Source organism: Brassica napus, chromosome C7, assembly GCF_020379485.1.
Source record: "Brassica napus cultivar Da-Ae chromosome C7, Da-Ae, whole genome shotgun sequence".
Lineage (NCBI taxonomy): Eukaryota > Viridiplantae > Streptophyta > Magnoliopsida > Brassicales > Brassicaceae > Brassica > Brassica napus.
In genome coordinates this window covers 41,126,806-41,259,756 of record NC_063450.1, presented here as the reverse complement: position 1 = coordinate 41,259,756, position 132,951 = coordinate 41,126,806, and the positions used below count along the sequence as shown (strand labels likewise).

General features: G+C 36.7%; 28 protein-coding genes, 1 long non-coding RNA gene and 1 other non-coding gene across 54 annotated transcripts in view; 16 read left to right on the top strand and 14 right to left on the bottom strand.

The window, feature by feature from the left end:
* LOC125590751 overlaps positions 1-36 on the top strand; it is a 107-nt gene extending 71 nt beyond the window's left edge. The window contains exon 1 of the small nucleolar RNA XR_007326755.1: positions 1-36. This exon is cut by the window's left edge and continues 71 nt beyond it. This is a non-coding gene — a small nucleolar RNA (small nucleolar RNA R71).
* A 5,487-nt stretch (positions 37-5,523) lies between these two features.
* On the top strand, positions 5,524-7,137 carry LOC111207480 (F-box protein SNE-like). The gene has a single exon (XM_022705560.2). The coding sequence runs from the start codon at positions 6,505-6,507 to the stop codon at positions 6,985-6,987; it is 483 nt and encodes a 160-aa protein (XP_022561281.2). The 5' UTR covers positions 5,524-6,504; the 3' UTR covers positions 6,988-7,137.
* Positions 7,138-10,776: 3,639 nt separating this feature from the next.
* On the top strand, positions 10,777-13,233 carry LOC111197883 (scarecrow-like transcription factor PAT1). 14 transcript variants are annotated; one of them, XM_048762193.1, is made up of 5 exons: positions 10,778-11,004; positions 11,076-11,169; positions 11,453-11,573; positions 11,676-12,539; positions 12,675-13,233. In XM_048762193.1, the coding sequence occupies exons 3-5, from the start codon at positions 11,497-11,499 to the stop codon at positions 13,123-13,125; spliced, it is 1,392 nt and encodes a 463-aa protein (XP_048618150.1). In that variant the 5' UTR covers positions 10,778-11,004; positions 11,076-11,169; positions 11,453-11,496; the 3' UTR covers positions 13,126-13,233. The 14 variants fall into 14 exon arrangements, with proteins under 14 accessions (XP_048618145.1, XP_048618150.1, XP_048618140.1 ...); XM_048762194.1 differs by having other exon boundaries at positions 10,779-10,951; XM_048762188.1 differs by having other exon boundaries at positions 10,777-11,004; positions 11,461-12,539.
* A 4,971-nt stretch (positions 13,234-18,204) lies between these two features.
* Positions 18,205-19,992, top strand: LOC106352276 (polygalacturonase). The gene is made up of 4 exons (XM_013791936.3): positions 18,205-18,431; positions 18,514-18,822; positions 18,918-19,436; positions 19,559-19,992. The coding sequence occupies exons 1-4, from the start codon at positions 18,321-18,323 to the stop codon at positions 19,811-19,813; spliced, it is 1,194 nt and encodes a 397-aa protein (XP_013647390.2). The 5' UTR covers positions 18,205-18,320; the 3' UTR covers positions 19,814-19,992.
* Positions 19,993-30,982: 10,990 nt separating this feature from the next.
* On the top strand, positions 30,983-32,511 carry LOC125589780 (laccase-15-like). The gene is made up of 2 exons (XM_048762196.1): positions 30,983-32,149; positions 32,277-32,511. The coding sequence occupies exons 1-2, from the start codon at positions 31,906-31,908 to the stop codon at positions 32,408-32,410; spliced, it is 378 nt and encodes a 125-aa protein (XP_048618153.1). The 5' UTR covers positions 30,983-31,905; the 3' UTR covers positions 32,411-32,511.
* On the bottom strand, positions 32,486-37,320 carry LOC106348967 (protein ENHANCED DOWNY MILDEW 2). Of its 2 annotated transcripts, none has more exons than XM_013788813.3 (18): positions 37,137-37,320; positions 36,279-36,698; positions 36,111-36,198; positions 35,960-36,010; positions 35,704-35,867; positions 35,511-35,610; positions 35,328-35,426; positions 34,979-35,226; positions 34,795-34,887; positions 34,387-34,695; positions 34,136-34,283; positions 33,967-34,065; positions 33,806-33,898; positions 33,534-33,686; positions 33,394-33,465; positions 33,178-33,296; positions 33,048-33,108; positions 32,486-32,960 (listed from the first exon to the last, which is right to left on the bottom strand). In XM_013788813.3, exons 2-18 carry the CDS (start codon positions 36,689-36,691, stop codon positions 32,718-32,720), a joined length of 2,553 nt encoding a protein of 850 aa, XP_013644267.2. In that variant the 5' UTR covers positions 36,692-36,698; positions 37,137-37,320; the 3' UTR covers positions 32,486-32,717. The 2 variants fall into 2 exon arrangements, with proteins under 2 accessions (XP_013644267.2, XP_022562960.2); XM_022707239.2 differs by having other exon boundaries at positions 36,962-37,296.
* A 425-nt stretch (positions 37,321-37,745) lies between these two features.
* On the bottom strand, positions 37,746-39,564 carry LOC125575188 (FT-interacting protein 1-like). Its single transcript, XM_048762181.1, has one exon. The coding sequence runs from the start codon at positions 39,562-39,564 to the stop codon at positions 37,942-37,944; it is 1,623 nt and encodes a 540-aa protein (XP_048618138.1). The 3' UTR covers positions 37,746-37,941.
* LOC106348966 (protein WHAT'S THIS FACTOR 9, mitochondrial) lies at positions 37,746-40,591 on the bottom strand. Its single transcript, XM_013788812.3, has one exon. It carries the CDS (start codon positions 40,394-40,396, stop codon positions 39,602-39,604), a length of 795 nt encoding a protein of 264 aa, XP_013644266.2. The 5' UTR covers positions 40,397-40,591; the 3' UTR covers positions 37,746-39,601.
* Positions 40,592-41,381: 790 nt separating this feature from the next.
* Positions 41,382-45,065, top strand: LOC106348964 (chaperone protein dnaJ GFA2, mitochondrial). Its single transcript, XM_013788809.3, has 17 exons — positions 41,382-41,654; positions 41,744-41,837; positions 41,937-42,011; positions 42,105-42,196; positions 42,292-42,375; positions 42,465-42,503; positions 42,616-42,771; positions 42,861-42,948; positions 43,054-43,118; positions 43,209-43,283; positions 43,443-43,515; positions 43,621-43,712; positions 43,804-43,875; positions 44,023-44,079; positions 44,273-44,321; positions 44,549-44,615; positions 44,710-45,065. Exons 1-17 carry the CDS (start codon positions 41,568-41,570, stop codon positions 44,804-44,806), a joined length of 1,362 nt encoding a protein of 453 aa, XP_013644263.1. The 5' UTR covers positions 41,382-41,567; the 3' UTR covers positions 44,807-45,065.
* Positions 45,066-45,302: 237 nt separating this feature from the next.
* LOC111207885 lies at positions 45,303-47,410 on the top strand. Its single transcript, XM_022706377.2, has 7 exons — positions 45,303-45,768; positions 45,929-46,102; positions 46,175-46,267; positions 46,357-46,425; positions 46,558-46,764; positions 46,869-46,994; positions 47,077-47,410. Exons 1-7 carry the CDS (start codon positions 45,514-45,516, stop codon positions 47,230-47,232), a joined length of 1,080 nt encoding a protein of 359 aa, XP_022562098.1. The 5' UTR covers positions 45,303-45,513; the 3' UTR covers positions 47,233-47,410.
* Positions 47,411-47,717: 307 nt separating this feature from the next.
* Positions 47,718-48,930, bottom strand: LOC106348962 (ras-related protein RABA4c). The gene is made up of 2 exons (XM_013788807.3): positions 48,513-48,930; positions 47,718-48,356 (listed from the first exon to the last, which is right to left on the bottom strand). Exons 1-2 carry the CDS (start codon positions 48,737-48,739, stop codon positions 47,912-47,914), a joined length of 672 nt encoding a protein of 223 aa, XP_013644261.1. The 5' UTR covers positions 48,740-48,930; the 3' UTR covers positions 47,718-47,911.
* An 841-nt stretch (positions 48,931-49,771) lies between these two features.
* On the top strand, positions 49,772-52,707 carry LOC106348961 (tRNA-dihydrouridine(20/20a) synthase). The gene is made up of 12 exons (XM_013788806.3): positions 49,772-49,914; positions 50,440-50,501; positions 50,602-50,728; positions 50,821-50,948; positions 51,033-51,205; positions 51,353-51,470; positions 51,578-51,659; positions 51,743-51,804; positions 51,890-51,962; positions 52,055-52,138; positions 52,231-52,311; positions 52,392-52,707. The coding sequence occupies exons 2-12, from the start codon at positions 50,464-50,466 to the stop codon at positions 52,575-52,577; spliced, it is 1,152 nt and encodes a 383-aa protein (XP_013644260.1). The 5' UTR covers positions 49,772-49,914; positions 50,440-50,463; the 3' UTR covers positions 52,578-52,707.
* Positions 52,708-53,677: 970 nt separating this feature from the next.
* Positions 53,678-56,762, top strand: LOC106348960. The gene is made up of 4 exons (XM_013788805.3): positions 53,678-53,984; positions 54,166-54,443; positions 54,536-56,285; positions 56,404-56,762. The coding sequence occupies exons 1-4, from the start codon at positions 53,747-53,749 to the stop codon at positions 56,568-56,570; spliced, it is 2,433 nt and encodes an 810-aa protein (XP_013644259.1). The 5' UTR covers positions 53,678-53,746; the 3' UTR covers positions 56,571-56,762.
* Positions 56,763-56,920: 158 nt separating this feature from the next.
* LOC111207872 (40S ribosomal protein S27-2) lies at positions 56,921-57,876 on the top strand. The gene is made up of 4 exons (XM_022706311.2): positions 56,921-57,060; positions 57,149-57,250; positions 57,328-57,356; positions 57,622-57,876. Exons 1-4 carry the CDS (start codon positions 57,058-57,060, stop codon positions 57,740-57,742), a joined length of 255 nt encoding a protein of 84 aa, XP_022562032.1. The 5' UTR covers positions 56,921-57,057; the 3' UTR covers positions 57,743-57,876.
* A 5,411-nt stretch (positions 57,877-63,287) lies between these two features.
* Positions 63,288-64,400, top strand: LOC111208242. Its single transcript, XM_022707173.2, has one exon. The coding sequence runs from the start codon at positions 63,400-63,402 to the stop codon at positions 63,901-63,903; it is 504 nt and encodes a 167-aa protein (XP_022562894.1). The 5' UTR covers positions 63,288-63,399; the 3' UTR covers positions 63,904-64,400.
* Positions 64,401-66,747: 2,347 nt separating this feature from the next.
* On the top strand, positions 66,748-67,632 carry LOC106350786 (glutathione S-transferase T3-like). Its single transcript, XM_013790628.1, has 2 exons — positions 66,748-67,071; positions 67,147-67,632. The coding sequence occupies exons 1-2, from the start codon at positions 66,748-66,750 to the stop codon at positions 67,630-67,632; spliced, it is 810 nt and encodes a 269-aa protein (XP_013646082.1).
* A 7,167-nt stretch (positions 67,633-74,799) lies between these two features.
* Positions 74,800-79,734, bottom strand: LOC106348958 (respiratory burst oxidase homolog protein D). The gene is made up of 8 exons (XM_013788801.3): positions 78,939-79,734; positions 78,679-78,841; positions 78,416-78,464; positions 77,771-77,884; positions 76,591-77,400; positions 76,396-76,491; positions 75,347-76,139; positions 74,800-75,236 (listed from the first exon to the last, which is right to left on the bottom strand). The coding sequence occupies exons 1-8, from the start codon at positions 79,570-79,572 to the stop codon at positions 75,127-75,129; spliced, it is 2,769 nt and encodes a 922-aa protein (XP_013644255.1). The 5' UTR covers positions 79,573-79,734; the 3' UTR covers positions 74,800-75,126.
* Positions 79,735-82,420: 2,686 nt separating this feature from the next.
* LOC106352274 (heparan-alpha-glucosaminide N-acetyltransferase) lies at positions 82,421-85,391 on the bottom strand. 4 transcript variants are annotated; one of them, XM_013791931.3, is made up of 13 exons: positions 84,863-85,391; positions 84,627-84,764; positions 84,459-84,540; positions 84,309-84,385; positions 84,125-84,231; positions 83,944-84,055; positions 83,742-83,867; positions 83,555-83,646; positions 83,397-83,463; positions 83,178-83,256; positions 82,962-83,053; positions 82,722-82,865; positions 82,421-82,636 (listed from the first exon to the last, which is right to left on the bottom strand). In XM_013791931.3, the coding sequence occupies exons 1-13, from the start codon at positions 85,043-85,045 to the stop codon at positions 82,610-82,612; spliced, it is 1,326 nt and encodes a 441-aa protein (XP_013647385.1). In that variant the 5' UTR covers positions 85,046-85,391; the 3' UTR covers positions 82,421-82,609. The 4 variants fall into 4 exon arrangements, 2 of the variants coding, with proteins under 2 accessions (XP_013647385.1, XP_013647387.1); XM_013791933.3 differs by having other exon boundaries at positions 83,742-83,858; XR_001271563.3 differs by lacking the exons at positions 82,421-82,636; positions 82,722-82,865 and having other exon boundaries at positions 82,963-83,053; positions 83,555-83,638.
* A 235-nt stretch (positions 85,392-85,626) lies between these two features.
* Positions 85,627-86,939, bottom strand: LOC106348957 (NADH dehydrogenase [ubiquinone] 1 alpha subcomplex subunit 2). The gene is made up of 3 exons (XM_013788800.3): positions 86,766-86,939; positions 86,538-86,644; positions 85,627-85,902 (listed from the first exon to the last, which is right to left on the bottom strand). The coding sequence occupies exons 1-3, from the start codon at positions 86,849-86,851 to the stop codon at positions 85,799-85,801; spliced, it is 297 nt and encodes a 98-aa protein (XP_013644254.1). The 5' UTR covers positions 86,852-86,939; the 3' UTR covers positions 85,627-85,798.
* Positions 86,940-87,111: 172 nt separating this feature from the next.
* Positions 87,112-89,665, top strand: LOC106348956 (eukaryotic peptide chain release factor subunit 1-1). 2 transcript variants are annotated; one of them, XR_002660090.2, is made up of 3 exons: positions 87,113-87,240; positions 87,908-89,349; positions 89,419-89,665. XR_002660090.2 is itself a non-coding variant. In XM_022706297.2 (2 exons), the coding sequence occupies exon 2, from the start codon at positions 87,914-87,916 to the stop codon at positions 89,216-89,218; it is 1,305 nt and encodes a 434-aa protein (XP_022562018.1). In that variant the 5' UTR covers positions 87,112-87,240; positions 87,908-87,913; the 3' UTR covers positions 89,219-89,489. The 2 variants fall into 2 exon arrangements, 1 of the variants encoding a protein (XP_022562018.1); XM_022706297.2 differs by having other exon boundaries at positions 87,112-87,240; positions 87,908-89,489.
* Positions 89,666-90,137: 472 nt separating this feature from the next.
* On the top strand, positions 90,138-91,538 carry LOC106348954 (DNA repair RAD52-like protein 2, chloroplastic). Its single transcript, XM_013788798.3, has 4 exons — positions 90,138-90,685; positions 90,771-90,808; positions 90,881-90,972; positions 91,232-91,538. The coding sequence occupies exons 1-4, from the start codon at positions 90,336-90,338 to the stop codon at positions 91,367-91,369; spliced, it is 618 nt and encodes a 205-aa protein (XP_013644252.1). The 5' UTR covers positions 90,138-90,335; the 3' UTR covers positions 91,370-91,538.
* On the bottom strand, positions 91,443-94,070 carry BNAC07G26220D. The gene is made up of 10 exons (XM_013788797.3): positions 93,699-94,070; positions 93,563-93,632; positions 93,360-93,484; positions 93,125-93,233; positions 92,969-93,032; positions 92,830-92,885; positions 92,603-92,710; positions 92,234-92,383; positions 91,942-92,112; positions 91,443-91,818 (listed from the first exon to the last, which is right to left on the bottom strand). The coding sequence occupies exons 1-10, from the start codon at positions 93,905-93,907 to the stop codon at positions 91,585-91,587; spliced, it is 1,296 nt and encodes a 431-aa protein (XP_013644251.1). The 5' UTR covers positions 93,908-94,070; the 3' UTR covers positions 91,443-91,584.
* An 8,067-nt stretch (positions 94,071-102,137) lies between these two features.
* LOC106348952 (adenylate kinase 2, chloroplastic-like) lies at positions 102,138-104,431 on the bottom strand. 2 transcript variants are annotated; one of them, XR_001271050.3, is made up of 7 exons: positions 104,197-104,431; positions 104,022-104,126; positions 103,325-103,588; positions 102,964-103,110; positions 102,744-102,818; positions 102,397-102,636; positions 102,138-102,316 (listed from the first exon to the last, which is right to left on the bottom strand). XR_001271050.3 is itself a non-coding variant. In XM_013788796.3 (6 exons), the coding sequence occupies exons 1-6, from the start codon at positions 104,347-104,349 to the stop codon at positions 102,532-102,534; spliced, it is 849 nt and encodes a 282-aa protein (XP_013644250.1). In that variant the 5' UTR covers positions 104,350-104,431; the 3' UTR covers positions 102,138-102,531. The 2 variants fall into 2 exon arrangements, 1 of the variants encoding a protein (XP_013644250.1); XM_013788796.3 differs by having other exon boundaries at positions 102,138-102,636.
* Positions 104,432-104,516: 85 nt separating this feature from the next.
* LOC106348951 lies at positions 104,517-106,119 on the top strand. The gene is made up of 2 exons (XM_013788795.3): positions 104,517-104,766; positions 105,527-106,119. The coding sequence occupies exons 1-2, from the start codon at positions 104,608-104,610 to the stop codon at positions 105,896-105,898; spliced, it is 531 nt and encodes a 176-aa protein (XP_013644249.1). The 5' UTR covers positions 104,517-104,607; the 3' UTR covers positions 105,899-106,119.
* Positions 106,120-106,187: 68 nt separating this feature from the next.
* Positions 106,188-112,318, bottom strand: LOC106348950 (kinesin-like protein KIN-4A). 5 transcript variants are annotated; one of them, XM_048762180.1, is made up of 22 exons: positions 112,145-112,318; positions 111,831-111,949; positions 110,973-111,272; positions 110,668-110,906; positions 110,382-110,563; positions 110,159-110,283; positions 110,051-110,087; positions 109,872-109,963; positions 109,662-109,772; positions 109,449-109,580; positions 109,157-109,360; positions 108,978-109,070; positions 108,651-108,878; positions 108,503-108,583; positions 108,316-108,387; positions 108,100-108,193; positions 107,924-107,955; positions 107,745-107,842; positions 107,267-107,656; positions 107,015-107,177; positions 106,770-106,922; positions 106,188-106,670 (listed from the first exon to the last, which is right to left on the bottom strand). In XM_048762180.1, the coding sequence occupies exons 2-22, from the start codon at positions 111,921-111,923 to the stop codon at positions 106,452-106,454; spliced, it is 3,138 nt and encodes a 1,045-aa protein (XP_048618137.1). In that variant the 5' UTR covers positions 111,924-111,949; positions 112,145-112,318; the 3' UTR covers positions 106,188-106,451. The 5 variants fall into 5 exon arrangements, with proteins under 5 accessions (XP_048618137.1, XP_022561270.2, XP_013644247.2 ...); XM_022705549.2 differs by having other exon boundaries at positions 111,820-111,949; positions 112,145-112,317; XM_013788793.3 differs by lacking the exon at positions 112,145-112,318 and having other exon boundaries at positions 107,267-107,488; positions 107,558-107,656; positions 111,820-112,074.
* A 3,369-nt stretch (positions 112,319-115,687) lies between these two features.
* Positions 115,688-116,257, bottom strand: LOC106410355. Its single transcript, XR_001282303.3, has 2 exons — positions 116,112-116,257; positions 115,688-115,818 (listed from the first exon to the last, which is right to left on the bottom strand). It is a non-coding gene; the product is annotated as an uncharacterized LOC106410355 (long non-coding RNA).
* Positions 115,813-120,108, top strand: LOC125589775. Of its 2 annotated transcripts, XM_048762179.1 has the most exons (9): positions 115,813-117,152; positions 117,377-117,454; positions 117,528-117,567; positions 117,642-117,724; positions 118,084-118,161; positions 118,319-118,369; positions 118,519-118,653; positions 118,743-119,355; positions 119,449-120,108. In XM_048762179.1, exons 1-9 carry the CDS (start codon positions 116,922-116,924, stop codon positions 119,946-119,948), a joined length of 1,809 nt encoding a protein of 602 aa, XP_048618136.1. In that variant the 5' UTR covers positions 115,813-116,921; the 3' UTR covers positions 119,949-120,108. The 2 variants fall into 2 exon arrangements, with proteins under 2 accessions (XP_048618136.1, XP_048618135.1); XM_048762178.1 differs by having other exon boundaries at positions 118,743-120,108.
* Positions 120,109-120,226: 118 nt separating this feature from the next.
* Positions 120,227-121,533, bottom strand: BNAC07G26170D. The gene is given in 5 exon segments (XM_013850848.3): positions 120,227-120,512; positions 120,515-120,560; positions 120,633-120,805; positions 121,008-121,094; positions 121,183-121,533. Coding segments are annotated over 5 exon segments (732 nt in total). The 5' UTR covers positions 121,472-121,533; the 3' UTR covers positions 120,227-120,375.
* Positions 121,534-121,596: 63 nt separating this feature from the next.
* Positions 121,597-123,860, bottom strand: BNAC07G26160D. The gene is made up of 8 exons (XM_013850847.3): positions 123,375-123,860; positions 122,880-123,017; positions 122,726-122,794; positions 122,569-122,640; positions 122,403-122,485; positions 122,193-122,324; positions 121,903-122,116; positions 121,597-121,795 (listed from the first exon to the last, which is right to left on the bottom strand). The coding sequence occupies exons 1-8, from the start codon at positions 123,768-123,770 to the stop codon at positions 121,751-121,753; spliced, it is 1,149 nt and encodes a 382-aa protein (XP_013706301.3). The 5' UTR covers positions 123,771-123,860; the 3' UTR covers positions 121,597-121,750.
* A 3,952-nt stretch (positions 123,861-127,812) lies between these two features.
* The window catches only part of LOC106409557 (putative ABC transporter B family member 8), a 7,330-nt gene continuing 2,191 nt past the window's right edge, over positions 127,813-132,951 (bottom strand). The window contains exons 4-9 of the mRNA XM_048762177.1: positions 132,495-132,951; positions 131,581-132,127; positions 131,328-131,507; positions 129,660-130,955; positions 128,734-129,146; positions 127,813-128,225 (exon numbers count right to left, since the gene is read on the bottom strand). The exon at positions 132,495-132,951 is cut by the window's right edge and continues 1 nt beyond it. Coding sequence (XP_048618134.1) covers positions 127,859-128,225; positions 128,734-129,146; positions 129,660-130,955; positions 131,328-131,507; positions 131,581-132,127; positions 132,495-132,951 — 3,260 coding nt within the window. The 3' untranslated portion in view covers positions 127,813-127,858. The remainder of the gene's footprint in view (positions 128,226-128,733; positions 129,147-129,659; positions 130,956-131,327; positions 131,508-131,580; positions 132,128-132,494) is intronic.

The window sequence follows — 132,951 nt, the reverse complement described above, 5'->3', positions numbered from 1 at the left end:
CTTCTGTTGAAAGCTGGAAATCTCATTTCTCAGCTTAACAGTTCTTGAAGTAGAGAAAAACTTCTCCAAGAATGTTTTCTTGCAGTAATCCCAGGTGGTTATAGAGTCGCTGGGTAGAGACTTCTCCCACTGACGTGCCTTTTCCCCCAAAGAGAAAGGGAATAGCTTGAGCTTTAAAGCATCTTCGGACACACCATTGGTCTTTGACAACCCACAGTAGCTGTCAAACCTGTCCAAGTGATCAAATGGGTCCTCTAGAGCCAAGCCATGATATTTGTTGTTCTCGATCACGTTGAGGAGTCCTGACTTGGCTTCAAAGTTGTTGGCTGCCACAGCCGGTGCTCGGATTCCCAGTCTATGACCATGAATGTTGGGCCGGTCATAAGTACCAATGGGTCGAGCTGCCCGTGGTTGGTGTTCTGCCCCTTGCGGTTGATCTGCCATATCAATATCCAATCTCTGCAAGTGGGCTTGTTGATATTCTTCTCTTCTAGCTCTAGCACACTCCCTCTCTAAAGCTCTGATGTCTGCTACTATTGGAACTAGGTTTGATGGACCTCTGCTCCTCAAGTTCATACACCTGAAAGTTAAAGGTAGGTGAAGAAGAAGAATCAGTAACAAAACAAAATTAAAATGACTTAGTCTCAAGCAAGTGACTAAATCTCAATGTTTAAATCTATTCAGAGTTTGGCAACGGCGCCAATTTGATGTTAAGAGTTTTCAAGGCTCCTAAGACAAATGTTGTAGTATAAATGATTGTCAAACCAGTTCTGAGGGATATCAAAGCAATGAGAATGCAAGTACTCACTTAATCTAAGTGCAACCGATAATTTAAGAGGTTTCTAAACTAATGATTAATGATAAATGAAATGATTTTCTTTACTAAGGGAAAAGAGAACTAATGGGCATAGAGATTAGACCTTGGGTGATCAAGTTTCGAACTCATAGGGATTAGACCTTGGGTGATCAAGTTTCGAACTAAGGATGGCAAACGATCAATCAAACTATCAACCTTAAGCTTAGACACAATCTTAAACAAACTCTATGTCTAGATGAATGTTCATTTACTAACATATCTCAAACATCAAATGTCTTTGGTTGAATAATATGAAAGCAATCATTACTAACAAGTCTATTGGCTATCTTAACACCTTTAACAACAAATATCTTTGGTAAAGTATGTTAAAAGCTTAGGAGAGTTGTCTCATGCATTTTTTCAAACACCTTGTGGGTGGGAAATGCCTAAAGATCAACTTTTGAGAGGCCAACTCAGAAGATGCATTATGAATACTCTACTAGCAAGGAACAAGAATGATCTACACTAAAACATCCTAGAACTAACCTAATCACCCTTGATCTCTCTAACCCATGAATTCAAAAGGTGATTACTCACTAATCTCCATGATTCCTCTTAAACCCATATTGGATTTCAGATTAATCATGTAGAGAAAATAGATAAGAAATCAACAAGAACACAAGATGAAAGCAATGAAATCTGAATCAAAAGAAGTTTTTACTAGTTGTTCTCCCGAAAAAAGATATCTTGCCTGCTGTGGCTTACAAAAGTACTTAACTTAGGTTTTTGGCAATGTAAAACGTGCATAATGAAATGACCAAAAGGCCCTTAGAAAAACATGAGTTCGACAGGCAAATAGACGCGGAGCGACCTCGGCATGTCGCTCCGACAAGTCGCTCCGGACTTCGTTTTGTATCGTCTCGCCATGGAAACGCGAGCGACCTCAGAGCGTCGCTCTGGCAAGTCGCTCTGGGAAGGGTGTCTCGCGATAGAAACGCGAGCGACCTCTCCATGTCGCTCCGGGAAGGTCGCTCTGGGAGGGGTGTCTCGCGATAGAAACGCGAGCGACCTCTCTATGTCGCTCTGGCCAGGTCGCTCCGGGATGTGTGTCACAGCGACTTCATGTAGTCGCTCCAGGCAGTGCTCATCCAAAGACCACTCTAATCACCTCCATTGAGCTCTAAATGCACCCAAATGTCTCCAGGAACTCCATGTGGTACTCCAATACTTAATAAAGACATATGTATGCAAAATGCAACCTAGACATGGCTAAATCATAATCTATATGATGAAAATGCACATGAATGAATGGATAAAACAATGTGAATATGCAAGATATCAGTTACCCCCACATGCTGTAACTTATGCCCACAAGACAATTAAACAAAATTCCAACGTGATGAAGTGAATTCATTTTGATTATGGGTATATTATACGTATATCTACACACACAGTAATGGTATATATCATATGTGGAGGCTAGGACAGCTGAATATTGGAACGAATTTTGGATTTGCTATTTTTGGCGAAATTCCAACGCCAAAAAGACATGCTGTATGTTTGATAGATGCATATTGATTGTTTTTTTTTCATTTTTTCCTTATTTTTAATGGTATTTTTATTTTCTGTTTGGGTGGCAGTCTTTTCATTTGGATGATAGTGTACGGCTATTCTTTGTTGAAAAGGATACAAATATATGCGTTTTAGAACTTGTTGTGTATATAACTCGTTTTTATGAGACAATGTATGCATTTTTAGAATTCTAAAGTTTATTGATAAACTTTAGAAACTTTCGGACATGAAGGTTTTGGGTACATAACAAATATATTGGGGGAAAAACTTAAAATGCAAATTAGAAACATTGATTCTGAAATTGAAATCTCTGTGCATCAGTAGGCACAAGAAAATTTAACTCGTGATCAAGATCGATATTTGAAGGTGTCGAATGTATATTAGGATTATAAAACCTGCTACTAACATTTTTAGTAAGATTTTAAAATAAAAATCTTAAAAGGAAAAAAATATCAGATTTTGAGGTAATATAAATACAAATCTAAAATATTGAAAAATTATCAATCATATAATTAATATACAAACTCTTAAAAGATATTTGTCTCAATTAATCATTAGATTTCTTTCTTTTTTCGAAGTTAATTTGCGTTTGTTCACAACAATAAACCTTTGTTTTATTGAAACAAAAGTTCACGCTATTTAATTAATATAAAATCATTACAAAAAAGGCTAAGAAGAGAGGCATATTATTATTATTATTATTATTTTATTGACTCTATCGGCTGATCTGGTCGGCCCTTGGAAGAACGCATTTAGTGCCACATAGTGAACTAGCCCAAAATCGTACCACACTGTCTGATCCGAGTTTGGAATACCTTCCGACTAATGCCAGAGGGTGGACCAATCATCTGTTATGTCCCACCATGTAAACCACTTGAACCGAAGCCCAAACCCATACTTGCCAAATAGTGATGATTTAGTTCCCAGGAAGAATCGAACATAGGACTGATGTGGGTACACACCAAACCCCAAGAAATTGCCACTAGCTTACCACCACTTGGTTATTCTCTCGTATTGATTATATATACACAGTATGATGGAGTCATGGAGGTGCTCATCGAAAAAAGTTTTCATCGAATTAGAACTTGGTTTAGTGATATGGATAGCTGAAAAAAACTAAAGGAAAATAGCTGAAAAAAAGCTAAAGGAAAATCACTTCTAATGAATATGATTTGATTATGTCATATGGTTTACATGAAAGATATGAACATGACAACTGCATGCACCTTTTACATAATCACCAAAATATAAGTAAAATTTGAAATGTGTTGTTAATAACACATACGTAACATGCATGGATATACCTGTGTAAGGTAATAGTACAACGGTCCTGAAACAAGAAAGACGAGAATGTGAAGAAGACATATGGAAGAACTCAAAAATAAAAAATACAAGTATAAAAACAACAAGAAGAAGTAACAACAACGCCTCTTTCTACCTCGAGAAGATAAACTGTAACAGTGTTTCAAAAAAAAAAAAACTGTAACAAATATATATATACTCTAAGACACGCATATGAATAGCCCTATATATTCAGTTCTCCATTTGGTTCTTTAATTAGTTCTAAAGATTTAAGATTTGTTTGGGTATTTAGAAAATTCGTTTTTTTTTTTATTTTAGTTTCTAGTTCGGTTCAGCTAACAGAATTGAAAATCGACTAATATCCGATACAATTTTTGATTTCATTATACTATAGTTCAGTTACGATTTTTCGGTTAATTCAGATTACAAAGTCAATTTTTTTGGAATTTCAGATCGAGATTTGAATAATTAAGATAAATTAATATTTCAGATAAAAATATTATGGTTATTCATTTTTTGGATATTTCAGTTTATGAATAATATTTTTAAATTATTTGATTATTTTAAAACTAAATATAGTTAATATTTATAAGTATATAAATTATATTATAAAAATTTGGGTACCATTCGTTTCTCGTTCGGTTCTAGTTTAGTTTTAGTTTTTCGATTCTAAAGATATATGATCCATTCAGAAAATTGATAGAATTCAAACTTGAACCAAATGTCATTTTTCGGTTCATTTTGGTTTGGTTCTTCAGTGTCAATGCCGAAATATGAATATGTATATGTACATTTGTAAACTTCCAGAAAAAAAAAACAGAGCAGAAAACCGAGGAAGTTAATGTATATGCGTGTCTTCGTGTATATACATAATTTTTAAAATGTACAAATAGGAGAAATATGAATATTTTAAAACGAAATTGGAAGAGCATCGGATTTGCAGTTCTCTCTCGTGGACTCTTGTCCTTGGACCCTCCTCATTTCACCTCGATTCCCATTCACAAGTTACAAATCTTATTTCTCAATATAGATGTTCACATGCATACATTAGGTATACATCTACAAATATCCGTAATTACTCTCAACTCAACTTTTTTTTTTTAATATTTCCTTAGTCATATTAAACATCAATATCAACTATAGATTGGTGTTTCACAAAAAAAGGAAGAAGCATAGACTAGTGTTAGCCCTTTCTCAAAAAAAAAAGTATAGACTAGTGTTAATCAAAACCTAGTATAAATGCGCGTGAACACTCTGCAGTAGTGAGATATAATCTCTAAAATAGACTAACGCCATGGTTTGATTTTCGTAGGCATTATTGTTATAGGGGTGAAATATTCAGTTAGTACTTAGTAGTGATCACGAACGTAGTTGAATGCAATTTTCACGTAAGGGAAGAAAGTTAAAACAATTTGGGAAAATGTCAAGAGAAAAAACTCTGGCTTGAATGGTAATATATAGTTTTCGTGAATTATTTGTTTTTGGAATTTAGTTTTTGGTTTTTAGTTTTTAATTATTAGGGGTTGTTGTAGGTTTTAGTTTCTTTTTTCTTTTTGTCAAAAAGATTTTAGTTTCTTCTTGAAAACAAGTTTGAATGGCAATTTGTCTAGTTTTTTGTTTTGTTTTTGTTTTCTTTTTTTTGACAACAAACCTCTAGTTTTTTGTTATGTGCAGTTTTGAAAGAAAAAAATTAATATCTAAGATGATTTTTATGGACCCTCAGTATTTGTAGACCTTTAAAAAACGAATAGCTAATTTTTTATCAATAGATATAAGCCAAATAACAATAACACGCACTTCTGTTCATATAGTAAACTCATTTAACATTTGTATATAAAACACCAAGATACTAGAAAATGCATATAGATTTATATATTTTTTCTTCACCAGTGTAGATGCATATATAGATATAGTTTTTGTTGTTTTAATTATTTTCTTACGTGAGAAAACAAATATTTTATAGCAAAAAGAAAAAAAAAGAACAAATATTCTCCGGGTAGAACTATTTTCATATTTTGTTGTGGGTATAATTGGTTGGTTAGAAATAGTCAGCGAGAGGTTTGACTTAACATTACTGTTCAGAAAGCAAATGAGTCATACGCAAGATCTATTTTAAGCGCTTTAACTTTCTACGTTATCCACTAGCCGCCAGTATCTTTTAAATCACAAGTAGGTTTTATTTCGGCATATAGTCACGTTTGGCAATACTTCATTCATATTAATATACTTCAAAATTACACACTATACAACAAGATTAATTACCAGTTCATCTTGATTAGGTTTGAAGTTTCAGGCCTCCATATAGCTCACTTTCAGAAGATAAACATTGATCACAATGTGTTAACCAATTATACATTCGAGACTTTAGAGTCACTAAGAAAATAATATGTCTTGCATCGTTCAATACAGTGAATTACTTACTATACGTATATTAGTATTACTATCCTATTATGTTCGATCAGTTATTGGATAAACAAATGTAGTTTTGTATCGGTGTTAGGTAACTCAATTGGTCAATACTAGAATAGAAAGATATGCAAGATTAGTGAAGCGTTTTGACCCCAAAAAAAGGTTAGTGATCAGCAAAGAAACAAAAAGAGAAGTAATGGTATAGACTAGGGTTTTAAAAGCAACAATAACCACTCAACCAACATTAATTTTTTATTACTTTACAGATTGAATATAAACATCACTCCCTCTCTGCTTCTCACTTCACAATATTTTTACATAATTACGCATATATATTATATGCGCCCGTGTGGTTTCAACAGCTGTATAGACCTTCTCTCTTTGAAACACAACACAAGCCTCTCCCTTTCTCTCTTTCCAGTACTATGTCGGAGAAACGAATAAGAATGGTCGAGAAAAATAACAACAAGAGGCAGCGAGTAAAACTTGTTCCCGAGTTCTCCATCAACGACCATCAAGACGTGCTCGTAGAAATACTCCGACGACTAGACGGTCCTTCTCTCTGCTCAGCCGCTTGCGTGTGCCGTCTTTGGTCGGCCGTGGCTCGTAATGACTCAATATGGGAAGAGCTCTGTTTCCGACAGGTGTCACCACGACCTTCACTTCCCCTTCGCTCCGTTGTGTCAGCTCTAGGTGGCTACAAACGTCTCTACTTTCTCTGCATCCGCCCGGTCCTCGCACGACTCCCCAAGATCATCTGGAGCCATGACCAACTTCAGCTGTCATTATCCCTTTATTGTGTCCACTACTACGAGCGCCTTTACGTCGGCGCGTGGCATGAAGACGCGCCACCCAGCGCGCCACCTTCTTCGCTCATGTTCCTTAGGAAACCCGTCAACGTCGTCTGATACGTTCCTGAACGGCCATTAATAATTTATTTTAGTTTCCAAGATTGTATTCTTTATCATATTATTATTGATTCCCATTTGTTACAGTTCACGAAATTTCATGATTTCATTACAAGATTATTATTAGTAAACGTTGGATCTTTTTTGTCACTCGGTTTCTTTTCTCTTTAGATACTGCCAAGTGCCAACGTGTAGCTGTTTTGTCTCTTCTGCTTTTATATTTTTTGTAAAAAAACTAAACTCAGTTCATTAATTTCATCTTGTGGTTTAATGCGAAGATACGCATAGTACTATTGTCGAACACTTGACATTCTAAAAGCAAAGAAAGTAGTCTCGAATTAAAAGTATGTTGTAAATAAGATGAGCTAGGCATGGGAAGATTTGGATATCTTTGTATGTACCTTTGTTGTAGTAGTATAGATTCGTTAGAAGGGGGTCAAGTTAGATGGTGGACCACAGAAACATAGGCATACAACTTTCTTTGTTAATTCTTTCCAAAATATACTGAAGAGGCCCACTAACAAATAATAGCCCACCTTTGATTTTGACATTCACACATTTATATTGGCCCATATAAGTGTTATTTGGTTACTTTTTCTTTGTTTTGCAACTTTAAGCTTACAAAAGCCATATTTACTAACAAAAGTCATATTCACAACTGCCTCAATGAAACAATAACATCATCATGTATTTCGCGGTTGCAGTAAAATAATTATTTTATATTTTCTTTTGTCAAATGGATACAGAAAAATCTACGAGGCTTTAGTAGCATCAAATGAAAATACAACTATTGGCATATTGGTGTTAAACATTGGTATGTAGTTATTATATTAAACAAGCGGCAGCCTTTCAGATCCAATCCTTGATGCTTCTTCACTTATATATATATATATAGAGTAATACATATGTAGACATGTAGTTTTCATATCCTAATATTCCTCGCTTTGTTTTGTAAACGAGTGTTTGAAGCCTTAGTAACTTTAATAACTGATACTTCGTAATTTGTGGTGTTCTTCTCACTTTGTTGATATCAAGTTTTTTTTCTGTTATGTAGTTTCTTTATTGGTTGATTAGTTGACTTATAAGAAAACGCAGAAAATAGTTGATTGTGCAAAGAACAGTCTTGAGTTTTATCTTATGTCTTTTGTACGACTCTAATATTGAACTACCTAACTCTTTTTATTGGAGAATTCCCTGATAAGAACCTGAAGAAGAAGAATAAGAACTTGTTTATTGGTAAGTCACAGGTGTCTACGTAACCACCTCGCAAAAGTTGTTTACTCCGCAACAGTATATACTTATTTTTCCTATATTGACTTTGAAAATTAATGCCCATGTGTCATGTGTGTGCTTGTTCACATTGTGTGAGCGTGTTCAGAATCATGAACCATCATTCGTATTCGTATTGAAACAAAGAAACCAAAAGTTTGCTTGTTCCCTATTGGGTTTTGAACTAGGGGAACACCTTTCGTTTTGACTTACATGAATGCCTCGTTGTTTGAACCAAAAAAAAAAAGAATGCCTCGTTGAATCCGTTCCTTTTTGTATTTTATTCAGTAGATGAAAGATTATACTTTTGTGGCATAGAAATGATCGAAATTGTTGAAAATAGCATGGATTTTTGTTTTTCAATCGTCTGGATTAATTTCAAAGAGGGAAATAAAGAAAAGAGTACAACAAACAGAATAGCAAAAATTGAATTTTAGATAAACATTTGAATCTTAGATATACATTTGAAACAATATATTTTTTTTTCATATTTTATTCAGAAATCTTTGGATATCCATAATTTGAGAATTAGAGGTATTAATTATATTAAAATTCTAAAAATAAACTGCATTTCCTTTAAAATAGATGTTTTAAAAAATGGTTTCATAGATGTAGTTTTTGTGTTTTTTATAAAAAAAGTTGTAAATTTTTTTAAAAAAATTGAATTAGTTGAATTGTTATTGGTTAAAAGTTATTAAAAATTAATTTTTACAGAAAAAATACATTTATTAATTATTATAGTGATTTAGTATGTATGATGATACATTTATGATGATGACAAAAAAAAAAAGTATGTATGAAGACACAATAAAACTATTTTTTGTGGAATGAGGTAGTAGTTTCGTTATGGGCTGATAATGTTAACCAGTTGAACGAAGAAGAGAAAAATAAAAAAGAGTTAGCATTGTCTTTCCTTGAGTTCACAAGTCCATGCACATACACATTTACATATGGTGTCCTTGGATCCTCTCTTCCCTTCATGTAAAGCTTATAAACGACAAAAAATAGATTTCATGCATGCGTCTTTAAACACGTCTCATTCAACATTTTGTTAATCGTTGTGTCTCCATATTATAATGGGTTGGTTGTTAAAAAAGAAGAAGAAAAGAATAAAGAGCGGCAAGGGGTCACGATGACACATCATTCACTAAAAAAAAATTAAAGCTGAAAGAAAGCTGATAACTCTATTAAATTCCATAAAATCTCTTAGTGCTTGAGAAAATCTCCTCAATACTTTCTTGGTGCTATCAAAAGTGAACCTCCAACTAGGCAGCGGCTCATTTGCGTGGTGTCGGTTTTGTCTCTTCCGGAGGAGTTGTGCATTTACCAATCCGTATTCTCTTCGGGTTTATGGTTAAATGGGTGTAGACGGTCGTCCTGGTGGAATGCAATGGAGGCGGTAATCTCCGGCGCAAACTAGTGAACGACGGCATCGTCGGTCTTCGACTCTTCCTCGTACCGTTAGTGGTTTCTTTTATCAAGCTTGCTCTGGGTCCGTGGTTGAATTATTCGCTTTAGTTCGCTCTGGGTTGTCGGTTGGAAGCTGTAGGAACCGTAGTATTCAGGGTTTGAGGTCGCCCTTCTCTCGGTAGCTCGCGGCAACTAGTCGGTGTTCTCATCTAGTTCTAGAGTTGTAAGATCTGTCTGTGTCTCATTATTACTCCGTTTGAACGCTTGCGCTGCGTTGTTGTTTGGTCCGGTCCTTTGTTGTTGTCAATAGTGTTCTTGTGTGGTGTTGTTGTTTATTTTTTCTGCTACTAGTCGTAACTTCTGTCAAAAAATTAAAAACTGGTAATAATATTTTAACATTTTTACCAAAAAAAAAAAATACTTCATAGTTTTTGTGTATAAACTCAGTTTCAGAATCCGCGGATGGTATATTTATTTCCAGCGTCAAGTATATAGTATATTAAAATTCTCAGATAATAAATTGCAATATACAATTAGGGCTGTTTATATTTGACTACTTTTACACCAGTATTTTGTTTGTATCTTTCCTTAGGATCCAACATGTTTCCGACCATGGATGTATATCGGTTTTGATTGAATGCTTCGGTTTAATCATCAAAATGTTATCCTAAAATACAAACTAAACTAATTAGAAAACTTTAAACTTCTTACAAACGCTTGAAAGCGATCAAAATCAACATAGCTGCGTTTTCTACGGTCGTGTGTGGCATGGAATCACAACATTGTAGTCTTTTCTCTACCCGGTCAACTTTCTTTTTTTTTTTGGTTGATCCGGTCAACTTTCTCTGACTTTGATTTTCTATGGTATTCTCGTCTTCATTTTTGTTTTTGTTTTTGTTTTGTTTGTCTCTCTATTTATTATTATTATATTAAAACTAAATATATATCTTTTCTCACCTTTTTCTTTATAATATGATTCGAGATACTGAAAGTTGAGAAACTGGATCGAGACAAATATTGGACTAGGGACATGTATCTTCGACAATTAGAGGGTTAATAATAATAAAAATCTTATGGTGGTGGTCGAGACATGTTTGAGTAGTAAGTACAATCATATGTAACACGCCTGGTTGAGATTCTATTCTCTCTCTCTCTCTTTCTCTCTCTCTTATAAAAGAGTAAAGGGTGGTACTTCTGTTATAATGTAATTCGACCAAGTCCCCATGTGCCTTGTCTCCGACAACTCTCATTCTCTCTCTTCTTGATCTTGGCTCTGGTTCACATGGTACTTTCTTAAAATTTCGTAATTTTAAGGTTTTTCATCTCAGAAAAAGTCAGGTGTGTACTAACAATTCTATTCGATCTTTAACTCCTTGAGTTCTTGAACTTTAAAATATGATCCCTTACAGTAACACCAGGTCCTAAATCCTCTCTCCCTCTGTATTCATCCTGTTGGTTAAACGTGTGTGTTGTTCAATTAACCTAGTCACCGGAACTGAAAAGGTATTATACTTGCTTCTCTGTTGAGTTTTTAATCTCTGTTTTCATGAGTGGCTCCAGCTATTATAGAATTTGTTTGTTTTTTCAGATATTATGCAGTTAATTGCATATAATATAGGGATCTTGTGAATCTGAGTTACAAGACTATATGTTAGGCAATTTAAGTCTTTTTTTTGTTGAGAAAATACAATTTAAGTCTTGACATGAGCTTAGAGCTTTTCTTGGTGATAGTTTCAGATAGCTAGTTTCATATGAGTCAAGTCTGATTATTTTTTTCTACTTTTAGTTGTGCAGATCATTTTAAGGTGTGGATCATACAAGTGACAAGAAATGTACAAGCATCCAAGACAAAAGACTGAGGCTTACACTTTACCTCCTTTTGAGGCCAGCTCTGTTGGGAAACTTAGGTACATACCGGCTCACAACTCCCTTAAACGGTATTGCATGCTCGAGCCATCATCATCATCACTTGTCTCTCCTGCTTACGCTGTTCTGTCAAACGCTAACAGCTCTGCACATGAGGATACGTCCGGCTCTTGTGTAACAGACGATTTTAACGACAAGATAAAAGAACTGGAGACAGTGATGATGGGACCAGACTCCTTAGACTTGGTCTTCGATTACAACGACTCCTTTGATTCAACGTCGTGTCAAGAGACTAATAGCTGGAGATCAACTCTAGAGGCCATCTCGAGACGTGATCTAAGAGCTGATCTTGTTTCGTGTGCACAAGCTTTGTCTGAAAACGATCTTATGATGGCACATTCGATGATGGAGAAGCTGCGTCAGATGGTATCTGTTTCTGGCGAGCCTATCCAACGCTTAGGAGCTTACTTACTAGAAGGCTTAGTGGCTAAGTTAGCTTCATCGGGTAGTTCCATATACAAATCACTTAACAGGTTCCCTGAGCCCGCGAGCACCGAGCTTCTCTCCTACATGCACATCCTCTACGAGGTGTGTCCTTACTTCAAGTTTGGTTACATGTCAGCAAATGGTGCCATTGCTGAAGCCATGAAGGAAGAAAACAGAGTTCATATTATTGATTTCCAAATAGGTACTCAAGGGAGTCAATGGGTTACTCTTATCCAGGCCTTTGCAGCTAGGCCCGGTGGGCCTCCTCGGATACGGATAACGGGTATTGATGATACGACTTCAGCTTATGCTCGTGGAGGTGGGTTAAGCATTGTGGGGAACAGACTCGCTAAGCTTGCTAAACAGTTCAATGTTCCGTTTGAGTTCAACTCGGTGTCAGCGTCAGCGTCTGAGGTCAAACTTAAAGACCTCGGAGTTCGAGCAGGGGAAGCTCTAGCCGTTAACTTTGCCTTTGTGCTTCATCGTATGCCTGACGAAAGTGTGAGCACCGAGAATCACCGGTACAATATGTTTTTGAATTTTTTTTGTTTAATATTACCCTATCGGATGATCCGGTCAGCTTCAGAGGAACGCTTGGACTGGTTACTTTTTGTGTGGTTTATTTTCTCTTGACTTGAGTATATATTTTCTTACAGGGACCGGTTGCTGAGAATGGTGAAGAGCTTATCTCCAAAAGTGGTGACTCTAGTGGAGCAAGAATCAAACACAAACACGGCTTCTTTCTTCCCGAGGTTCAAGGAGACAATGGATTACTATGACGCCATGTTCGAGTCTATTGATGTGACTCTCCCTAGGAATCACAAACAGAGGATCAACGTGGAGCAGCATTGTCTAGCCAGAGACGTTGTGAACATCATCGCATGTGAAGGAGCTGATAGGGTGGAGCGGCATGAGCTCCTAGGAAAATGGAGGTCACGGTTTGAGATGGCGGGTTTCAGCTCTTACCCGTTGAGTCCCCTTGTGAACTCCACCATTAAGAGTCTGCTTAGGAACTATTCGGACAAATATAGGCTGGAAGAAAGAGATGGAGCCTTGTATCTTGGTTGGATGCAACGAGATTTGGTCGCTTCTTGTGCCTGGAAATGACACTGAAAACATTTCACTGTAATCACAATCAAAGTGTTTCAACTTGTATGCAATTTTAGTTGCTCCCTTGAATCTTGAAACCGTTAGAAAAAAAAATTGATTTTAACCTTTGTTCTCCTATATTGATTCCTAATTTTCTACTCACCTACTCTCTTATTCCTCTGTGTTATTATGGTCTTTACTTGTCTGATACGGTATAGAATTTGATCCTATAATAGATGTTCTGCAATTTACTTACCTATTTTTATAGTTTGCTTTCTCACGTAAGCTCGGGTTAAAACACACACACACAGGTGAGGAAATCTCACAAACGATATTTAGTAAGGTTTATTGGTTGTTGTATTTTAATGGATTTGAAAATCCGAACTAAATCTAGTGTTATTGGTTCTATGATTTTCAAATCTGTATTAAAATCATGTGTTATTGGTTTAATGATTCATAAATTATGTATCAAATCAAGTGTTATTCAATCGGACGGATTTACTAATATATTTGATTTTAGGGCTTTTTGCAGAATTGACCTATAACTTAAAGTCAAACACAAAACTAACCTCCTTTTCTTTTGAAAATTGGTTTTGCCCTATTCACCCCACAAGTTTATATAATTTACGAAAATGCCATCAATTTTTTTTTCTTTTTTTTTTCGAAAATGACATTTACTCTCTCACCCTCATCATCTTCAAGTAATTACAAGATTGCCATTGTCATCAATACCACAACCACCATGAACAACCAATTTGAAGCTCTTAATGCTCCCAAAATCGATTTATCCTTCTTCTTTTTCCATTCTTGTGAACTAAACACAACATATCTCTCACTTTCTCTCCACAATGAGCTAAAAAAAACCAAGATTTTGATTCTAAATTTTTTATGGTTCATAGAGTCATAGAAGCTAACGATTCTGGGTGGGTTACTTTCGTTTGTGATTCTGTGTGCTTGGAGAAGCCTTATGTATGCTAAGGAACTTATCTCACCAATTTAAGGTATGACATCGAGTTTTTTTCCAGATCTGTTCGTCAGACGACTTACTTGGGAAGTCGTCTGGCTGTAGACAACTTACCTGGAAGTCGTCTGGTCAACGCAGAGGTTATTTTTGCAATTGACTTTGAAATCTGTAACCTGAGACGACTGAAAGTTAAGTCGTCTGTTTTTGTTTGGTTTCAAAAAAATTTCCAAAGAACCTAGACGACTTACATTTCACTCGTCATAGGTTAGTTTTGCATTTGACTGGATAATTTCAGAAGTTTGACTTCCCTAGACGACTTACATTTCAGTCGTCAGGCGAAAATTAAAATAATAATATTTTTTTAAAAGTAGACGACTTACAGTTAAGTCGTCATAGGTTAGTTTTGCAATTGAAAAAAAAAACTTCAAAATTTAATTATACACAGACGACTTAAACTTCAGTCGTCCACGAGACAACTTACAAGTAAGTCGTCCAGGATTTTTTTCTGAGATTCTGGTCAAACCTCGTAAATCCTGGACGACTTACATTTCAGTCGTCTCGTGGACGACTGAATTATAAGTCGTCTGTATATAATTAAATCTTGAAGTTTTTTTTTTCAATTGCAAAACTAACCTATGACGACTTAACTGTAAGTCGTCTACTTTTAAAAAAATATTATTATTTTAATTTTCACTAGACGACTGAAATGTAAGTCGTCCAGAAAAGTCAAACTTCTGAAATTATCCAGTCAAATGCAAAACTAACCTATGACGACTGAAATGTAAGTCGTCTAGCTTTTTTGGAGTTTTTTTTTTAGCCAAACAATAGTAGACGACTTATTTTTCAGTCGTCCGAAATAACAGATTTCAAAGTCAATTGCAAAAATAACCTCTGTGTTGACCAGACGACGTATAGTTTAGTCGTCTGGACAACTTAGATTGAAGTCGTCCGCGTCTTCTCCGCGAGTTTTTAAGTCTTCTACGTTAGTTTTTGAATAACTTGTATTTTTAAGAGTGATAAGTAACTTCAAGATATGTAAAACTCATATTTACAAAATATGTTCTCTCCCTTAGTTTTACTAAATTTGACTAAGTTTTTCAACGCAAACTTATAATAAAATATGATATGCTTTGACTAGTTACTATTGTTTGTTTCCATCTCTTAAGTATTATTGTTATAGACAATAATGATGACTATTGTTATGAGTTGGAAGAAGGGTTAAAATACTTTTTAAAATGTTGTATCAATATAAAGCTACCAACATTCTTGTTTATTAAGATGAGAAAAAGGCCATTGGAGTTTATTATTGCATATGAGAGATCCAAAGATAAGAAAAAGGCTACTGAAGTCTATTATTTCATTGATTTGTAAATGTGTAAACACATTGTTAGCACATTTAATACATCTTGGAAAACATTATTACTGATTTTACAAAAAAATCACAACTAAAAGAGTAGACATGCAATTCACAAAACAGACCACAAACAAAACTATTATAGATCATTCCTCTACAAAGACAAGCTTGGATTCCACTTGAGTAGACAAGACCACACGACTTTTAAGAAGTCCAGACGACTTCTAAGAAGTCCTGACGACTTCCAAGAAGTTCAGACGACTTTGTCAGAAGACTTTTAGGAAGTTCAGACGACTTCCAGACGACTTTACAGGAAATCCAGACGACTTTACAGGAAGTCCAGACGACTTTACAGGAAGTCCAGACGACTTTGTCAGAAGACTTCCAAGAAGTCCAGACGACTTCCAGACGACTTCCAGACGACTAACAGGTAAGTCGTCCCAGAAGTCTTCCAGATCTGAAAAACCTGCATATTAAATCCAGATCTGAAAAACCTGCATATCCAAAAACGTTCAAATGGCTTAAAAACAGAAAAAATGAGTGAAAGATTAGATAAATCTACCTTTACAGAACACACAAAAATACATATCTAAAAATAATAGATCTACCTTTAAATTAGTGGAAGATGAATATCATCTAATTAAAAACCTGTAAAAAAGATAGATTAGTAAGAAAGACATGAGACAAAACTGGAAAATTCATATAAAGTTTGGTGTTTTCAAGTCAAAGAGATTAGAATGGGTTTGGAGAGTTTTAGTTTGGGAAAAAAGTAAGAACTTTATACAACAAGAAGTTCCCAAATGAAGAAAAATCAGACATAAGAACTTACCAAAACGCTCAGATCTATTATGAAAGGGAGACTTCGTCTGAAGACTTCCATGAAGTTCAGACGACTTCCTGGAAGTCCAGACGACTTCCTGGAAATCCAGACGACTTTGTCAGAAGACTTCCAAGAAGTCCAGACGACTTCCAGACGACTTCCAGACGACTAACAGGTAAGTCGTCCCAGAAGTCTTCCAGATCTGAAAAACCTGCATATTAAATCCAGATCTGAAAAACCTGCATATCCAAAAACGTTCAAATGGCTTAAAAACAGAAAAAATGAGTGAAAGATTAGATAAATCTACCTTTACAGAACACACAAAAATACATATCTAAAAATAATAGATCTACCTTTAAATTAGTGGAAGATGAGTACCATCTAATTAAAAACCTGTAAAAAAGATAGATTAGTAAGAAAGACATTAGACAAAACTGGAAAATTCATATAAAGTTTGGTGTTTTCAAGTCTAAGAGATTAGAATGGGTTTGGAGAGTTTTAGAATGATGAACATTACATTTTTGTTGCAGCCATTTGAGAGGAGGAGAGAGAATGTGTAAATTTTTCTTTATATAGGGAGACAAAAAATCCAATTAGATTAAATATTTTTACTCAGACGACTTCCTGGACGACTTACATTTCAGTCGTCTGGTGAAGAAATTAAAACAGACGACTTACATGTAAGTCGTCCAGAAAAGTTTAATATTTTTAGCGGGAAATTAAATATTTTTAGCGGGAAACTAAAATAGAAGACTTTCCAGACGACTTACAAGTAAGTCGTCTGGTTTAAATTATTTAAGCGGGAAAATAATTTTTTAAAAAAATTTTAGGCGGAAATATTTGAACGACTTACATGTAAGTCATCTGTTTTAATTTCTTCATCAGACGACTGAAATGTAAGTCGTCCGAGTAAATTATTCAACAGACGACTAAAATATACGTCGTCCGAGTAAATTATTCAACAGACGACTGAAATATAAGTCGTCCACACCCTAAACATAACCCCTAAACTTAATTATCTAATTAAAGACTTCATAAAATCAAATCAAACTTGAAAAGTGTTTACTATACACATAAATAAACACATATAGGTGAAAACTAATTTTTGAAAAAAACATTTTAGTTTTCCAAAATCTAACCCTAACAATACATACAATACTACAACATATGTTTGCCAAACTCCTAAACCAAAGTATTTCATGATTCACTACTTCCACTTATCTATCTTCAAAACAAATCAATTTTATCATATCTTAATTTATATCACTTAAAACTGTTTATAATTACTTGATTTTTATTTTTCACGCATCAAAATATTTTTTTACAAGATTTATAAATTATTTTTAAAATAAACCGGTACCAGACGACTTACACTTCAGTCGTCCAGACGACTTCCAACATCTCAGACGACTCAGACGATTTACTAGGGCTATATTCGTAAAAATGGCTTCTGTTTTTTTGTTTGGTCACAAGGGGCTGAGCTGTAATTTCACTAGGCTTTTAGGTTATTTTTGCATTTGATTCAAGTTTGGGTATAGGTTTGGGGTTAAAATCAAGTTGTGGGTTAGTTTTGGCAAAAACCCCTTGATTTTATAATGAATTTGAATGGATTTATTTGGATTTTTTAGTTAAAAATATAAAAACTCAAATCTGAGGGAAAACCTCCGGATTTGCATATTTTACTTGGACTTATAAATACTATATGGATTTCTAAATCAATCCAAATATATAAACCAATGACACCTCCTTAGACTTTATCATGGCCAGATAAAAAGTCTTTGTTTTCTAAAAATGAATTTTCTAATTTCGGAAAACAATAGTATCACGTCAAACACATCCTAAAATATTTCCAAAAATATAGGTAACAGAAGCTAAAAGGAACGGTGGAGAAGAAAGCCAACGTACAAATATCTCTCTCCTCCTAGTGACTATATAATGGCAACCAAACCAAGAAACAAATCATAAATAAGAAAAATATTTTTTTCCAAACACTAATAATAATAAAACTAGTGGATTACAAAATATATAAACAAAAATAAAAATTGTAATCCCTAGTAACTAAAAAAAATCATATAATGGGTGTACATTTTGGAATATCTGTATTATTTGTTGTTTGTTTGCTAGGTTTATCAGCAAATGCTAAAGATTTCACAATCACTGCTCCTCCAGGTTCTGATATCACCAGCGTAAGTTCACAACCAACCTTTGACTTGACATTAGTGTTCTTGTTCACTAAGCAAGGTTAAAATCTTTTGGGATTCGATGCAGTTATTGTTGAAAACATTCAATGAGGCATGCCAGTTCCCAACCAAGAGCAGCGTTTTGATCCCTAAAGGTGAATACAAGCTTAGGCAAATAGAGATGATGGGTCCATGCAAAGCTCCCATAAGGATTACTCTTCAAGGCACTGTGAAAGCTGACGGAAACGTTAACGGGAATGACTTCTGGGTCGCTTTCCGCAGGATTAATGGGTTTAAGTTGAACGGAGGTGGTGTCTTTGACGGTGAAGGTAACGCTGCATGGAGGGCTAATAATTGCCACAAAATGGCATTAACTCAGTGCAAGAAACTCCCTATCGTACGTGTCTATCTATCTCTATGTTTACATAATAAATCCGTTAAATAGAAAACAGTTTTGTTAATTTGTTTATGTTTTGTGTCATTGTTGAACAGAGCATACGGTTTGATTTCGTGACTGACGCTAAGATAAGAGGCATAACCTCGATGGATTCAAAGAACTTCCACATTAACGTGCTCGGGGCAAGGAACATGACATTGGAAGAAATCACGATCATTGCCCCTGAAGAGAGTCCCAACACCGATGGAATCCACGTGGGAAGGAGTGTTGGAGTCCAGATCATCAACTCAAACATCAAAACAGGAGATGACTGCATCTCTATTGGAGACGGGACGAGAGACCTTCTTGTCGAAAGAGTTACATGCGGTCCGGGACATGGAATCAGTATTGGAAGCCTCGGTTTATACGTGAAGGAGGAAGACGTCACTGGCATCAGGGTCGTGAACTGCACCCTCATAAACACTGACAATGGTGTAAGGATCAAGACATGGCCGTCTGCAGCTTGCTCCACCACCGCCTCGGGTATCCATTTTGAGAATATTATCCTCAAGAACGTTACCAACCCTATCCTCATCGACCAAGAGTACTGCCCCTGGAACCGATGCAACAAGAACGTGAGTACACTTTTCAAGAAAAATTTAAATGATCATAGTTTTTCTATGAGATATGCATAGATCAGTCCATGGGAACTGCTTTCATTGGATGATGATTCCAAGACGTTTTTGTTTGTTTGTAGAAACCATCAACAATCAAGCTGGTGGACATAAGCTTCAAGCATATCAGAGGAACATCAGGGAACAAAGACGCCGTTAAGCTTTTGTGCAGCAAGGGATTTCCGTGCAAGAACGTGGAGATTGGTGACATTAACATTCAGTACACCGGAGCCGATGGACCAGCGACATTCCAATGCTCCAACGTATCTCCCACGTTGATGGGAACTCAGGTCCCTAAAGCATGTAGCAGCCCAGTGACTAAGCTACCAGGCCAGTAAGAAATCTCGATGCGATAACCAATACACAATCTAAAATGTACAACCCATAATGTATGTTATATTCTTTCATTTGATTTTATTTGTAAAAAAAAAAGCGTTTTTGCTAGCTATCTTGTATAACATGCATCATTCTTGAGAAAAAATATAATAACTTTATAATTGCTTCTATACTAATCAAACGAGTAGATGGTCGCATTGACATACAAGCGGCTGAAGGAAAAACGAAAAAAAAAAATTTAAAGCAGGAAAAACGAATTTGCAAAGTTTTTTTTTAAATTCTATTTTCTAAAGTTAGAATTAGCACCCTAGTTGTCTCAAACTTAATTTTCAAACGTTATACTTCTGCAAAATCTTTTATCGTATCAATGCTATGGAGATAAGCTCATATGATGGCTCAAGTTGTGTCCACTTGTAAGGAAGGTGTAAAATAGCCTTCGTCCCGAGAAAACAACCTGGGATTTATTAATGGCTCCGTGAAAGCACCGGAAGAAGAAGGATCAAAAGACGACGAGGATTGGCCAACGGTTTTGCGGTGGTAACGTCATAGCCTCATAGGAGAGTTCACGTTGATATAAAATGAGAGAATAGATGGAAGTTTTTTCATCTGATAGAGTCCAAAGCTAATTTGCATAATTCTTTCTTTTCCTTTTTGACTTCAAAACATCCACCATATTCCTCGATCAAGAAAACTTTGGTGAAACTTTAGATTCACCTCTCCTCTTATTATCAATCAAAATGCCAAATAGATTAATAATAAAATATATTATTTTTTAAAAAAATCTAAAATAATTGAAACAAAATAATGACGCTCTTTAAAATGACGCAAACGCCACTAACTAAACCCTAAATCTTAAATTCTAAACCCTAAACCTTAAATCTAAGCCCTAAAACCTAAATTCTAAACTCAAACTCTAAACCCTAAACCCAAACCCTATATCTTAGACCCAAATCCTAAACCTTAAACTCAAACCGTAAACTCTAAACCCAAACCCTAGACCTTAAACTCAAACCCTAGATCCTAAATCCAAACCTAGACTCTAAACCCAAATCTTAAACCCTAAAGAAACATCATCAACATTAACTCAAACCTTTAGGATATATGATTTGGGTTCAGAGTTTACGATTTGGGTTTAGGATATAGAGTTTGGGTTTAGAGTTTACGGTTTGGGTTTAAGGTTTAGGATTTGGGTTTACGATATAGGGTTTGGGTTTAGGGTTTACGGTTTGGGTTTAGGGTTTAGGATTTGGGTTTAGGGTATAAATTTAAAGTTTAGGGTTTAGTTAATGGCGTTAAGATCATTAAAATTGGAGTTATTGTTTTTTTCAATTATTTCAAATTTTTTAAATAAAATTAATCTATTTTATTATTAATCTAAGTGACATTTTGATTGGTATTTTGATTGGTAATAAGATGAGAGGTGAATTTAAAGGTTCACTTTAGGGGTGAACCTAAGACCATGTCCATCGGGGATTCCTAGATGGGGTTCCAAAGAAAAGAAAGCAAAAAAATAAATGAAAAAAGAAAAGAAGTTAGAGGACCGCCCCTTAAATTAAGATTTTAAGGATTGATAAGCAACCTTACGTGTCAGCTTCTTATTTGACCGCCGATGTATCTCTCTCTCTCTCTCCTGTTTCAGGGTTTCACGCGAAATCCGATTTTTTTTCCTCCTCCTTCTTCGATCTCTCCATCTTCTTTCTGGCGATTTTTTTCTGTCCACTCTTCGATCTATCCATCTTCTCTGTCGTATCTCTGTCGATTCTTCTATCTCTCAATCTTTTCTGTTGATTCTGATGTCGATCTCCTTCGGTGAGACTATGATGAAGATCAGAAAAGAGAAGCGACTTCTTCAAAGGAATCAGCTTCAAGTGAAAGCAAGGATCGAGGCAAGGATGAAACTCATACAAGAGGCGAGATCAGACTGTAAGTACACGAACATCCCTTGTCTGCTTTCTTAAAAACTGTTTAAAACTGATGTCGATGGTGATTTATCTGATGATCTTGAGGAAGGTGAAATCTTTTACAGTAGTGTCTGTTGAAAATATCGAAACTTTAGCATAGAAACAGAGTTTGGGTTGGTTGATTTTAAAAGTGATGATGCTTAAGATTCGTTTAACAAGTGATGATGATGATCTTGTGTTGGTTTGTTGATTTTAACAATTGATGATGATTTTGTTTCAAAGTGAAATAAGTTTCGAATATTAGATCCATTTAAACAATCTAAGCGATGCTTAACAAGAAGATAAAATTTGTTAAGGCTCTGTGATAGTTTTGAAATTTAGTTCCATTTGAACCAAGGTTTTAATTTTACTTTCTTTGTCGCTCTGTTTGTCTTTATGATTTGTGTCTCAGTTTGTTTGTCTTAATGCTTTGTGTCTGAGTTTGTAATGGTTAAAGTATGTTTCTCCTTTGCTGGTTAACATTCTGATCTATCTTAAACATTGTGATGGTTTGCTTGTGTTCACTGTCTTGCTTTGTATGTTGGAAAGTATGCTTGTGTTCACTGTCTTGTTTTACAGTAGCAGTGAGTCTGCTTTTGATTTGGCACCAATGCAGACAAACCCGAGATCACTGTCTTGTTAGAGTTGTGTCTGTTTGTGATCCACCATTCATGATCGATATAAAGTAAAAAGAGTTGTTTCACTTCTTGTCGCGCTTACTTACTGTATTTTCTTTTAAAAAAATTATTAAAAACTTCAATGAGGTTTTCTATTGGACGGTGAGAAAATTAATTAGACTAACATAGATTCTAAACTTTTTAAATCACAAAATCAATTACTAATTTATTTATTAGAGTCCCTAAGGGTCGATCTAACCAATGGACTTTCTCTAAGTCTTGTTCTTCCTCGATGGACATCCAAGTTGGCCACATAAGTGGCAATAATAATTGGGCCCATAATAATTTTAGTTCTAGACAATCCAACTAACCATGCATTTCGAAATTTTCAGAGTTACACCGCCATTAAATTTCAAAAATGCTAAAAAAAAACTTAGAACGGAACCCGATTTACAAATTTTCTTATTAATTGTAAGAATGAATAATTTAAAATTATGTTTCTCAAACATTTCAATTTTTTTTAAAAAATACAAAAAGTCTTTCAAAACCAAAAAATATTTACCGTATGAAATTTACTGGTTGTAACGATATTTAAATCACTACTAGAATAAATAAATTACATATACAATAACTGGGACATGTATTCTTTTGTAACTAAAACTTGGACATGTATTCGCAAAGATAACTTTGAAAATATTTTTAACGTGCTCGTTTGTGGTATATGGAAAGGCTTAAGATAATTGATTTAATTATCTATGTCATTAAAGTGCACTTATTTTTTCCGTCACACATCCGTTTAGAATTTTAGGGTTAAGCGTACTTGAGTTAGAATAGTGGAAGGATGGGTATCGGGAACTGATTCGCGATACCGTGTGAGTGAAGCCAAAGCATGGAGAAAGGTCATGTGGTGATTGTAGGATCAGTAAAGAATGATTCGAGCCTTCGAAAAAATTAACGCACCGTTCTTCGGATGGTATGGGGCCAACGAGCCGAGTGAGCGGGCATGGATGTCCCATTAGCCATGAATGAGCGGGCGTTACAAGTGGTATCAGAACCGAACCCAGACGAGTGTGGAGTCAGACAAGGCTCACACTAACATCTCTTGGACGCAACGAGGACGTTGTGTTCTATGACAAAGGTGAATTGTAACATCCCGGTTTCTGGTATATGGAAAAGCTTAAGAAAATTTATTTGGCTACTTATGTCATCAAAGTGCATTTACATCTTCTGTCACACATCCATTTAGAACTTCGGGGTTAAGCGTGTTTGAACTTGAATAATGGAAGGATGGATGACCTATCAGGAAGTGATTCGCGATACCGTGGGAGTGAGGCCAAAGCACGGGAAAATGTCATCTGGTGATTACAGGGTCAGTAAACAATGATTTCAAGTCTTCAAAAAAATTAACACACCATTCGTAATATGGGATGAGGAGCATGCATGGATGTCTCAGCAGCCATGGGCGGGCGGGCCTTACAATATTCTTTCGGTATAAGGTGTTAACAATAGATAAACATCTCTTTTGCTTTGGTGGAATGGTAGCTCACGGATAATAATCCTGGCCGTTGAATACAATGCCACAATGTTAATTAAGTACACGCTTAGGCAATTTAAAGAGTAACGTCAAACCAATGCATGCACGTAAGAATCTAAATCAATACAAAATGTAAAGAGTTTCGGACTATTTTGGTTGTGGACTTTAGAAAAAAGAAGAAGAGGAAAGCTTCACCAAACCAAACTCATCAGCGATGTTGTTTTAGTAAATTGTTAAGAGTTGTTGGACTTGGAAAGCTTCACCAAACCAAACTCATCAGCGATGTTGTTTTAGTAAATTGTTAAGAGTTGTTGGACTTGTTTTCAACTCGATAACTCCAATTCGTACTCATTTGAATTTTCCGTCACAAATCCATATCCGTTTGACATATATTATAATATGTTCCAACGGTATGGAAATAGGTCTAATACTGGACACCGCACCAAAAAGGTTTCATGTTTACTATATATGTAACATGTAAAAACAATAAGTTAGTTTAACAACTATAGTCTTCTCGTTAAGTTTTGAAAGCTTCGTTTGACCGAGAGATGTACATATTTGTTGGAACAATGTGAACCCATAAATCAAAACTGGACCAAAGAGATGTAGTTACATCCATTAATTTCTGTCGACCAGAAACATATTTAATGCATGGTGAAATGATTTTTACAGTAACAGCACGACCGCTCCACCGGTAGTGGACCTTCCGTTCACGTCTGTTCACTCGACGTCGACATGTATGTTTTCTCTCGTGCATTAATTTTTGTATAGACTCTAAAATTTTGTTTATATACCTTACAGTCACCAGATTAATTTTTCGTGTTTTGTGTTTGTTCACACAGTATCGCAAATCATTTCTTATAAATCATTCATTTTTTCACTATTCTAATTACGTTTAGTTATGAAATTTTTTTAAAATAAACGATCGCAAAGATGAATGCACTTTATTAACATAGATTATCAAACCAAGTATTTAAAAATCTTGCAACATACACTATCATATACCATAAATCTGCGATGTTACACGATATTTCACAAAATATCTGATAATATCGTACTTTTGATTGAATTAATTTATTTTTAAATATTCTCATATGAATAAAAAAATTTAGTATTCAAGAGTTCTACAATATATATATAGTCATATGGTGTAGATGTCTTGTTTCTGAAGCTAACATAATAAGACAGGATTTGTGTATGAACATCAATGATATATTGCACATCCATAGTTTCTTATGGCCAAAGTTAACTAATTTGAGAAAGACGTGGAGAGCTAGAGGGGTCCTTAAATACACATATATGAAAGGTGAGAAACAGAGTGTAGGTTTTAGACTGAATGTAACTTTATTCAAATACTTTACATGAGGTGAATACAATGGCTTATATAGAGGCCTTAGAACAATCTAGACTAGCCATAGCTGTAAAATTACAGTGTCAGCATATGACAGTCTGTATAGGATCAAAACGGTTACTGAGGATGAGCATTTCATCCCTTTCCTTAACGTTACTTGCAGGTACACACTTTGGTGAAGTTCTTGTCATTACTTGAAGACTGTAAGTGGGCTTCGTCATTGGGCTTGTGGCACTGGGCTTGATCTTTGATGATGGGTTACTCACATCCCCCCCCCCAAACTCGGGGTGGGTGACTCAACAACACCGAGTTTGGATCGGAGCTCAACAACGGTCGCCGGCCAAGAGGTTTGATAAATATATCGGCGAGCTGGTCTTGAGCTGAAATGTGGAGAGTTTCAATCAAACCCAGAGCTACTTGTTCTCTAATGTAGTGGAAGTCAGTGTCGAAGTGCTTTGAGCGATTATGCAAAGCAGGGATCGTACTGAGGTAGACCGCAGAGAGGTTGTCGCAGTGAATCAGCGTCGATTGGTATTGGTGAATGTTGAGGTCCTTTAAGAGAGCTGACAACCATGTGACTTCTTGCGCTGCTGCTGTCAGCGCTCTGTATTCTGCTTCGGTGGAGGATTTGGCGACGGTGGGTTGCCTCTTTGCCGACCAAGAGATCAGATTTTCTCCTAGCTGGGTGCAGAAACCAGTTGTAGAGCGTCTAGTCTCTTTGCATCCTGCCCAATCGCTATCATTGTAAGCTTGCAATGTCAACTCTTTATTCTTCTTTATGAGTAGAACCATGCCTAACGTTCCTTTGATGTATCGCATAATCCTTTTGATGACTCTTATTAGCCAGAAATCTCGAAAGTTTAAGACAGTTATACTCGGTCGAGCGAGTTAATTACGACCTTTTATACCCGGTCGGGTAGGGTTATATTAATTAAGAGTTTTAGGGTATTTAAGATCTAGGCTCTGATACCATGTTAGATTCGGGTTTATAATGGGCTTCCAACTTAAAACCAATTGACAATTAGTGGATTGACCCTAACCCTTTATATATTACTTAAGGTCCCTTAGAATTTCCGATGTGGGATATATATATCTAATAGATAGTTTCAACTGTTTCAATAAATCTTCTAGCGTGTCCTAATAACTCGTGCCAAGGTCCAAACGGGTTGAGATTAGCGGCTAGTATGAACAACATATCATTCGCCACACCTAGTGCGTGATTGGCAAAAAGGAGCAGAGAGGAACAGCTGAAAGCAGCTGAAGCAGGAGCGGGAAGCTGTGAGCTGTGAGCTGTGAACGTGAGCTATGAGCTGGGAACGTAAGTTGTAAATAAGATCTGAAAAATAAAATGTATTTTTAAATTTTATTTAAATAAAATATTAAATCTTATTTATTTATAATATAAAATATTACAAGATATGAACTAGCATTAAAAATTATTAAAAATAATAAAATATTAAAAAAAATAAAAACTTAAATTTAAACTAGAAACGTGAATAAAAAGATTTATCTTCTTCCCCTCCATATTTGTTCTGCAATGTTGTTTCTAATACCCGCCATATATGCCTCCCCTGTAGGAACATAACTCGTTCTTTGAGCTTCAACATCATTATCATCATCTTCATAATCCGAAAGTTTAAACATCTCACTTTCTGTTTGTTCATACTCTTGAAAATCTTCATCATTTCTTGTTGATTTTCGTATGAAGTTATGCAACGCCATTGTCGCAGCGACAATTTTACATTGTGTCTGAAGATCATATCGCGTTGGATTTCTGATAATAGCAAACTTTCCTTTCCACACCCCGAAAGTTCGCTCAATCACAGAACGCAAAGAAGAATGACGTTTGTTAAACATTTCATTCTCATTTGTAGGTTGTCCCCTTCTCCATTGATGCGGATGATATCGAACTCGACGGTACGGAGCAAGATATCCCTTCCTATTAGGGTATCCTGAATCAGCGAGAAAATATTTTCCTTTAGGAGTTGGAAAATATTCATCGTTCTGTGCACAATATGTCAATATCTTCGAATCATGTGCTCTTCCCGGTGTCCCCACATATGTATATATAAACTCCATTCTGAAGTTACATATCGCAAGCACGTTCATGGTAGGATGTTGCTTTCGTAAATTCCAATACTTCTCTTTTTTTCAGATCCAACTCGCACTGACACATGTGTACCATCAAGAGCTCCTATGCAACCACTGAAGAAAGGATAATACCTTGTATTAGAAGAGAGGGTGCTGCTTACTTGTCGAAGTTCATTTTCTCCAGGCTTTATAATATCTTGAGACATGCGAACAAGTGCATCCAAAACTTCATGAAACTTTCTATTCACTGTTTCTTGATTGCGTTGATATTGTGTTGCGATTGTTCGCTGGACTTCATCATGCGCAACAGTTTCAAGAAACATTGCAACAGCCTCTTCTAGACCACATTCTCGAGATTCTCGTAGTCCATAGTCATTCCTCAACCTATCACATAACAGTCGAAAAGTTTCTTGATGCATTCGTAGAGTTTCATAGCACTCTTGATCATGCCCATTTATCATTTGCATCGTATGGCACCATCCTTGGTCTCGATCAATTCTCATTAGTACTCTGTCACGGTTTGGATTCAAACATTCACTCTCAAGCAACAACATTATTACTTTAAGGAGATTTTGGTTGTAACAAATAATTAGTTCCTACAACAAAAAAATATAAACAAAGTTAATATTTATTTAAAAGAGTTAATATTTATTTAGTTTGAATAAAATTTTAGACAAGTGATATAAAAATATTTAATAAATATAGTATCTCCGTTACTTTTGAAAAAAAAATATAACTTTTTTAAACATAAATAAAAACATAAGACATTCATAATTATTGGAATTCCTAAAAAAATCCTAAGTGGCCATTAAAATATTTACCCTATCTCTACACAAAAGTGAAATATCAAACAACTAAGAAAAAAATGGTTTTGTAAAAAAAAAAAAAACTAAACGAACGTTAAAGGAGAAAAGTCGAATAAGAGAATCACCTAAAAAAATCCTAAGTAGCCATAAAAATAATCATGATATCTCTAAAAAAAATAGTGAAAAATGAAACAAAGAAGAAAGTAATTTTGGTTTTGTAAAATAAAAAGAAACTACACGAACGATAAAGAGAAAAGTCAAATAAGAGAATCACCTCAACACCTGGGGTTTGCAAAGGAATCTGTGTCTGCTCTTCCATGCTATCTCTGCACACACAAAAATACTTTATAATGAAATTGAATGTTTAAATCATGTATCATCAACTATGAAATACTGGTTTTACCTTTAAAGTTTCAAGGTCGGGTGAAGTGTTTTTGGTAGAAAAGAGGTGTTAGTATTTATAGATTTTTTTTTAAAGATTCTAATAAAGATATTATGATAGAATAAAGGATTTCCTTAGCAAAACCTTTTGTCAGTCCCAGCTCAACATTGTCCGGGGTCTTACGGCAAAAACATTTTTTCACCCTTTAAAATTTATAAGTAGATAATGTTTAAAATACTTTTAAATTTTAATCAGTAATATTTTGTACATTTGTAATGAAAATAAAACTATATACATCTTATCATATAAAGTTTGGTTCTTTAAAATTGCTAATTAACATGATCGCGACATATGTCAATTATATATTTAGGATTATGACATGTGTTAATCTATCTCATAATTAAAAATATATATACTAAGATATTAACAAAAACGAATTTTATTAAAAATATTATTATATATATTATTTAATAGTAATTTTCCTTTTTAAAATTTTAATCAAAAGATAATTGCAAAATATTATTTAATAATAATTTTTCTTCTAATATTGTGACAGTTGTTTAAATATATAATGATTAAAAATATGTATAATAAGATAATAAAAATGAATTTTGAAAAAACTACTTTTAAAAATTATTTAATAGTAAAAACGATTTAAAAAATATTTAGTAGTAATTGTTTTAGAAATTTTCCTTTTTCAAAATCCTAAAAAATAGATTTGAAAACAATTTATTAAATATAATTTTTCTTTTCTAAACTTTTAATGAAATATAATTATAAAAGATTATATTGAGATTGGTTCTTCAAAAATGCTAATTTACATGATTGTGACACATGGTAGTTATATATTTAAAAATGTGATATGTGTTAAACTATATCATAATCAAATATATATATATATATACTAAAATAATAAAAACATTTTTTCTAAAAATTTAATTATAAATATTATTTAATAGTCTTATTATTATTATTATTATTATTATTATTAATATTATTATTATATTTCGTTATAATGTTTATTTTAAAAGATATTAAAGACAAACAATTATAAAAGATAAAAATTAACTTTTAAGAAACAAATGTTAAACAAAAATGAATTGTAAAATCCTACAAGTACAATAAATTATTTAATAAAAACATGAAAAAAACTAAATTTAAAATAAATAATATTAATTTTTTTAAAAGCATAAGTAAAAGAAAATTTTAAAAGTACTCTTATTATTATCTTATAAGTAAATAACTTTCCTTTTTTAAAAGATAATTGTACGTTAAAAAATTATGACAAAAAATAGTTACAAATATTTCACATCTATATTTAGGTTTAAGCTTCCACATATTATTTTTACAAAACACAATAGTATTTATATGAAAAGTATTATATGAGTATTTTCTTTTAATTTCTTGATACAACTCAACTTTTTATTATCTTTATTACATCTTATGAGGCTAGCATAACTTTTAATTTTGTTGTTATTGTGGTACATGAGTATGTGTGAATATGATAAATATGTATTTGTATGTATTTTGATAAAAAAAAAAGTATTTGTATGTATAAGATAAAATATATAAATAATTAAACAGAAATTTTCTATTTAAAATAAAATAGTTGTATAAAATCTAAAAGAAATAAAATAATTAATTTCTTTTTCAAAAGTCTAAATAAAATAAAAATGTAAAACTAATCATATTTTTCTTATAATTAACTAACTTTACTTTTTAATAATTTTGTGTTAAAAAAATATAAACCAAAATTAACTTCAAATATTTCACCTGATATCAATAAAAACTAACTTAAAAGATTAACTTAAATTAACTTTCACTTCAAATTAACTTAAAAAATTAGATTGTGAATGTGTCAATCAAAACTTCCATTATGTAAAAATAACTTCTTTTTTTCCTAAAATCTTAAATAAAAGAGATTTTTAAAAGAAAATTCTTTTCTAAACTTAACCAACTAAGAATTTTTCATTTTCTTTTAAATCGTGACCAGAGAGAATTGTAAAATTTTATTTAATAGTAATTTTTACTTCAAAAATTTAATGATAAACATGATAGTAACAATTATTCAATTAACAAAAAAAATTGAAAAAAAACGAATTTTGAAAATTGCAAATTTTAAAAATAGTTAATATTAACTGGAAATAGTTATTTGATAGAAATTGTTTTTTTTTAATCCTAGAAAAATATAATTGTAAAATATTATGTAATATTAATTTCCTTTTCTAAAATCCTATAAAACTGTAAAAGAATATTTGATAGTTATTTTTTTTTTTATAAAACAAAATCCTAAAAAAAAATTGTATAATATTTTTAAGTCTTAACCAAAAGAGAAGTGTAAAAAATTATTTGATATTATTTTTAAGAGAGTGTTTGATGATGAACATGATATTGTAAAATTAGTATTGATACGATTTGTAAAAATAACAATTTTGAAAATATTTATTTATAACTAAAAATAATTATTTGATAGCAATATTTTTTTCTGAAATTCTAGAAAGAAGAAAATTGTAATAGGTTATATGACAATAATTTACCTTCTAAATCTTAAACAAAATTGTAAAAGAGTATTTAATATTATTTTTTATTTTTAATTGTAAATAAAATGAAGATTATAAAATATAATGTTTTCTTTTTTAAAAAAAACTAGCAAAATAAAAATTTAAAGACTTATTTAATAAAACATTAAATTACTGCATAAGAACATGTATAATGTTGTCATTGATTCGATTTGTGTATTTAACTTTCATTTCTTTTTACTTTTCATTTCTTATTTCGGATTGTGTTCAGTTTAAATGTTTATGTATAGTAGTTTCTCTAATCATTAGTATAAAGTTTATAACAACTCATCTATGCACCATAATTATAAAATACAAATATTAACTTGAACTTATGTGTGAAAACGGTTTTTAATTATAAAATAAATCTCAAACAACATATGCAAAAAATAATCATAATACTATAATAAAATGATTTATTATTTTATGGTTTTAATTAAATTAAAACATCAAACAAAACTCGTTGCAACACAACGTGCTCATATCTTGTATCAAATAATTTTGGACCATTTTCAATTTGATTTATTATTTATTATTTTTTTTATATAAATATATAGATTTATAAAAAAAATTGGGCTCCTATACTATTATTACACGGGGGACACGACCATACAATAAAAAATATCTTGAATGGCGTTGACCCGTAGCGGTGTATCCGTAACGCTCATGTAAACGCCATACTAAAAGCTTATTACCTTCACATTAAGGGCGTTTACGGAACGCGGTTTCCTGCGTTTCCGCCGCTGGTTTTCAATTTTACCGCGGAGGATCAACCGTTGTTTTTGCAGACACCGAGACTTGCCACGGAAGTAAAGATGATTAAGTTTGGGGAAACGGTTGAAATTGTTCTTCAAGGGACGAATTTAGGTGGTGGTGGAATCGATCATCCCATGCATTTGCATGGTTTTAGCTTCTATATCGTTGGTTTTGGGTTTGGTAACTATAACGTAACGAAAGATCCGTCGACGAAGTATAATCTCAAAGATCCTCCGTATAGAAATACGGCGACTGTGCCAAGAAGCGGTTGGGTCGCTATCAGATTCACAGCTAACAATCCTGGTACGTACCTTACATTATTTCATATAACCTTATACACATGACCTAGATCAACCGTTACACTAGTGGCTACTTCCAAGTGTATGAATTGTAGTATTGTAACCAGTCTTGTTTGCAATTGTGTTTGTAGGGGTTTGGTTCATGCATTGTCACTTTGATAGACATCTCACGTGGGGTATGAACGTTGTCTTCATTGTCAAGAACGGCAGAGGAATAAACCAGCAGATGCTGCCTCCACCGCCTGACTTGCCGCCTTGTTACTAATAATTCAATTGTTACCAATTTGAGTGTAATGAAAGTCACTGTAACTGATGTAATAAACTAAATTTACCAAAGATATAATTCTAAAATTTTGTGTTATAAAATTAAGAGATTTTTCACAAGTTTTCGACCTTAGTAATCATAAGGAAGACTCCCAACAAAAAAAGGTGATAATACTAAACCAAACCGTTGTCTCTTAAGGTTCCTTAATACTATATCATATGAATCCACGTGGAATAGTACTCTCATAGTAACTTCATAAGCTTTGGATATGGGGTGATGTTTTGAATTCCTCTTGCACACTGATAAGTTAATCAAGAGGAGATATCTCCATCTCTTGTACAATACCATCATCCGGAGGAGGCTCTGCGTGATGGAGACCCACTGTGTAAGTCGAGTGATACATATGTGTTATGTGACCCTGTTGAAGCGCTATAGCCTTGTGGTTCCAAGTCCAGTCCCTTCGGCTCCAAAGGTACAGAGGTGGCGGTATATTGTTCCACTGCTCTATCGTTTTGTTGTTCACATCTATGGACCCGGGCAAGTAGAAAGACTAAAAACAGAGCAAAAAACAGAGTGTTATCCAAAGCTATTGGTACAACAAACGGAGAGTTGAATTCATTGTAAACGTGGTACGTACCTTTCCTGAAAGTAGATTGGTGTCCTCCCAAATCAAATCATACTCAGCTATCGCATCGACCCTGGTTGTAATAGATGAAGCCAGAGTTAAAGAAAAGTTTGTTATTGAGACACTGTATTTGCTTTTTTACCTTTTTGTCTCACTTGGTACGATGAGGATCAGAATCTTCGGTTTAAACTCAAGGGCCTTCTGGATGAAAGTGTTAGCAAGACTGGATTTGAAACCGAAAGGCGGGTTCAATCCCATTATCTGTTCTTATCCATAACATCAAAAGAAAAAGAAAGATCTTAGTGAGTGGGATTCAAGAAGTGCTTCTCAAGTTTAGGATGTTGTTTGCTTTCTGTACCAGTCGAGAGCCGTCAGGTAACTCTTCTTTCTTCACAGTCAACCAATCTCTCTTCTCAAAGTTGAAAGTGTTCTGCCACGGGAACGTCATGTTTCAGACACAACTTCTAAGACAAAAAAGTAAAAGAGCGAGTCTTGTACCTTAGGTAGAATGAGATCGAAGTTCTTGAAGAAGCAAGTTTTTCCCGTTTTCTCAAGCTTTGCTTTCATCAAACAACTTAAGTCGTTAGAGCCACAACAGAAGTCCACTATTGTATCTCCATTTTGCACGTAAGAGTGGAGCCTCTCTACTATCTGCATCATTAAGTTCAAGTAAACCAGTTTCAAATAAGTATCTATATACCGGTAGACTTTAACAGATCGAAGCTAAAACACAGGTTAAGAAAACAAAGAGAGAGAGATAAATAGTTCACCTCTTCAAGCTTCTCTAGCTTTGTGAAGTGACGACCAAAGGATGTGTAGCGCATTCCGTGGAGAAAAGGAGAAAGATAAATTTCAAGCTTCGTCTGCAGCAGTTCAAAAACATGTCTGAGCAAACTCTTAGATGATATGAAAACTAAATGTGATTACAAACCTTATGCTTCATGAGTTGGACTAGAAGATCGGGATCAAATATAGCTCTGGCATCTTCGTTCCGCCCTGCTTCAAACATCTTTAACGCAGCTCGAGCGGCCTGCAAAACAGACGTAAGGATTCAGGAGCCGACACTACTGTTGTGATGAGTTTTAGATTGAAAAACATACATTGACATGAGTTTCAACCAATCCTGTTGTGATGTTCTTGCCGACATCATTTCTTGACTGGTAGCATTGTGCATGGGTTTCCCCACGAGACTTAACAAACTCCTCAAAACTAAACGATGAGTCCACTTCGTCAATTATTGATAACACCCTGTGTAACCCAGAAAAAAAATAAAATGATTAGTTGAAACTATCATCAGTAATGTAATAAATATCTTGTTGTTTCATTGTTGAGTGGAAAGATAAAACATCACCTCGATTCAACATCCTCGTCGTCTACATCGTTAGGATCGGCAAAGTCGGAAGGAACTTCTTGTTTAGACAACCTTTTCTCAATGCTCTCCATCCTCCGTTTATTAAGATAGTCATTGACCTTAAAATTCATCCTTGGTTTCCTAGATCTATTGATACCTTCATGATGCTTAAAACCCGTCACCACACTCGGAACATCCTCTTTGACAGGCTCAAGACCGTGACTTAGTGTTCTTCTTGGGCCAGATACATCAGGAAAAACTAAGTGGTCTCTAGCTGGAGTACCAAGATTACCTACTATCTCATGGTTCCTGTTCAAAATAATATGAAAAAAGCTATGTACATTGAGCAGATCATGACATCAAAAACCTCTGGCTTTAAAATGCACTCAGAATATTCAAAAAACTTACAAACAGTATATCAGAATGCGATTGTATGGAAGCAGTTTTTCCCAGGTTCTCTGAGGTGTTTCCTCGTCACAGTTGAGTTCAGAAGTAATCTCCCTGAGTACAATAAAGAAGCAAAAAACCTGAAGGCGATATACACGGCCATTAGAAGATTTAAGGAGAAAGTAAAATGAAAAAATGGTTTTACCTAGGTAAACATTTTCTGTGGTAAGCAGTTGGACAGCGTCTGCATACAGCAAAGTGGCACGCATATAGATTTTTGTTTTCACTTGTCTTACAGACTTTGCATATGTGTAGAGGACAGAAAAAAGGATCTCTAGCAGAAATCTTGGCTTGAAGTTCTTCTGTTTTGATTTGATCACCATCGTGGAGAAGCTTTGCAACACATATTGGATGATAGAAATGACCGCAATTTGAGGCAGAACAAGGGAAGACCTTCAGATAAGTAAAAAGTTGAATGAAGCTTGCAAGTACTCAATACAGATAAATTAGCCAAGTATCCAAATGAAGAATGATATGGTGCAACGATATAATACCTCTTGAGAGGAGTTTTCATCAGAAGATCCCAATTGGCCGCAAGCATAGCACTGGTGCTGTTTGTGTAGACAGTTGTTACAGAGATACTCCCTAAGTGACTACATATCCAGCAAATTAACATCAACATGAAGTATAACCGTAATAGCATATTTAACAGGAACTCTAAAGGGGATTCACAGTACATGAATTTGAGTCCCATCAGGGAATCCTAGTGACTCGCACGATGTGTCAGCCCCATCAGCTATGGTCGGATGGAAAGCTCTCAAGCAGCTTCCTTCACAACTGAATTTAAAAAAAAAAAAAGAAAGAAATTAGAAACAGACTGTATCAAACTATGATACATCAAATATTGAGAAACTATGCAGCTTGACTTACCACAGAATATAACCACCATTGTCACAGATAGAGCAGACAGTATCAAACTGCAAGTTCATCTCAGAATCATCATCACTGCTGCTTTCCTCGTCTAACATATTATCAGCAGTGAAATTCTGTTCCTGTGGTAGCTGAGCATCTTCTTGATGTTGCGTTGGAAGTTCCTTAATAACAGAAAACAATAATTAATCTCAGTAGAAAGAGAGCAAGTGAGGAGGCAGAGAACACGTAAACCACTTGTAAATAAGTCTCTCACCACTTCGGTAGGTGTTGTTTGGAAAGTCTTCTCCAGAAACTTGCGTAGACACTGCACACAATAAAATGCGTTAAGTACGAAAAGGTAACTAAGTCAACCCATTACCAAATCCTTCCAACGAAGATAAGAAAAGACCAAAGAGAAAACAGACCTTTGATTTTGTTAAATCCTGATCCATCTTCATAGCTCGACAGACCAAAGAAACATGATCTGATAAGTCATGCTCTGAAGGTTGGATCCTGAGCAAACATCAAGATCGATTCAGATGATATTAAAAGGAGAGCATATCAAGATAAACTGAAGGAACCACTAAGCATACCCATCCACTTTGTCCAAACTTCTCCACACACGGTCGCTTGATGCCTCAGGATTCCTTTTAACAAAGTGAAGACACTGAAGCGTTACCAGAGTCGTCCTAACTAAAGCTTCATAACTCTTTGCTGGTTTGTGTAGAGTTATCCAGCGCATCCCATGTAGAAACACTTGGACCTTGAGACGTTCATCACACAGATCAAACCTCCAAGCTTTAGCTAGCTTACAAACAGACTCGTTTCCACAATCAGTGCTGCCACGCAGATACACAGGCAGTCTGGGATCTTCCTCTTCCTCTTCGTCGTCGTCCCATTTGGCCGGAAGAATAGAAAACTTGACAGGTATGTCGCTTTGATCGACGAAAGAGTATTCATCAACGTAGTCAGGTAGAATCTCTCCCTCTTCGTCAGACGAATCCATGAGATATCTGAAGAAGAAGAAGAAAAATCAAGCTTTAAACTTTTTTATCTCCTTATCACACTAAACGACACTAAACCATCCAAATCAGGGATAATCAATTCAAGGAGATGATGATACACAGCAGAGCATCAAACATATACTAATATGACATTTATGGTCTGATCTAAGATTTTCCAGCGGTTTATCGGATACTCAACACAAGCAAATACAAAAAAAATTCTCAAAGAAACAAAAAAAAAAAGGAACCTTGAGGAACAAACGCATCTTAACCTAGCTACTAGACTACGCTAATGTAGCGGGAGAGAAAAGGTTGAAAACAACTCATGGCAGAAGTAGAAACTCAAAAATGCTCAAACCATAGCTTCCGATCTTTCCATTATTTTCTCCAAAAAATGAGCAGAACACAAATACAGAGCAGAGAATCGTCACACGGGAAGGAAGTTACCGCGATCCTGGTTGTGCTGGAGATGCCGTACAGAAGCTTGCTCGCCGCTTTAAACCCTAATGCCTTTAGCGTTCACCAAACCCAAGAGAGAAGAAGAAAGGTGGACTGTGAGAGAGAGAGAGAGAAAGAGTGGTGTGTGTTTTTCTTTTAATAGTAAAAGAAGACGAAGAAGATGATTTGCTTTTCTCGTACGATTTAAAACCGTTTTGGGGAAACATTTTTGTTTTTTAGTAGACTAAAATGACTAAAAGCCCCATAACATCTAAATCAATTATGGGCTTTCTAATTGGCCCAAAAAGAGGGAACAAGCAAAAAGTGGCCCAAGGAGAAGGACCACCATCGTTGCTTGAAGCTAAGTGGCTCTTGATCGCCGCCCAGAAGATAAGGGATTCCGGTGGTAGCATTATATAGCAAGCATGGTCAATATAGTAAGTAAAAAAGGGGCATTTGGGCTTTTTATCTCAACAGGCACACTTTTTACCACACTGTTTAAACATCAGCGCCACTAAATATTTTTCCCGCGCCAACTTTTTTTTTTTGTCAAGAAAAAAAAATATGAAAGTCATCCTTTATTTTCTGAATCCCTGATTTGTTTACATAAGCAAAGCGTTACTCGAAGAAAACATTAGTAAACATTTATAATGTATCATTAGTTATTATTAGTTACATCATTAAAACTGACAATATTGTTTAAAAAAGATTCATAATGATTATTGCCAACTTAGAGAACTGAAACTTGGAAGAAAAAGTTGAAAAAAAAACATATTGGAATTATTGTAAATATTGCTTAAGAAAAGTGTTTAGGTTAAAGAAGACTGTCTATACGAGATGGCAATCTCTTGAAGAAGTTACTTGGCAAAGAAGGCAACTTGCTTCTAAACTTTGGGTGTCTCAGATAGTAAAGCCCACCAGCCAGCGTTATTGCTTTGAACGGCATTGCGTAAAGGACCACGGATGCAGCCAAGCAGAACAAGATGAACAGGCTCGTAGCCCTAGGGTCTCTCCAGCTCAGAAGCGACTGAACTCTCTCCCCCTGAGCTGCTATATCTCCAACCACGGTCTGAATCCTACCCGCAACACTTCTGAGCCGGTCATACCTCAGCCTGACCATGTCCTGTGACCTAGACGTTGGAAACGTGTCAAACTCTTCATCAAGCTCATCAGGATTAACAGCCTCGGCCCAAGAGAGCTTCATATCCATGTGAGGAGGGTGTCTCGGCCTTGACTTGAAGTTCCACAATCCGATAAAGAACATGTACAGAAACATCGTGGGCATGATAAGCTCAGGGTACATGACCAAAATGAAGAACAGGACATGGACCAGAACAGAAGTAACCGGGTATCTCCAGTTGCAGATATCCTCAAGCCACTTCCCGACCAAGAAATAGCCGGAGAGAAGCGACATTATGCGGAAAAAGTTGGCTTTGCTTCTTCTCATGCTCCATAGGTGGGAATCTACATCCAACATGTACTCAACAACCTCTTTCCTCAGCGGCGGCTCGGCTCGTCCGAGGCGGGTTGCAACGATGTTCATCGCTTGGTACCTTAACCCGTCTACTTGGTTAACCGTGAAAGGGAAAAGATAGTGCATCTTGGGGAGAAGCGGGTGGCCGTAATTGTAGATGATGTTGGCCAAAGAAAGAGTTGTGAAACGTATTGATATCTGGAGGTCACCAGTTTTCTTGAGACCGTGCGGTTGAAGAACAAGAAGAGGAAACGAATGTGTGTAGATCTTGTGAGCCTCTAGTGTAGACAGCCTGATTCTCACCTTACCTATTCTTGCATCTTTAAAGGAACCTGAACCCAAATGACAGTTGTCGAAAACACCGAGAGTGACAACAGTGCAAGGATCATAGACCTCCCACGTGTACTGCTCGTTCCATCTTGGACTCAACGAATCAAGAATGGTTCTAGTTCTCACCCATTTTTGACCATACTTAGCTACACAATACGCGTCGGTGCTTCCTCTACCCTCTTTCAACTTCATCGGCACTAATCCTTTAGCTCCAAGGATCCCAATCTCCAACATTCCCACCGGCTGCTTCCAGAGCTGCCTAGCCGTTGGTCTCGTGTCGCTAATATACATCGTTGACTCGTCCATCACATGGTAGCCTCCTTCGAGGCAGACCCTCAGGTGAATCCGGCTAGAGAACTTATGCTCTCTCCTCCTCGGATCTCCCTCTACAACACCGTACTTGTCGAGATTGAACCAACGAGAATGAACAGGACGGTGGTCTAACCGCTTCTCGAACACGTTCATCGGCAAGCTGATCTTACCAATGACTTCATCTTTCGACGCGTGAACGCGGTCTTCCACAGAGATCACCAGCTGCTCCTCGAACGGCTCAGCGACCACGAAGACAAGATCTTCATTCCAGAGCGGATTCGTCGTCTTCACAGGACAAATCTTGGTCTTGAGAGTCTGCATACCGACGTTAGCTTTAACAAAAACATCAGGTAGACGTTTACAAATCAGTCCTCGGATCCAGATGAGACGCGTCGACGTAAGGCGACGTGTAAGGGAGTCTCTGCCATTCTTGCAGCCACTCCATGCTCTTCCTCTTTAACCCAAACCCTCTCGTAAACTTAACCGGGAAGGCCATATCATCACTCCTCATGTGGTGTGAAACAGCGAGACGTTCATCCCAATGTAACAACTTCAAACCGACGAGATCACTAGACAACTCAACCAAACAGAACAAATCCTGGTGGTTACGAACCAACGAACGTTTGTAATCATACGGCAAACCCAAATCCCATCTGAGATGATCAACGGAATGCAGAGGAAGCGTTCTTTCACTCGTGAGCATAAGAAGCTTACACAGCCTCGACAAGACATCCTCTTTATTCACCCGCAAAACACTAACCTCTTCACTGTAAAGCTCTATCGCCTCGGGGGTTAAACCGAAGCAAGGAACGCGAGTGCCTGCGCCATCACGACAACAATGCTCCACGAAGATGTTGGGGTATCTCCTTATGAAAGCCGCGAGCTTTAGCTCTTGAGGCAGACCGAGCTGGCCTCGGTGAGTGTTGAGGTGAAAGATCGGTGCTTTCGAATCGTGTGAAGACGAGATGATCGAAACGAGGTTGCAGACTGCTTTGAGATGTTTCTCGCGAGCCACGACGGCATCGAGTTCCTTGTCTTTTACCCATTTTAGCTTTACGTTGACTAAACCACATGTCTGAATAAGACCAAACCCGTGTCTGAATTTGGAGAAATTAGTGGAGAAACTAACCGTTCGCTGCAGCAGCCACCGCATTGGTCAGGAGAGGTTAACCCTAGTTTCGATCCTCCGCGAGATTGAAATTAGATGATTTGCGAAGAATAATATCACCTCTACAGCATCAAAATCATGTTGATGGGTAAGTTCATCAATCGTCAGTGAGTGTTGATTACAACTTTCCCGATTGTAAATTACAGAGCCGAAGAGGAAGCAGAAGAGGAAGACGAGTATTAGTTGTGATCGGTTATTTTAATGGGCCGATGGGCCCATTAAAGGGAAATAGTGGGGGGAGGGTCGGGTTTAGCGGATTATATGAAATGATCAAACCTGACAATATTCTCGGCATTCGGTTCTTTTGGTTATTTGATTCTAGAAGTTTATGATCCATTTGGGTGTTCAGAGGTTTGGATTCGGTTCAGTAATTATAGTTTTTGGTTCGATTCAGATAACAAAGTTGGGAACCAATTTATATCTAAAGTAATTTTAGATCTATTCAGTTTCGATATGTTTCCGATTTTTTGGTTAATTCGGATTAAAAAATCAAAATAATCAAATTTTTTTAATTAAATATCAGATTTTTCGGGTTTTTAAATAAAAAATTAGAGCTAATTTTAAATATTTTGGATCAAAATATTCTAATAATACGATTTTTGGGTATTTCATATAAATAATATTTTAAAATTATTTGATTGTTTTAAAATTAAATATATACAATATTTATATATATATATATATATATATATATTATAGAATTCGAATATTCATTTTGTTCTCGATTGGATTCTGATTTTTTGGTTCTAAAAATATAAGATCTGTTAATGTCAGTCCCGAACCTAATATCAATTTATCATTTTTAGGTTTGGTTTGGTTCTTTGGTTTCGGATAAATGTGTCCGGAACCCTAGCGAACAACAGAAGACTACTTGATTATTTTATGATGGGCCGATAGGCCCGCCCATTTAAGGGTGATAAAAGGCGGGTCGGATCAGGTTGAGTTGTTATATGAAAAAGTCAAACCCGGTATTGTGTGGCGAACAAAACAACAGAAACTGCGTCTTCTACACAGTTCTCACAAGCATCATCACAACAGGGCTTTGCTAGGGTTTAAAGTTGGCTGCTCTGTCTGATGATTTGGACCCTTATCACTCCCTACTCATTAAATCTCCTTTGAATTCAGACAGAAGACATATCTATCGAGAGAAAAAAAAATGCTCCCTACCAATGGCGCAAAGGTTATTCGCCTGTTAGCTCGTCGATGTCTCTCCTCATCGCGTGTGCAAGATTTCGCCAATCAGGTTGGTGCTTATCTCTCACTCTATCTCCTTCGTCCTCGGTATATCTCTCTCTATCTCAATTTGAAGTTGTGTTCTATGAGAATCTGCAGAAACTCAGGGGAGTAGCTGTCGGGAGTTATAGGGGATTGAATACAGGTTCTGCCAATCCTGCCAAAGTTCTTGGAGATCACGCTTCTAATTCTGGTAAGTTTGCTATATAATTCGATATACGAAATTGTGATTCATGAGCTAAATTGAGTATTTGCCTGAGGGGTTTAACATAATATGTTGATGTAATGTTAGGGCATGATCGGAGATGGATCAGCTTTGGAGCTTTTAATTCTAATTTTGGTTCAACAAGGTCTATTCATGGAACAGGTAGCATTGGAGCTTCATTGTTTCTTACAGTTTGTAGATTGTTTTTATAATTAAATCTCTTACCAGTAAAGTTTGCGTGTTTTTGAATTAAAGGTTCTTCATCTATGTCTGCTAAGGACTACTATGAACTTCTTGGAGTGAACAAGAATGCCACAGATGGTGAAATCAAGAAGGCTTATTATGGGGTATGGACTATATGGTTTAGTGTTTGCATCGTTTAGTTTGTTTAGACCTGTTTGTTTCTCTTTGATTGATGCTATTGTTTTTCAACTTTTTCCAGCTTGCTAAGAAACTCCATCCTGATATGAATAAAGATGACCCAGAAGCCGAGAAGAAGTTCCAGGAGGTCTCAAAAGCGTATGAAGTGAGTTTTTCTCCACTTTCTGGACGAATGTTTTTGGTATGATCTGTTAGAATCTTATACTGAATGGTAATTGTTGTTTTTTGGATTAGATTTTGAAAGATAAGGAGAAGCGTGACCTTTATGACCAGGTACATAGGCCTCATAATATTTCTTCGATTTCGTTATTGCAATCTCTGGAATGTTCTTGCATTCCTCCTCCCTTGATTTACCTATTACAGGTCTGATCTATGTCTGCTGCAGGTTGGGCATGAAGCATTTGAGCAAAATGCTAGTGGTGGGTTTCAAAATGATGGAGGAGGCTTCGGTCAAGGGTTTAACCCGTTTGATAACCCATTTGATATCTTCGGTCAGATCTTTAACAGAAACAAGCAAGCTTTCGGAGGTCAAGATGTCAAGGTATTATGGTTTTCCTTATTTTTCTTCTAAAGATAAATTTTGTGCTCCACGATTAATATTTTTTTTTCCCCCTTCTATACTCTTGTAAGGTTTTGCTTGAACTTTCTTTCATGGAAGCTGTTCAAGGATGCTCCAAAACTGTGACTTTTCAAACTGACATGGCTTGTAATGCTTGTGGTATGTATATATATTCTTACGATCAAAGATGCTCTTTCTATATGTTGGTATTGTATCAATCTTAAGTTAATGTTTGTTTGTTTGTTTTCTTCCTCTCACGTTTAGGTGGACAAGGTGTTCCTCCTGGTACCAAACGTGAAAGATGCAAAGCCTGTGATGGCTCTGGGATGGTCAGTATCATGTTACCAAAACTCTAGTTTGACCACTGTAATTATGATTTTTTTAAATGGTTTTAAGGTGAGACGGTTATGTTTTTTCAGACAACAATGAGAAGGGGTATATTAAGCATCCAACGAACTTGCCAGCAGTGTGGTGGAGCGGGTCAAACGTTCTCAGTATGGCATATATTTGATTATTGCACTTTTTATATCATATATAGTGTTTACCTGTGTATGTGTTCCTATATACATATCTGAGGAGACACAAAGTCTTCTGCTAGTTTCATCCCAAATGTTTGGTCTTTAAGTAGGTTTCGTTTGTTTGGTTATTACCAGAGTATTTGCAAATCATGTAGAGGGGCTAGAGTGGTTCCAGGACAGAAGTCAGTGAAAGTCAATATTGATCCAGGTAATTTCTTGTTTTTTTTTTTGCATATCTATAGGTAATAAAATAATGTGTCGTCTAGATCCCTTCGAGCTCCTGTATTGTTACACATCTTTTTAAATCTTGCAGGGGTTGACAATAGCGACACAATAAAGGTGGGAAGGGCGGGTGGGGCTGATCCTGAAGGTGACCAACCTGGAGATCTTTATGTTATTTTCAAGGTGACTTTTTACTGAGGTCAACTTTCTAATGGAAAATCATGTTAATAATGTCATTGCGTTCTCAGTATCTTGGCTGTATTTTACCTTCCAGGTTCGTGAAGATCCAGTGTTCCGCAGAGAAGGATCAGATATTCATGTGAATTCGGTTCTCAGTGTTACTCAGGTGAAATGTCGATCCTGTCTCTAATAGTTCGTAGGCGCTTTAGCCTTCAGGATTTGTTTCTAACTTCTAGTGCAGTATCTGTGAGCTCTTTTACCATTTTTTTGTTTTATTCCTAATAACCAAATGTATTCTTCATTCTTTTGTCAGGCCATTCTTGGAGGAACCATCCAAGTTCCAACACTTACCGGTGATGTTGTCGTGAAGGTTTCTAACTACTTTTTACAGTTCTTAAATTTCGCTTGCTGGCTAAGCGAACAATTTCTAAAACGTTAGATAGCAGTGGCCAGCGAGATGTACAACTCTAGAGAATCTTAATTCTTTGGAAAAGAGGGTCATATTTTTGTTTGCTAGTCAATTACATATCCAGCAGTCTAACTTAGAAACTCATTCTTTGCAGGTCCGTCCTGGAACACAACCTGGTCAGAAAGTAGTGCTAAGGAATAAAGGTGAGCTTTTTGTTTGCTTGTGTAGATAAGTTCAGTTATAGTATACTTGAAAACATAAAAGCATTTTTTGAGTATGATCTTGAGCTATTTTAGTGAGTGCAAGACCGGGAGAAAAACAGTTTCTCAAATCGATTTGGAAGTTGGGAGAGAGTGAGAAAACCAAGTGTTGAGTATATTCTTGTGTGTTTACTTATCAGACTCCATCCTTTTGTTTACGATACAAACAGGTATTAGAGCAAGAAAGTCAACTAGATTTGGGGATCAGTATGTGCATTTCAACGTCAGAATCCCAGCGTAAGTCCCATAAAAAGCCCCAAGTAAACTGTGTAACTTTCAGGAAAGTAACACATGGTAATCGCTTATGTTTTGTTTGTATGTTCTATGGCAGGAATATAACGCAGAGACAGCGTGAACTGCTTGAGGAATTCGTTAAAGAAGAACAAGGTGAATATGAGAAGCGCACTGCTTCTGGATCTTCCCAGTGACAAACTACAAAAATGCTATAGCTGAAAACTATTCATAATGGCAGCAGTATCATCAAAAACCTTGAAATCGTCTTCTTCTTAATCGAAATATCAGTTTCGTTAGGATTAGTGAAAGTATTTGTTTTCCTACTCCTCCTTAGTTTTAACTAATTCTACAAATGCTACAAGCTAAAAAGAAGAAGAAGAAGAAGAAACGTGTTGTTATTGCCTGTTTTTGCTTGTCAACGTTTCATGGTTTATATAGATTACGTTTCATGTTTTGGTTCTCTCCATGTAGACATGCTTTTCTTAATCGTATTGCAGTGAACATCTTTTGTAAAGTGTTCTCTAACTTGACGAAAGAGAATTGTATAACTTTGTCATTGATTTTATAATGTGGGATGTCACATAATCACACCTTCAACTGAAATCAAAATGTGTTTGTTTTCGGTAACGTCGTGAACAAATTAACATCTATTATCTGATTAACAGTGATTAATAAAGTATATAAATTGCAATTTTAAATTTATAGAAGTGTATATAAAAACGATTTCATCACCACTTTCTAAAAGTCAAAAAAAGATTCTCTGAATACAAAGCATACAATGAACATGGAGCGTCAAATACAGACACCAAATCTACTACTCCCATCTCCCGCCATACTAAGCAATAAATAAATAAATAAAAAAGGTTACTTCTCTTCTTCATCCTTCCTCGCTTTTGTCGTAATGGAGTTACCAGTCGTAGATCTGTCTCGTTACCTACAATCCTCCAACAGCGAATCGGATCCTCAACTGGGAACCGATCTCCTCGACTCGTGCCGAGAGGTGAGCCGGATCCTGAAGGAAACCGGAGCTCTGCTTGTCAAAGATCCGAGATGCAGCGCCGAAGACAACGACCGATTCATCGATATGATGGAGACGTACTTCTCGAAGCCCGACGAGTTCAAGCGGTTGCAAGAGAGACCTAATCTACACTATCAGGTTCCTCCTCTAGATCTTCACTTTCTAACCGACAATCTTTTTTATTACAACAAAACCACTGTCATGTTGTGCTGTCTTGTCTGAACGAAAGCTAATTTTTATAAAAAATTCACGATTTGATTCAATTTTTATAAAAAGTCTACAGCTTTTAATTGAATAGGTTGGTGTGACGCCGGAAGGAGTTGAGGTTCCGAGAAGCTTGGTTGATGAAGAGATGCAAGAGAAATTCAAGACGATGCGTAATGAGTGTAAACCACACATTCCTAAGGGACCGGATCACAAGTGGAGGTACATGTGGAGAGTAGGTCCTCGCCCTTCTAACACACGCTTTAAGGTATGTTTAAGACTATTATATGTTTGTATATAATTAATTGTGGTTGATTATTAGAATTGGCTTATGTTTTAGGAGCTCAACTCTGAGCCTGTGATACCGGAAGGTTTTCCAGAATGGAAAGAAGTAATGGACTCATGGGGTTACAAGATGATCTCAGCTGTGGAGGTCAGGCACTGCCTTCAGTGTTTGTTTGCATCTGATGCTTGTTTAGTTTTGTAACTCACGAGGTGATGTTTTTGATTAAAATTGTTCAGGTTGTTGCTGAAATGGCAGCAATTGGGTTTGGTTTGCCTAAGGATGCATTTACATCCCTCATGAAGCAGGTCAGTTCTTCCGCATTTTTGTGAAAATAAAAGGAAATTTTTTTGTTCAGAACACAGACTTTCATTTAGTTTAAGTATTGGATGAATTTTTATTTAATTAACTTGGAAGAGTATTATTGTTGTGAGTCTCAGGGTCCTCATCTTCTTGCTCCAACGGGAAGTGATCTTAGCTGTTACAACGAGGAGGGCACGATCTTTGCAGGATATCACTATGACCTCAACTTCCTAACGATTCATGGAAGAAGTAGGTTCCCTGGTCTGTATATTTGGTTAAGGAATGGTGAAAAGGTTGCTGTTAAAGTTCCCGTAGGCTGTCTCTTGATTCAAACTGGAAAGCAGGTATGGAGATGTTACTGCATGTTCTTTACTTGATATTGAGTAGAGTCTTGAATTCTTTGAGGTGTCGCTACATTAAGCTAAAATTCTGGTACTCATGTGTGCAGATAGAGTGGTTAACTGCTGGAGAATGCATTGCCGGAATGCATGAAGTAGTTGTCACGAGCAAGACTAAGGATGCAATCAAATTAGCAAAAGAACAGAACCGAAGCCTATGGAGAGTTTCCTCCACTGTAAGTCTTCTTAACCAGTGTCCTTTTAAGTTTTCCTGACCCTTTGGCTTATCTGGAAGATTTGTTTCTGCATGTCTTGCAGTTGTTTGCCCACATTGCCTCAGATGCCGAGCTGAAACCTTTGGGGCGTTTCGCGGAATCATCACTGGCAAGTAACTATCCAGCGATACCCGCAGGAGAGCATGTTGAACAAGAGCTCTCTGTTATCAATCTAAAAGGAAAGGAGTCATCTTCATAACTTTTGCTGTTCAGACACAAACCAGTTGCATTGGAAGGTCTGAGACCTCTGCTTCTATTGAAGCAGCTGATCTTGATAACTCAAAAACTGGGTCGAATGTGGGACTTTATATTTGCTTAATCTAAACTTTCAAATGTTTTTATCTATTTGCATTTTAGTTATATATTTTAAAACCAAATCTCCAAGTCAAATTTAACCAAATCTCCAAGTCAAATGTAACACATGATATCACAATTTGTTAAACCATGTCACCATTTATTGGTTTATTTTATATTATATATATATAAGATATCTTAGTTTTTCAGTTTAATTATAAAATTGTTTTGATGAATTATAAAAATTAGATATACAAACAAAAAAAATTAAATAAATTTGTAGATTTGTATTAACTTTATTGTGTAGTTTAACAAATTTAAATCGATTTTTACGATTTGCAGGGCTTACGCCTGAACCGATTTTTAGAACATTGCATGCCCGTATCTATATGACAAGCTAACAAGGGGTAGCTTCAACCATCATAATCAAACAACTTGTATGTTTAACTGAATCACTCAGTTGAGTATATAATGTTTTAACTCTTCCAACTCTATCATCAACAGCTTAGATACAAAGTAGACACATTATTATGCAGTCAAAAACAGAGGAGGTAATAAAATCACAAAAGAAAGACAAAATGATTCTACGATGTTCCACAACATCCCTTTCCCTTAGCTTCAGCCTCTTCACCAGGAACAACAATCTTAGTTCCTTGCAGGAGTGAAGAGTCACCACCAGATTCTCCTTCCTCATTAGCAACAAGATTCTTTTTGCTCACTATCCTGTAGATCTCAGTCAGAACCGTGAGAAAAGACGGCTCAACATTGATGGAATCCAGAGCTGATGTCTCCATGAAGAAGAGGTTTTCTCTTTGAGCAAACTCCTTCGCATCCTCGGTTGGTACAGCTCGAAGTGTGCCGAGATCAGTTTTGTTCCCTACAAGCATGATCACAATGTTTTTGTCTGCGTGTCCTCTCAATTCTTCTAACCACCTCGCGACATGATCAAACGACTGTCGTTTTGTTATGTCGTATACAAGCATTGCACCTACTGCACCTCTGTAGTATGCACTCGTCACCGCTCGGTACCTAGAAAAAATAAAAAAAATTGGAAAGGTAATGTTCATAGAAACCTTAAAACTCCAAAAAAACGTTAAACGAAAGTGTTTATAGATTCTCTGACAAGTAACAAGCATCAATGGATAAAAATCATATTTTTTATAACAAAAGGTAAAGTGAAGGTACCGTTCTTGACCAGCAGTGTCCCATATCTGAGCTTTGATAGTTTTGTTATCGATGGTAAGTGTTCTTGTCTGAAACTCGACACCGATCGTTGCTTTGGACTCGATGCTGAACTCGTTCCTAGAGAATCTAGCGAGAAGCTGAGATTTGCCAACGGCAGAGTCGCCAATCAAGACTACTTTGAACACATAATCTATCTTTTGATTGAAATTGGTATGAAGATTTGACATCCTCCCTTACCAAAAACGCAGAGCTCACGTAGCTGGCTCGGAGAGGCGATCGAATGAAAAACTTAAGAGTTAGAGTCGATGATGATGAATAGAGAGTCGAGATCTGATTTGGGTCAGCACGTTAGAGAGAATGAATGACCGGGAGAAAAAGAATTATAAAGAAGAGAAGTGGGTTTCGAGCATCGGTAGACGTGAAGGGAAGAAACGAGGAGGAACGTCAACCAAGTGGGTCCCCACTTGTGCCTTTTTCGCTTTATTTTAAAATTTTACTTTATTATATATCACGGAAATTTGGTAATTTAGGGGTGGCCACTACAATTTAGAAAATAAGTGTACCAATTATTCATCATTCAACAAGTTTGATTTTTAGAGATTTATTGCCTCAGATTTGACCCAAACAAAAAATTTGTTGCCTCATATAGAACTGAAAATTCAAATACTATTATTTTCTAACAAGTTTGGATCGATCATATTGGTTTTGATAACAACAAAGATAACATTTTACTTTGACCAAACAAAATTTATCAATATAAAAGTTTATAAAAAACTGTGACATTGGTTACCAAGCACAGTTTTGGGCCGATTTATAGGAAATAAATGAATACAACCACGACAAAAAAAATGAATACAACCTCTGATTTTTAAAACATGGAGGGCTTGTTTTTCACTATTATTATTATAGAGAAAGGTAAAATTATAAATCTATTTTAAAAACATAATAAAGATATTGTTTGATTTATTTTAATTTGAACAATAAAATAATAATAATAATAATAACAATAATAATTAACTAAATGAAAAAAATTTAGATCAATTTTTCATAAATAATATCTGTATATAAAAATGCAAATGTTAATTTTAAATAACATTTCCATTAGTTTTCAAGATATTATAAATTTAATTTTGATTAGTGTTTTTAGAGCCCTCATCTTTTATTGGACCTTAAACATTCTGGACCTTGATTACAAGCATTGAGAGCACAGTCGGACCGGATCGAACCGATCCCTGATACAGAAAAAGAGTTACCGGTTCGTATTTCGGTCTGGTTTTAAGAGCATCGGATAACAAATTAACAACAAACCTAAGGAACCGTACGCGAACAATTGCGACGGCAATACAATTTCACCCTCTCTCTGTGTTATTCTCCCCCACTCGTATTCGTCGTCTCTACCACCGTGAGTCCCTCTTTGATGCTTTCTCTGCTACAGAAGATAGTCTTCGTCTTCTTTCTTATATACTTATCGCCTCTCATTAGAATTACCGCTAAAATCTGAGCTTAATTCATGGTGAAATCTGTGGTTTCTCTCCTGCTGTAGTATCTATTTATGTTACTCGATTTACTTGTGTGATTTGGTTTTCTCTTGGAGATTGCCTGGCCTTTAAAGCATTAAAAAAAAGCTTAGATTCACAATTTGGTTTATTTAGGTCTGAGATTGATGCTTTGTTAGCTTAGTTTCTACTTGTTTGAAACGTTATCTTGATCTATGTAATGTAATGAATTAATGATACAAATTGCTATTTGATCTGATCTATCCATCATAAAGAACCCTATCTGAAAGTTCATAAATGTTGAAGAAGTAGCATGTGAGTAAGAGATTCAAGGCAACTGTTGTTTCAGAATCTTGTGTTGTGTCTTACTGTTATGGTACCAAAAACACTCATTCTTTGCCTTGAAGCTAATGTATACATTCTTTGTATAGTTGATTATCAGTTGGTAAGAAGCCATGACAGTTTCAGACGCTTACCGTCCTCCTCTGTTCAGGTATGTAGCTAAGGGTTTCAGTTTTTCTCTTTTTCATCAGTTATGTTCATCTGCAGCGAATGATCTTAAACTTCACTCTCTTTCTGTTATTTACATCCAGTATTGCCCCGATGATGGGATGGACTGACAATCACTACAGAACCTTAGCACGTCTTATCTCAAAACACGCATGGCTCTACACGGAAATGTTAGCAGCTGAAACCATTGTCTATCAAGAAGACAACTTGGTACTCAAATGGATAACGGTTTCTTTTTTTTTTATTACATCTTTGAGTCTATGATGCGTTTGATTTATGTGTTTACTCTTTGTACTGCTCAGGACAGCTTTTTGGCGTATTCTCCAGACCAGCATCCCATCGTTCTTCAAATTGGTGGAAGAAACTTGGACAATTTGGCGAAAGCAACCAAGCTTGCTAATGCTTACGGCTATGATGAAATTAATTTCAAGTATGAGTGTCTGTTTTTATAAGAACTGGTGCCATTCCCATTTAACCGTGCTTTCCTTTACTGACATGCTGGTTTGTTCTGTAGCTGTGGATGTCCAAGCCCAAAAGTAAGTGGACGAGGATGTTTTGGTGCTGTTCATATGCTTAACCCAAAGTTTGTTGGTGAAGCCATGACTGTCATTGCTGCCAATACCAATGCATCTGTCACTGTTAAATGTCGAATAGGTGTTGATGATCACGATTCATATAATGAGCTTTGTAAGTTTTTCCTTACACCTATCTTTTCAAGTTATATGCTCTCGTCTTTTGTCTTTAAGCAATGACGTATATAACAACTCTTGGAGAGTTCACTTATGGATGTGATTGACTTGCTTAACCTTTTCGATTTCATTTATTTGTATTCAGGCGATTTCGTTCACATAGTTTCTTCACTATCTCCTACTAAACATTTCATCATACATTCACGAAAGGCGTTATTATCTGGACTTAGCCCAGCAGATAATCGACGAATCCCACCCTTAAAGTTCGTGCTGGCTTATTTATCTCTTATGGTTATATTAATCTAACACAGCTTGTTTCCAAAGAATGTCTCGCATTTTTTTCATCTGCACTTGTACTTCTTAAATGCAGATACGAGTATTTCTTTGCCCTATTGCGCGATTTCCCAGACTTGAAGTTCACAATAAATGGTGGCATAAACTCTGTGGTCGAGGTGAGGTTTCTAAAACGGATCTCTATTTTGATACCAAGGTTGCTACTTAAGGCCAAATATTTACTACTTCCATTGACCTGTAGGCAGATGCAGCATTAAGGTCTGGAGCTCATGGCGTTATGCTTGGGCGTGCCGCATTCTACAAGTATGTTAAAGCCCTTTCCTGTATCTTTTTTACATTTGTGTTCAACATTAAATAGAGTTTTTTTTTTTCTGTTTTTATGTAACAGTCCCTGGCACATTTTGGGACACGTCGATACTTTAATATACGGAGCTCCAAGCAGTGGGATTACAAGGCGACAGGTTTTGAGGAAGATTCATTTTCTGAAAATCATTTTAATTGACTTATGATCTACAACATATGATGTGTTTTGTTGTCTCTAAATGACTTTTAGGTTCTTGAAAAATATCGAGTCTATGGGGAGTCAGTTCTCGGGATATATGGAAAACGCGGACCAAATCTTCGTGATATAGTGAGGGTAATGGTGTTTCCAAGGCTCGATTTTTGAAGTTATTATTATCTGTCCAATGACACAAGCGTTATAACTGAAACAAAACCTTTTGTTTGCAGCCATTGATCAACCTGTTCCATTCAGAGATTGGAAATGGCCAGTGGAAACGTAGAACAGATGCTGCTCTATTGCATTGCACCGTTAGTCACTTCTCTGTTACTTTGCTCTACCAAGAACTTGTCACCTTGTTAACTCACTCACCTCTTGTGTTTCCATGCAGACAATGAAATCGTTCTTGGACGAAGTGTTACCGGCAATACCAGACTTTGTCCTGGATTCATCTGTTGTCAAAGAAGTGACTGGGCGTGAAGATCTCTTTGCGGATGTAAGACGTTTGTTGCCTCCACCTTACCAAAAAGAATCACCTAAAGAGCTGGCAGGACCTGTGATTCTTGATGAGGAATGACAAATTTTTTTGTTATATATCTGTACTCAAAATGGATCTTCTATATCATCATTACATCGTGAGAAAGCTGCTTAATGTATAAGCCATACCTTTCATTATAAATTATCTATCCAGCAATGTCTTCAACTTATGAATCAGTTGCAAACTTGCAATACAACGTTACACGCTCATCTGGGGCTGCGCAAATAAACCGAATCCGAAAATTCGAACCGAATCCGATCCGATAAAAATGAATCCAAATTGATCCGAACCCGAAGTAAATATCGATTGGATCTTGTTTTATGGTATTTTGGGTTATGGTATTATCCGAACTGAATCCAAACTTAAATGGGTACCCGATAGAACCCGAAAGATTCAAAATCCTCCCCAAAATAGCTTGTACCAAACATGATCGTAATTTCTAATATGTATCCAAAATACACTAAGAAATTATTGAACATCTAAAATAATTATCTATTACATTAAGGTTGATGGTTGAATGGTTGAAGTTGGCGGTTGAAGCTTGAAGTTTTTAGATTTTGGTTTTGTTTTCATTGTATAATGTTTCTTATTTCTCGAGAACTTGGTTTTTGTTTTATGTTTTCTTTTATTTGGTTTTCTTTCTATCAATAACTATGTTTACTTTTCGTTTGATTTTGAATGATTGAGTTTGATGTTCCTTTCTTATTTTTGAATCGATTTTACTTATATTTTGGTTACAAATATATATAAATCAGGTATTTTAAAACCAAAGTACCGATTTTACTTATGTTTTGGTTACAAAGTAGATACAAATTACGTACTTTTAAACCAAAGAACCGATTGAGACCCGAACCCGAAAGTACATCGGATTGTACCGGTTCTTCGAAGATTTACCAATCCCGACCCGAACCCGAGAAAACCCGAACCTAATTTTCATATATCCGAATGAAACTGATATTGATAAACCCAAAAAACCAAGATCCGATTGGGACTCTGAATGCACATGCTTACGCGCATCAGTTGATAAAATTTTCGGGTATTTGCTGGTTTTTAATATAATACCGAGCCAAATTGAATAATCAAGAATCGATTAAACTCGGTTTCAACCGGTTACACCAAGAAAACCGAACCGATTTAGTGATGATAATCGCTTCATTTTGGATCCAAAATCTTCTTTCAACCCAAAACCTTCCCAAATCAAGCGAGAAATGGGAGAAATGGTGATGGATGCGACCAACTACGACGGCACTATCAATTACACTACGAACTGGACTCTCGCCGGCGGTTCCCTCACAGACTCCGTCTCCTTTGAGTCATCCTTCTCAACTACCACCGCAAACCACGAATCCGACGACGGAATCAACCCCGCCGCCGTCGATCATACCGCCAAGTCACCCCTGCTTCTGCTCCCTCCGGTTCCTAACGGCGATCCTTGCGAAATCACCAGTACGGTGCTTGATCCTCCCTTCTTTACTTTTACTTCCGATAGTTTTGTTCATCGTTACATTCCGATGCGATTATAAACCTATAGTTTCTTAGTTTGAAGTAGATCGGAAAATGTTATATGATGAAATCGGTGAAGAATCAGCATCGATTATGGTTTCGTAACATGTGATTTTGGTTGCAGTTACGTTTGCTCAAGAACATGAACTAAGGCAAGTCTATATCCGAAGCACTGCACGCGTATACGAAGTCTATTACACCAAAAAGAAGCGGGATGATAGAGAATACCTCTGTACAGTTCGATGTGGCGTTGCAATGACAGAAGATGAAGAGGTGCTTAAGATCACACCTCTCATTGAGTCACCTGCTTCTGAGAATGGACTGGTACCGGTTAAGGATGATTGCGTTGAAGTGAAATGTGGTGAAAAAGATCTGCTTTCAGTTCCACAATTAGGACAACAGGTAATAGGCTTTAGTATCTCTATAGAGATCTTAGTCTGCTTGCCGTGTCCTTTTAAGTCATAATTGGTGTTAAATGGGGAAATGCTTTTCAGGATCTGTTTGAAGCTACTGCAGAGATCGATGATGCAGAGCCTTGCGTTTCTGTTACACTCCGTCTTCTCTCGCTTCAGGATAAAAGATGTGCGCTTGTTGATGAAGTTTATGTTTTTGCTGATCCTGTTGATCCAAGCGAGGCAGAGAAGGAAGAAGCAAGTGGAATGGGAAACTCATCCAGTAGTGCACTTATGGCGATGTTTATGCCCACTCTTTTACAGATGTCACGAGGAAAAGATGTCAGAAAAGAACATGATAGGCAAGTTTCCAGCAAGTTCAACAATCCAGCAAGTTTAGGAGATTCGAATGAATCAGATAGGATAGTGAATGAAATTCAGCAGGAGAACGATTTCATTAGTGCTAATCAGAAAGAAGTGGGCTTACCAGTTGTAGCCAATACTCTTGCAAAGCATGCTGATGCAACACGAGTACCTGAAGCAGAAACCAAACGTGATATGTCTTGCAGTAATGTGGAGACTATCCTCCATCAGCTTGTGAACAAGGTAAGCAGATTAGAAACTATCTTGACAAGTTTCGAAGATCGGATGTTGAAACCTATCAGTAGCATTGATGCAAGGCTTCAGCTAGTAGAGGAGAAGCTAGAACATCTAGGCAAATTTGAATCTGCATTGCTCGTTGAAACAAAAGTACCCAACCCGGGCTCTCAGGGCAGTGATACAGATAAACCTCCTGAAACCGGTCAGTTGAATGGATTGAACAAAAACACAGATAATCGACAATTGCTCTCTTGTGCTGAAACAGCTGTCCCCGACTCCTCTAGTATAGACAATGGTGAAGACTATGCTGTTGTACAGCCGAAGAACAGTAATGAGGAGGTTGGTCATTCTGCTGAATCTGAAATCAGTAATGAGGAGGTTAGTCATTCTCTTGGGAATGGATCTTTTGGAGAGAATCCAAAACGTTCAGTGTCTATAAATGATGCTTTGGCATCTGCACTTGCTGGATTATTGTCTTCAACTTCAATCACGGACCGGAAATACAGCCAAGCCCTCGTAGTCAGAGCGCCTGAATTTTCAGATGAAGATGACATGGAGACGGAAGAGAAACCTGAGGCTGGTTCCCTTCCAGACAAAAGCCAAGTTGCAGCAGAGGAGTTGGGAAACACATCATCTGCCTCGGAGAGCCCAACTTCTCCACGGAAAGAGCCTGGAATAACTCTTTGTAATGAAGAAGGTACTCAGGAGATGATTAATGGAGTTACTGAAACACTGAATGATACTGTGGAGGGATATACGGATGCTCAGACAGTGGTTAGCGTCAGTAACCATGGTTTAGATGGAGATACAGTGACATCAAGCACAGAAGCTGGTCATTTTCCAGAGAGGGAGAACCATAGTTATGAGTTCAGGAATCCCGATTCCTTGGTTCACGAGCTCGAGAGTTCAAATGTAACTACTAAAGAATCTAAAGAAGAGCCTGAAATGGATGATGTTTTGAAGAGTGTTCTCGGTTTTCAACCTAATACCTCTTCGGTCGACTTCCTAGCTCCTGTTCTGGATGTGAAATTTAATTCAGAGAGAAAAGTTTCAGACAGCAAGTGTCTCTTTGAGGCACTCTTCACGGAAGAATTTAAGACTGTTGTAGTAGATTGCAACAAGGAAGGTTTTGGTGATGATAACTTGGTCTCTGTGGAAGATGAAGAAGAACTAAAAGGCCCACCAACAGATACACTTTCGTCTCTGGAGCTGGATTGCTATGAGACGAACGAGATGCATGTACAGTTGAATGGTGAGACACCAACCGCAAGTCTGTATAAAAGGAAAAATTGAATTTGGTATCAAAGTCTTTAAGTATCTATCACCAAGTGTAGGTGTGAATGTTGAAGGATTTAATAATGTTGTTGTAGATTTCAACAACGGAGGTTATGGTGGTGATAACTTGGTATCAGTGGAAGATGAAGAGCTAAAAGGCCCACCAACAGATACACTTTCGTCTCTGGAGATGGATCACTATGCGACGAACGAGGTGCTTCTGCAGTTGAATGGTGAGATATCAACAGCCAGTCTGATATAAAAGTAAAATTTGAATTCGGCATCAAAGTCTTCATAAGCTAAGTATCTATCACCAAGTGTAGGTTGTGAATGTTGAAAAAAGAATCATACTTTGGGATTTTGGAACTAGAAAGTAGAAACTTCTTTTTTGTTTTGCAATCTTTGTAAAGATCTTAATGAAGCTAGTTAATACTAAAGCATAAGCTCATAATCATGACTAATCCACACTTGGTCGGTTTTGCATTCCAAGCTTAGAAAATTGAACTGAAACTGAACTAACTAAACCAATCCTTACTGAAATAAAAACCGGAGAAGTCGGAAGAAACCACAATTTGTAAAAACTTTAGCTCCACGCAATATCTAAATGGGCTCGGTCTATTGGGCCCAATGTTTTGTCACACACAGACATATAAATAGGCCTTAAAATTTCCCTACGCAGCCGCATCGTAGGCTGCATCCTCCGTTTAGGGTTTCACCAAGCCGTCTTCGCCGCATTTCCACAAGCAGCCATGGTGGAGTTTCGTGGCTTGTTTCTCCTTTTGTTGCTCTTATGTTCGTCGTGAATTTCTGAGTTTTGTTTTTGATCTGTGGCTCTCTCAGGTTCTCCAAAATGACATCGATCTCCTCAACCCTCCAGCTGAGCTGGAGAAGAGAAAGCACAAGCTCAAGCGTCTCGTGCAATCTCCTAACTCCTTCTTCATGGTACTTTTTTTTATCCCTCCCTAAGACAAGATTTGATGCGATGCAAATAAATCTGATTTTCCGTTTTATGTTTGCAGGACGTCAAGTGCCAGGGATGCTTCAACATGTAAGTTTTCTTATATTCGCCTCACTGATTCTTCTGTAGAGTATGAAACAATGTTGTTGATTGTTGATTTTAATGTTGAAAATGGATTTAGTATTGTAATAGTAGGAAGAATTAATCATGTCTATTTTTTTCAACAGAGTTGATAGATGATTGAGGTTTTTTTTTATTGACGAAAGATTGTTCCATCGTTTGAAAATAAGCAGTGATGTTAAGAAGATTGCACTTTAGTAACGCATTGCTTTGTGTTGTTTTTTAAATATTGCAGAACAACTGTATTCAGCCACTCTCAAACAGTTGTAGTGTGTGGAAACTGTCAGACTGTTCTGTGCCAGCCCACCGGTGGTAAAGCCAGGCTCACTGAGGGATGCTCTTTCAGGAAAAAGTGAAATCATCATCTTTTTAAAAATGCTGCTGTGATATTCAGTTGTTGTTATTGTCTTATGACGTTTTTTAATTTTCTTATGAGTAAGATTTTGAAGACATGAAACTACAAGTTGTTAATCCTATGCTTTCTTTTACACTTTAAAATCTAATCAAAGGCTGCCTCACTTGTCTGGTTTCTTGTTCATTGTATTGCTGTTGGTTTTGTCATGGGATTTGATAAATAGCCATTGCTAAGGCGTATGTCAAAGCATGTCTGTGATGTTGCTATGGCTGGAAGAAACTCGCATACTTGCCTTTAAGAAGCTAAGCTGTTATGTCCGCAGGCAGATTAGTGATTTCCGATTTGAACTCCCTTCGATCAGCTTCTGTTTAACAATGTTCTCGTAGGCCTTTTTTGGACCCTGTGGTAACGCATCTAAATGCTTTTTTTTTAATGTGCCAAGAGATATTGAGCCTTTTGACCCTAATCCCTTTGAGCCGAAAGACTGGAACACTTAAAATTATATTTTTACCTTCACGACATCGAGATTCAAACTGCTTACCGAAGCAAATACCTTGGTGATAACTAAGAAAAAGTAAACATTTCCTCTAAACATCTTTATTGAGTGTGAGGTTTGAATTTGGAATCACACTTTAACTAATGTTTGATAAACGACAAGACAGAGTATAATGTCTAAAATATCTAGAAATCTAACGCAAGGAAAATCTTATAAAGCTTTAAATATTATGAGCTGTGAACAAAAAAAAAAAAATTATGAGCAAGGAATTTCGCGGCGCCTTGAAATGTGAGACCCAGTCAAGTAAGTGCGTAAACACTTTTCCAATAATATACAAAACCATCACATGCATTCAGTGTCCACCTCTCTTCTTTGTATTCTTCTCTGTTTTCTAAGAGCAATATTATCAATGCTGATTCTTAGCAAACATCTTAGAAGTATTTATTAATATTTTAAGTCTAAGAAGTTTTGTAAGATACTTAAGTAAAATAGATGTTTGAAGTATTTATTAATATTTTAAGTCTAAGAAGTTTTGTAAGATACTTAAGTAAAATACGACATTATCAATAGAACTTTTAGGAAGTTTTTAGGTGTAAATTTTTTTTTATTAATAAGTAGTAATTAAGATATATCTATTTATATTTAATATATTAAAAAGAAAAACATTTTATTTCATTAAATTAAAATTTCAAACATTTTATTACATTCCATACATAAATAAAAGCAAACACAAATTTTATTCAATTGATAGAAACTTAAAAATCATTGGTTATTTGGAAGATGTCCAAATTTAACCCAAATATTTTCAATCAAATCGAATTTTAATTGTTCATGGGCTTGTCTGTTACGAACGTTCGATCGACGATCCATTGCAATGCCGAGATTTGAATTCAGAGTAATGGTGAATGTATCTTCTTCCTCGCTTTCTTGAAATTCTCTCACGTTATACTGAGTGTATGTTGATCGTTCATTCTCGACAATCATATTATGGAGTATGATGCATGCTTTCATAATATTTCCTATTTTTTCTTTATCCCATAACTTGGATGGATTTTTGACTACGGCAAATCTAGCTTGCAGAACTCCGAAGGCACGCTCCACATCTTTTCGAACAGCTTCTTGGGTTTTAGCAAATAAAGAATGGTTCTCACTCTGTGGAAGTCGGATAGATTGAATAAAAGTCGCTCATTTAGGATAAATACCATCAGTGAGATAATATGCCAAATGGTATGGATTACCATTAACATAGAAGTTCACTTGTGGCGCTATTCCGTTAATTATATCATCAAGAACGGGTGATCGATCAAGAATATTAAGATCGTTCATAGTACCTGGAGCTCCAAAAAACGCGTGACATATCCAGAGGTCACTTGAAGCTACCGCCTCCAAAACAATTGTTGGTTTTTCGGTTCCTCGTGAATACATTCCTTTCCAAGCAGGTATCTGGTGCTTGTGAACTAAAAGCAGGTATCTCCGATCCTCCTCCAAAGTTTTAACTGGGAGGAAAACTTCCATACTGGAAGTTTTGACTATGGAGAAGGTAGCTATAACTAGGGGACTCACTATATGGATTCAAAGGATTTCTTGAATCCATACCGAGCAGAATGAGAGGATTTAAAAAAACAGAAAGAGAAAGAAGAAAGAAATTACAGAGAAAGAGATTACTATTACAGCGTGTATAGGTACTACAAGTTATATAAAGATAAAAGAGGGAAAGAGATCATAAAGAGCTTTAAAGTTAAACCTAACCATCAACTACTATGATCTAATCAATAGTTATTACAACATTTAAAAACAATTTTCATTTGGTTAGAAACAAAATACAGTCAAGTTACAATGAGCTAACATTAAACTTATATAATAGTTACAGACTGATTACAATTACCTAACAATAAATACAGTCAAGTTAGAATGAGCTAAAAAAAAAATTTCCAAAAATTTGCACCCTGCTGAATTCAATGATGAAGACAATGTAATTTAAACAACATATTATGCCAGCTATTACCCAATACAGTTCAGAAACATTCAGAAACTCTATACAACCTATACAAGTCGCCAATGAATTTACAATCAGACACACATCAGTTCACAAAAAATTTCATAAACATTCAGAAACTCTATACAGCCTATACAAGTCGCCAATGAATTTACAATCAGACACACATCAGTTCACAAAAAAATTCCAGAGACATTCAGAAACTCTATACAACCTATACAAGTCACCAATGAATTTACAATCAGACACACATCAGTTCACAAAAAATTTCAGAAACATTCAGAAACTCTATAAAACCTATACAACTCGCCAACCAATCCATCACAACCTATACATACAAACATTCAGAAACTGTATACAACTCCAACTATACAATTTCAGAAACATAAAGAAACTCTATACATACGAACTATACAACCAAACATTCTGAAACAAACCAATCAATTTGAAAAACACAATCAATTCGAACAAACCTATCAATTAGAACTAACCAATCCATTCGAACAAACCTAGCAAATCAATTCCTCTAATTCGCAAACCTTAACATAGAGACAGGAGATTAAGCGATATAGAAGACAAACCTGCTATCTTTTCGATTTGGAAGACGACGGCGAGATCCTTCTGGAATCGGTGAGAATAGACGATGGCGGCCGAAAACTACCAGAGAGAGAGAGAATTGTCAGACGATGCAAACCCATATCAAATACCACGCATGCAAAAGGAAATCGAACCAAAAAAAATTAGATCCACAAATCTAACCGATTATCGAAAAAAATAAGGTCAGACAAGGAAGACGAACCTGCTGGTGAATCGATGCCGCGGTTGCGCCTTCGATTTAACGGTGAATTCGTGTGGTTCGCGACGCTGCTTCAATGCTCGTGTAATCGCCTTCGACGGAGAGAGAGAGAAAGAGAGAAGAGGGAGACGCAGAGAATGAATAGAGACGGAATCACCACTTCCCTTTATCGCTTCGTACGCCCTATCACAGCGAGATACGTGACACAAGCAACACCGATGAAAACTTCTTGCGTAAAAATCGCTTCCTCTAATTAACCTATTTTTTCATTTAATTTTGGACCAACAGTATCGGTAAGAAACGGGCTAAGAAGCCCGATAATGTTGCTCTAAGAAAAGTTGATAAAGAATATCTTTACATAGAAAGAAAGAAAATACAGTTCAAAAAAAAGAAAGAAAGAAAATAGAAAAAGTAATTGTGAAACCGGTTTTAAAAGAAGTAATGAAGTACAATGAATTTACGTCGCCGCTGGATCTCTTAAGCGGTCTGTAACTTTAACGAAGCATCTTTCAAATTCTGATATTTCTTTTCAAAGATTGGACGAAACTTCTTTTTTTGGGGGGGTTAACAAATTACACTTTTTTGCTAGTTTAGTTGTCAAGTTGCTGTCGTAGGTAAAGGTAATCACATTTAATAAACAAAGTCGTTAACAATGATCAAATCTTTAAATTGACAAGTGGATAATGGGGAAGCACCGTGGTCTAGTGGTCAAGGTTTAAAGGCTTCTACACTCAGGTCTGGGGTTCGAACCCCAGACAACGCAATTTCTTCAGGAAGAGGTCTGAGTTTCAATTCCCGGAGAAGGCGAATTATGCAAAAAATTAGAGAAAATGCTTACAAGAGATCTTCAGCATGGCACAAGTAATACCGTTAGGAATGGATCTCATAGGGCTACTCAGGGTGATGCAGTCTGGTGTGAATCCTCAAAAGGCAGATAGAATTGTCGGCTGTAATATCGTCTATGTAATGTTTCTCATAATTTGTAATAGCATAATTAACCAGACAAAAAAAAAGACAAGTGGATAATGGTTTTAGACTCCTTGTGGATTTGATTTAATATCAATTTTGCTACTAAACGCAGTAAGTAAATAGCCTAATTTGGCACTTATTAGCAACATTTTAGAATGTTTAACTTCATTATTTATATATATTTGAATTTATTCTTTATTATTGATGCATTATGAAAACCAATGAATGAAGTAGACGCGAAAAACAAATATTTAAAACACAAATGTGTTTTAAGCCGTTGCATATTAGAGCATGATTAATGGAGGATTCTTAGAGCAACCTTATTGGAGATTTATTGCTCCTAAGTTCTTAAAATACATTTATGTGTATGTATATATTATATATACGTATGTAATTACAGAGTTCTAAGCTTTATGAGAAACCCAACCGAAAGTTTCTTAAATAAGATATTTTTACGAAACCTCCTAAAAAGTTTATTTACCTTATTAACACTTCAAAATATCAGCATAATATATTTCACATCTGAAAGTCTCTCCTAGTTAACTAGACGATTAGTTGGAGCCAGCTTCATGCCCATTTTTTTTATAACTAGCTTTTTTTTTTTTTTTTTTTTTTAACCAGGTGTTGGTCTTGCCGTCCACCATCTAGGCCCGGCGCCAGCTTTTGTCTGTATTTTTTTACGGGCCCTGGACACGCCTCCCCCTCCACGCGAGTCGAACAGCCGACCTCCCCTTCTTTGGATAGTACCACTAGACTACGAGGTCCTGGGTAACATGCCCATTTTTTTTTTTTTAATAACTAGCTTCATATATGATATATACCATATTATGACGTAAAGAACATGGATTCTAATAGAAAGATAACAAACATATTCATTTTAAATTTTAAAAGTGGGTCTGATACTTCATAAGAAAGAACCTTCCCGACTCATCGCCAAAGTAACCCGTTAGGTTACATTTATAAAGCCAGGTTAACATGAAATTAATATCTCGAGATTCTTTTTAACAGATAAAAGACATTTCAAATGCATACGTTCTTCAATTGTAGGCACGATGCAATTGGGTGAAGGAACGTGACATAAAGCCATAATAAAGGTCACACAGAAAAAAGCAAGTGATCCACTACATCAAATGGTTTATCACCACGTGTTGAACTGTGGGGAGATTACTCCTCCATTAAGTAAACTACATAGCCGTTAATTAAACAATACGACAAGACTCATTATGCCACTCGTGACCTTGACCGTAACTCTTTGAGTGCACTCCTATATAAACCCTTCAAGGCTCTCACCACCAATGTTCCTTTCCATTCAAAGTAAGCAACATCATCTTATATATTACTATTCACCGTAGACGAAACACCATTATATTTGTTAAAGCTTATAGCTATTACAAAGAAAAAATGAAGAAAGTTAAGGCATTTATGAAACAGATCACGAGTGCCTTCAAAACAAGACTCCTCATGTTGTCCCTCGTGAAAGACAAGAAGCTAGGGTTCCGCTCAATTTCCAACACGATCCACAACCTCCTAGGTCATGCAGATCAAGACCAAGACAACGACCACGACCAAGACGAGAGCAAGGCTATAATCCTCTACAATAATGGGGTATCCACAGTGGCTAACCATGAGAGTTACGACGTACAGGATGAAAACGACAAGTATCCTGATATGACGCACAAGTTGTTCGAAGGAGAAGAGGATTTTGAGGAGTTGGAGGAATGTCAAGGAAGTTCAGTGATAGATATGGTGAGGAGCTCGAAGGAGGAAGAAGGAGGAAGTTTCAAGCTAGAAGATGAGATCGACCATGTCGCAGATCTTTTCATTTCAAGGTTTCATAAGCAGATGAAGCTTCAAAAACTCTTGTCATTCAAGAGGTATCAGGAAATGCTAGCCCGAGGCACTTAAAAATCATATATATATATACATACACATGCATGTTGCCACACAAATATTATGATCATAAATACACATGCATGTTGCCACACAGATATGAAGAAAAGGTTCATATTGTGCGTTCTTGATCATAAATCCTCCATGCCTCTTATTTGCTAGGATCAAATATTATGATCTATTAATGGTTTTTTAGTTATCAAGTTGGGGTTGAAAGAAGGATCTGTTTTGCAATGTGTTTTCTCCTCGAGGTTATTATATATGTCTAAGATCTTTGATGTGTTACAATATAAGACATTACTCTTCTTCTTTTCCTATTTGGTTTCACATACCCAAGGTCTTAACTTAAATATTATTGGTCCTTCATTTCATTTACTCAACTCAGCAGTTATATATCATGATGTGTATGTTTGTTTTCTTGGTCTACCTAAGTCACTTTGAATTCAGATTTATGTTTATTAATTTAACTTGTTTTTCGGAGAAGTTTATATATACATCATGTTTATGGTTTTTGTTTTGGTTAAGAAACTCAAGTTATCATAACTCAAAAAAAAATCAGGAATTACAAGCCAGTCTAGAATTGAGTAGCCAACAAAAGAAAGAAGAAAAAAAAAACTAAATCCCTACGCCTACGCAACACACACAAGCAATCTGTTTAAGACTATTTCAAGAATTTAAATTGAAAGACATGACGTAACTGGAGACCTCTCTCTCATTTTATGAATATCTTCAAGCACAGTAGCGGATGCCGTCCAGCAAGTCCAAGCAGGCCATCTCGAAGACAGAACAGTTCAGTCTCCACATCAGTATACATCGCATAACCAATAATTAAACCCTACAGATCAAATCGGAGTACCGAAATGATACACAAATGGTTAGGAACTGCCACTCTGTTTGTTCGGCTTTCCTTGTCCTAGCATATCAATCTCAAACCCAAGGAAGTAATGATGCATGACGCATATGTCAGACTGTCATGCATCTTAATTGATATTTTTCTCCGACGTGTGGTAGAAACGAGGGAACCTTGGGCTTAGGAGGTGCTTATAACGATCCGTTTCTGGAATAAAGATTTTGGACGTGGCCTTGATGAAATGTTAATCATAAGTTTAATGGGCCAACATAAATAAGTGTGGAAAATATGGCCTAGTGTTGGATTAAGTTTTTTTTGTTAGTCGAACAGATTTGTAGGTCCTTGTGACTTTTTTTTTGCTGTGGAGGTCACTAAGAGCATCATTATCGAGCGTAGTTAGTGAGGTGTTTAATAGTTTTTGGGTTTAAAAAAAAATGGAAAAACCCAAAATAAAAGAAGCAGCGTCGCTTAATTAGTGTTTACAAGGGACGTTGCTAATTGGCACGTGTCATCAAATGGGAGGAGAAAGAAGAGGCGTATATCTCCGTTTCGTCTTCTGTTCTTTCTCTTTCTCTCGAGACATCTCTCTCTTCGGCTCCGAGAAGGTGAATCGCTGTCTCTCTTCCCGGTGGTTCTCCTCGAAGAAACGGCGCGACTCCCCCTCTATGTGGCTCGTCGACGAAACGGAAGCCTCTCTCTCTGTGGATCGTCGACGAATCGATGATTCTCTTTCTCTTGGTGGCTCCTCGATGATACGACGACAAACCTCTCTCTCTCTCGGTGGCTGTCCTCGATTGCTGAATCTCTCCCTCTCCATGGGTCTCCTCGACGGCGAGGGACCGCTCTCTCCCTGTGGCTCTAGTCGAATCGAAAGGTAAATCTATGGTTGTCCTCTTTAATCATGCATGTATTTGATTAGACTTCTTCTTGCTCTGATCACATGTTTTATTTGTTTGTAGGTTTGATTCTGTCTCGCGGTGGCTCTCCTCGACGGCGACGGAGCTCTCAGCCGGTGGCTCTCCTCGACGGCGACGGAGCTCTCTGTCCTTTGCTCTCCGCGATTCGTTCAGGTAAAGCTTCTGTTTAATGTTCTTCAATCATCATGCATGGCTTAGATTGTGCTTTGATCAGTTGTGATTTTTTTGTTTCAAGATCAACGAGTTGATAATGTTTCTGTATGTTGATTATGTTGGGTTTAGGTGTAATATATATTGTTTCATTCTCGTAATGTTTGTTGCAAGTTAATCAAATTTGATTTAGCTTATTTCAGTCGATTAATATATTTTGTTTCTGTCTTTGTGGGCTGAGATGTTGGGATCAAATGGCGTTAGATATACAATCTGTGGAAAGAGAGCTGAGGAAGCTTCATCGAACAACGGACTACAATATCAAAACAGGTTAGTGTTACTCTTCCATCTGCTAGGAAATATAATGAACTGAATTGAATTGAATTAGCTTTTGTGATGAATTGATTGGAACTGATGGTTTAGTGTAAGATTATGGTTGGGACTGAATTGAATTGATTGGAACTGAATTGAATTGAATTAGCTTATGTGATAAATATAATTGATTGGAAGTGTGTTGAATGAGTTTGATAAATATGAAGAGTTTTTGGTCGAATCCTCTTGTGTCTGAATCTTTCTTGTCTCGGTAAATATATTGTTCAGAAATGTCTCTTTGTTTCTTAATGTTTCTTTGTGTACTGTTTGATTGTGAACTTGGCTGTAATGAATTAAAATTAGTTAGATAGAAATGAGTAAACATAGAAATGTCTAACTGTGATTAATGAGTTAGCTAGATGTCAAGTCGATGTGGTTGTGGGTGTGATGAATGAGCAATTCAATTTCTCTCTTGTATTAAACACAATCTCTCTTCTCTTGCAGCTTTCTCTCTTCTATTAAACACAATCCAGCTTTCTCTTTTTATTAAACACAATCCAGCTAACTCTCTTCTTTGCATTCATTCTTCTTTATCTTCTCATCTTCTTCTATCCATTTCTGTTTCCGGATATGGATTCTACTCCATATGCACACACGGCAAACTTCGTTGAGCTTCTTAATAGCCAACAAGACACTGTCTTTCGTTTAGTAGAAGACAATGTCGATCCAAATTCATCACATGTTCCTGTCTTCGGCAGTCAAAGTACTGAAGCTTCCAACCTTGGTGTAGACAAGCCTTCAGAGCGTAGAGAAAGAAGGACGTGGTCGCCAGCTGATGATCTTGTGCTCATCTCCGCCTGGTTAAACACGAGCAAAGATCCTCTAGTAGGCAATGAGCAACGTTCTGGTGCATTCTGGAGTAGAATCACAGCATACTATGCAGCCAGTCCGAAGGTTGCACGCGGTGAAGAGAGAGAAGCAACCCACTGCAAGCATCGTTAGCACAAGATCAATGATCTTGTTTCCAAGTTTAGTGGATCGTATGAAGCTGCAACAAGAGAGAAGACAAGCGGCCAAAATGAGGTTGATGTTCTCAATAATGCTCACGCCATCTTCAACAACAACTACAAAAATAAGTTCACGCTTGAACATGCGTGGAGAGAGCTTCGCCATGACCAGAAATGGTGTGGCAATGAAAGCAGCAACAAAAGGAGGAAGTTTGATGATGGTTCTCATTCAGCAAGCGAGTCTGTGAAAGATAACGATGCTGAAGTTGATGACGGCACAAACCGCCCCCCGGGAGTAAAAGCAGCAAAAGCCCGTGGGAAGAAGAAGCCGATGGTGGAGAAGTCTGAATTTCAGACTATGTGTACCATCAAGCAGGAGGATTTGGTTGTCAAGGAAAGGCTTGGGAAGATGAAGCTACTTGACAGTCTCATTGCAAAGGAAGAACCTCTAGATGATGAAGAAGCAGCTCTGAAGAAGAAGTTCATTCTTGAGCTGATGTCTAATTAGGTTAAGCTAAAGTCTATGGTTTAAATCTCATTGTTCTTGTTCTGTTTTAAATCTCATTGTTGCTTGTGCTTGTGTTGCTTTTGTTGTTGCTTCTACTTGAACTGGACAGTCTGTTTTAAATCTCGTTGTTCATGTCTACTTGACAGTCTTGTTGTTCCTTTTGTTGTTGCTTGTGCTTGTGTGCTTTAGTAAAGGTTGTTGCTGCTTTGGTTATTGAATGGAACTTCTTTTCTGTTTCAGGTCACGGTAATGAGTGGAGCATTGGAGTCGGTAGGTTTCTCATGTCACAGACTCTGTATTGGACTGTCTTGTACTCTTTTGTAAGGACTGTCTTGTAATCTTTTGTAAGACAGTTTGTATGTTTATGTCACAGACAATTTGTATGTTTATGTCACGGATTGTCTTTGTACTCTTTTGTCTTGTTGTTTTTGTATGTTTATGTCACGGACAATGCATTTGTATGTTTCAAGAATATTATAAAATTTGCTACCCTCTATCTCTTGCTTCTATAAATTGTTCTTTCTCTACAAACCAATCACATACGCATTATCCCTCTTCCAACGTAACCAAAAGCAAAGCCAAATCACCAATTCATTCTCCATCTTCTTACCAAACCAAAAGCAAAGACAAATCACAATATCATTCTCCATCTTCTTACCAAACCATCACCGAACCCAAATCACAAACTCAACCTCCCTCTTCTTACCAAACCTCGATCCCAATATCATCTTTGATCAAAAAAAAAATTATCTCTTCTATCACAAATATGGCTTCCTCTTCTCAAAACCCTTTTGAAGAATCACTTGATACATTTGATCAATATTTTGAATAATATTTTGATCAAACCTTCGAGAATTTGACCATTGGTCATCAAGAAGAAGCAAGGAAACAAAGAAAAAAAACGAGCTTATATTGAAAGAAATCGTGAAGAAGGACATATTCGTTTATGGAATGATTATTTCAGTGATACTCCAACGTATCCTGAAAATTTTTTCCGACGACGTTTTAGAATGAACAAGCCGTTGTTTATGCACATTGTTGATCGACTCTCCAACGAAGATGAATACTTTCGGGAAAAGAAAGATGGTCTCGGAAGGAATAGTCTCTCTCCTCTACAAAAGTGTACTGCAGCCATTCGTGTCTTGGCATATGGTTATGCGGCAGATGCGGTCGACGAATAGCTCCGGCTCGGTGAAACAAGTACTCAGTTATGTGTACAAAATTTCGTGAAAGGAATAATATATTTATTCGGCGATGAGTACCTAAGAAGACCAACACCGGTTGACCTTCAACGCCTACTTGATATTGGAGAGCATCGTGGATTTCCCGGGATGATAGGAAGCATCGAATGTATGCATTAGGAGTGGAAGAATTGTCCCACCGCTTGGAAATGGCAATATTCTCGTGGTTCGGGTAAACCAACAATCGTTTTAGAGGCGGTAGCCTCGTATGATCTTTGGATATGGCATGCATTTTTTGGCCCTCCAGATACCTTAAATGATATCAACGTTCTTGATCGCTCTCCTGTTTTTGATGACATAATAAAAGGTCAAGCTCCTCAAGTCAGTTTCTATGTCAATGGAAGAGAGTATCATATGGCGTATTATCTCACCGATAGTATTTATCCTAAATCGGCTACTTTTATCCAATCTATTCCAATACCACAAGGGCCGAAAGCAGTTTTATTTTCCCAACGTCAAGAAGCTGCCCGAAAAGATGTCGAGCGTGCTTTTGGAGTCCTGCAAGCTCGATTTGTCATTGTTAAAAATCCAGCGCTGTTTTGGGATAAAGTCAAAATTGGGAAGATTATGAGAGCATGTATCATACTCCATAATATGATAGTAAAAGACGAACGAGATGGATACACTCAATTTGATGTTTCAGAGTTCCAACAAGCAGAAGACAACGGAAGTTCACATGTGGATCTCAAGTATTCTACAGACATGCCTACAAATATCGCCAATATGATGGGTGTTCGAATAAGAATTTGTGATAGGCAAATGCATCAACAACTGAAAGATGATTTGGTTGAACATATATAGCATAAATTTGGACGTGATGAAGACAACAACTGAGCTCAGATGCTGATTTGTAATAATTATCGTGTTTTTTACTAATCTTTGTTGTCATGTTTTTATTTAAAATTTTATCTTTGAAATGTTATCTTTTATTATGTTTTATGTAATAAATAAATTTTAATTTTAAAAAAATTTAAAATTTATTTAAGAACCCAAAAATAAGAGACTTGCAATAGAGGAGAAAAAAGTATCAAGTTGCTTAACTAAACTAAGTTTCTTATCAAAATTAACATCTTAAATACTATTATAATATAATTAAGCAACCCATTATGAGTAGTTAGGATAATGATGTTCTAATCGTCTATGTGGATTTAAGAACATGTGCCGAATCACAAGACGTTGGAGTTGGTAGATTTCGAGATTATCAACTAACATGAGAGGTCCGTGAGGATACGTATTCTTAAATGATATGGTTGATAAATAGTATTTAAAGTTTATTGTACTATGAAGTGATTGTATTCTTAAATGATACTAGGTCTTTTCCCGGGCTACGCCCGGGTTAATTATTTATAAACCTTAATTTATGAAGAATATTGTAGAACTTTCATGTGAACATATTACTCTTTTTGTTGGTTAAATGTTACATATAATTTTTTCTTGCATTTTTATGTAACAAAAATATATATTTTTTAGTTTTCTAAAATACCAAAACTAAGTTATGAATACATAAATAGTCCGGATGATGTTGAGAAGTTGTTATTAGTTGTATTTCTTTGATTATTATCTCATGAGTTGTAGATGGAGTAATTTCTTTGTTGTTGATAGAATAATTTCTTTGTTGTTGATTTATTTTTATTTTTTTCTCTTGCTACTTCTTTTGATATCATATATGATATAATATCAAATTTTAGTTTTTTTTCATTTTTGATTGAAATTTTGAATAATCAATATTATTTATGATGAAATGGATTTTTTTTAATAGTGTCGTGAAAATTACTAAACAAATATAATATATATCATATACTCAAGCATACAAAGAGATATTTTTACTTTACCATTGTTCACACTCTTAAAATAAGAAAATTATAAATGTTTCGTCTTAAATTTTTGATTAACTACTCACTGATTACATTATTATTATTTAACGTGTTGAGATTTTTTTATATATGGGTTGAAAATATGTCCCCTTATATTTATTTGATCAAATTTTTGCTTCCAAAATATTATTGATACTTTATATATTGTAAATAACTAAATATATGAAATTAATATTTTAGTAATATATGTGTTGATTTAGAAGGGGGATCAAATGTATTTTAACTAACTTAGAAACGGTATAGGTTTAAATGTTCAGTGATTAGTACTCATAATATCATATTTTTTAGAAAATGTCATTTGATTGAAAATAGCAAAATACTTTTCTTTTTGAAACTATAATAGTAAAATACTTGGTTAGTAATAAGTTTGTAAGACTTGTAGTTTCTTTTTCTATTTCGTTAACATAACATTTCCCTTAAGTACGAACAAAACTTGTATTATAACAACCAACTTTTAGTTTGGATTTTTGGTAAAAGATTGTCGAGGATCCATGTGAGATTAGCACACTCATCGAACCAAGAAAGGAATTCTTATATTGATCAAAGAGTACTATTACCTTTCTTCACAGTTTCACTTTTGTCTTTCTAGTGACTGGATCAAAAATATTGAATCAATATATAATACCTAGAATAATATTTGTACCAGTTGACTTTCAGTTATAACAATATATCAAACATTGAAACATGAGGAATGGCTTAGACATATATCTACAGCAGGAACTCCAAAACACAATGAATTATTATAATCTGGAATCAATGGTGGCAATGTGAAGTTGCGTGGACACTAAATTGAAGAAACCGAAGAAAAAAACCGAAGCAAGGAATCACACCTCTGATCATGTTTCCGCAGCTTCAGGGGATTCATAAGAGCCTGTGTTACTTGCTCTGCTAGCTAAATCCGGAAAAGAGACAGCAACCAAGAATGAAAATGTTAAGCAACAAAGCAAGCTATAACATTATTTGTGCTATAACATTACATTCATTTGTTTCTGAACAGTTCTTGATCTCTTTTTTGGTCTTCGAGGAGGTTATCAAAAACTTTAATGTGAAAACGTTATGCTTCACCTTGTCAAAACGGTTCACAGATTTCCAAAAGTAAAAGCTAATGTGAAACTCACCATTGTTATCTCATGTAGACAATACAGTGCCAAAGTATTTTGACGAAGGTTATTATTCTCTTTTGGTTCCTGATGTAGATAGAAACATTCAATATTAGGGTATAGAGAAAGATACAGTTCACAAACTGAAAGGAACAACAAACCAAGCAAACAGATCATCGGAAGAATAACCCACAAAGTGAAAATAAGAAAGAAACAAACATTGCAGAAATAGACGGTTCAGCTATGAGGAGAGGAGAGTAACAGAATGGATATACATACCATTATTCGACCCGCTTCAGAGACTGTTGTTTGACCGAAATGGATTCACTGGTAACGCAGCTCCGCTTCTACCAAGCCTGCAGATACATCACTGAAGAATTGGGTGATGACTATGGTGAATTAGCGGAACCAATAGTAAGCGTATAGAGTCTGAGGGAATCAAATAATCTCATCATAGTTACGGGTCTATACATGCTTGTCCACGAAATTAGTTCTAACCCAATAAGCATGCCTCTCTCGCCGTGATGTATTTGTCGTGTATGATGGTGGAGCATAGAATCAGAGGATATGTTTATATATTGTGAAAAAGGGAGTTGGAACCTGAAGAAAGGCAGACATGAACATATGAAAGGCATGTGTGTTCGTTCGATCTAGAAATTCGGCATTGCCAGTGGCTACGGAAGACTTTCTGGTGGATTACTATCTATTGGGAGGAATGTTATAGAAATTGAGAGGAAGGAAGGTGAAAGGAAGACATAAATGGGATTTCTGGAGGATTCATTGATCAATTATGGAGTAGTGTGTCGATTGATCGACGAACCGTTGAGAAAGATGAAACGATGAATCTTTCAAAAAGAAAAAAAGATGAAACGATGAAGAGAGGATGTCGACGAAATGATTAAAGATCTGCGTTTTAAGGATTCGGGTGCATTGGGCTACTGGGTCTAAATATCATATATACTAATTAATAACAAACCAGGTGCATCAATAACTAATATAGCCCAACAATGCTGTGGCTTACGGATCAGCAACAAAATCAGCCCAATTTGAGTGTGACATGGCAAAAATAATGAATTCTGATTGGTTGATTATAATTAATCTGAAGAGCAATGTGGGAGGTTTATATGTTCCTTTTAGTATTGTGATATAGTTGATAAATGCTTGAAGTTGGTTGTAGTATGAAGTGATTGTGATGGGAAAGCAAAGCTATACCAATATGACAAATTGAAAATGTAGGTACACTTCTATTACACAGAAAGAAATTGAAAAAAGTTTGTTATTAAACAATATCCCTGTATCATTCCGACAGGCAAGAAATCGAACGCGGGTTTTGGTGGGTGTGGCCCCAGTAAACGGCGTCGAAACAAGAATTGTCTAACCCGTGGGGAGGCGTGGGTAGTGCTCGTTGACACGCTACTACTCAAGACAAAACAAGTGGCATTCACCTTCTAGAAGTCTAGAACAAGTAACAACCACCACTCTTTTGTTTTCTTTGCCTTCTACCACGGTCAGATCATTAATTTAAAATAGAGAAAATTGTTTTTCAGAGAAAAAAAAATATAACTATGTCACTTTAGATTAATCTTATATATTTTATGTTCTGATAGGCTAATTATTCAAAATAGCAATAATGTCTTTAAAATTATAATTTTTAAATATAATAAATGGTGGGTTCGATCAAACGGAATCAATCGATCCGAAATTACAAGGTCGAACGGATCGATCGATCCTGATCATTATGCAGAACAAAAAAATGCGGAGCATATACTGATCGACCTGGTCCATTTCACTCGATCGGCAAAGATCGATATCATATAGACCGATCGACCATGTGCCCAGGTAAGTATTCCAAATCGATTTCCTGATTTTTTTTTTGTTATATCCGGTTTGATTCCCATTTGATTTGAACCGACCAAACACGATTTCAACTCTTTAAACTCGATTTCTTTGGGATGAAACCCATAATTTCCCATCTCCTTCAAGAACAAAGGGGAAGAAAATCAAAGTCTCAAGTTCATAAACCCTAACTCACTCAATTTCACACTGATTTGGTAGAAATAATGTGAAATTTTTGTGAACAATCAATGTAATATATAAGACGGCGTGAGAAGAAGGTTACCACATTTTTTTTGTTTTTTTTTTTAAATCAATTTTTTCAAAATATGAAAGTGAATATTCCCAAATATTTTGTTTCCATATTTTTAGGAACTGATTTCTTATCCGTCGAATACAGCTAATCTGTAGAAATCAGTTTCTACAGGTTTTTATAATTAGAGTAATGTGTAGATTTTGATTTCTACATATTTTAGTTTTACAGTAAATCTGTAGAAGCCGGTTTCTACGTGTTTTAGATTTATATTAATGTGTAGATTTTGATTTCTAAAGATTTTAGATCGGTAGGTTAAGTGCGGAATGTGTATTCTAAATATTTTTAGAAAACTTTTATTTACGTAGATCATGTATTCTAAACATTGTAGATTCAGTGAAAAAAGTGGATTTCATTTTCTACTTCGTAGAATGCCATTTCTACTTTATTTAGAACAAAATCTGAAAATTATAATTTAAACATTTTTAGAACTGAAAAAATACCACTAAAATCATATAGGTATTTTATCAATAGTTACTATTTTTTTTTTTTTTGTAAAACTATTTATTAAATTTATTTTCAAAAATATTAAATGGTATTACAATCAAAAATGACATAAAATGAATATTAGTCTAAAAAGAAATAGTTATCATTTTCTTTTTACTCTAAAAAAAACAATTTTCCCTTTAAAATAATACGTTATATTTTTATAAACATAAATATAGCTTTCCATTTTAAATATAATGTTTATGAAAAATCTTTTTGCAAAATAAACAAGAGGAGCAGACGCATAATGCATGAAAAACGGGTAAATAATCCAGACTGTCGTGCTGTAATTTCCAGTAAGTGTGTCGAGAGGAGTAATGAGTATTAAAAATCAAAATCAAAATTATCTTTTACTGGTTAAAGTCTTAAAGATATGATTATGAGTAGAAAACAATGTTGAAGTAACTCCATAATTACAGGTTTACAATACTAAATCTGCAACTATATATGCTTCTATTATCTTAATTTGACAATAAACTAAGTTCCATAAAAAGAGACAAAAATAAGCAGGAAACAAAAAAAGAAACGAAGGAATACAGCTCATATGATGTTTTTATAAAAGGAAAAGAATTTAAGAATTTAATCTCTATCTGCAGTTTCTTATCTTATTTTTCTACTTAATTGACCCCCAACTTATATAATTGAGATTAGAAGTTCTCTTTGTGGAAGTCAAACTTGGTAGTTGTCTTTCGAGAGAAATCCAAAGCCAGATTTTTTAGTTCCTTAGTCGGTGCTGGTGCCCCACAATAGAAAACTCCTGCAATCAAATTCATATTAGTATTTAATTATTTTAAATACACTAGTAATTAACATATATATCACACATAGTAACAAGATTAGTTAAAGCGGTCAAGATTAGTTACTAACCGATTCGTTTGCCGGGATGCTGAACAGCGATCCTCTTGTAGACTTGTCTCCAGTTAGGTTTAGCGAAGTGGGACTTAACACGTGTCCCAGATACAACATCAACACCGTTCTTAGCGTGTTGCAACGACTGAAGCATGGCAATAAGAGCAACCCTAGCATCACCATCCTCGTACACGCTCGTGCAATAATTATGAAGCTCGATGATTCCTTCCTCGTCCAGCTCCGCAACCTCGTCCATTATGCCCTTAAACCACTCGAACGATCCTTGCTCTCTAGTCACCCAATAGAAATAAGCTTTCCTCGTCCTAAACCCTTTACTATTCCCATTACTATTGTTGTTTTCGATGTCTCTGTCGTGGGCATCAGTTTTCATGTTGCTGATGATGTCCTTGAGGATACTGATCATAGGCGTGGCTCCAATGCCAAGACCTACTAGAAGTACCACATCGTACTTCTTGTAGTCTTGTGCGGGTGCACCGTAGGGACCGTCGATAAGAACCGTTGGGAACGCAACGGAGTCTCCTCCATCTGCTCTGAGCAGACCGCTTTTACCAGCGGTAGGAGGTTTGCATACTTCAGAGAAGACGGTCCTGAGCTTACGAGTCCAGTCACCAAGCGTCCGGATGTGTACGCTTAGGTAGTCGTCTCCTGGAGCTGATGTGATGGAGAAAGGATGCCACTCGAAGGGAGAGACGGCTCTACAGTTCACGAACATGTACTGTCCACTTTTGTATTTGAATCCTTGTGGCTTCGTCACGTGTAGAGACAATACGTTACCCGGATAAACAGCCACCTATTGATACATACATACACATCTTTATAAAAACTATAAAATAATTTAACATATTAAAGTATTAGATGAAACATATTTAGTTTTATTTTTCGAAACCAGGATAAGTCATGGATATAAGCAATTTAGTAACAACCTTAATAAAAAAATTAAACAATTTTGAGAGTCTATATTTAAGTAAATTATCATATAAAATTTAGGGTTTAAAACCAATGTTTCATTTGTGGTCAAAACCTAGATATATATATATCTTAATTACCTTGAGAATCTTAACCGGTTTGATGCTTGATCTTAAAGCACGGAGCAGCCTCTCTGACGCATACAGAAGCATTGGTACAGCCAAATACATCCATGTCTAAAGTAATCACACAAACAAGAAGTATTAATTAACTAACCAGAAAAGAGAGATAACTGTAGAGAATAAAACAGATGAATCATGGTTTGAAGAGCATACCGTTTTCTGATACCAAATCTTTGTGAGGTAGAGCTTGATACCATGGACAATGAGAAGAGCATAAACAATGATGAACAAATGGTGAGAGTACCAAAAGGCATTGAAACCGGTTAGCTTCTTGAGGAAATTAGGCAAGTTAAGCTTGTTACGACGGAACCAAGGCGTAGCGAGTGTAAAAGCTATAGCCATTAGCACAACCATTATAATACCAGTCACACCTTCCACTCCCTTCACAAACCACCAATAGCTCTCCGGTTGCTCCCCAAAGTAAGGAATCATTGGCTCATAGGTATCCTCATCCGCGGCAATTATACGCGGGAAATCACAAGCTAAATGCGCAACTACATGGAGCAAACCCCCGACCACAATCCCGCTTGCTATAACCTTATGGAAGTTGAGATTGTCATCGAACGGTACGACAACACCTAGCTTAGTCTTGTTCCTTAGCCAAGTGATGGTGTTGCGACAAACAGGCAGCAATATGAGAGCCATGTTGAACTTGAGAGTCTCTGCGCCTCCTTTGGCGACGCAAACGCAATAACCCATCACGTCATAGGCCGCTTTGTTCCGGTACTGAATAAATTTGTAAGCGAATAGGCCGCAACAGATGCCAAGCCATAGCATCATGATCCATAGTCTCTGCCAGTTGTCAAGTACGAAATATTTGATTTTCTCCGACCATCTCACCAGAGGGTTGGTCTCTTTAGCTGGTTTCAGCTTCTGGCTTATCATTTGGCTTAGTATCCTACTGTCTCCCATCCTTACCGACTGGTTTGGTGCTTGTAACAGCAGCATTTCCAAGTTTTCAATCTGTGACACCACATTTCAATTATTTAACTATGATATTACAATACACAGCGTTACAAAACAATCTTTCAACATTTTTCACAGGTTTTTCCAATATTTAAACAACACTCCGACATTTAGTTGCCCCACTAAGATCTAGAATTGACTAGTTCTTCGATTATTATTTTATATTTTTCATATATTCCAATTTCTAGTGTTTATGTAAAGTATATCACGTATAGACGCCACTGATTACGTAGACGCCAACAACATTGACCATTTTGGATTTTTTAGAAACTTGTTTTTCTCTGGTTGTCTCTAGTAAAATATCAAGCGTGGTGAATTTATCAATATATAGCATTAGAGACTGAGTGGTAAGGTGGACCATACGTACCATAATGTACCCAGCATTGTCCGGGTCCAGCTCTTCCATTATCAGCGCTGCATATTCTTTGGCCTGCTTTTGAATATTCGAGAGCTTGTTGGCTGAAGCACTAAGACTAATAATCTGCAATTAATTACCAAAAAGTATGTCTTAGAATTAATAACCTTAACAAAAGTAAGAAACATTACTCTAATCTATATCTATTATTGTCGTGTTCACATGCAGTTAAGAAACATTAAACGTCAGCAGATAAAGTCAGTGGGATTTGCGCGTGGACAAATTTGTCAAGATAATCAACTAAAGAATATGTATTTTGTTTTGGTCACACAATTACTTATTCCCGGCATTTAAAAAAGTTACATGTTTTAAAAAATAAATTTGTTTCAAAAAGATGTATTTTTTATATTTCTAATGCATTTTTCATCAACTAATAATAAATAATTGTAAACTTCAATAATATTAATTGCATTTCTCAAATTGTTATTGGTTTAGAAATATATGAAATATAAAATTATAAAAAATTATGAATTAATAATTAAGTTTTATTATATTTTATTAATAAACATAAAATTATAAAATATATATTATTTTGAAAGGGAGTATAATATAAAAATAAAATATGAGAAAAGATTGAATGGTGTATGTGGTGTTCACCTCAGCGACCTCTTCTTCTGTTACTCGTCCATCTTCGTCTTTGTCCACCCTGACCACATAATGACATCATTTATTTAGTTACGAATGCACTAAACTTCATAAAATTATTAAAATTATTTAAAAATATATATTAAATTATAATATCGGTCTTTAGCTCCTGATGACCGTTTAGCTTTGAAAATACCAATAATTAAATGACCATAGTGATGATCAATTAACTGTAGATATTAATGGGTTAGGTAAAAAGATAAGAGAAAGCTTACATGTCAAAGAAGACTTGGAGTTTGGCATCAAAGCTTTCATCTGAGATCTGTTCCCAGAAGACTCTGAGCTGCTCCTTGGTGATTGCATCTCCGGAGATGTTATTACGGCGAGCTAGTGCCCTAAAGAGCTGGTCCGCGAAGTCTTTTGATTCCTTGTTCATTCCTACCGAAAGTTCAAAATAATGAAAATCAACAAAAATAGGAATATAGTATATATAAAGTTATAAACATAATTGCTTAAACTAGAATGAATTACGTACCCAAGCATTCCCAAAACTTGGAAGAGAGTAAGAGACCATTGGAGTCGAGAGAGAGTTTATCAAACCGCTGGTCTACGGCTGGCCATGCGGCGGTTTTGGTGGCGATGAACTTTAGACCTTTAAGAGCGTGGACGGCTGCGGAGCTCGTGCGGTCAAACCGCCTCACGGCGGGGGTAGACCGTCTTGAGAACACGCGGCGGAGCTCGCGTGAGGCGTTCTTGATGCGCGAGGAGGTGCTACGGAAGAAGGAAAGTGAGGCGGAGTTGTTGAGGTTGCTTTCAAGCGTCTTCTTCGTGAGGAGTGTCAGCTCTGGATCCTCATGAGTTCCTCCTCCAGGACTTGCTTGCTGGACGCTGTGGACGGCCACCGAATCGTCCCTAATGTCTAGCGTGATCTCCACGTACTCATCGTCTTCACCACCACGGCCAACACCACCGTCGCTGAGGCTGGTGCTTCTCGTGGGAAGATCCGCAGCGAATCTTGCGTTTTTCTTGGACGTGCGTTTGGGACGGCCAAGCGGACCACTGAAGGCCGACCGGTCGCTGGCGTTGCTTTCGTTGTCGGAGTTGGTGTCTGAGTGAGCTCCTCGTAGAATCCCAAGTTCATGGTCGGTTCCTGAATTCCCTCGTCTCATTTTGTTTCAAAGGATGAAAAAAAGAGATAATCACTTGATTTTGGCTAAGATAACAATAATTGTGGGGTTACTATATTAGGTCGAGAAAGAAATCTCTTCTCCTAAAAGGTGTTTGATTTTTTTGGTCTATGGAAGAAATTGATTTTTGCATAAAATATATATATAGAGAAAATGAGGGACAGATGACATGAATGGGCATGCAATATGCAATATGCAAATTGCAATTTCATAATCCAGGAAGGTAGTGGGAAACTATGGATGGACCGCTCCGGTCCGGTCAAACCCTTTACTGACCATTTATTTTGACTTTTTTTCGTTGTTTTAATTTAATTTTATTTTGTCTACATTTCTATTCTTCTCTGTTTCTATTTCCACCGAGTCACATTATACATTTCAACACCGAGTCATTTATGGTTTGCCTTCAAGTTCATTCATGCATCTATATATAACAAACCCGTGTGAATTTGCGGAGAGGAAAAGAGAGACTTCAATTTTTAGTAGCGGATGATTTACTTAGGTTTGTCTAAACTTGTAATATAATCCTCTTTGTTTGACAATTACATAAAATAAAGTAATAGCTATGATGATGGGACCATATAAATATGTTGCCTCCAACATTTGACTAATTGTAATTTGTTTTCAATACATACCTTAACTAGTGTTATAGCCTGGCTAATCTGATCATTGATGTACACCTCCATGTGAGATGCATCTATTTTGATTTCTTTGTTTGTTTATATACTAAAATAGTCAATTGCCATATACAGTACTATAGATGTTAGAACTAATTCCCATCTATTCCGTTATCTATTTATCATTTCCAATCCTGGTGCAACAGGTGAATTTTGGATCCGTAAACTATGAAAAGACACACACTCTCCTGCACAGTGTGTCAAGCATATTTTGAAGTCTACCAAGGGCCAAAAAAACTAACAAACCATACGCTGATACGCACATGATAGTTCATTCAGGCATAACTCCCGATAATAACGTACTTAGTACATATTGACATCTACTTAGCCAAACGCGTGAACCTCATGAGCGACATGTAATAGGAAAGCTAGCTACATCATGTTATGTAGAATACAGACGTCATGGCACAATATCCTTTGTCCGGATAACCGGTATTTAAATCCAGTATTGATGATTCCTCATAAATATCATTTTAAGAACCGTTGAAAAGGTATATTAAAAGTTTGCTTTTTTCATCAATATACTTTTCTTTTTGCTCTAGTATTGAAGTATTTTACATGTGTAGTTAATGAACTCCTGTATGATATGTAAATCTACAAAAAAAACTATAAAGATTCTTAAAATAAAGACAAATATCTAAGCGTGTTGCTTTAACATTGGGAGGCAAATGATTAGCAAAAAGAGTACTGGCAGCCAACATGAACAGGCAAGGTTTTTGTTCATGAGCCATGTAGCTTGGAGGCCGCCACGAGGAAAGTCAGTTTTAGAGACTCTCGCACAATTTAGGAAAATCAAAAAAAAAAAAAGAGAGAGAGAGCAATGAGAAATGATATGACGACAAAAGATATGGTATAATTGAGCGCACATAGTATAGATGGTAGGTTTTGTTTCGTCCCTATATTAAAAAATAGGACCGGTGAGAACGAAAGGTGGCCGAGGAGATATAAAATCGGTGTGGGTATTAGTGGACGAATCTTTGACTTATCTCCTTTGCTATGCTCTTTTTATGTATATCAAATCTGTGGTATGATGACAAGGTTTTTGATAAAACTACCAGTCATATACTTGGAGATAATACCTATTAGCCTAATTAATGTATATCATCATTAGTGATGATCAAGTCAAACCCTCTAATTATATCTCTTATAAACATAAATGTGAACCCTCCACTAATTAATTAACTGAGTCACACGTAGCTAAACCTTCCATTAACTCAGGGAACTTTCTGCACATGTGTGATTGAATATTTGTTCGAAATTGTTTCTCCCCACGCATATACGTTATATATTTTCAGCAAGACGTACTTTTATATAGGCATGCATGAAGGTCGACCGTTCTATACGTTGACAATGTCATGCTGTAGGTATTTACCCTAGGGGGTATATTTATAACTAGCCGTGTTTGTGGACTCGGTAAAATCAACACATATAGGAAATGCGGTCTTTCAATGGTTGAGCCTTTGCTTGAGGTTTAGTTTTTGAGAAGAAAATGAAATGGATTTACTTCTGTTAAAATGGCTACATAAAATCTAAAAAGGTGCTTAAAATACATTTTAATGTTTAACTTCTGAAAACAAAACAAAAACGACAGAAACTTTTGTCAACATTGATTTAAGTAGTTGACGGTCCAAAGAATTCCCTCATAACTTACTTTGAATCATGTATTGAATATTTATTAGAAGTATATATTGTCGATATGTAGTTTCAGTTTCTAGCGGATTTTATAGATCATATTGGTTGAAACCGAGGGAATATTTCAATTTAGAAAAATAATATATGAATGTTGAATAATGAAAAAGAGGTGTGAGAGGTTGGTGTGGTCAATAGAAAGTGGATTTAGATATTATTGTTATTAACGACTTTGGTCCTCCCTCCTCTTAGTGCCTTTAACTTCTAGAAACCTTTACGTAAGACTTTTCATTATTTGGTAATCTTCCAATACTAATACACTAATCAAAACAATTCTTGTTTTTGTAGTAGCTCTTTTGTATAAACCCATACATACGATGTATCTATATAACTGTATTAGCTATAAGGTTTGATTGGTAAGTTGCATCTGCGACGGCTTAACAGGGTCAAATACAACCATTGATCTTTACCGCATCCACTTGTACTTTAAAAATAATTTTTCATCATGTTATAATATGGAAACGATGTGGTTGAAAATACTATAAAGATATAAGCAGAAAATGTGAAAAGCATGGTGAGATTCGATACACAAAACTAGAATAGATTGGACTCTATAGGTGAATGAATGAATATGGGAAGACAATGGAATAACATGATGAAGATGGCTAATGACTATTGTTTCTTGGTATACGCTTGTTTCACCTCCTTTCTCTTCTTCACTTCCCAATTCCGATCAAATGAAGCTGAAAAACAAGAACATTTTGAGTTCCAACACAATAGTTCGAACAATCATTAACGTAAGACAAAAGAGAAAGAAGTAAAACTTACGAGATTGTTAATAGGTTTCTTCCAGTAGAACCCATGAATGATTAGAAAGACAAGATTGCATGCAATGAGAACGTAGATGGGCAAGGCGTGTATTCCCATCCACTGTAGCACAAGACTTGCTCGTTTGTATCCATAAACATCAACCTATGGGGATAGAGATTGAGAGAGAGATTTACATTTTACATTGTAACAAAGTGTTTCTTCTATAAAACAAGAGATTCATAATACATAATAGCAAACCATTAGGTATATAGTGGAGAACAGAAATCCAGAAGCGCCTGCCGTGACACACACGTAACTCAATGTGTATAGAGGTTTGTTTAGATGCATTCCTGCAAGCAACCGAAAAAAAAAATAATAATAACATTACTAAACTGTTTGTATTAATGCTATTTCGATGCAAACTTGTGATTTATAAGGTATTTTGATCTTGCAAAGAAGAGTCAAGGACAATACCAAAGAGGTCAAGTGCGAGACCTAACATCAGAAGACAAAAAGAACGTAAAATCCATTGGTTCAGACGCCTTTTGTGATCCTGTAAAAAAGTCAATTTAGAGAAACGAAAGTAAGTTTCAGACAAGATAAGAACAAAAATGCTAATGAAACTGATACCCTAACTTCAGTTCACTAAAACTAGAGGAAACTAGCATTACAATAACTAATGATAATATCTACCTTGAAGTGGATGATAATATGGCCGTAATGCAAACCCACTAGGCATGTAACGGTGGCCATCAAGGAACTACAATAAACAAACTTGCAAGTTACTTTGTGATCAATAATATCAAACTCATATTATTTTACTGCAGTACTGCAGTGGAGAAGCAAGAAACCTGAGAAGGCCTTCGGGATCAAAAGGCGCTTGACACCACGAAGGAGCGCCTGGAGGTAATGGCCCATTGTGTGGAGAATATATACTGCATTGCTGATGAAGAAGATATAAGAGAACAAATGAAAACGAACAAAGAACAGATATTGAGAAAAAAAAAGAAAAAAAGCACATGATTTAAATATAAGAACCTTGGTCCGTGCATATACAGGTTTCCTGTAGAGATGATGTATCCCTAGTAACATACGGTCAAGCATTCCAACTGCATTACAGCCTGGTCCAGTGTTTCCTCTTACCCCACATTTCACCTTCACATTCTTAAAACATGTTTAGCAGCGGTACATAATATTTAAGGTAAGGTATGTAGAAGGAAGATGAGAACAATTATCCAACCAAGAATGTTGTTGATCCTTGGTCTTGTGTTGAAATTTGATATTCCCAGTCTGGCACGTATAAGCCGTATAGCATGAACAAATATGTTGTTGTAATAACAAATGCCACCACCCTGTCAGATAAAAAAGGATAATATCATCAGTGAGAATTTCGAGATATGAAAATAAAAGACAGTTTTTACCAGTGAAATTTGTATTTCTTGATCATAGATAGCTCTGAGGTGACATTATGGTTTCCTTTAAACCAAATCTCGCACAGTGCTGCAACTAAGTATGCTATTGCTATTCTCTGGAAACATAACAAGAAAACGTCTAGAACGTTACATGTTTTGGGCAGAGATAGAAGGAAAGGAAGGAAAAAGATACCTGTAATATGCCCATGACTCTAATTTTCTCTATATCTATTCCATATGTTAAGCTGTTGAGGCCATGAATGAATCCCCCTGCAAAAACAATGACATATAGAGAGCTACTTGAGGACTTTCACAGCACATGGTTAGAATAAAGAAACCAAACCTTGGAGAAAAAGACCAAGTGATAGGAGTTTAAAGGATCGAAGCAAAGCCTTTCTTGTTGCAGCATACTTGCATGACAAGTTCTGTAACCAAAAAAAAAAAAAAACAGAGGAAGATCAGAATCAGAGTAAAAGAAGTTAATTAAAGAGTAGCAACATTCACATACTACCTTATAAGCAAAGGCAAGAGAGACACCGACAATGAAAAGGAAAAAAGGCATGACGAAATCAGCAAGCGTTACACCGTCCCAAGTTGAATGGTTAATAGCTGGGAATATCCCTCCAACATCATCCACAAGTATCATCAACTGTTATTTAACATACACAACAACATAAGACGTAAGAGATTGAAACTGTAACTAGAAAAAAGGGTAAGCGATGAAAACAAGGTTAGAGAGCAACTCACGGCGACGGTAAGGCCACGGAAGACGTCGAGAGAAACTAATCGTTCCTTGTCGGAAGGGAAATAAGGATGGTGATGAGAAGAAATCTGGAGAGAGGAAGCGGACTCGATGTCTTTCTTCTCACGCCATTGATCACCGTCGTCGGTGCTTTTGATTGGTTCGTACATTGCCAGTTCCGTCCGCATCAAAGAGAAACCAAATCTATCTTCTTCATCAAACTGTTGCGTCTATATCTATGGATAAATATACTTATCTTATTAGTATTTATTGAGTAACAACTAAATCTCTATCTTAACGACAACGGTTTGAGGATAGCCACTTGAGCAGTTTGGTTCTTAAATCACTTTTGTTTTTTCATTAACTTGGTATTGGCACGTGCTAGTCTCACTTGGGATTGGACCTTCAGTTTTTGCCGTCAGTTACGAACTTGATTCGCTCTCAAAAGACTGATAGATGATTCTCTCTCTCTTTATGGGCCTTCGAGTAAGGGAAAGCTCACGAAAATTTACATGTAATGCAACTTTACAGTTTTATATATTGATTTATAAAGTTATACTATGATTTTGGGCATGAAATTGCGTAATCAGGATGTTGACACTTCAACTAGCAAAATCATTGAATATAAAATTTGGTTAGAATTGAGGATTCATGAGTGTTATATCGGGAATAAATCACAAACCTCACACAAATTAAATTATAATTGCTCTAAGTGACCTCTACACCTATCATGTTTATTTAGATCCTCTTTCTAATATGTTTTCAACAATCATACGGAAGGTTCATTTGATAACAAGTTCAAGGAGTACAAACAAAAACGAAAGGCGATATGACACCCAAGTAGTTGCAAAGTAATAGAATAACAGGAACAGTCAAGATTGAATGTGTTTCAAGTTTGTATCTTATTCGGGATCATCTCAGGTTAAAAAAAAAAAAACCTTTTAGGCTTTTGTAGCTCCTCCGGCTTTCACAAGGTCTTCAAGAGACTTGAGAATCTGTGACTCGTTCATACCATCCAAGTTTACACACCTCTCCACTCCCATATCTACCACAAGTAAGCCAAGGCACAAGTTAACGAAGACACAACAAACAGATGATACTAGTTGCCAAAGTCGAATACAAGAACAACAAAAATGTTGGCCCATTACGCACAAGCGCTACTTTCACCTAACCCCCTATAACAGTCATGAAAAGGCGGATTTTTGTTAAACAATTGTTGAATGATCCTCTCTGAGCTCAAAGCTAACAACTTCCTAAACATACTCATTTGCATGAGCACAGATTCTCTGTATTGCAGGATAAGAGACATGATTTCCAGTACTATTTATTTTCACACCACGACAGATTCAAGATGATAAAGTTCTCTTAACAGAAGATGGCCTCAATAATTTTAGCTGCTCAAAACCAGAAGAAAAGAGAGGAACAACAACAGTAGGAACACAAAATATAATTTTGGCAACCACATCAAAGTCAAACATAAGAAGAAGTCGCATTCTCTATTATCTAGCTAGCAATGAGAATGACCAGTTCCCTAGGGGTTACACACAGCAATCAATTCATGTAATCATCTAAGCGGCTAGGCACTATGCAGATGATCTTAAAAGCACAAAACCAAATATGCATAATCGTTGCTACACACAATACATTATCATCGATAGCCAAGGTTTTAAAGGATAATACCATATCTGGCCCACATCTGAGGCTGGATCCCACTGCATTCGCGGATCAGGAAAGGGAACTTAGGGTTCAGAGTCTTCAAATCTTTGTAATTCTTCTCCACGAACGTCCTGAAACGAATCAAAACCCTCTTCATACACAATTGAAAACCCTAAAAATGGTCTATCGAATTCGCCGATCTCGCAGATTTTGGTTTGATCAAAAGACGAAAGAATGAAGATGGAGAGAAACCTGGTGGAAGCGCTAGCTGGGGAAGATTGGCAGAGGAGAATCCTGAGCTCTTTGAGAGACTTCGATATGTTTCCTCTCCATGCCATCGCTCCTACTTCTTCTTCCTCTCCTTCTACAGTTGTACAAATGACGAAACTCTCTGTGCGGGTGGGAATTGAAAAAGGAAAATGGAAATGTTTAAGATATTGGGCTTAGGCCCATTAAGAGAGTCCATTAAGGTCGGTTAAAGGTTGGGGTGACTTACGTCTCTGCATAAACAAACATTATAAATACTTTATTGGGCTTAGGCCCATTAAAAGAGTACAGTAAGGTCGGTTAAAGGTTGGGGGGTGACTAGGTCACGTCTCTGCATAAACAAACAATATAAATACTCTTTCTCTGCCACAACATTGATTGCTTTCAGACACGGAAAAAAAAGCTCTCTCGAAGGAATACGCAATCCCTCTCCTTCCCTCTCGCGTGAGCTTTTCTTCAGGTGATTTTCCGATCTTCATCTTTTGGGGATGTTCTTACGTTTTGCTAATTGTTTGATTGATAATCGCTCGTTTCGATCTATCAGATCGCGTGATCTGATTGCTTGTTTGTATGTGTTCATTGTTATTTCTTTTGAGGAATTTTTGATCTCTAACTGTAAATTGTCTTTCGGATTTTTCTTGCGATTAGGTAGGTTTCATGAGTTGAATATTATTTTATAAGATTGTGTGTGAGCAAAACTTATAATCTGGGATCTACTTTACTTTTTTATATTATGATTTATTATATGGTTTCTGTTTTGATTATCTTGAATCGTATTTTTAGGGTTCAGTTATGCCCTTTTCTCATGATTAGGTCAGATGTTATATTAGATCAGCTATTCTTTAAGAGATTGTTTTTTGGAGAACTTATTTAAAGGGTAGATCTACGACTGCTATGTTCTTTACTCTTTGTATAGTCTGTTAAAATCATATTTAATCCTTCATGTAAATTTTTACGGTGAAATCATATTCTGATTACTGCATTAAGAATTTTGGTATTTGGATGAATTGATTTGGTCTTACGACAGTATTTGATTGAGGATTATGTTTCTCTGCTCGAGTTCTATTTCCTGAGTTGATTAACATGTTTATCGGTATTAACTAGCTTCTGTTCTGTTGTCTTTACAGGTTAAAATGGGAGACAATCATGGTGACGACAAGAACATTGAGATATGGAAGATTAAGAAGCTCATCAAGTCCCTTGAAGCTGCCAGGGGCAATGGAACTAGCATGATCTCCCTCATCATGCCTCCGCGTGATCAGGTTTCTCGTGTCACTAAGATGTTGGGCGATGAGTATGGAACTGCTTCCAACATCAAGAGCAGAGTCAATCGCCAGTCTGTTCTGGGTGCCATCACCTCTGCACAGCAAAGGCTGAAACTTTACAACAGGGTCCCTCCCAACGGTCTTGTCCTCTACACTGGAACCATTGTCAACGACGAGGGCAAGGAGAAGAAGGTTACCATTGACTTTGAGCCTTTCAAGCCCATCAACAACACTCTCTACCTCTGCGACAACAAGTTCCACACCGAAGCTCTGAATGAACTGCTGGAGTCTGATGACAAGTTTGGTTTCATTGTGATGGACGGGAACGGGACTCTCTTTGGAACTTTGAGCGGTAACACCCGCGAGGTGCTCCACAAGTTCTCTGTTGATCTTCCGAAGAAGCACGGGAGAGGAGGGCAGTCTGCTCTTCGGTTTGCGCGTCTGCGTATGGAGAAGCGTCACAACTACGTGAGGAAAACCGCCGAGCTCGCCACGCAGTACTACATCAACCCTGCGACTAGTCAGCCTAATGTGTCTGGTCTGATACTCGCCGGTTCTGCCGATTTCAAGACTGAGCTGAGCCAGTCTGACATGTTTGATCCCCGGCTTGCTGCCAAGATACTGAACGTGGTGGACGTATCATACGGAGGAGAAAACGGTTTCAACCAGGCCATCGAGCTTTCATCTGAGATCCTTGCCAACGTGAAGTTCATCCAGGAGAAGCGTTTGATAGGCAAGTACTTTGAGGAGATAAGCCAGGACACGGGGAAGTATGTGTTTGGCGTGGAGGATACTCTGAACGCTTTGGATTCAGGTGCTGTTGAGACGCTAATCGTATGGGAGAACCTTGACATCAACAGATATGTGTTGAAGAACAGCACCACTGGTGAGACTGTGATTAAGCACCTGAACAAGGAGCAGGAAGCCAACACTGAGAACTTCAAAGTCGACAATAACGACTTGGACGTGGAGGACAAGATGTCGCTGCTGGAGTGGCTGGCTAACGAGTACAAGCGTTTCGGCTGTGCGCTGGAGTTTGTGACGAACAAGTCGCAGGAAGGGTCTCAGTTTTGCAGAGGGTTTGGAGGAGTAGGAGGGATACTTCGTTACCAGCTTGACATGACTGCATTTGATGAGGATTTGGATGTTTATGATGACGATGAATCTGAATAGCAATCAATCAAGTCATCAACATCGCTGGTTCAGGGAGAAGGTCCACCACCAAGCTTGAACCAGTCTGCGTGGGCTATCGAGGTCGCGCTGAAGAAATTGGAAATTAAGTGAAGAAGCATCTTTTTCGAAAGGTAAAAGGATATCTATTTGAAACCTAGGTTTTTGTTAAGAATGCTTTGCTTAAGGTGGTGTTATAACAGGTGAAGAATGAAGAAACTGGTGGAGAGTGAAGAAGTCTTGCTACGGTTTACCTTTGTTATGTCTGAGACATCTATTATGGAGTTTTTTTTCTTTTGGGTTGGTGTTTTTCTTATCGACTAGTATGCTCTCTGTGTGAGAGGAAACGTTTAGTGATTTGGGTTTTTACTATTTTCTCAATTGCTTAGCATGGGTGTTTTATGACTTTGGATTTGTTGAATAAGTTGGGGACGACCAACACTTTCTCTATCTCGGTCTTTGTTTTGATTAAAGCTTCTTTGCCCTTTTTGTAATTCAAGAATGTTTCAGAGCTGCAAGCGAATTTCGTTAGAGAATTGGGATTCTGTTTAGGCCCTGTTTAGCGCTCGACTTAAATTTACAAGAAATCTGAAATTGATACTCATGCTTGGATAGGTTCTTCCAGGCTCTAGAGCCAAATACATGCCACTGGAACAGAACTTCTAACTCCACCAAATGTTCAAACTACCCTGGCTAACTTTGACGTAAGATTTTTGGGAGGAAAAATTCATATTTCATAACATTTAACATTTCTAGCTCAATTAGAAAACTATTCTAAGATGTTTCATTACTTTTTTCTTTGTTCAATAGATGTTTCATTATTTTAATCATTATATTAATATGGCATGAGTAAATAAAAAACAAATGAATCCGTGATAGTTGATTCATTTATTGATCATTATTGTAAATCAAAAACTGAAGTCAAATACTAATAAAAAGAAACTTAAAAGGGGTTGGTTGGTTTGAGTTTCCCCACCTATCCCACCTTCACCTACTACAAAGAGGGAAGAAAGCAGCACGTTAAGTAGCGGACAAATCTCGTCTCACTCTTTTCCTGTTCTGTCTTAAATCAGAGTTTTTGCTCCTTTCTCCACTCATCTCTTCGCTAGAAACAAAAAAAATGGCTTTGCAAATGCAGACCTCCACTACGATCTTCAAAAACCCCACACCATCTACTGCCGCCGATGCGCTCACTGGAAGATTCTTCCCAGCAACTGTCGCGGTTCGCCGGGAAACGTTAACGGCGTGGCGTGGAGTCATATGCAGCAGCGGTGGAGTTGGAGACGCCGGGAAGAAAAAAGCGGTACCTAACTCGAACTACGTAGTGCCTTTGGACAAGTTCTCGTCCTCTTCCTCCATCACTCGGCCTTTGATTGAGATACTTCGCGATCTCAACAAGAAGATCCCTGATAACATCGTCAAGAGCCACGATCCTGGATCCAGTGCTGCTTCTTCTGGCTTTATCCCTTGGTACTCGATTTTGATCCCTTCACTAATTTAAATCTTTGTTGCTGCTGCTGCTTCTCGATCTGAACTCTTGGAGTTTTGTTTGTAGGTTCCATGCTAATCGTATGCTCAGCTTCTACGCACCTGGTCTGTACCACCGAACATTGCATCTTGTACTTTTCTCTGCAGAGACTAATCTTATTCTCTTTTGTTCTTAAGGTTGGTGTGGGGAGGTTCGTGACGTCATTTTCTCAGAGAATGGTAATGTCACTGTTGTTTATCGTCTTACCATTCGTGGCTCTGATGGTGAGGTAAGACGCTCCTCCACATTCACTTTCTCTTCCTGTTCTGCCTCATTGTCTCTTCCTAGAGGAAAGACCCTGCTGGTATCCTTAGCTCATGTATCTTAATAGTAGCTTTCACAGTATACTATTATGTTAAAATCATTAAGAGCCGGTTTGTTTGTCTCGTGTTGCGACTTATGTAGATACATGACCAAGTTTTTTTGTGTCTTTCTTTTCTCTGTGTGTGACACTTTTCAAAAGAAGCTGAAGTTTCCATGTAATGCAGGCACACCGCGAATCGACAGGGACAGTAACGATCACTGATGATCACATCGAGGATCCAGTTGCTGCAGCTGAGGAAATGGCATTTTGCAGAGCATGTGCTCGATTTGGTCTCGGCTTGTATCTCTATCACGAAGAGTAGGCCCGTGTACACTTCAAGTGTGCTTACCGTTTTTGGTTGAACAAGTCTCTATCAACTTGTTGAGAGACCCTTATGCGTTCTAGAATGCTAAAATATATGTAATGATGTCTACAAACAAAGTTATAATAACATTATAAGCATATGATAATTCGGTCAACTTTTATGTATACATTTACCTGTATTTTTAGTTTACTTTGTGTACATGAGTAACAACACTATGATCTCAGAAGTTTTGGACCCATATTTGAAGCCATCCAAGATGTGATTGCATCCACGAGCTGGGCAAGATCTTTGGACGTGTATGCACGAAGAATCTTCGAGTCCATTCCAAGCGTACCTCCAACCTCTTTAGCTACAGACTCCCACGGTGTTCCAACAGCCATATTCGCCAAGAACTCACTTCCTCGGTTCACAGCGTCAGCCATTGCTGGTGGGACATCGGGAAGGGCCTGACCAGATACCAACATAAATCGCTTTCAATGTTACGACCTCATTCAGAGCAACAAAAAAAAGTTTCTGCTGTTCGGTGTTTTTGAAGAGTATCTTCACTGTGTTAAAACCGAACTCAGTACCTGTTGCAGAGGAAGACCGTGATCCCCTGGAAGTGTACGGATAGACATGTCTAGCTTTGAGCTTATGGATGATTCCACGCCAAGAACCTGGGCTAGGATTGGTGTTTCATCTATTGAATCATCCTCGAACTTTATCAACAGATTCCTTGAGATTCCATAGTAGGATCTTATCTGAAGATAAATTAGCAAGAATCTCTCAATTAGTAATGATGTAGTGTGATATATGGTTATCAAGACGAGATAAGGCTCCATGATGAAACATAAATACAAGAACATTATAGGGGTCACATACTAGGCGTCTTGTTTCTTCTGGTTTCGGAATAAAATCTTCTCTTCCTTTTACCAAGTCCATGTACAAGGGAGGGAGCTGTTCCACTAATGGTAGAATTTGCTTCATGATGGGAGGGCTGAGAGTTTCTAATTGCTTTCGGGTCATCTCTGCCTGCAAGTAGCTTTTGTTGTTAGTTATTTGCCAACAACATCAACAAAGAAAGAGGATAGACAAGGTAGAAAGCAGAGCTACTTAATGTGTCAAATATCAAAATTAGAGAAACAAAAATCATCAAGGAGTTAAGTTAGTAGAGTCATGACGGAACTTCTTAAGTTAGGAAACGAATTAGATCAAACACAATCACCGAAAGCAAAGGAATCAGAAGCTCACCCCAAGGCGGACTGTCGGCGATGTTGCAACCTGTGATAAGAGTGGTCCAAGGCTTTGAGCCATGGGGACGAGAACTGGGGAGAACAAAGGAATAGCTAAGCTCGCTTCCTGCAAAATTAGAGGTTCCATAAAGATTTCACCTTTACATGTTCTGTGATAGGTGTGACAGATCACATGGTCTTCATCTATTGGAAAGCTAGTCTGGGAAGTCTACAATATAAATTTACCTTGTTGTTGAATGCCATAAATACATTTCCATTTCGCTGAACAGCATACCTTGATCCTGAATTACAAGCAAACCAACTCAATAAAAAAAAAAAAACTAATGAGAGCTGAATCAGTTTTTTATACATTCACAATAGTTACCAATGAGAAGGTGAATGAGGGAACCCAATGAATGACCGATCCCAAAAGATGGAAGATCCTGCACCTGTTGAGAGGAAAGTAATTACTTATGTTCCAATATACGAACACCAATGTATGTTTATATCCAGGAGCAAAAAAACAAAGCTATTCACTCACAGATTCATGTAGAGATCGGCAGCATCTATCAAACTTAAATTGAACTTCATCGGCAATAGCGAAATGGTCAAAACCACTAGCATATGGTGTGGCAATAACCAAAACATCCCTGCACAACATGGACATAACAACTTAGAGAGTCAGACTAGTAGTATACCTTCTTTTAAATAAAAACTGATCAAAAGAATTGACTCAAATAATACAAGAATCATATTAAAAAAAAAAGCGTCCTTACTTCTCAGCTAATCTCTCAAGAAACAGTCGATAGGTAAGCTGAGGCGCTGCACCAACGAATATCCCTCCAATGAAATGAGCAACCATCTTTGGATTCGAGTTTCTAGGTCTGAGCACCCATGCTCCCTACAACACAAGCTCAGTGAATCAACACTCCATACAATACAGCCAAAGAACCATCAATCACCACCATTAAACACACACCTCTACTTCTGACCAGTCGGCGGTTCCAGCGAAGCTACTTTGAGATTGCTTGACAGTCTCTGTTAGCAACCTGAAGAATCGAGTCGAATCGATTCGTAAACAGTGAGATTAACGAAGAATCTGAAAGTGGCTTTACCTCTCGATCTCGCCGTAGACTTGGATTCCGGAAGGTTGAGGCCGATCCTTATTGGTGTTCTCCTGGTTGTCGCTGCAGAAGACTCTTCGTGAGACGCGCTCTTCGTCGAATCTGATCACCGAGAGTGGAGACCGGCGGCTGGAAGAGAAGTTACAGAGTCTCCGGCGGGGAGAGAAAGACGGCGGCGTCCAGAGGCCACAAGTAGTCATAGTTTGCAACGATTGGAGAGCTGAGCTGAAATCGCAATTCGAGGTTCTTCGTCGAGAGATTTGATTTTTGATTGGGTTTTTTTGAAATCGGAGTCGTGTACGTATCGGACTTCTATGACTGTAACAGCCTCTTTGTTCACTCCCTGCTTACGCAAATATTGTGTGAACAATTCACCCATAAATAATATATATATTTTTTAAAACAACTAGATTTTAATCCGCCTACATGTTAATTTTTTATAGACTTGAGTTTTTTATTTTTCACAAAATTTGAATGAGAACAAACAAAAAAATTACAGGTTCGATTCAGTCAAGTCTAGGCTAAAATATTCATACGGATTTTGTTTCTGGTCTATGTCCTAACCGAGATCCCATCACATATTTGAAATACCTGAAATTTCTTGTATATATTAGTTATATTTTTGTATTATAGTATATTTTTGGTATTATGAATACATTTTATGTTTTGGGTTAGAGTTTGCGGTTATGGTTTCGAGTTTAGGGTAAAAACAATCATATTTTCATAAATATAATTCGGGTAATCGGGTAATTTTTTTGGTAATTTCGACTCCTCAGATTAGATTTTAGATAAAATTTTGGATAATTGAAAATTTGTTATGAATCATGAAGTGGGTGGTCCATAACCTACACCATACAAGTTCAAGACTAGAGTTCATTAGAGGTTTACATTCAGCCACATGGAAGACCCATTCAACCTTAGTATTTATGAGTTTGACCATGTCATTATGTAGATTATCTTTGTAATCAATTCTCCCTTTGACTCCACCTTGTATGAACCACTATATATAGTGGTGTAAGCAATAAGAAATAGACAACACATTCTCACAAATCTTCTCTCAAATCTTAACACGTTGTCAGCACGAGACTCTCTCCACCGGAGCAATCCCATCCGCCGACGATCATCTCTTTTCCGGCCATCTCTTCCGGCCCTCAGCCTTGCTCCGCCGGCCAAATCTATCCCTCTCACGGTTTTCCGGCCAGCTCCTCCACCTCTCTCTCAACCAGCTCATCCGCGGATCAGCTCTCTCTCACGGTGGTCCATTCAGATCAATTTGGTGTTTTCTAAAAGGTAAACTAATCTATCCATAAAATCTAAGAACACCACATATCTGAATCCTGATTATTAGATCTATTTGAATCATAAAACTTATAAAAATCTATAGATCTAAAATTATCACAAATATTAATCTTGAATCTAAGATCTATATGAATCTTGATTCTAAAATTATTTGAATATCTAAAGATCTAAGAATCTTTAAAAACTTATAAAACTTATTAATAATTTAAGATTTATATGAATCTTGTTTCTAAGAACTATTTGAAATTATAAAAGATATTAGAGAAAATCATAAACCCCTTTTAGCTAGCAAGCCTTAAAATCGGTTCTCCTTTCTCCTATTTTGATCCGGCCTTAAATCCGGATTGACTAAAGGATTGAAACCCATAATCTTTGTTTGGCCGTATTACCGGCTGTATAGCCGGATGAATAAGCTGGCCATCAAAATCTTAATCCCATTCGATGTGCTTACCGATCCAAATCGGCCCTTATCCACATCAAAATCTCAAATCCCCTTGTTTGTTTTATAACCGAATATGTATCTTGATGGCCATTATACATATCAATTCCCTAAATCCTTTTTGCTTGATTTTTATCAATCCCCTAAACTCTAAGCAATAATCGGCTGAACCCCTAAATCCAAACCCGGCCATGATTTTTTTCCGGCCATGACCTTTTCTGGCCACAATCTTTTCAGCCATAATCTTTCAGTCAAACCCAAAGATATCAAAACTTAAATCCTAATCAGTGCATATCTTTGACCATTGATGTTTTATATTGTAACTGATCAAAATTTAAAACTTTTATGATTGTTTTAAATGCATATCTTTGACTAGGTAGTATTTATCAAAATATTATAACATATAGTCTTGATTTAAATAGTTATGACGTAGGCTAAAATAAATACTAAGTTGAAATCATTTGATCACATAGTTGTTTGTCAAAATTTATCTAAATCTAAACCGGCCTTGAAATCGGTTCATTATAGTTTGAACAAATGATATAAATTTATCTTGATCTAAAAACCAACCTTGAAAACTGATTTTGTGATGATTGAATTATATACTGATCATCTATACATACCTGATAGCATCTATTAGATCAAACATGGATTAGTAAATTGTTAGATCATACACATATCATGGACTGATCATTTTCATGCATCCACTTGTCATATAGTTTTATTAAAACTGAACATGCATACATATAATAGATCATTCTAATCATGGGGCATTTAAAATAAAATCTAAATTGGTTCATATTGCTTGCATCTAATTAGATTAAATCGGTTATTTTTAAAGTTAAGCATGTTTGTTTAATTTGAAAACATAAACCAGCTTTGAAACCGATTAATTGAAAATCTAATTGAATTTGTTCTAGACATATCCTGAAAATTATAAAATTTTCTTGTCTTGGTTTACCCTGTAAAAGGGGGAAAGAATCGGTTTTTGCTTTATGATCTTTGAAAACCAAATAGCCTCATGCATTAGGAATCACGTATAGATTGTTTAAGTCCAATGCTTAGTTCTGAACATGCATTCAGCTATTTCTTGATCCATGCATTTGCTTGATTTCATCCATCTTGTTTGATCTCATTTAATAAAATGATGATTGATCCTTATTCAAATTCTAAAGGGCCTTAATACCCTATATATATAATCAATCCAATTTGAATTATAATTAAAATATAATTAAAAGGATTACTAGATGCAATGATCAATTGATCATTCTCATACTAAGATTGCTTAAGCAAATAGATTATATGATTTGGGGGAAAACCTTATTGAAACCATATACATTGATTTATTCTATTGCTTACATAGAATTCTGAGTGCTTGAATTACTCGTTAAATATTCAGATGTCGAGATTTGAACCCTCAGATTAGTCTGCCATAAATCTCTCTGGAGATAATTACCTAGAATGGGTAAAGAATACTCTTGTTGCCCTGAGATCCAAAGGACTCGGACAATGCATCAATGAGTACAATGATATCATTGACAGTGAAAGGCATAGAGCTATAACGATTATTCGTTATCATCTCACTGAGGAATTAAGAGACCTGTATCTCCATGTTGAGGATCCTTGTGGCCTTTGGTTACAGTTAAGGAAAAGGTTCAAACCGGTATCGTGGCAAAAGGCCAACCATGAATGGGAGATCCTCAGATTCCAGGATTTTGAATCCGTGGACAAATATAATTCTGCTCTGATGGATATTGCTTATAGTCTTGAACTATGTGTTGAAAGGATAACACATTATTCTTTATTATATAAGACCTACTCCACATTCCATATTCCATCCAAAGGATGTGCTGTTGCTACACACGGCTAAGAAGTTCACCACTTATAATGACCTTTTGTCATATCTTTTGGCTTCTGAACAAAGAAAGCAGAAAATCAAAGATACCATCAACAGATTTGACAAGCTTCAGAAAAGATACATTGAGCTAAAGAATAATGAGATGAGGCCTCCTATAGCTGATGAAGCTGAAGTTGAGCGCCATATGGCCACACATGCATTGTGAAGGCCGTATTATATAATTGTCTTTTGACATTCTCATTTTCATGTTTCTTGAGTTTATGTTTCATGAATTGCTTTGATACTTTGTTTTATACACGACTTCATTAATAAAATGAATTACTTTGAGTTCATCATTATCTTATTCAAACTGTTGTTTGATAAGAAACTATATCTATATGCCTTTATTGTGCCAAGATAAATATGATTGAGGATTAATACCCCAACTCACTTTTCCAAAGAGTTCAAAGAAGCCTTTGACAAATGGCACGACATGCTCTGCCATTCAGGCTCAGTTATAAAATACTCTTGAACTCAACTGGACATTCCTTGAAAGAAAGGAAAAGAAGCTCGACCAAGGCTTTGCCTAAATGGCATTATATTCACCCTATAAAGTCCATTGAATTAAGAAGAAAAAATAGTTTCCAACAATGGACAAAAGGGAATAAGAGTACCTAAATTAAAATCGCCTAAGTGGTCGAGACTACATTCTCTATTGATCTAGTGATCAATATGATATTAGGCAAATAGCCAGGGCAATCATGTTTGATTAACCCACAAAATTTATCACTTAGATGGCATTACCATACTTAGCCATTCGGATTATGATGCAAATATTTAAAAGGGCACAAATGTTATCCCATAAGATCTCACGTGTGTGCAATATATCTATGCACAAGGGAATTTATTGTCCCAAGCACCACGAATTTGAGTATGTTCATGAGGGAGAGTGAGGACAAATCCCATGATACATGACCATACTAAAATCCGTGAAACATGGTCCACAACCATATTACATATTGGTTGAATTTGATATAAAGACCATTACCTATAAGGTTCAAATTCTAAAAGTCCATATGCTTGGGGACACCATGAGTTATAAAAGAATGAACCTGCATCAGGCCATAGTAATTATATCAGGCCATATAAGTGATCATAGATATTCCCACCTCAGACTGATACGGGTCATGAGTCCAGACATATATCATCTTAAGATATTATGAAAGAATCCACCACAAATATATGTGCCATCTAAGATCATGTGATCTTAGAATCTCATAAAGAGGATTGGGAATATATGTTGGATATATATTATGAATATACTTTCTCCATAAGTTTAAAAGAAACCTTGAGCCAAAATGGGTGATCTAATTATAGACCAAGGAACAAGGATTACATAAGGTTTATGAATCCGAATATCCAACAATGAAAGGAGAAAAGTAATAAGCTGGTATAAAGAATGATAAAGAATGGTATCTACCATCTGGTATCAACCATCAATGTCTTGGCAAAGATCCTCGGACTAGAAAATAATTTATAGACGTCCATATGCTACAATGATAGCAAAATAAAATGCCAGACACATTGACCCGAGAGAAAGAATGACTATGTCATTCCAGCTTAGCACCACACGGTTTTGATGTCTTAAAGACACAACCAAGTTGCTACAAAGTCTATATAAGATAGACCAAATAAATGTTCCAAATAAAGTTCCATAAATTCTAAGGAACCTCGGAAAGAAAGAAAGGTGCATGAGATAAAATTCGAGTTTTATTAAAGGAAACCATTCCAGACATTGAGATATAAGGCTGACCAGCTGAACAACTAGGTACCATACTATATAGCTTGGGACGCCAAGTTATAAGGTTATTAAGGTCCTAGATAATGAAATCTCAAATTGATTTATACCATGTCTGGAACTAAAAGAAACTATATATATATATATATATATATATATATATATATATATATATATAAGTGTGTCGACACATACATAGAAAATGCGCAAGTATGTAGCACATGAATACAAAGATATGTATCGAGGATCATAAACCCACACAAGAGTACTCATAATGAATAATGAAAGAAACGTGGGGTTTAAAGTGATATATAAAAGGCGTATTGTATTGGCCATGAATATGTAAATGCCATATGATGCCCAGTGAATATATAAATCCTGAAAGAAGGATAAATCGTGAGACAGACCGGGAAAGGTCTATATAATCCAATGTGGTGGATACTACTACATATTTCACCACATATGATGTCTGGAAGAAATTCAAAAGATGTAGTATGCTATATATGACTCACTGGATGATGATGATAATATTATTGGTACCAAAAGGTTTACCAAACGGTATTGAGCTCAGAATCAAAAGATGAGAAAAGAATTTCTCTTGAACATCATTTTCCTAAAGTTGTTCATGGACTAAATTAAATTACTACATGTAAGCAAGTGAAGAGTTCTATAAGAACAATTCAAATCAGTCCATAGAGGAATTTTAAATTCCTTGTGTTTTATACTAACCAGCCTAAGATAGGTTAATTCATTAAACCTTAGAAAAGGTTATAGACCATCACCACAAATTAGCCAAATTTTGGTAATACTTATGGTTGGTCGAATTCTCAGCATGAACCAACCAAGTTGTGGTATGAATGAATAAGCTATCATAAAGATAAGCTATAAGATCGAAGTTCATCTTTGAACAAAAGGTATAAGACCACATTATGCGTCCATATGCGACCCAACGGGTCTGACCATCATATATGAAGATAATGCAGCTTGCATTGCTCAACTCAAAGACGGGTATATCAAAAAGGTGACCGAACCAAACATATTCTACCCAAGTTCTTCTTTACTCATGAGTTGCAGAAAGCTGGAGAGGTCAACGTCCTTCAGATCCGGTCTAGTGAAAACTCAGCCAACCTCTTCACCAAATCATTGCCCTCTTGCATATTCAGGAAGTTCACGCAACAAGATTGGCACGCGTAGACTCAAGGACCTTCAGTGATGTCCAAATCAGGGGGAGTAATGTGTGTTGTACTCTTTTTCCTTTCTCTGGTTTCCCTTTTTACCACATTGGGTTTTGGGTTTTCCGGGAGAGGTTTTAATGAGGCAACATTAACATGTTACAAACCCTATATGGTTATGGCATCCAAGGGGGAGTGTTATGAATCATGAAGTGGATGGTTTATAACCTAGACCATACAAGTTGAAGACTAGAGTCCATTGGGGGTTTACATCCAACCACATGGAAGACCCATTCAACCTTAGTCTTTATGAGTTTGACCATGTCATTATATAGAGTATCTTTGTAATCAATTTTCCCTTTGATTCCACCTTGTATGAACCACTATATATAGTGGGGTAAGCAATAATAAATAGACAACACATTCTCACCAATCTTCTCTCAAATCTTAACAAAATTTTAGATATTTTACAAGTTTTCAGATCCATTTTGGGTATATTGAGTCTTTTCTGAATCCTAAATATTCGAAAATACCAAAAGATATACTCGAATATCCTAATTAAAGTTTGCATGTAATATTATATACTTTCGGAGCTTTTTGATTTTGAGAGCCATAGTTCGATGAAAGGAGCAATATAGTTTTGATATATTAGGATATGTCATGTGATAGGTTTAGAGATGATATGTTTTAGTATATTGGATTTGTATATATAACTCTTTAGTGTACGTCCAAAAAGATGATTTATAAACTTGGTCCACCGAAGTTTGTCGAATAATAATTAAAAGCTAAGTTAGTTGAGTACTAACTAAAAGCTGTTAGGATTAATTAAAGGCATTGAATTGAATTTTATATAGTTACATAAATATAAAATAAGACCAAAAAAATAATTAGTTAATAAAATAGTGCAATAAGTAGATTTTTGGGAATCCATTTTAATAGTATAGATATTAGCAAACTATGTAAATATTGAAGGGAATACTTCTAATTTGCAAAGTGAGCTTAGAAGAAAAATATGCAAATTGTGAGCTAGATTTGCTTTAAATCCACATGACAACCCTGCAATACAGTTTGGGAATGTGTTTTCTTTCTTCTAAATTACATGTTCTTTTGTATGGCTTCTATACGCATAGGAGTTCAAGAGAGTAGTTTGACCTCCACGGCGCCTACTAACGGTATTAAATGCTCTTCGACCTTTTTGAGTTGGCTTCATATCTCTTCCTCCTCCATATCCCCACTTGTGTACGTGAGAAATGAGCTGTGGAAATTTATTATGTAACCGGAAGAGCAGCATAAGCAGTTGTAGTATTAGTGGTGATAGCCATTGCAACCTCTTTGGAGACTGGGTTATTTGAGATAATATTTGACATTGCCAACATTCTGTAATAGTAGAATCTGTAACATGTAGTTGAAGCAGCAGAGATCGTTGTTTGTGGAACATCCAAATGAGGCAACATCAATAGTTGTTTCAAGATCAGCCAACAGATCAACAACAGTGTCTCGTGTGGTTAAAGTGGGATAAAACCATAGCTGCAGTTGCATTTGACAGTGACAAAGCCAGAGGCAGGGACATTAACAGACACGGGGATAGCCATTGTGCCAAAATCTTTGATTATGTGAAGCTTGAGACAAATCATTAACATGTTGCTGAAGACATCTTGATTCTTTGTGATCTAGATGTCCACATCTATCACATTACATTTTGTGGGAAGGCAAGAATACTCCACATTAATCATGGATTATTTACCCTTATTATCATCTAAAGCCTTCTTTTGATAGAAGGGTATCATCCAACTCAACCCCCATCAAGATTTTAGCCTCACCCATGAGAGTAGGATCAATTCAAAACTTACGTTGAATTCTAATAATGGTTGCTAGGAAAAAAGAGTAGCTGAACAATCATGTGAATATCTTATATCACCATTGTCAAGATTAGTAAAAAAGAATGACATTCTTCACGATCGCAACAAGAAAAACAAAAGGAGTTATTTTCAGTCAATCTACAAAGTATAAAGCAGAAGGTAGCATATTTCTGAAGACTGGAGTAGACAGACATACATCATCTTACTGGAGACAAAAAAAGATCCTTTATTGCGATACAGGTGGTATCAATCAAATGTGACAAACGCGAGAGGGAGAATATTTACCGCTGGTTAGGTCCGTGCCAAGAATGATTCATTTCAGCTTAAAAGTGAACTTGGAGCAGTGTTCCCTCTGTTGAAGCTGTTCAGAGCAGTATCGATCTCGCCAAAACACTTCCTAATGTCCGTACCAAGGATGATTCAACTTAAAAGTGAACTTGGATCGGTGTTCCTCTGTTGAAGCATTTCAGATAGAGCGGTATCGATCTGGGTAAACACTTCCTCCTTCGGACGGTTTCCTTTTATCTGGATGATAATAATAAACAAAGGTACCATTTTGCCTCATGAGACCCTCGTCGATGAAGAGAGAGAGCAAAAACAGAAATGGAAAGGGTGTGAATGAGATCTCATGCCTTTATAGTTATACCGTCGTACATAGAAAGCACATCGCTCACATTTTGGTTATGAGTCTTCAGCCGCAGTTTTACCTAACATCGAAAGAAAACAAATAATCAGAGAATGAATTGGACAAAGAGTGATGATTTGAGAAGTAATGATTGAATGGAAAACTTTCGAGAAACACAGAAACACATATATATATATATATATATATATATATAAGTATAGACTTGCCTTCTCTTCGGTATCATCAAAACGTTGGGTGAGTCTAGCAGCGATCTCTTCTGTCTCTGGAGGAGAATACTTCAAGTGGTAGATCTTTCCTGTGACAGGATCCAGTCTACGCCCAACAACTCTTTCAACTAGAATATCTTCAGGAACCTGTCCCACATAGCAGGCGTAAATCAAATTATCCCATCTCCATTCACTGGATAAAAGAATCAAAGCAATGTGATATAATCCAGTGAAACCATTTTTTTCACAAAACAAATATAGCTGCTAATGGACCTAGTTAATTATCAGTAGCTATATTGCTTTGACATAACTCTAATCCAGCAAGTTGTAGAAGATGAGAGAAAAGGAAAAAAGTGCATACTTCGAGGACAATGAATAGATCAGGGTGGAATCCAAATCCCTTGAGAGCTGTAGCCTGCGATGAGCTCCTAGGATATCCATCCAAAAGCCATCCGTTTTGCTCAGCATCCGTCTGTGATAAACGATCTTTGACCATCATTACAACTATTTCATTAGGGACCAACTGTCCTTTCTCCATGTGTTCTTTTGCCAGTCGTCCATTCTCACTCCCAGAAGTGATCTCAGCTCTCAGCAAATCCCCAGCAGAGATATGCACCAGACCATACTGCAAAGAAAAGGTAGTAGTAGCTTATATTTAAAAAGAATCATCACGAAACAAAACAAAACAAACATGTAGGTAGGGAAACAGAAGCTAAATAGAATTTTCTCTACCTATCCAACAAGCTAAACTTGTAAAAAAACTAAAATCGAACATAGGATTATGAGTTAAACTATTCTCAATGATGATGATGAAGAATACATTGATTTATATACAACAAGTCTATTAAACAAGAAAATCAACAGTTCTCACTATACAAAAGTGATTCTAAAACCATATAGTAAGAGCTTGCAGTTAAACTAAACAAGTGATGCAATGCAATACTAAATGGTGTTACAGCCAAGAACAATCAGACTATACTTGATAAAAATAATTGGAATCAGTGAGATTGTATTAACCCATTTGAATAAAGTAAAAGGTAAAGAGGGAAGAAGCTTACTTTCTGAGTGATGAGCTCGCATTGTGTACCTTTACCCGAAGCAGGAGCTCCTGATATCATTATTTTCAGAGGCGGCGGCTCCGTTTTTTCAGCCGCCACAACGACCTGAAGAAGATGAAATCCAAAAATTAACATCCCGCATTCAAAATTTGAAGTTTCCAAAAAATAGGATTACCTGAAATCTGGGGGCGGTGATCGACGGAGATCGTCGTCGGAGGAATTTGGTTGATTCCCGGAAAAGAGAATCTCCGGAAAAGGAGAGGGATGGAGAGGCACGTGGCGAGCACAGAGTCACGTGCGGAGAAATATAGTTCACACACCCCGCCATGCTCTCTCTCTCTCTCTCTCTCTCTCTCGCTAGCCTTTGGGAAAGAAGTAGAGCTTGTACTTGTGAATCAAACCGTAAAACTGAATCCGGTTAAGCCAATTCGTCAATACCAAACCGATAATCAATTTGTAAACCGAACCATACCATGGTTTGTAGTTTGAATTAGAATTCTCTGGCGTTTTCATCGTCATCATCACTCTTTCTCTTTTTTTTTTTTTTCTTTCTCTCTCTCCGATTCTCTCCCCAGTTTTCTTGCAGATGCATTACACCATGAACGGTGATTCCGAGGCGGAGATGATGGATACGGACTCGAGTAAGACTTTCGTTCTTGACAAGCCCACCACCCCCAGGGATGATTTCCTCGCCGCCGCTCGGAGGCTCGTCGATCAAGGCGAGCCATCTCAAGCTCTCCAAGCGGTACTCTGCGTTTCCCTTTTTCAATTTAAACATTTCTTCTTCGGATGTGTTGACAGTTTGGAATATAGGAGAAGTTGTTTCGATGCTTAAAGCTTTGGGCTTTGATTAGGGTTACTCTGCTCAAGATCGAATTTTTATTGCGAATTAGCTGATATATAGTTAGTTATCCCAATGGTATATAGTGTTGTAAACCGTTAGAAGAAGGAACGTTTCTTGATGAATCTCAAAGACATATTTGTTTCCTAGCTGCTTGCTTATAACTATTGATTGTATAAGTTCGTATATGTTTCTTAATTTTAACCCATTGGATTATTCAATACTTGCACCGCCCCCACAGATCACAGCTGCATTGCCTTCATTCATCTCTTCTATGGTGAAGAAGTAGCTTTACCGGTTTGAATCCTATCACTTCGCCTTCCTCCGTTGGCTATCATATTAACAAGTGTTAGAATTGTATAACAACAATCTCTTCTTTATTATAGGATTGTGTGACTAGGCAGTGGACACTTTTGTTTTGGACGCATGTATAAGTCGAGTAATTACATTGCTAGATATGGTTATGCGGTTCTGTTTTTATCTTCTTCTAGACTATCAGAATGGTAAAGTTTAATCCTTTCCTTGTTGAATTAGGGTTGGTTTTGAGTTGAATATCATGATTTGATACACTCTAGTCGTGAGACCTATACATAATGGCAAGATCGTTGACCTTCTTTGCTTTATATGTTCCCTTTCCTGAGCTAGTCTACCTTGTTCTAAACAGGTAGTGATGGCAATGAGAACCCAAGGAGGAGATGAGGCGGTCCTTCATATACTCAACCGTACCCGTGAACTTTACAAGCGCCGAATCCAAGAAACAGCTAGTATAGATCAGCTGGCTTCTATATTTGCTGAGTGCGCCATTACAGAAGCACAGCCGCTTGGACACGAGCCAACATCAACGGACTTATTTGGCACCAAAGAAAGAGTTACAACAGATGCTCGTGGCATATCTATTCTGGAAAAGAGCGGGAGGTCGCAGATCATGCTTGATGCCTTTGCTGACGGAAGCAGCTTTATCTGTTTGCAATGCGGTGGTCTGGTGAGCACCCATAGGAGAGATGAACACTATGCGTACTGGTGTAGCAATATGTGAAACACACGGATGCTCTTTTTTTGTTGGGCATGACATGAGAAGCTAATGGTATCTTGCTTCTTGCTTGTAATATCTGGGTGTTAATTGTTGTTGTTGTTGATCTTTGAAGGCAATGGGAGATGTATAACACTTACAGAATCTGTCTCACACATTAGCATCCTAGACTTGTAATGTTTCTGATGCTTATCAATAAAAGCTTCAAGAAAAGACATTGAATGATATCTCTCTGAGTCTTTGGTTCTGCTCTCTCGTTTCACATCTCAAATCTTATGATACGATTTGCTAAAACTTTTTGAACAAAAACAAAACTGAACACTAAATAGATATTTTATCATTTACAACAAAACCAGATGATGTTTTATTTCCTTCATGAGCTCCTTTAGTGGATGTATAAGATGTCAATTCTATCAACATGAAAAAAAGAACAATCTGACTCCTAATAAGCCTTAAGCTATCTGTTACCTACAGCAGCATCTGCCCGCTCGTCCTGGTGGTTCAATATCACGCAACGTTGAGAGTTTTACTCCCAAAGTGAAACATAGCAGTAACTTGATCACATGATCTTCTTAGGCAGAGCCTTATGTCGAGATTTAGCCTTGAGAAGTGTTTCGTCACTGTGCCTAATCCACTCGGAGAGCCTCCATGGCTTTTGCCACTTCCATTTGAATTGGACAATCCACTGGTGATGACTTCTCTTCCACCTCCAAAGCTTCCCACTCTGTTGTCCAATGGCGGATAGTTTCCTCATCGATACTTGTCCCATTGGTACCATCTTCACCAAACAAAAAGTACATAACACTCTTAGATACTAAATACTAATAGAGAAGCCTGTAATTTCATTGCTCCATCATAAGAATAAAATGAACTAAACCTTCTTGTTTGTATTAATAAATGCAGCTGAGTCTTTCACTTTGCCGTTAGCAATCCCCGGAGTGAATTTGAGCTGTTTCTGTGCTGGCACAGTCATTGGAGAAGGTGTGGTCATGTCCTCAGCTAAATGCTTCACTGAACTCGGTGGGGTTCCCTATTACCAACATTTTACATTTCATGTGTTATTTCTCTAAGCAACACTAAACTAAGAATATGGATAAGACAGGAGAGGTGGTATAGTCTTACAAGTGGAGATGAAGCTAAGGAAGTTGCATGTGCTTGCTCCCTTAACTTAACCTCCTTTTCAGCTTCTTTCCTTCTCAGCTCACTCTGCCTCAGAAGGCCAACAATTTCTTTAAACTGATCTTTCATTTCTTTTATTTCCACATCTTTCTCCCACAACTGGCACCTGCATGATGGATAAAGAATGAGAAAAGACATGAGTATCTTGACTTGGAGATTAGTTTTCATCAAGGTAGGACGTGTGAGGTACAGTACCTTGTTTCCGCAAGAGAGTTGAACATGTACTGAAGCAAGTTCTTTGCCTCTCCCATTGACCTTAGCTGGTTCCAACGGCCACGGCTTGTAAAGGCACGCTCACGTTCTTCCGCCTCAGAAAGCTGTGACGCCATTGCCACTAGAGAGTTGGAAGATATCTCTAGCATGTTCTCAAGCGAAGATATTCTCGCCGTCCTTGCATTAGGTGACAACGATGATGCCCTGAAAACAAAAAACTTGTAAGCAAAATTAGAAATCAAATGAAAATTCATGTGAGAAAAGAAAAGTAACCTAGCAAAGCCATTTTTTCCTCTTGGAGGACTTAACCCTTTCACTGCAAACTCATCAACTTGTCTTAACACAGCCAACTCTTCCGCTAGAGCAGCTCGTCTGAAATTATTATTATTACCACATGCATAATCAGTAAGTCAACGGTCTTAAATTATTGCAGAAGGTCAAATGCATTAGGGGGACATACACATGGCTTTGTTTCTCGTACTCGTGACGTACTTCATGCACATTCACCATGACTTCCAGCTCATGATCTAGCCACCGCTGCAACGACTTCTCGTTGGTCTAAAAGAGTGATGAACTGAATTAGATTTCTAAAGAATCACAATGATAAAGAAAGAAGGGACTATATGGGTCAAGCCGCACCTGACCATTTGTTGCAAAGCCATTTGTACCACCTGCATAATTAGTGTTTTACTTTAGAATCTCAAAAGCACAAACAAAAACTACTTTTTTACTTAGAATCTCAGCCAGCTAATTACACAGTGACATGGTTCCATTAACTATCAAAATCATTTGAAGTGTTGAGTTATTAACCACACCTGAGTGTTCACGAGGAGAAGACTTCCTAGCTTCCAACAACTCTTTTAACCTCTTGGTAGCCATTGCAGCCTCTTCTGTCTTCCTCTGTAGAACCTGAGAGTGCATTTTTTTTTTTCCTTAGCTTCACATCTGAATTTTCTTTTTTAAGTTTTTTTTTTAAATATCTTTCAGAGACCATGGAATATAACTCTCAAGGTAAATTATCTTGCGCATACCATTTTCTGGCGCTGATTTAAAGCTTGCAGCTTATGCCTTTCATACTCGCTCTTTCTCCCTTCTTTCCGTAACTGTGTTGGCCAGTGAAATATTTAAATATAAAAGTACAGTTATGAGTCAAAGATCATTTGATAGAACAATCCTTGTGGAAGAAATGTTCAAAGGACTTAAGTAAGGCAAAGAAACCTGCAAAAGTTCCTTCTCCCGGGAGGCTTTCCACTGTCGAAACTGTTCTGCTTCTTGTTTCATTCTGTGCTGCAGCTGGACCTATAAAACCCAAGGAAGATAATCAAACCAAATGCATTTTCAATGAAAACATGTGACATGAGTATACCTTTTGGGCCTTGATGGACTGGATTTCGTCTTGTAACCTCTTAGCCGCGTCGTCACTCTTTTGCTTCTGCTTCAGTAGCTGAACCTGGCTCTCCTGCTTTTTCTTAAGGTCTTGAATCTGTGCTTCAAGCGATTTAAGATTCTGAGCATGCACATCTTGCAGCTTCTGTGCTTGGCCACCAGAAGAAGCAAGGTTCTCAATTTCAGCTAACAAACGGTTTCTCTCTTCCTGAAAAGAAAGACAAAAACAACAGTTCAACAATTCTCTTTTCATGAAACTTTCAAGATGAAAGAAAACAATGAGCACCATATGAACACTTTATTCCACCTGAACAGATCTCTTTTCATCCTCCACCTCCGCAATTTTCTTTCCAAAATGTTGCTTTAGCGCAGCCGGATCATCAAAAAGCTTCATTTCAGACTGTTTTCATACATAGATTATGTAGTTATGGACAAGAACAAAACTCAAACCCTCTTGGAAAATTAAAATAACAAGTAAAAGGAGACCTCTTTTTCCTCTAGACGGCGGTTCAGTTCATGCAACTCTTTGTCCATACTATTCTGCAAGAGCTTGTGCTCCCACTCCTTTGCCTCTTCGTCTACTTCCCTTGAATCACCTGTAGTGGCTTCAACCATGGGGTAATTAGACGACTCTATACTGTGCAAGCTCCTTTTCAGCCCATCTGGTCTAACCGAACCGACGATTTCATCCTGTCACCAAAATAGTTCAACATTTCATAACAATAAACAGACATGGTATCTACATATATGTTAGACAATGTATCAGTTTAGAAACTACTACAGCTTGTATGTCTTTAAAGTCTTTGTCAGTAGGCTCCTCTACACCACCACATCTGCTTCTGTACTCATGAAGCTCCCGGCAAAGGTCTTCATTAGCAGTTTCGAGGGAAGCAATCCTTTCCTTAAGAACCTGCATCATCATCACATACACTCTTAACCTCTATATACTTGAACTCCTAAGTAAACACCATACACTAAAGGTCAAACATACCTGAAGCTCTGCACATGAGGATCCTCCATTACGTAAGGAGAGCTCTGCCTGTAAGTATTCGAGCTGTTGACGCATTTTCAGCATCTCACTGGACACAGGATCTCTATTAACCTGTTTTTTAAAAAAATATCAAGAAAAAATTAGAGTAATCTAATTTAAGTCAATAGTTAGTCTCATTGATTGACAATGTGACATAACGGAATAGCTTACAACAGGTTTGTTCCGGATGTTTCGAGCACGGTTTGCATATTTAAGAGTGTTAAGTGTTTCCTCCGCATTAATATCTGCAGGACTGATGCAAGCTGTAATCCAAATAGCCAGCATTAGAGCTATGGAACAAGCATTAACCAAACTATAAAGGGCTTAAAAGCAGAATCATTGAAGGTTACCTATCATTACAGTTCTGCTGTTGCCCCCAAGTGAATCCTATAAAGTGAGGTTTTGAGAAAAGAGCAAACACTGAGAGCAATGTGATATTTTGAAAAAACAAATAATACCTGCAAAAGCCGTGTAAGTTTACTGTCTCTGTAAGGAACATGGGCACCATCTTTACGCTTTTTCTCATCTCCGAGAGCACTGATGACATTACCAAGCGCAAGGAGGCCTTTGTTTATGTGTACTCCTGGTGAAAAAAGAATCAAACTTCCATTACAGCACATCGATCAAAAAGGCTCTTTTATTACTGGCCTTAAGACAAAATGCAACAAAAGAAACACTAACCTTCTTTAAATCTCATACCGTCAGAGCCAGTTCGTTTGGCACGTTCCGAACCAGCAAGGTCTACAAGGTGCAACTTTGCACACAGATACTCTTCTTTCAAGCTACCGTTTTCAGGAGAATCTGTATTATTATTAATCTTGCGCATTTGCTCCACGGAGATAGTGAAAATGGCATGTGAACGACTGCATAAACGATACAAGAAAATGTAAAAAAAAAAAAAAAAATCAGACTTGTAATGATTGATTTGCACATATATAACAACAAACACAAGGTTATTACAAGTCACCTTGACTGATTGTTCATGTTGGTACTACCAGTAGCTCTGCTGAACGAGCCTTGATCGAGACAAGCAGCCATCTCTTTGAGAGTAGTGACGCTTACTTCCGTGGATCCAGCTAATGTGATAACACCGTTGGATGATTCTCTGATCTGTATCGGTGGCTTCCCAGGGACATGTGCTACCTTAGTGTCTGACTTGTTAATAGTGGAAGGATCCAGCAAATCTTGCACCTCTTCTTTATGAATCTACCAAATTAAATGGTCAGGTTATAAAACTCTCAAAACAAAATCATTAAATGGTCAGCTAAGAACCTCGATGAAAGAAACGTGTATCTGAAACTCGATATGATCCTTGAGAGTCTCAATCTTGGTGAAAAGAGCGTTCATGACTTGAGGTACGATCCCTGTTTGGCTGCTGTTGTCTCCGCAGCCTGTGCCCATTGTGTATGTTTTACCGGAACCAGTCTGGCCATAAGCAAGAACCGTCGCGTTGTAGCCTTGGAATAAACCGTCAACGAGCGGTGCAGCGCATTCTTGATACATTTCGGTAGATGGAGAGCCAGTGCTTCCGTATACATGGTCGAACGTAAAAGAATGTGATCCAATTTGTACCTGCATCAAAAAAAAAATATGTTTGATTATAATTACATTCAAAGCCAATGTTTGATCATAATTGCATTCAAAGCCATGTACTTTTTGATTATATCTCAAAAACCCAGCAAGTAAATTGCTTAATTGTTTGGATTCGAGTCATTTGACCATTAATATTCATATATTCAATGACAGCAAAAACCATAAAGACTTGATCTTTTGTGTCGGAAGAGTCTCAGTCTTGAGAATTATCAACAAAACAAATTGATCTTGTGACTAAAACTAATTAAGGGCATAAATTAAGATGTAATAATTGTAATATTTATCCTAAAAGAAACAGAACTGACCAAGTCAAACATGCATAAGAAAGAGAAAGAACCTTCACTGATTCTAAACTTCCTTAAGATCTAGATCTCAGGGAGGGACACAGTTCCGATGAAAAAGCTAATAACTTTAGAAAATAATTTTATAAAAGGAAAGAGACTTTTTTTTTTGAAGAACAGGTTAAGAACAGAGACAAAAAGCTGTGACATTGTCCGAAGCTGGACACAATAAAAGGTAACAGTACCTGAGGTTTACCGGAAACGACAGTGACACAATCTTTACAACCTTGAAGCCGTTCGTCGCCGATGAGCGGTCTGATGTGGACAGCAACTTTAACAGAGCAATCATCTGATTCCATTTGATGAAAGAGTGATCTGAAAATCGACAGAGAATGTGTGTGTGAAGCAGAGAGAAGAAGAAGGAAGAAGAGAGGTGAGAGTTTGCAGCAGACAAATGTTAGTTTGATGATGTGTGTTTGGAGAAGAGAGAGAGAGTTAAGGGTAGAAATGGAATTTAGAAAGATTGAAAAAGAATTGGCGAGAGGAGTGCTTAACTGCAACGACAATAACCTTTTTAACTTCCCTTAGGCTTCACTCCTTTGCTTACTATCTCTCTCGAGACCAAAACGGTCCGACATGACTTTACTTTCACTCTTTCCCGTTTTAACCCCTCTCCAATGTCTTTCTTTCTTTCTGCAGAGGAGAGAATGAGTTTTCTGACAAAAAGTGGTGGAGGAATGAGATCAGAATGGTTTACTTTATTGCATGTGCCAATAGCTTAGCTCTTTATTAAGTGGGTTGTCTATTATTTACATACCAAATTATTCTAGCCATTTATGTCACAATATCTTTAGGTTTTGCCCATGTGTTTTCCTGCACCATATGCACTAATTTTTTTTTTAAATCTAATGTATATTTAAAAATAAATTTATTAAATAATATATATTTTACTATTTTCTTACTATTATTTAATATAGATTTGATATATATTAAATCAATTTGCATAAAACTAATAAAAATTGTATAATTATCAAAAATTTAGCCTAAACAATATTTATAAAATTTGTAGATATATAAGAAACTAATGATTTTACGGTTAGATATTTAATTTTTTTTTAAATTGTAGAAATTTTTGAAAGTTATAGTAATACAAATTGTATAATTATACAAAAATAATAACATTTCAAAATTTAAAATGTTATATATGAATATATTTATTTTATAGATGATGTATGAGCTATTACTATATTTAAAAAAAGTTTACCAAAAAGAAATATCAATATTAAATGTAATATATGAATTATTACCATATTTTAATAAGTTTGCCAAAAATATAAATCTTTTAAAATGAAATTATCCATGTCATATTTTTCCGGAAGCCATGTCATCAATTTCAGTAGTCATGTCACATTTGTTTTATGAAATTGATTGTATAGAGGACATGTGGCAAAATCAATTCACAAATATAATCGAGGGAAAATATCGTGCAATAGCCAGTAAAGATCATGTAGAAAAGTATAATAAGAGTATTAACATAACTATCTGAAAAGTTAGATAATACCAGTGGCTGAGCTATGATTTTTTTAGTGAGGGCCCTTTTATTGATTACAAAATAAAAAAAAAAAATTAGATGTTAATGCACTTTAATAATTTATTATATTTAAGATATCCATAAATCGTTTTGATTATATTATCTGTTTATGTATTTTCATAGTACGAAAAAAACACATGCATACTCTTTAATAGTAGGGTGTATGGATATAACTACCTATGCGTACAATTGTACATACTCATAGTGATTTATTACATGAGCTTTATGGTTTGGAGTTAGATTTTTTTTCCGGCATATAAGAAAGGCCAATGGTTGCTCAAAAAAAAAAAAAAGGCCAATGTCCAATGATGTTCTTACCTAAACTCCAACTACATTCATCTTATTTTCTTTGTTGTAAGTACTGAGTTTGAAGTCCTTAAAGTAGCAACCTTCTATGTATAGAATCATGATTAACAAACTAAGTCTAAAGTTTTGGTTAAAGGTCGACATCCAAATCTAAATTGTTTATGTTCAGGTAGCTGTTAGCAGGGGCGGATCTACAGTATAACGAACAGGGGCACGTGCCCCCGACTACTTTATAAATATTACTTAGTTAGGCGTGTCATTATGATGATCTTGGAACAACCGGTGAACATGTACCGATTATATCGAGTTTATTACAGTGTTCGAATCCACCTCGTTGCTTTTTACTTATATGATTTTATCATCTTGCTGTACAATTAATGTCTTTTTGACACGTACAATATCTTTGTTCAAAGCTATTGTTAATATTATTATTTTTCTGTTACCATATTTTGCCTTTCTTTGTTTGTCTTTTCATAGTTCTTTCTATTGTAATTTATATTTCATTTTAGATTTCAACTTTTTAGCACATTTTAAGTCCGTATTTTAGTAGTAGACATTAGCAATTGCTAATAAAGAAATAAAACTAATTAATCAATTCATTTTTATTTAATATTTTAGAGTTTAGTTCCTTATGATATGATGACTATAAAATGTTATGTATGTTGATATGCCGTTATGTATGTGTAAATTTGAAGAATAATTTTTATATATATTCATATTAATTCTAATTGTAACAGAATGCTGTTGAGATTAGTTACATTTGTAAAACAATTAATAATTATAAAATTATTTTATAAAATTTGTTCTGAGTTGAACTACATTAAATTTTATTATTTTCTTGCAGTTTTTAGTTATTTTTAATGATTAATAGTTTATAATAATTTTAAATATATTGTTATTTACTTTATATGAATTAATTTAATATTATTTATTATATCTATTAGTTATGTGCCTCCGTCAAATAATAGGTCTGGATCTGCCACTGGCTGTTAGATATTGAGAGATAAGAAAAACATACACCGCCACAAAGAAAAATAAGGGTTGGCGACGTAATCCTGAAGCAAAAAGACGGCCATGATATTCTTTTCCATATATTGATGGGAAGATGAGAACATTATCACTACAAGTCTACGACGATATCAGTGACAACTACAAGTGATATTAAAAATGTTAGATGTACAAGTAAACATAGAGTTGATGCAAACCTTGACATTTAACCAGTTCAAAAAAAAAAAAACCTTGACATTTAACTCGAGAAAAAATTAGTGGACACAGTCGTTGACAAAAAGGGTCATATTTTTTTTTTGAAAGTATAATGCGCAGAATAATATAGAGGAAAAAACGCAAAGGAAGACTTTTAGGGAAGGGTCCACGAGGAGGGACAATGCGAGCTGGCGGTGGAATCGTGGTCACGTGCCTCTGTAGCAATGGGGTCCCAAAAGTATTAGGCGGCTTTATGGGCAAGTGACTGCTCTCCAAGAGCCTCTCCTCATCTCCAATCATTTTTTCCTTCAGTAACATTTCTCATCGAATGTCATTTTCTTTTGGAACGTTTGGGTTGTGTCCATTCTTAAGTATACGACATGCATCGGTTTGTGTCAAGTGGAGAAGATGACGCATTGTTATTTGTGTTGTTACCAACAAACTGAATCTACTTTTAGTAGAAACGTGAAACCAGTTGTAGTAAATAAAATCAAGTAGTGTATTTTAGTAGCAAGATCATCTCTGAGCCCCACTCCATATTTTTAGAGTGGAAAATTTAGTAACGAACAAAATAAAAATATTACTTCATTTATAAAACAATATTTTTATTTTTTGTTTATTACTTCATTTTAAAATAAAATATAGAGTATAATTAGAAATGCTCAGAGGAAAATTTGGAACATGGAATAAATCTGTTTATCATGTGTAGCATTTAAAGTGTTAATACTTAGCCAGTTTGAATTTGGATTTAGGTTTATGTAATTTACATTGAAATCTAGTTGCAAATGATCTGGATATTTTTGGTATTAGTCAAAAACATTTAATTCGAATCATGAAGTGTGATATTCGGTCTTTTCTATAATACTAATGCTTTTTTTTTTCGAGCTGACCGAATAATCGATAAGGTTTTATAAAGACTCTCCTGAAAAAAAGAAGAAACGTGAAATCAGTAAACAATTGAATTTGTTCGTCGTCTGGATAAACTCAATCCAAATGGATAGAAAGCAAATATGTAAGCCTAAAACCAATCTCGTTTAATAACAAAAATGTATACAAAGTGGCCCGATCTGAAAACTTTTACTCTAATAAAAGGGCCTAACAACATAATGAAAAGGGCTCGTAGAAAACACTATCTTGATTGTACCTGCCACAGGTCAAATACACACTGGATTAACCAAAAAAGCATGTTACAACGGCTATCGTAATGAAACGACATCACAATCTAGAGCCAACGGTTTAAAAATACAACCCTGGAATCATAAGCCGACGATTGCACAAATATAATTCCGGAAACAAATTCACACTTTAACACACTTAAACTAACATGCAAGGACTACAAAAACATAGGCAATAACATAAAAGACCGACGACTAGACATTCTAGATAAGACTCAAACCCAGCCATAAAGAAAACAAACCGGGACGATAGTTTTTATACCAATAGTTTATGGATAACCGTTGTCGTAGATTGTGCCTCATAAGGGCTCTGCTCCACTTAAGGGCCTCTGTTCCACTGACCCTCTCCAAAACCAACTAAACTCACAATTGGGCTTGAACAAACTAAGGTTACACGCTTCTGCTCCATGCATAGACTATCTCCACATCTAACTAAAACTCGCCATTGGACTTTGTAGGAGCTCACCACGCGCCTCAACACCACGGCAGAGCTAATCAAACCTTACTTGACACGCTCTTATTCAAAAAAGCAGGTAACCATAAATCCACCACCACGTACCGTAGATCTGATGAGATCGATGGCATGAATTCCGATTTGAGACTCTCCGTTTCAATACGAAAAAACGAAGCTTCCGACCAGATCTGAAACCCGTAGACTGATAAACAAGGCTGAAACAAAACAAAAAAAAGGTATCTACCACCGGAAAAGATGGAAAAACGGTGAACTTTTTTTTTTCTTCTCGCTCGCGTTTTCTTTTCTTGGCTCTCCTTTTGAAAAACATGAGCTTTATGTTGAAAGATTTCTTTGTAGACTCTCTTGCCAAAAAAGAAGATAGTGTTGTTTTATTTTTCTATGTAAACTAGATCATCAAACTAGACATTTTTTCACTTCATCTAAACAAATAATGACTAATGACAGAGAAAAAAAAAAAACTTTATAATATACAGCGGAAAATAAAAGTAATAAAAAACATAACGCTCTTTCTCCAAAACCCTTAGAACGATCCGATAGCAATCGCTAACGTGATTCTCAGATCGACGAGGAACAATCTCCGCCGCAACGCAATCGAAGATGACATCTACTACCAGCGCTCCGAAGATCTCAATGTTCGGTGCCAAGTCCGGATTCGTAATCCCTAAAAACAAGTTATCCGGATCACTGATCCCCATTTTCCAACGCGGCGGAGGAGGCGCCGGAAAGGATAACGGAACGCTCACGAAGCTAGGGAAGAGGAAGACTAAGTGGGGACCTGATTTGACGCAAGACGTTGCAGTCAAGAAGGCCAGAGTCTTGGCTTACCAGGTTAGAATCGAAGCTATTCATCAGTGTTTGAATCAATCTTGCGCAAATCAATTGAAAATGTTAGTGTGTACACTGTATTGCTCAAGAAAGGGCAGAGTCTTAGCTTACTCGAAGCTATTCATCAATGTTGGAATCAATCAATTGTATTTGCATTTGGTATTGTTCCTGTCTACACTCTTGAATTGCTTGAAGAACACTCTTGTATTTTGGTTTTTTTTGAGCAGAAACGTTTGGATCAAATTACACAGCAACTGGAGTCAGGAACTCATGAAGCTGAGGCTAATAGAGAAACCAACAGTGATGTAAGTGATCTTTCATCACTTCTTCTTCGGTTTCTTTAGCTATTTAAAGATGAGTGTTTGTTTTCCTGTCAAGATTGCTGAACATCTGGAGTTAGAGAAACGTGAAGCAATTGGTATGCTGGAGTTTCCTTGTTCCATCTTTATGTTGGCTTTTCGGTTGAGTGACATGCAGCTTCTTTAATTATAGGGGAGATACTTGAGTTGAATCCGAGGTTCAAGGCTCCACCTGACTATAAGCCAGTGCTGAAAGAAGCTAGATTGCCGATCGATGTAAGTTCTTACTTGACTAGAAAGTTTTAAATCTTTATCAAATCTTGCATTTGTGATCTTATGTCTAAGTCTTGTAGAATTGTTAAACCGTACTACCTCACAGAAGCTAGAAATTTTTATAGATTTCTTTTAGAGATGACTCATACAGTATTTTTGATAGAGTTTTGAGAAGTTATTTGGTTTTGTTTTAAGTCCAAGTAAAGAATGGAGTACTACTGACTGTTCAAACGCTTTCAGTGGCCTTATGATATATAATGCTGCTTCGTCCTGCATAACATATTTTGGATTCTGTTTTCTTATGGCCATGTAACAAACTCAGCTTTTGGAAGCTGATATTGTATGGACTTATGCTTTTGCAGGTCACTGAACATTCTGATTTTAGTTTTCTAAGTCTCATATTTGGTTCCCAAGGTGATACTCAAAAACAGCTTGAAAAAGTAAGTCACCTACAAATATAGCAGCTTCAGTTCCATATCTGCCTTGTGTTAACAGCCTTAGTCTCTTTCTCACATTTGCTTGTTGTTTCCTAACACAACCTGAGCACCATTCAATCTGACCCTGTATACGAGCTAATCAATTTCATTATGGGAACAGGAGACTGGAGCCAAAGTACAAGTTTTTGGCACTAAAACAGGAGGAGAGAAGGTAATCTTGGAATAAACCTATCTTTGAGATAACCATAACAGATTCTCAGAATCTCATTATTATTGTTTTGCCTCTCCATGCTTGTCCTTGAAAATTCTCAGTATTCTCATTTCAATGGTTTATGAATCAGATTTTCTACATATTTCCAGGTTGAACTCTCTTCTTCAGATGAAAACGAGATCCAGACGTCGTGGGAAGAGTTATATTTTCAGATATCATCTGACACTTACGAAAAAGTAGATGCAGCTATTGCTGTAATTGAGCTGCTTATCTCTTCAGTGTCTGTGAGTCACTAAAACTTCTATAAGATAGTTAGAAGTATGATATAGCATTTGTTATTTAACGTCTCAGACTATATCATTCTCCCTTGTAGGGAAATACAGGAACTGAGGCTGCTCCTCCATCTAGATCTGAAGACGTTTCAACCGTTCCAGGCAACAACAACGTAACTGCTACAGACCCAAACTCCGAACAGCCAACTGTCAGCTCTGTACAACCTTCACAAACCCAACTCGAAGAACATGGCTCCTCTTTTCCATTGGCTTCAAATCAAGTTCCATTTCATCCACATCTTAATCCCTCTGCTCCAACTCTTGGTAATCGTATCCCGGATCAAGAACTGCTAACCAATCCTCCTTTTGCTCAGCAACCAATTCATCTTAACACATCATTACGTCCTGACTTTCAAGTCCCTCGTCCACCAGATTTGTTTTCTTTTAACCTTTCCAGCACACCAAGGCCCTACTCCGTGGTTGCCCCGCAAGGATCGTTAGTTCAACCAGGTTTTTCGACTCTGCCTCCATATTCTGGCAGTCAGGTACAACCACTAGGACCACGATCTACAATGAGGCCGTCGACTTTCCAAACTGTACCTAGCAGTGGATTTAGACCAACGCTGTTGCCAGACATGGTCTCAAGCAACATGTCCCAATCAATACGGCCTCTGGCTCCTAACCTCAGTTTACATCCGGTAGCTCATCAGACAGGTACTGAAATACCATCAGTTCCCTTTCCCTCTGGTATCAGTCTGAAACATCTAACAGAATATGCTTCTGGTGGTTCTCTGCGTCCCATGTCAGTGTCACCACATGTTTCTGGCAGGCTTGCTGGTCCTCTTCCTACTTATCCTTCCACAAATACAGCTCCAAGGCCATTTCAAGGCGATTTCGGTTTCCATCCACAATCACATATATCTCCTAGACCCAACTCTCAAACAGTTCATCTCCCTCCTCTGGTATTTCGAGCCCCATCCGTCAGTCCAGCCTCCCAACATTTTGGACAAAGTTTCGCAAGATCACAGCACTTTGGGTGGCAGATGGATCAACCCCTGAACCACCTGCCTAGACCATTTCATGGTAACGTGAGATCTTCAAACTTGCAGAGCTTTGGACCTCCATTGCCTCGGGTGATGCCTAGGAACTTCCCTGAAGCTCAGTTCCCGCAGCGTTCTGCTTTTTTCCCTCCAAGACCAGTGTTTCATAACGATAACCTGAACCTAAATGGCCAACCACAGATTCGACACAGGTCTAACGCAGGTGTGCATCAAGTATATGATCCTTTTTCACCTAGTGACGCATGATGGCCCGTTAGTGTTTTTTTTTTCATTACTGAGGAAAAAGAGATAACATTTGATATAATTTTCCTAACAGAAAGTTTCAAAGCATTGGCTTTGTCTTTTCCATGTATAAATGTTTGTCTTTTGTGATTTTAATGGTAAAATTGAAAATCGCCTCAGAAAATTCATTTGTGCTTATTTTTTGTTTCTTTTGTTGTTGTGTTATTTGATGGTAGCTTAGCATACTTAACATTGACGATGGCCTGAGGAAAACGTTGTCAAAAAATGGTTTTGTATGTCGAAACTTGTCTGTACCTTAAAATGATCTTATAATCATGATAATGATACTTATATGTGCTTGGCAGTTTGATAGCGTCAAAAGATGGCAGAGTATGTACAGATTTTGGAATTAGACACATAGTGGAACACTCTCTCCGAGAACCAGATGGGTTCAAACGTTGGGGCCTGACCTAAGAACCTTTTCCAGCTTCTCGGCCTTAAGGTAATCATTCTCTGTAAGCGGACCGGCTGGAAAAGGTGTGATCTCAACCACCAAATGTGGAGTTGGTAACTCATCAAACAGAGCTTGCAACATACGCTTTGACCATGCGCACTCTCCCGCCGTATTTGACAACCCTACAGTAGTGTCTCAATTTGGTGAGAGAGAAACAAGTGCAGTTTATTACAGATGTGTTTATTGTTGTTAACCTTGTGAGATGTTGCATCCCTAAAGTGGTCATCATCTGAGAGAAGAGATGCAATGGCTTTGAGAAGACGGTTTCCTTCGCCTTTGGAAGGTACCCTGTAGTTCCTTCTTAGTGTTCCCTTTGTCGTTGGGTGCCATTTGCTCACCAGCTTCCTCTTATAAGCTGCATCCTTGTCTGAGCATTTAAAACATAAAAAGATTTGACTCACACTCAACATTTAGCCAGGATAGATTCATTGACTAAACCATCTATCTATCTACATATCTAAAAAGGTTAAATATTTCATTTGTATGTGAAGTTGGATCAAAGCTCTACACTTGAACACAAATCCTATATATGACAAGAATGGGTCGGAGTAAAGTGTTGAAACTTAAACCTGGTTTGCCCTTAATGTTCTGAATCCACTTTGAGAAACCAAGATCCGCACCATCATCTTCAACATCAACACCACCACTTTCCAATCCTGAGATTATCCAACACCATCAAATCAAAAATCAAAACGATAGAAGCTAAAACCATTTTCAAAAAACAACCATAGAGAAGATATTAACCAGAAACGATGGGGTTAGACTTGGATCCAGCTAGACCAGCTTTCACAAGCGCGTAAAAGACACAAACTCGACCAGCCCACAAGACAGGGGTCTCGAGCAAGGAAGCACGAGCAGACCCATTTGAGGCTTTCTTCGTGGAACGAAAGATCCGTTGGAACGTTGTTAACTTGGAATCAGGAAAGATTGACTTTTTAAGAAGTAAAGCAGAGGAAGGCTTGAAGAGAGTAGGAACCGTTGAGTGGGATCTCAAGTAGGACACTGAAGCTGCTTGAACCAGTGACAGTGGCATTGCTTCTTCTTGGTTTGGTCGGCTGAAAAGTAAAGTCCTTTACGGAAGCAAATGGTAGGACTGGGATCGACTCAAACCGACACCGTTTTGCTTCTAGTCAAGTCAAAGTTCTCTTTTATGTTTTGTATCTAAAGTATACAACTTTTCATTGAACCATAAAGACAAAGTATACAACTTTTCTATCCTCGGAGTGTGGTGATCTTACAACAATGAAGTAAACTGAGTCTCTACATACAATATGGTAACTTTTTGGTAACGTTTGGCCAAGCAAAGAGCTAGCTAATCCAAGCTGAACTCCTCAAGCCATATGATAACTTCGTTCCTCTGCAAATGAAAGGCAGATTACAAATAACAACTTAGAGCCAAACCACTAATACATATGTCATAAAAAGAGTAACATATGGTTTCTAACTAAAGCTTGGAATCATTACCATTATGAAGCTCCATGTTCGTCCTGGATCATTGTAACGAGCAAGCATACAACCCGTCTTAGCTTTAAGACCATCTTTACTCAGACTCTTCCTCAGTTCATTCTCTTTTGCCCGGACAACATCCTCCGTTGGTTTCCCACTAAACTTCACTGCCGCAGCAAAACCTCCTTCCAACTTCTTCAAGTTTATCTTTTCTTCATTAGGCATTGGTAAGCTATAAAGCGACAAGCAACCAAATTAACAACTTTTTTACTCAGTACTCATCAGTTCCATCATCAACTAATCTTTACCTGCTGAGATCTTTTCCAGATGGAATGACAATTTGTACTGACACTGAAGAGAGTTCAGGATCCGTTGCTTGGGTGAACACTGGTGTTGTCATTGGTATTTTCTCCATCGTCGCGTTTTTCCCAAATATGTACCTTCATAAGTCACATTTATCATCACAGCATTGCCAGAAGAGTTTATGGACTACAAAAAAAAATTGCTTCAACTCTCACCCTGCCACATTGTTGAAACCTGAGGAGCCAGAGAGCTTGTCACCATTTGTCTCCACTACTATGAAAGGTTCATACTTTCTCACCTGCCACACAATTACAATTGAGTTTCAGACCTAGCATCACATTTTCTATACAATCTTAACCACAAGGGAAGAAGCTATGTGACCTCATAGTTTGCTGTTCTTTTCAGTATCTGATACTTTGGAGTTTCCAAATCAGGCGTTTTATACACCCGTAACTGCCCAAAAAAGTAAACTTTTTCTAACTCACTTGCAAGAGATGATTAGTTCATGGCAAGAAGGCAAAATGAGACAAGCCACTACCTGCTTAAACACATCAACAAGACCTTCAAAAGAGAAGTAGTCATTGTTTTTTATAGAGTCCCACAAGTCCTGCACATTGAGCTGTTACTAAGTAGACCACACACACAACAAAGAAGATTTCACAAGATTATAAAAGACATGCCTAAAACCATACCAGATGGCTGCAAAATTTCTTAGTTTCTGGATTAACAGCCATGATTGATAACCCTGTGAACACGAGCTCTGGCTTCCACGGTAAAAGCGAGAACTTCATTACCATAGTCCACCTTGTTGTTATCTCGTATGGACCTGTCTATAGCAGATGCATCAGTCCAGCATCATAAATGGTAGCAAAAGAGCTTATCTTTAATCTGTAATTAACTTCATTTCCTCTGTTTCTAATATACAATCAACGAGAAAGAGCTTATCTTTACAATCTCTAATATAGTATCACAACAAGGAAGTGCTAAGAGATCGTTTTATTATTCGTTAAGTGTTCGACTTTGCATCAGAATCAGTGGACTAATAGGAAATGAGCGAAGCAACTTTCGAAAAACAGAGTAAATTTGATGTAAGTTACAGCTCCTCTGTTTCATACATACAATCAATGAGTAAAGTGTTCAACTTTGGATCAGAAACAGAGTAAAGTTGAGAGCTTTAGCAAAAAGACCTGTTTTGCCCAGTGGAGTCGAAAGTCAGGAGTGAAGAGATTCTTCAAGAGAGAGATGTTGAAGAGATATCCACTTATAGTGTCGTGCTTGGTGATGGGGTCTCTGAACTTCACGCGCTCATCGTACGCCTTCGGATCGATCCCTTGGTCGTCGAAAAGGTGAGGAAGATCCTTGTATAGGAACCCGACGAGCTGTTCCATGTCCACCGTCGATGTCGGAGGCGTTTCGTTGCCCACTTGAAGACTCATACAATGCCGCAGACGAGATGTTAAGTTGCGTTGTCTCCGTGGGAGAGGGAGGTAATGAGTGGTGGTTACATGCAGCCGGTGATCAGTTCTAACGGCGGTGATGATTGGCCGGTTAAAGTGGCCGGAGAGCTGAGCAGCTGTGGCCATAGATGTTTTCGATAGAAGTTTGCGTCTCTGTGTTCTGCTTTTATTACTGGTGCTTGTTGGCTATAGCTGCACCAATCGTTTTGCTTATGTTCTGTTTTCAATACGACGGTGTTTTGATATTTGGAAAAAAATAGTTTTTTCTAAGAGAAATTGCATCCCCTACTAGGCCTGGGACGGATCGGGTATCCGGGCAATTTTAAGATATCCGGATCCGGATCCTTATCCAGCGGATCCATAATTTTACTATCCTTATCCGGATTCGGGGGTCGCGGATATCCGGATGTCGGATATCCTTCTAAAAATTATAATATCCGGCGGATATCCGGATCCGGATTTGGATCCTTAAAATAAATAAAAAATAATATTAATATATATAAAATATTAAAAATAATTTAAAAATAAAAATATATAATGTTTTTAATTATTTATATGTATAATAGTACAAAATTTACATAAAATTTATATAAAATGAAAATATATTAAATAAAATTAGTTTTTATAAATAGATATTACTATTTTTGAAATAGTTATTAATAAAATTTACGGATCCGGATATCCGAACTAAAAAATAAAGATATCCGGATCCGGATTCGGCTTTGACGGATCCAACATTTTACTATCCGGATCCGGATTCGGCCTCTCCGGATATCCGGATTTTCGGATCGGATCCGGATCGGATCGGATCACGGATCGAATCCGGATCTCGGATAAAAGTTCCAGGCATATCCCCTACAGATAACATCAATGTTTGCAAGCAGAGATGACAGTCATGGATATGGACCGCGAGCATGGCCCGTAAAAGACTGTCGCAGTACGGTATTGGGACGAGGTTTTCTAGACCCGTAAATTTACGGGCCTCACGGGACGGGTCTTTACGGGACTGGGTCTTTTGCGGGATGAGCCGAAACAGGTCATGCGGGATTACATGGACCCGCATTTTTTTTTCATTTCTTTTTTTACCTGAAAAAACGATAAGAAAAGTGAGAAGAAAGCGATTATTGTGACTTTTCCCCCAGAAAACATAAGGAGTTCCGGCGATGATGATTTGAGCTCCGATGATGATGATTCGAGCTCCGGCGATGACGACTCCAGCTCCGGCGATGATGAATCGAGCTCTGGTGGTGTTTTGATTTGGTTTTCTCTTTTTATTACACACAACTATGAATTGCTTTACTACAATGTGATATTTCTTGTTTAAGTTGATTGGTTTTGTTTTCAGTACTGTGAAGTGGTGTTTTTCTTAAATTAAATTTGGTTACAATGGTGTTGTTTAGGAGAAAAGTTAGTTGTATATCACGTCACTTGTATAATTTTGCAAAGTGATTCACAAATTTTTTTGCAATCCAAATAATTTAAAAAGAAAGATAGTTTGATGAAGACATACAACACTTGAGCCAAATTATTACAAAGACAACAGCTCAATCAGATTTAAACTCAACAAAAACTTATGTTGATAACAAAAGAAAGCTTTTAACTCAAGAACGCAAGCACAAACGGAGCTTTGTGGCATTGATTTTGATAAGGCTTTAGTGAAGCTTAATGAGCTCTCTTCAACTCTCTTACACAACTCTTCTACTTGAACATTCATGAAAGAAGCTATATCTGGCGGTTTGATAAAGAACGTCCCGCGGGACGGTCCGCGAAAGCCTATATATTATACGGTACGGGTTTGAAGACAGCAGTCCGCGCGGGACAGGCCCGCTGTAACTCAATCGACGACTAGCCCGCCGCGGTACGGGATGGATAAACCTGTTTGACATCTCTATTTGCATGGATGAAAAATCAACTTTTTGCCTGAGCTGTTTCTTCAAAATAGCAAATTTACCCCTACACTAACCAACCTAAGCTTTTTCTTATTACACAGAGCACACATGATAAAATCCATGTTCTAAAACGCAGCCACGGCGATTAAACGTTCGGCGGAGCCCAAGCGTTTCGATTTGGACCAAATCAGAGAAGTAGGCGGAATTTTGAAAAAAATCTTCGTTTTTTTGTCTTTTTGAAGCTCGAAATCGATATATTTATGAATAGTCTACAAGTTTAGAGTGTAAATCGTGAGAAAAAAAGCACAAGAACAGATGAAAATGTGAAGAAAATCCATGGCGGCCGCAGAAAATATTTGCAGAAGCCTTAATTGTTTTAGTGAAGAAGACGAAGAGTTAATTACAAAAATGCCCTTCACTAAAAAATCTTGAAAATAAGCAAAATTGAGGGGCATGCGCTTCGAACTTATGACATGTTTGAGAATTAACCCGATACTTACCACTAGACTACGCCAATTCATATTACTTGTTACACAAACACCTGCTTATATATAAACTAGAGTCGGCCCGGGCTACGCCCGAATTTTTTATTTAAATATTATAATCATATATTTATGTTATTTTGATATATAAATATTATATAAATATAAGTAGCTAGATAATTATAAAATTATAAAATTATTTTTAATTATTTATTGTTTTCTGTCTTATGAATTTCAATTAACCCAATTTCTTACAATAAATTTTTTTGTTGATTTATTTATTGAATGAAACTTGTGTAGCTTAAAATCATGCATGCATTTAAGCTGAATCGAATCTAAACTAAACCGAAGTAAATTCGGTTATGTTATGTCGTTTTTCTTTGAAACAAAAGGCTCAAAAGAAAAGACCCAATGAAAATTGAACGCATTGCTTCCTGTCTATTTTCCTTTTAAGTTTAAAATATGTATCTCATATCTCACCAACACTCATGTCTCTGCGCGTGTATGCCACTTCCATTCATGTTAATTCTCAATAACTAATTAAAAATGAAATAAAAACATTTGACTGCTTCCCTTATCTTCTTATGATTCTTTCGGAGCAATCTTTGCTTTGATAATATCTATATTTCTTTAGACAAAAAAAAAATATATTTCTCTCTTGATCGAGTCATAGCGGAACTGAGAAACCGATATGATTTACTTGTCACCGCTTAAACTGTGGTATTTTTTTATTAATTGGCTTGATTTTCTTTTTTAACCTCTTCAGTGTTATTGCTCATCATCCTCGTCCCTCTACCTCTTCATACTCTGCAAAACTCATCGCCAATAATTTTAAACTCTTGAATGTTATTGAGTTACCGGAGGTGGCGGTGAAATGAACCGTTACCGTTGATATCGCCTCCAACCAAGGCGAAGTCAGTAGCATCCATAAACTCACGGTACGCTCCTTCTTTTCCTTCTCGTTTCCAAAGTTTCAGTCTTTACATATGTTTTCATTATAGTGGCTATCTCTCCGTATTTGGAAAATATCACGGTGTGAACAAAAATCCCACTAAACTGTAAACAATTATGAAACGCAGCAGCCCACATCAAAAGTTAATGAAACGATGAGTTTAAGGCAAAGAGGACATGTGTCACACTCACAATCAGCAATTTTATGACGTGGCGTCATGTGAGAGAAACAAACATTTTTTTTATATATATAGATGTTTTTAAAAATCAAAACTAAACTCAAAATTAATCCCCGATTAATTCCCGATTAATCCCCGATTAATCTTCCATTTTTACATTATGCGCTAGGCCCAACCCAAACGTACAGATAACACCTAGCGAATTTTGAACATGGGATAAAACTTTTTAAGAGTGAATTATCTATAGATATATTTTTTTAAGAGAAATACTGATTTATTCTATTTCAAAATTAAAATTTATTTAAAGGCTAATCTATAACAGACAAATTTATTTTGATGAAGATTTATGACGGTTCTATCTACCCCACATTTTTGTAAAAAAAATTCTGCACTAATACGTATGATTAATGATAAATCACATATATATTCTGAAATTTGAACATTTGGATCACATATATATTCTGGAATTTGAAATCCAAATGTTCGGTGTAAAAATACTAAAAAATTCTTGATCAAAAGACTTTTTGTTATATATTTAGAGGTTATACAGTGATCTTTACTGTATAAGTTATTGGATATATTATGATACATTTAGTATTTAATTTCATATTAAATACTACAACATAACTTTATTTAGTCGATACTGTTCTTATTCAGTCGACCCTTGACTTTCTTCTGTAGAAAGTCCTTGACTTTCTTCTGTAGAAAGTTCTTCAAGATTTGAGATCATGAGCATGAAGAAGTCTAGAGAACTGGCCTCCCATGTTCTTCAAGCGGTCGTAGCTACCTGTCTCCACTACGGTTCCATCTGCAATTACTGCAATGCGGTCCAATTTCTTCAGGGTGTTGAGGCGGTGAGCCACAACTACAGTTGTCATCTTCCGGCTAGCCATGATCCGAGCTAGAGCCTCCTGAACAGCCTGCTCTGAGTCAGAGTCTAAGGAACTCGTAACCTCGTCAAGTAGAAGTATCACAGGGTTTCTGAGAAAGGCTCTAGCGATAGCTAGCCTCTGTTTTTGACCACCTGATAGTTGCACTCCTCTTTCTCCACACTCCGTTTCATATCCTTCCTCCATTGCCCTTTATAACAAGAAAAACAAAAGCAAAAAAATCACTAACAATATAACTGAAGATGGTTTATTTAGGTCTTTCAACAATTACATTCACATATTCATAAGTCCATAAGTTTTGGACAGCTAGAAAAGTAATACATTGATTTGTGAAATTTTGTTCAAATCGTGCTTGTAACCGGATCTGAATTCTAGTTTTTAGGGTTGAATAAAATTTAAATTAAAAAAAAAATTGTACAGCTGGTTCTGAAATTTTGGGAATATACATACAGTTTAATGAGAGCTTTAACAAAAAAAAATTAACAATAATTTTAGAATTTATGCTTATAAATTCTTAAAAGTTTTGGGAACATAGGCCTATGTTCAGAAATCAGAACTGATGTTGGTTTTGGATAAAGTGTACACTTCATGAAAAACCCTAACCCTAAACTAGTAAGAAACAAGAAATGTGGATGTAATACTTGTCTACTCATTTCTATGACTTGTGTTTTAGTACTAAAAGGAAGAGTTATACTTACGAGATGAAATCATGTGCATTGGCGGCTTTAGCAGCCTCCATAACCTCATCCTCAGCCGCTTCGGGCCGTCCAAGCAAAATATTCTCTCGGATACTTCCTGAATAAACAACTGGCTCTTGGCTCACTAGTGCAGTATGTTTCCTGTACCATTTTATATCTATTTCTCTCAGATCTACACCGTCTATTTTCACACATCCCTTTTCCACGTCATAGAAGCGCTGGATCAAAGCGATCACTGTTGATTTCCCGCACCCTGATGTACCGACCAAACCAATGCTTGTCCCAGGCTTGATGTCTAAGGAAAACTGTTGGAGCACTGGAATACTAGGCCGGTTTGGATAAGAGAAATCAACCTTCTTTAGCTCTATTCTCCCGGTTATTGCCTCAATCTTTGCTCCATGGTTTGTATTGTCCTTCACGTATCCATGACAAAATAAAACTAGTTTATTGCATCATATATTTAGAATAATTCTGAGAAATTATCTTCAACGAAGTGTATGAAATTATTACGTGTTGATTTTATGAGTGATTTTAATTTCTTGCAATAATAAAAAGATACATTTATTTACCGGTTATTCTTTTGAGGTTTTAAAAAACCAACTTTAGTAATTAAAAATAAACCCGGCTTCAGCAAAATGAAAACTTTTTGACAGCGAAAGGGAGATCTGTATTTATATGAAATCAAAAATCTGTAATTATATGTTCATAATTGTAATCATTCATTTACACAATCAATAAACAAGTTTTAAAACGAATATTTGTATATCGATTGGGTTTTGCTTTATTCAATTTTTAATTAGCAGAGATCACAACATTATTATGTTGTTATTAGGCTATATTCATATCTTGTATATATACGGAATAAATAACAAGAAAACTCTATGTATAGAAAATAACGAAATGTTAATGGGTTGTTAGTATCTTACTTGAGCTGAAGGACGGTCAAGTATTTTGAAGACGGAAGATATGACGGCTGAGCCCTTGGCAAGGTCAGAAGTCATGCTTCCTGCTTCCGCAATAACCTTACCGGTGCTAACCAAAACAAAGAACGTCTTGAACACATCCCCGGCAGAGATCTCTCCCTTTTGAACCAACACTCCTCCATACCAAAAGTCTAACGCCCATGTCATGAAGGTTAGGCACTGCGCCGATCCCATCCCAAACCCTGCGAGCCATGCTGCCTTCTTACCCTTTCTTCTAGCCTCATCTTGAGCCTTATCAAATATCTCTATAATCTTTTTCGTTGACCCTAAAGATGTAACAATCTTGTGGTTGTAAACAGCTTCTGATGCAATGTTTGAGCTACGGTTTTGCGCATAGGCGTAGTTACGGGAAATGCTGGTGAGCAACACTTTCTTTGTGTAGAAGCAAAGGACGGAGAGAGGCTGGACAGCTATCATGACCAACGCGAGTTTCCATGCAACTAGTAGACCAATAACCATGGCGATTAGGACACCTGAAATGGTCTGGACAAGCAAGGAGATTCTGTCTGATACTATAGACTTCACAGTGGATGCTTCATTACTAAGCCTAGAACAAAGCTCACCGCTAGAATTCTCTTCCACATCAAACCAGGCCGGTTCAAAGGTGAAAATCTTTTCAAGCATCCTCAAACGAAGTCTTTGCATTAGCCTTTCACCCATCTTGGCAAAGCTGTAATGCTGAATGAGATTAAGGGTCATGGAGATAAAGGTGAGGGAGATAAAGATTAAGGAATAAATCCGGATCCTGTCCTGCATTTGCTTTGAGCTTGTGGCGAAAAAAGCAGAGATCATACCGCCTATGTTTAAGGCGTAAATCGGTTGGATTGCACCAAATGTTGCAGCTGAGATGCAGCCGAAGAGAGAAGACTTCCACTCAGGGGAGACCAAAGGAAGAAGTCTAGTGAAAGAAGTGGAAGGGAGGTTATCATCAGGTTCTGCTGCGTGAATGCTCTCGAAGGGGATAGGGGAAGCAATGAGATCAGGTGTAGACCTAATGCTTAGCCTACTGAAACTGTTCCTGGCGGACCAGTATTGTCTCCCCTCAGGAGTTTTGACACCATCTTGAAGATCTTGTCGATGTTCTTGGCTGCTGAATTGTCTTTGAATGTTTATGAGTTTTGCATAATGGTTGTTCTTGGTCATCAAATCTTCATGAGAACCCATTTCTTTAACGGAACCGTTTTCTAGCACAGCAATGAGATCCGCTCCTCTAACTGTTGAAAGCTTATGGGCCACCACCTATTTTCACAATAGATGGATTTCGTTACAAAAGAAAAGGCATATTATATAGACCATGACATGTAGTCTACTGAAACTTGTATTAAGGTTGTTACTGTATCACCTTGTATTCAAAGTGAATTAAATCTCGATGTATTAGTAAAATGACACATTCATTAGGCCATAAGAAAGTAAAGGGTTATTAATTTTTCATTCTCACAATCAATATGCATACTCTACAACGGATATTTGATGTAATAGAGTTCACATTCTATGTTTCAAGTTTTATTCGCTTTTGTTCAAAACACATATGGAGCGTTCACATTCTATTTTTTTAAGTTTGATTCGCGTTTGTTCACAGCACATATGGACTTTGAGAGTGGTTTCACGTACCAGTGTGGTTCTTCCAGCTGCTACTTGATCAAGTGAAACTTGAATCAATGTTTCAGATTCTGCATCTAGTGCACTTGTTGCTTCATCTAAAAGTAAAATCACTGGATTTCTAATGATCGCACGTGCAATTGCAATCCGTTGCTTTTGACCTCCAGATAAAAGTGCCCCACGATCACCTATCTGTTTTCATGTCATTGTTAAAATAAAATACACAAGTCTATAATCATGTGAAGCAAATAACTATAAAACACACCTGTGTCTCATAACCATCTGGAAGTTGTGTAATAAAGTCATCAGCATTTGCAGCCTTGGCAGCTGAAATGACTTCATCCATCGATGCATTATCTTTCCCAAACATAATATTTTCCTTGATGGAGGTCCCAAACAAAGCATGGTCTTGACTCACAACACCAATTTGTTCTCTCATCCATTTTAACTGAAGAGTCTTTATGTCAAACCCATCGATCCTCACAAACCCTTCTGTTGGATCATAGAACCGTTGCAGCAATGCGATCACTGTCGACTTACCACATCCACTAGCTCCCATAAGAGCTACGGTTCTTCCAGCATCTGCTCTGAGAGTGAAGTCCCTGAGAATAATAGATTTTGGACGAGAAGGATATGTAAAGGTTACATGCTCAAACTCTACTCTTCCCTCGATCTTTGCATTTGGTATGAACCCTTTAGTCGTATCTTCACCATCTATCTCTGGAACTCTATCAATCCTTGAACATATTCTAGCTGCTGCAACTGAAGCCTCAGAGAAATATCTGATCTCAGTAAGTGCCGTCCCTAGAGAACTACATCATTTATTCATTCAACAAACATGTTGTGAATAAACGCGAATTAAAAAAAAAAGAAAGAAAGACAAGAACACTTTAGAAACACTCGAGTCAAATACCTATTCTAAGGTTTGTATATTGATTGTGTAAACTAATAATTTACAATCTTTTTATCCTTCAGAAAATTTTCCTTATTTACTAATAGGTGTGTTTCTAATCCTAAAAGATAGTAAACGAAATGTGTTTTTTTTACTGGTGCATTGAGATCTAAGTCACTCTAGAATCGACAAAGCACTTACGGTTTGACTTTTTTCAGTGATAATTATTTAGAACGGAGAGATAACTCTCTTGCGATATGAGAATATGCAATTATTCACTTACTTACAGGCCACTCAAAATGAAAGAGATCCCAGCTGCGTAAATGCGTCCACCGGTTTCTTGTTTGTGCATCACCAACCTGCTTCCGTACCACGCAAGAAAAGCCCATATGGTGAAAGAGATCCCTGTGCTTCCCACGGCTAAACCTTTGGCCAACCCTTGCTTTAGCCCAAGCTTCTTGTGTCTTTCCAAGATCTCTGAGTAGCTCTTGATGATTTGAGTCTCAGCCGTGAATGAAAGAATGGTCTTGATGGAGCTTAGAGCTTGTTCCACGATTGAGTTTGCTTTGGCGTATTCATTGTAGGATTTGTTAGATAAATAAACAAGGTATTTGCCATAGATCAACCCTGGGATTAGAAGAAGAAGAAGTGATGGGAGGGCTACTAGGGTTAATCTCCATGAGAAGTATGCCGCAAACACGAGGCCTGTAATGAAAACTGATGTGTGCATCAAGAATATGGGCA

What these genes read in the sequence shown, in the direction of transcription:
- LOC111207480 (XM_022705560.2), top strand. Translation starts at nt 6,505, where the DNA reads ATGTCGGAGAAACGAATAAGAATGGTCGAGAAAAATAACAACAAGAGG.
- LOC111197883 (XM_048762188.1), top strand. Translation starts at nt 11,497, where the DNA reads ATGTACAAGCATCCAAGACAAAAGACTGAGGCTTACACTTTACCTCCT. An exon ending in GTGAGCACCGAGAATCACCG is followed by an intron (nt 12,540 to 12,674) that starts GTACAATATGTT and finishes ATTTTCTTACAG; the next exon opens with GGACCGGTTGCTGAGAATGG.
- LOC106352276 (XM_013791936.3), top strand. Translation starts at nt 18,321, where the DNA reads ATGGGTGTACATTTTGGAATATCTGTATTATTTGTTGTTTGTTTGCTA. An exon ending in CAGGTTCTGATATCACCAGC is followed by an intron (nt 18,432 to 18,513) that starts GTAAGTTCACAA and finishes GATTCGATGCAG; the next exon opens with TTATTGTTGAAAACATTCAA. An exon ending in GGAACCGATGCAACAAGAAC is followed by an intron (nt 19,437 to 19,558) that starts GTGAGTACACTT and finishes GTTTGTTTGTAG; the next exon opens with AAACCATCAACAATCAAGCT.
- LOC125589780 (XM_048762196.1), top strand. Translation starts at nt 31,906, where the DNA reads ATGATTAAGTTTGGGGAAACGGTTGAAATTGTTCTTCAAGGGACGAAT. An exon ending in ATTCACAGCTAACAATCCTG is followed by an intron (nt 32,150 to 32,276) that starts GTACGTACCTTA and finishes TTGTGTTTGTAG; the next exon opens with GGGTTTGGTTCATGCATTGT.
- LOC106348967 (XM_013788813.3), bottom strand. Translation starts at nt 36,691, where the DNA reads ATGGATTCGTCTGACGAAGAGGGAGAGATTCTACCTGACTACGTTGAT. An exon ending in CGCATTCTGATATACTGTTT is followed by an intron (nt 34,696 to 34,794) that starts GTAAGTTTTTTG and finishes TATTTTGAACAG; the next exon opens with GAACCATGAGATAGTAGGTA. An exon ending in AGCTAGAGAAGCTTGAAGAG is followed by an intron (nt 33,687 to 33,805) that starts GTGAACTATTTA and finishes TTAATGATGCAG; the next exon opens with ATAGTAGAGAGGCTCCACTC.
- LOC125575188 (XM_048762181.1), bottom strand. Translation starts at nt 39,564, where the DNA reads ATGCAGACTCTCAAGACCAAGATTTGTCCTGTGAAGACGACGAATCCG.
- LOC106348966 (XM_013788812.3), bottom strand. Translation starts at nt 40,396, where the DNA reads ATGCGGTGGCTGCTGCAGCGAACGGTTAGTTTCTCCACTAATTTCTCC.
- LOC106348964 (XM_013788809.3), top strand. Translation starts at nt 41,568, where the DNA reads ATGCTCCCTACCAATGGCGCAAAGGTTATTCGCCTGTTAGCTCGTCGA. An exon ending in CATGGCTTGTAATGCTTGTG is followed by an intron (nt 42,949 to 43,053) that starts GTATGTATATAT and finishes TCTCACGTTTAG; the next exon opens with GTGGACAAGGTGTTCCTCCT. An exon ending in CCTGTGATGGCTCTGGGATG is followed by an intron (nt 43,119 to 43,208) that starts GTCAGTATCATG and finishes ATGTTTTTTCAG; the next exon opens with ACAACAATGAGAAGGGGTAT.
- LOC111207885 (XM_022706377.2), top strand. Translation starts at nt 45,514, where the DNA reads ATGGAGTTACCAGTCGTAGATCTGTCTCGTTACCTACAATCCTCCAAC. An exon ending in CTTCTAACACACGCTTTAAG is followed by an intron (nt 46,103 to 46,174) that starts GTATGTTTAAGA and finishes CTTATGTTTTAG; the next exon opens with GAGCTCAACTCTGAGCCTGT. An exon ending in AGATGATCTCAGCTGTGGAG is followed by an intron (nt 46,268 to 46,356) that starts GTCAGGCACTGC and finishes AAAATTGTTCAG; the next exon opens with GTTGTTGCTGAAATGGCAGC.
- LOC106348962 (XM_013788807.3), bottom strand. Translation starts at nt 48,739, where the DNA reads ATGTCAAATCTTCATACCAATTTCAATCAAAAGATAGATTATGTGTTC. An exon ending in GACACTGCTGGTCAAGAACG is followed by an intron (nt 48,357 to 48,512) that starts GTACCTTCACTT and finishes TATTTTTTCTAG; the next exon opens with GTACCGAGCGGTGACGAGTG.
- LOC106348961 (XM_013788806.3), top strand. Translation starts at nt 50,464, where the DNA reads ATGACAGTTTCAGACGCTTACCGTCCTCCTCTGTTCAG. An exon ending in GCATAAACTCTGTGGTCGAG is followed by an intron (nt 51,660 to 51,742) that starts GTGAGGTTTCTA and finishes ATTGACCTGTAG; the next exon opens with GCAGATGCAGCATTAAGGTC. An exon ending in ATCTTCGTGATATAGTGAGG is followed by an intron (nt 52,139 to 52,230) that starts GTAATGGTGTTT and finishes TTTTGTTTGCAG; the next exon opens with CCATTGATCAACCTGTTCCA.
- LOC106348960 (XM_013788805.3), top strand. Translation starts at nt 53,747, where the DNA reads ATGGGAGAAATGGTGATGGATGCGACCAACTACGACGGCACTATCAAT. An exon ending in TTCCACAATTAGGACAACAG is followed by an intron (nt 54,444 to 54,535) that starts GTAATAGGCTTT and finishes AATGCTTTTCAG; the next exon opens with GATCTGTTTGAAGCTACTGC. An exon ending in GATGCATGTACAGTTGAATG is followed by an intron (nt 56,286 to 56,403) that starts GTGAGACACCAA and finishes ATGTTGTTGTAG; the next exon opens with ATTTCAACAACGGAGGTTAT.
- LOC111207872 (XM_022706311.2), top strand. An exon ending in CTCCTAACTCCTTCTTCATG is followed by an intron (nt 57,251 to 57,327) that starts GTACTTTTTTTT and finishes TTATGTTTGCAG; the next exon opens with GACGTCAAGTGCCAGGGATG. An exon ending in TGCCAGGGATGCTTCAACAT is followed by an intron (nt 57,357 to 57,621) that starts GTAAGTTTTCTT and finishes TAAATATTGCAG; the next exon opens with AACAACTGTATTCAGCCACT.
- LOC111208242 (XM_022707173.2), top strand. Translation starts at nt 63,400, where the DNA reads ATGAAGAAAGTTAAGGCATTTATGAAACAGATCACGAGTGCCTTCAAA.
- LOC106350786 (XM_013790628.1), top strand. Translation starts at nt 66,748, where the DNA reads ATGGATTCTACTCCATATGCACACACGGCAAACTTCGTTGAGCTTCTT. An exon ending in ACTATGCAGCCAGTCCGAAG is followed by an intron (nt 67,072 to 67,146) that starts GTTGCACGCGGT and finishes CTTGTTTCCAAG; the next exon opens with TTTAGTGGATCGTATGAAGC.
- LOC106348958 (XM_013788801.3), bottom strand. Translation starts at nt 79,572, where the DNA reads ATGAGACGAGGGAATTCAGGAACCGACCATGAACTTGGGATTCTACGA. An exon ending in CAAGTTTTGGGAATGCTTGG is followed by an intron (nt 78,842 to 78,938) that starts GTACGTAATTCA and finishes AACTTTCGGTAG; the next exon opens with GAATGAACAAGGAATCAAAA. An exon ending in CTCCAAGTCTTCTTTGACAT is followed by an intron (nt 78,465 to 78,678) that starts GTAAGCTTTCTC and finishes TTATGTGGTCAG; the next exon opens with GGTGGACAAAGACGAAGATG.
- LOC106352274 (XM_013791931.3), bottom strand. Translation starts at nt 85,045, where the DNA reads ATGCGGACGGAACTGGCAATGTACGAACCAATCAAAAGCACCGACGAC. An exon ending in TCCGTGGCCTTACCGTCGCC is followed by an intron (nt 84,765 to 84,862) that starts GTGAGTTGCTCT and finishes GTTAAATAACAG; the next exon opens with TTGATGATACTTGTGGATGA. An exon ending in CTCTTGCCTTTGCTTATAAG is followed by an intron (nt 84,541 to 84,626) that starts GTAGTATGTGAA and finishes TTTTGGTTACAG; the next exon opens with AACTTGTCATGCAAGTATGC.
- LOC106348957 (XM_013788800.3), bottom strand. Translation starts at nt 86,851, where the DNA reads ATGGCATGGAGAGGAAACATATCGAAGTCTCTCAAAGAGCTCAGGATT. An exon ending in CCAGCTAGCGCTTCCACCAG is followed by an intron (nt 86,645 to 86,765) that starts GTTTCTCTCCAT and finishes GATTCGTTTCAG; the next exon opens with GACGTTCGTGGAGAAGAATT. An exon ending in TCAGATGTGGGCCAGATATG is followed by an intron (nt 85,903 to 86,537) that starts GTATTATCCTTT and finishes TACTTGTGGTAG; the next exon opens with ATATGGGAGTGGAGAGGTGT.
- LOC106348956 (XM_022706297.2), top strand. Translation starts at nt 87,914, where the DNA reads ATGGGAGACAATCATGGTGACGACAAGAACATTGAGATATGGAAGATT.
- LOC106348954 (XM_013788798.3), top strand. Translation starts at nt 90,336, where the DNA reads ATGGCTTTGCAAATGCAGACCTCCACTACGATCTTCAAAAACCCCACA. An exon ending in TCTTCTGGCTTTATCCCTTG is followed by an intron (nt 90,686 to 90,770) that starts GTACTCGATTTT and finishes TTTTGTTTGTAG; the next exon opens with GTTCCATGCTAATCGTATGC. An exon ending in TTCGTGGCTCTGATGGTGAG is followed by an intron (nt 90,973 to 91,231) that starts GTAAGACGCTCC and finishes CATGTAATGCAG; the next exon opens with GCACACCGCGAATCGACAGG.
- BNAC07G26220D (XM_013788797.3), bottom strand. Translation starts at nt 93,907, where the DNA reads ATGACTACTTGTGGCCTCTGGACGCCGCCGTCTTTCTCTCCCCGCCGG. An exon ending in GTCTACGGCGAGATCGAGAG is followed by an intron (nt 93,633 to 93,698) that starts GTAAAGCCACTT and finishes TCGATTCTTCAG; the next exon opens with GTTGCTAACAGAGACTGTCA. An exon ending in CGCCGACAGTCCGCCTTGGG is followed by an intron (nt 92,384 to 92,602) that starts GTGAGCTTCTGA and finishes AGCTACTTGCAG; the next exon opens with GCAGAGATGACCCGAAAGCA.
- LOC106348952 (XM_013788796.3), bottom strand. Translation starts at nt 104,349, where the DNA reads ATGGCGGGGTGTGTGAACTATATTTCTCCGCACGTGACTCTGTGCTCG. An exon ending in GCGAGCTCATCACTCAGAAA is followed by an intron (nt 103,589 to 104,021) that starts GTAAGCTTCTTC and finishes TTTTCTTTGCAG; the next exon opens with TATGGTCTGGTGCATATCTC. An exon ending in ATCTATTCATTGTCCTCGAA is followed by an intron (nt 103,111 to 103,324) that starts GTATGCACTTTT and finishes TATGTGGGACAG; the next exon opens with GTTCCTGAAGATATTCTAGT.
- LOC106348951 (XM_013788795.3), top strand. Translation starts at nt 104,608, where the DNA reads ATGCATTACACCATGAACGGTGATTCCGAGGCGGAGATGATGGATACG. An exon ending in CATCTCAAGCTCTCCAAGCG is followed by an intron (nt 104,767 to 105,526) that starts GTACTCTGCGTT and finishes TGTTCTAAACAG; the next exon opens with GTAGTGATGGCAATGAGAAC.
- LOC106348950 (XM_022705549.2), bottom strand. Translation starts at nt 111,933, where the DNA reads ATGGAATCAGATGATTGCTCTGTTAAAGTTGCTGTCCACATCAGACCG. An exon ending in TACACGTTTCTTTCATCGAG is followed by an intron (nt 110,907 to 110,972) that starts GTTCTTAGCTGA and finishes TTAATTTGGTAG; the next exon opens with ATTCATAAAGAAGAGGTGCA. An exon ending in ATGAAAAGAGATCTGTTCAG is followed by an intron (nt 108,879 to 108,977) that starts GTGGAATAAAGT and finishes CTTTCTTTTCAG; the next exon opens with GAAGAGAGAAACCGTTTGTT.
- LOC125589775 (XM_048762178.1), top strand. Translation starts at nt 116,922, where the DNA reads ATGACATCTACTACCAGCGCTCCGAAGATCTCAATGTTCGGTGCCAAG. An exon ending in ATAGAGAAACCAACAGTGAT is followed by an intron (nt 117,455 to 117,527) that starts GTAAGTGATCTT and finishes TTTCCTGTCAAG; the next exon opens with ATTGCTGAACATCTGGAGTT. An exon ending in AAGCTAGATTGCCGATCGAT is followed by an intron (nt 117,725 to 118,083) that starts GTAAGTTCTTAC and finishes ATGCTTTTGCAG; the next exon opens with GTCACTGAACATTCTGATTT.
- BNAC07G26160D (XM_013850847.3), bottom strand. Translation starts at nt 123,770, where the DNA reads ATGGCCACAGCTGCTCAGCTCTCCGGCCACTTTAACCGGCCAATCATC. An exon ending in GACTCCACTGGGCAAAACAG is followed by an intron (nt 123,018 to 123,374) that starts GTCTTTTTGCTA and finishes CATCTGCTATAG; the next exon opens with ACAGGTCCATACGAGATAAC. An exon ending in TTGTTGATGTGTTTAAGCAG is followed by an intron (nt 122,641 to 122,725) that starts GTAGTGGCTTGT and finishes TTTTTTGGGCAG; the next exon opens with TTACGGGTGTATAAAACGCC.